Raw genomic sequence first — 131,630 nt, 5'->3', positions numbered from 1 at the left:
CTTCACCATTAACAGTGAAAGAGGGCCCTCACAAATAAGACTTTGTGGGTGGCAGAGCCTGCAGCAGTTGTCCCAACCTCACCATGTGATCACTGTGCCAGGCACCCTCAGCCATTTAGCATCAAGTGCCCTAGTGCCATCACCTGAGCCAGGACCTGTTTCAGGTCTTTCCCCCACTTATGTTGTGTTCCATGTTCAGTCTCTGTCCCTTGCTGACATGAGTCATGCTGGGAGTGGAACAGGAATGTCAAAAGCCATTTTAAACTGTGCCCATATCCCTTCACACATATCCTGTCTGGACAGCTATCCTGCAGCGGTGGAGCTCACCACATGAGGTGCAGATGAACAACCAAGATCTTGCAGAGTCTGTCCCTGGGCTGATCCTAGTCAGACACAGCAGGGCTGATTCAGTGGCAGCTGTCAAAAATGAACTGCATTGTAATCACTGGGAGAGAAAAGTGACAATGAAAAATACCAGTAGCCTGGTTGTTCTCTGGATTTAGAGGTGTCCATCAAAGGGGGGAAAATAAGTCTCTCCTTTTTCATTTCACTGTGATGGATGAAGAGGTTTGAGAGGAGTCTGTATTTAGATTTTACATTAGGAACTTGAGTCTTGCCTACCTTCTGAGACAGAGTACTGAAATAGAGAGCCCACATCAGAAGATGTTCCTTGTATGGTGAAAGCTGACCTGAGTCAGTGAGGGACTTTTAACTGTCCCTTTTTAAGAGTTTCCATTAGATATTTGGTTAACACTACTGAGGGCTACTGAACACTGGGGAGAAACGATGCTTTAAATAAAGATTCTACCTACTTTCTATGACTGGATGGCAGTGAGGCTTTTGGGATTCAAGGTTTGCACTTTTGGAGGTACTCAGACCCACCAGAGCCGTTTCCTTTTCCACCAGCTTCTTACCTCAGACATGGAGCATGGCTAAAAGGGAACATACAGGGCAGCTAAACTTTGTCATCCTCTGAAATGAACACCGTGTCACGCTGCTTCCACACAACAGGAGTAAGTTTTCTGAATATTCCCCTGCCAAGTTACTCTGGGAGATGACCATCAGATTTTTTCTTGCACAGAGGGAGAGATGGATCTTGACCATTGTTGGGACTTCACTCAGCTGGCAGGTTTCAAGTCTTATATGTTAAGGACAGCCCCAAGGAAGGCCATTCACAGCATGTCCAGCTTCTCCAGTTGGCATATTGATTACTTTTGAAACAGGTTAAGCTCCTGCATGTGACCGTGAGGTTCAGGCATTGACATCTTGATGAGGTGCACGGCACAGCTTTCCCAATGTTTCGATTGCAGCAGCTCCAGCCTTGCCCGTCAAAAGGCTTTTTGGCTGTTTGTGGGCTGGAGGCTTGGCTGTGCTATGCCAGCCAGGCTCCCTCCCGCAGCGAGCTGCTGGCTGGGGTGATGCTGGCACCCCCTGTGCACCCCTGGACCCTCCCACCAGGCCCTGTCTGCCTGAGTCCCTGAAGGCTCCTGCCTCAGCTCTGCTGCTCCAGGATGCGGCTAAAGGGTGATCCCTGGGCAGCCCAGGTGGGAAACCAGGAAAAGACACAGCAATACAGCTCCAGCTGGGCTTTTCATGCTCTAGTTTCTGTCTCTCCAGACAGGCTTGTCCCTCCTTCCAGGGACAGCTGCCCAGCTGAACCTTCAGCAGAAGTACATCACTGGTGGAGGTCACCAGCACTGCTTATCAAAGATTTGGCTTCAGCAGTTGTCCTCAGGAAACAGATTCAATTCTGCATCTGGTGACTGCTGCCTGAGGTCGTGGTCTTTCATAAATGAGCTGATGCAATGCCAGGGCTGTATAGCAGGACAGTAATGAGCAAAGCCATGCCACGAGCAGCACAAGGCATGAATGCAGCACGAGGTTTCTTTAGAAATGCATGGTGTAATGTAAGGCTGTTTCCACCTTCTTGAGAACTCCTCCCAACAAGACTGATAACCCAGATGAGGCACTGTGCTAGTGAAAAGCTCTTGCAGAGTACTTTTTTTCAGATGGTCTGACTGTTTTTTATCAAGATTGGGGAAAAGAGAGGCACAAACCAGCAGTGGGCTTTATCACGGAACACTATCTATGAGAAGAGCGCATGTGAGAAAGAACTGCTGCATTCCTGTCCTGGGGTGCATTAGCAAGCCTTGTTCTGCTACCACAGTGCCAGGGTGCGGATAAAAGCACCAAGGCTAAGCTAAGGATGTTTCACAAAACTGTTTTCCTTCCTACTCTCCCCTCAAAACAAAAACAAAAAAGAAGTGTTGCTTTTGCATTTAGCAGTAGGTTTTGCAAGGAAATTTCATCTGGTGTCGACATCATGGAAATTTTAGTGCATCTCCTCAGTTACCACCTCCAATAATGTTGAAAAAATCACACACAAAAAAGCTGATAGCAAGAGCTTTGCAAGGTTTGTTTTATGTTTGTTTATCTTCTCTAATAGCATTCCCTGTATCCCCTTTTTAATTCTATTTCATAACTGAGTGTTAAAAAAAGGAGTCTCAAATAAAAAGGGAATAAGCTGAAAACTGGGGAAAAGAGATGATCCCTACCCCTTCTCCTCTGCCAGAAATAAAGGTTTGCAAAAATTCTCCTAGGATTATTTTCTGCATCTCTTGTATATTTTTCCTGAAGAAGTATGAAACAGTTTCAGACTTAGAGCATTTTCTTGGGATAGGAGAATCATGCCATGGGCCTTTCATCCAAGGAGAAGGGCAGGGGTGGCATTTTGTTGTTTCAGCAATCCTCCTTTCTTCCCCCTGCCTCTAAAGAACCTGCTCTTCAAAGGCATTGAGCCATCTCTACAGAGCAGATGAACACCAGTGTGGTTCACCATTGCTGCCAGCAGTTTCAGAGGTTAATAATGGTCCCTCTGGGTTTGACAGGTTGACTTCTGGGCACAGTTGTGCATTTCAGAGAAATGAAGTGTGGGCCCATGCTACAGAATGAGTTGGGACAAGACCTGGGTCAGATTATGGGAGTTCAGAGTTAATGCCTGCTTGAAAGGTGTTGGCAACTACAGGTGTCAGTCACAGGATTTCAGATGGCAGCTTATGGGGTCACCAGCCTTGTTTAATGTTGCTTTCTCCCCCGTGCTTTCTTTTGAAACCCGGTGACCCTGCATTACATTTTCACACATGCTTCCTTGGCCAGACAGGTAGCAAATGTCTTTGCTTTTAGAAATGGAAAGCTGAGACTCTTGTGTAGTCACCTGGCTCTAGAAACTGCGACTCGAGGAGTCTGATATCACAGCATTTATCAAAAGTGAGATTTGTGTTTACAAGAACTGGCATCATCGTGCTTGCTTTCTGTCATGTTTCCCACCCTCCTTACAACATCATCTGCTGCTCGATGAGTTCAGTAGATCCCTCAGACTCCTGAAGATCCTGTGCTCCATCCTCACCCTTAAAGCAATGCTAAATTAGGTATGGGTTACCTGAGCTCTTCAGTTAGCAAGTCGGGAGCTCCCATAACAGCAGCAGAGGCCAAATGCCCAGCTGCTTTCCCACAGCTGCCTGGAGAAGGGCCAGGGCTGAAGGAAAAAGCTGGTGGTGCTCACTTTCCCACCCCACTGTTGCTGAGTGGGAAATGTGGGGTTAGAGGGAGGTGATAAGGTATCAGAAATCACTGATGTCTCATTGCCAGGGTCTAAAGGAAAGCAGATGTAACGGGCCTGATAGACCATGCCTCCAGGCTGTGATCAGGATGGCTACATTACAGTAATCTTATCAGCACCAAGAATTAGGCTGATAACACGCTGGTGACTAGGATAGGCTGCTTATTGCTGCACTTTGCCCCATCTCTTGCTGCCTGACTCAGTGCCAGATCCCCTGCCCATCCTCCTCCGCTCCTGTTACCCCAAACAGGCTTTGCTCCCAGTACTCGGGCTGCCAGCAGCAAGAACCCAGTCGGTATTGTCTAAACAGGGCCAAACAATGGGCAGCATTGTTGACGGTGGATTTTTGCCTTCATTAAAGATGACCTCACAGCCCACCCCCTGGCCACTTCAGCCAGCCCCTTGGGACTGTGAGGCTGTCTTTTGAACACGGGTAAATAAATTGGGAGAGGAGGGGGTGAAAGGGATGGGGAGCAGGGGAACACAGCGGTCTTTGTGTTGCCACACTCTCTTTAGCACTGGTGCTCTCTGGTGTCTTTCTACCCACATCAGATACGGCAGGCCAGGTGCCAAGGAGCCGGCATGCCGAGCGCCCTTCCTCACCCTCCGCAGTCTGTGTTTCTTGGGCAGCGACACCCTCGGCGGTCCTGCAGCCTCCCGTCTTTGGGCTGCCGTTTACTCCCGTCCTCTCGCTGTCCTTTCTTCTCCTCCAGACCGCGGGTGCCTTCCTCCCCACACCTGCAGCCCTCACCTCATACCCTTTCTCTCCAGGCTGAGCCCATCCTCTCCAGCATCCCGTGCGAGCAGGGACCTGGGGAAACGCCACCTCCTAGTGGCACATCTTCTGATCCAGTTTAGGTGACATGGGCAGTGACTCACTGTCACGGGCTCCGTGGTGTCACCCGCTTTATATGCAACTAAGATGCATCTAAGGGTGAGTGTCCATCTGTGTGAAGAGAGAGATGATGCTGTGGGGCTGTAAGTGTGAGCACGGGGGCAAATTGCAGGACCAGGGAAGTACGAGGGCACACCCAAGGTCAGTTAGCTGCTGGTCCTGTTGGGCAGACCACTGTGTCCCATGCTGCTGTTATCCTCTTTGTGTATGTGTGTGTTCTGCATCATTGCTTTCCATATGTTTCCTTGCTGCAATAGCAGCCTGGGCATTTGGGGGCTGCCCAACACTTAAGAGAATGAAAATGATTTTCCAAAGTTAGAAATAACCTGGGGTCTAGAGACCAAGGAAACATCTCCCTTTTGAGCTCCCAGCTGAATCCCAGGTTTTTCTTCTCCTTCTGGAGAGGTTTCTGATAGGCTTCTGTTAGGGGAAGCAGGCATACCTGCAGGGAGAAGCTGCTGGGGCTGCCCTGAGAACACGTGTGCTGCTGGTATGAGAAATAAGAGGGACAAAGGGGAACCTTGCTGGACCCCCATCCCAACCTTCCCTACTCCAGGCTTAGCAGTGGCACACAAAAGAAAACCTCAAAGATGTGGTGTGCCTCTCTGTGTCTGCCACCCCCAACTTTGCCTACAGCCATACCTCAGCCTTCTTTAAAGTGAATGCTTGCCTTCCTCTTGGGCAACAGGACTAGAGCAGAGAGCTGTCTTTGTATTCCTCCAGAAGCCAGGCTTGCTTTTTCTCCTTTCCCTTTCCTTATCCCAGGGAAGAGCTGTATCCTGTGAGCAAATTTTTTTGTCTATAAAATAGTGATGGTACTTGTGTCCTTTGAGTCCATTTACAACAGAAAATCCTCTAGAATTCCCACCTGAGCAGAGCGCCTCCCTACCGTGATGTGTGACAAGCTGTGGCAGTGTGTGCGTGGCTGGCCAAGGAAAGGACATTCAGCATCCTGAAGGAGAGAGGTGTTACAATCTGTTACATTTCTGGCCAGGAGCATTTTTAGGTCTCCTTGCTGGTAATGAAGCCCTTACCTGCTTGCCTAGTTTTCCTGCCTTTCCAGGTCTTTAAAGAACCTGTCTACCCTGTCTCCTTTAAAGAAAGAGCTGAAAACACACAACTTTCGACAACTACTTCCTCACTTAAAGAAAAGAGCTGCACACCTGTGGGTTCATGTTAATTTTGGTGGGTAAAATGCCCCATGTTAACATGGTGTTTGTGTTTGAAGTGTTAATAGGAGGAGAGATCTGTTGCAAGTGTAAGAGAAATCCTAGGCAGGTAACACTGAAGGGACCCTGCAGCCCAATATCTACTCTTAGCTATTTCTGATTACCTTTTGAAAATGTCCTCGTTTTGTCTCTTAAGCCTCGTGAGAGTGCTAACATAGAATTTGCATTCAAAAAGTCAGTCTACAAAGGTCTCTTACAAACCTGGTCCTCATGGCACTGGAGAGCTGTAGCAGGTGATTGACCACCACATGCGTTCACACATTCACTCATTCATACAGCAAGTGTTCATCATGTTCTGAAGGGTACGTGTTTTGCTCCATCCAAGCTGTGTTTGGGGGGGTCATTTTTGCAGGAAATTCATGTAGCAACTTCAAGAACAACCCACATTGGCACAGGAATTACTGCAACCTTCCCTAGATAATAATGCCAGGCGATTTTATCCCTGAGTCTTTGAGAAAAGAAAGTAAGGTAAGGGTGAAGTAGCAGAATTTTATGGCTTTTGGTACAGTTACATGCCATTATCACAACCGTTCTTACCATCCTGATTTTATCTACATTAGAATGATGTGGAGGTTTTGGGAGATTGGGCTAAGATCACCCACTTTCAGTCTGAGGGTTTGCTGAAATGGCTCTGGGATCCATACCTGCAATACAGCTACTCTGAATTTCCCTGGTGATATATGTGATGGAAGACAGATCAAGCACCCTACTTCTGCAGACTATACTAGACTAAGAAGAGTGGAAAAAGGGGTTGGAGCTTACCCTGCTTAGATTTCCAGTAAGATCTTGACAAATGGGAAACATGGACTGAAATAAATGGGATGCAATTCACTAGACTAATACAAAGTTGAAGGGAAGAGTTACACTGGGAGGGTAACTTAGTGAGATATCAGTTTTGCAGATAAGGATCTGGGGGCAACAGGGGAGCATGTGCTCACAACGTCATGATTCTGCAAGCAGAGCAAACTGTAGATGGAGAAATAGTAGCACTGGAAAGACACAGAGAGTAACTGTCTGGTTCTGCTTGGCACTGGGAGCACCTTAGCTCTGAGGTTTTGCTTTGTTTGTCCCTTGTGCCAGTCTGCTTTTAAAATAGTTTGCTGGCTCTCTGGTCTTGCAAGCTGTTCTATTTCTGTGCCTTGTGAATAACAACTCTGCAAAGGGAATTATGTATAAAGATTAGTAATTCTAAAACTTGAAAAGCCTCCCTGGACGTAAAATAACACACAGGGAGAATCCAGACAAACTCCCCCTGTCCTGCATCAGCAAAGCTTTGGTTCCATGTGCTACCCCAGCCTAAGCATCTCTGGGGGATGTCAGGATGATACCTGTCAGGATGATACCTCTCAAACCACTAGCAGGGGACTGCAATGTCATCCCACCAAGGATGTTCCCACCTGGTCACAGGTTCTGTAATATGCTGAGAGCAGCCCACGGCGACCCCTTTTTCCCAGCTAACGTGCCTAATTGCTGGAGTAGAATGAGTCTGGAAAGTTCTGGAACACAGGTAACAGCTAGCTGGTGTGCAAACACACAACACTGCCAGTGACTGGTAGGGCCCTGACTTCTCCTTCACCTCCTCTTTCTCAATCAGTCACATTTATCCATAAAGAGCTAGGTCAAGTGATTGGTTCACCCCTGAATATCAAGCACATGTAGCATCTAATCCCAAAACTGATGGCAGCTTCTGGCTTTTCACATGGCCACCTGAGCTTTTCTTATCTTATTTTCCTACCTATAAAATTGGACCCTGTCGTGGTTTAAGCCCAGGCCGTAAATTAGAACCACGCAGTCCACTTCCCCCCCCACCTTTCTTCCCCTCACTCCTGGAGGGACGGGGAGGAGAATCGAAAGAATGCAACTCCCACGGATTGAGATAAGAACAGTTTAATAACTAAGGTATAACACAAATCACTACTGCTACCACTAATAGTAATAATGATAAAGGAAATAACAAGGAAGAGAATACAACCGCTCACCAACCGGTACCTCACCCCCACCCTGCAGTGATCCAGCCCTTCCGGGTAACTCTCAGTTACATCCCAGGCATGACGTGCTGTGGTATGGAATACCTCTTTGGCTAGTTTGGGTCAGGTGTCCTATCCCTGCTTCCTTCCGGCTTCTCCTCCTCCCTGGCAGAGCATGAGACTCAGAACGTCCTTGGTCAGTCTAAACATCGGTGTTATCAGCACTGTTCCCAGGCCGAAAGTCAAAAACACAGTGCTGCAACAGCTACTAAGAAGGAGAAAAACTGACTGCTACTGCTGAACCCAGGACAGACCCTCATGGATTATTTGGAATGACGTGGTCAGGAATGAGTAGAGAAAAACAAGTAGTGTGCAGCATAGGACTGTGCAGGTTGAGTTGATATAGCTGCACTGCAGACAAGTGATCTTCATCTAAAGAGTGATTTGGTTAGAGAAAACCAATAGATAGGCAAAGGTAGAAAGGTGAACCATTTGCAGTTCCTGAGGAATCTGCCCCTGTGCTCTCTATCCAGGACTCAGCCAGCAGCATCCCTCAAAAGATCAGTGGAGTGAGCTCAGGACATGCTGGAGTAGGACCAGAGCAGCTTTTTGGTGCCCAGGGGGCCCTGCCTTGGTTTCCAAAGATGTTAAGACTCCTTGTTCTGCATTTCCTCCCTTGGGCTCATGGCTGGATCTCAGGAGGTGTCATGCCCCTAGGTGCAGGGTCCCAGATCTTCCTTTGGTGCTGCTGGACCTATTGTGGTCATTTCTTTCACTCCTGGGGACAGGGCCTCTCCTCTTCAGCACATGGCTGCTCATATGAGCCTCAGCCATGGACTAGGGATAAAACAACACCAAAATATCAGCAGTTGACACCGGGGGGGGGGGGGGGGGAGGGATACTCCTTCAGCAACTGTCAGAGATGCTTGAGGTTTTGCTCTGAAGGTCCCTCATCTCAGCGTGTCTCATTGCTAAAGTTTGCTCCAGGCATGAGGGGAACAGGCAGGGTGAGTTCCCCTGGCCAGAAATGAGTTACATGACAGTTAACCAGTGCTGAGGATGGAAGCTTGAACTGCTAATCCAGTTTTATCCCCCCAGCCCCACCCCTTGTGCTTTCTGTAAATTATCTGCATGGGATATCTGCGCTGTCTGCCCCTGCCAGAAGGCCCTGAGAGGTGGGAGTGTTCTTCCCAAGGTCTCTCACCCAGCCCCTCTCAACATGCAATGACTGAACTGCAAAAAGCCTGGCAACTTTCAGCACGTGGATGCAGGTGGGGGTGGTGGCATGTCCTCCATGGCACGTATCTGCCACTCATGCTGCACCATGTGGATGATGTGCAAGGAGCAGCACCCTGCCAGAAAAAGCTTTCCCAGGTGGGATAAATTGCACTCCCTTCACCCCAAACTGATTGATAGCAGGGCTGATAGCTGAGTGCTCTGCGATGGAGATTTTCTGCCTGTCACATGCTTGGCAGATGTCTCTGCTGCTCTGTTGCAGCAGTGACAGGATGGGTCTTGTTGGGGCTGTGTTGGCTCTGCCCATATTGTCTTTATTAACCAGGGTGGCAGAGTAAGCAGTAATTGACTGAGTTTGGCAGAGGACACCAGCAATCTGGTATGGGATATGAGTGCTGGTTGGACTGGGATTCCCAGTGCTCATAGCTGCTGGGGTATGCAGTCCCAGGCAGTAGGAGCCAACTGAGGAGAGGGCCATGAGGGCAGGAACAACCAGTCCTACAAACGGATTGGGGCAGTGAGTGCTCAGGCAGCTGTCCTGTACTGCCTGGCCCAGAAGGCCTTGCAGAGCTGCAGCCAAACCCAAGTCAGCAGTGTGAGGGGGTTGCTAAATAAGCTAACAAAGCTCATGCTGTGGCAGGAGAAGCAGCAAAAGCCACTATTTGAAGTCGCTCCAACACCAGGAAGGCACCAGCTGGAGGAGGGTGTTGAGCAGGGGGCACCATGCCCTTGGTGAGCAAGTGAATTTTTGGATAATTCATAAGCAAATGAGAAAAGTGGGAAGGAATGCAAGGTGTGTACTCAGACTGAAGATGCTGGTTGGTGGCAGCCACAGGAGAAATGAAGGGAGGCAAGGACAAGGTTGCAAAGAGATGGTAATCTGCTTCCTCTCTGCACTGAACAAGAGGGAATGGGGTTATGTTGCAGTGAGATCTACATCAGGCCTAACATTGGCTCACAAATCATGCTCAGCCTGCTGGGATGGTGGTCAAGCCAGACTTCTGGTCTGACATGGACAGGCATCTGGGGAAGTCAGTGGATGACATGGTTTGCCACCTCCCCTTCCACCCATAACCTGCCCGGGACCGGGGTACCCTTGAGAGCAAGGCAGCAGCCCTAAAGCCATGTTACTGTGTGGCCCTGGGACAGCAGTATGGGTTTGTCCTCACACATAGGCTTTGCTGTGTGTTCACTGAGGTCTGGGACATCTCTGCTCCTGCAAAAGGACCACCCGAAGAGCTGGTGGCGGTGGGAAAACGGCGTTACCCGGTTGGGGCGAAGAGAAGAGCACACGAAAGAGCAAGAGCAGCCCCTTGACCCGCGGTTCACAAGCGGCTGCTCTCCAGCCGGGCGCCTCGGCTAGAGGCTCTGGGGCTATGCCGCCCGCGATCGGCTGCCGCGCCGCCAGGAGGACGGAACGCGGCTGCCACCCTGTGGCCGGGGCCCGGCGGCACCTTGGGGGTGCCGGGACGGGGAGCGCGGTGAGGGTGTGAGCCCGAGAAGCTCACCTGCCTCCAGAGCGGGCACAGGCTCCTCGGGATGGCGCGGTGGGAGAGGGCACGGTGCCGCTGCCGCCTCGCGTGAGCTCCGCCCGTGGTCTGCCCTTGTACTGCCCAGGGTCTTATCTGCTCAGAGCAGCCCTATGCAGCCACACGGCCACTGTTCAGGTGGTGCTGAAGAATATTATTACATTTGTGCTCTTCTCTTATGGGGGAAAAGGGAGAAGTCAAGAGACAAAACTGGCCCATTGATTCCTGCAGGGTTGCCAAAATCCAGCAAAAACTGGAAGTGTAGGATTGGAGCTCTTGAAGCATCCCACAGATCTCAGCTGCTGAACTGTATCCTGGTCATGGGGGCAAGTGTCTGAGGTTGGCTGCACCCAGATTTCTAACTGGTTTGAACACCATCCTCATAGGATGCATCCAGAAAGTCAGAAAAGGTCAGTGATGCTCCCAGTGATCTTTCCCAAACAGGGGAGACCTGTGCCAGGTTGTAGCCAATGTGCTATGAAATTCCTGGGGAATTTCAACCAGCAAACTTAGGTGGTCACAGTGGTGAGCTTAAGAGCTTTACTAAACTTGTAAGCATGTAATCGGTGAGTAAATGAAAATCACTGAAGATAATAGCTAATGAAACCACACAATATTTCAATGCAAGTTTTACTGTGAATAAACTGAAGACAGTATAGCCCTTACCTATGCTTCAGAGACCAAATGCTTAAAAAAGTGCTGGTGCATCTAAGGGTGGGAACGCCAGCAGCAACACAAGTTCAGGAGGAGGGGAACAATGTCACAACAGAGACCTTCTTTTACTAGTTTCCACTATATGAATCATGACATTCTATAAGGAATCTGGATGTAGTGATGCTCTTTACCATTTGCTTGCTTCTGTTAACAAAGCTGATGGAAACTCCCATGTACCTCAGCAAACTGAGACTGCCATGCTGAACATCTTTGGTGAAACTAGGAGGAAAGATGTGTGCAAAGCCTCGAATTTGGAGAGGGCACAGTGATTGGAAGTGCGGGCTTTAATGCTTTTCAGCTGATGTGGAGCTCAACAAAAAATTCTGTAGGAGGTGCATGTGGTAACGTGCACACACACATGCACAGATACATGTATTGCATGGAGGTTTAAGAAAACAAAACCCTGAAGAGTGCTAGTAAAGGCTGTTAATCATCAGAATCATAGTAACAGGTCAAGCATATTTAATGACTATATTCTGAGAAAGAAAAATGACCACTATCTTGTAAAGGACCTTGTACATTTTTTCTGTGCTCATTTCTTTCTGCTCAACCGGAGTTGCACATGTCATTCCCTGAGAGTTTGCAGCCAGCCAGTGAAAACCGCATTGAGGGCCATTGCACAGGTACATGAATGCAAGAGACCTCTCCAATGTGTTAGGAAATATGTGTTAGTAAATATCTATCTATACATGTGCAAATGTTTAGGGAAACATACTGGTAAGTTGTACAACACAGTAATAAGTTTCTGTTGCTCAATTTCAATCTGTGCTTTACTAAGATGCACTTTGCTCCCTCTCTACCTTTTCCTCTTCAGATAGATTTATCTTGATGGGTTAGAGAAACATAAACGCGCTTACTGACCCAGTTCCTACATCTTGGGCTGCAGATAGCAGCTCTCACCTTTGTGCTGGTTCCTCAATGAGTCTCTCATGAGACAGTTTGGTACCTTAGCCTCTGCACATTCTTAGAATAAGAATGGTGTCAACTAATTCGAGTGCAGAGAAAATCCACTTTTTTGACGCAAAGATGGAGATAGCCAGAGAAGACTTGGCTTCAATGAAAAATGATAAAAACACACCTATGTTAATACATAGTGCTGTGAAAAGTTTCAAAATGAAGCATAAACAGCTTATTCAGCACCAAGGTACTCTGCTTGGAAGTCTCATTTTTCTTCTGATGTTTAATGGTTAATTAGTACTGCCACCACCACTTTCCCCATCCTCTCACCCTAATGCAATCCCTAGCACTAACTCAGATCAAGTTGCTGGGAAGTAGGAACCTACTGAAAATGGATTATCGCCAAGAGAAGGAACATAGCACCATAAATAAGAAAATGGGAACTTGGGTGTTGAATTTGTTCATCTATGGCTGTGTCTTCTTTCATTTCAGTGGCAACAAAGAGTGACTATAGCATACTGTGTAGTGCTATAATGGTGTTGTACAAGGTTTCTCCAGGATGAGACATCTGGGAAACATTAAACCTCTGTGATGTTTATGAAACCCTTTGAATTAAAATGGAAAGACTGTTCAAAATCCACATAGCAGCTGGTTATATTATGGACTGGACACTTCAGTTCTAGTCCTCCAGTGGCGGGTAGTGGTGGGGAAGCGAGGACCTTCAGAGTTGACCTTCCAGACCTGCTCAGCACAGAGAGTCAGTCTGTAACTGGTGTCCCAACATCATCTCCAACTGAGGAAAGTTCTCTTCAGTACTTCAGTGGTGGCTGATGAGCTCCTGGAGAGGCTGTCCTCTTGGCTATGGCAAGTAGATTTACCTCTAGTGCCCCAGCAAATGTCTGCTCTTCATTAACATATGGTGCTTTTTTCTAACCCTGAAATATAAATGCTTTTTTGTTCTAATTTGGTGCTTGGTACTGTTGTTTTGGGAGATTTATGAAGTCTTTGGTGCTCTCTTCTCCATACATTAAAGATTGGATTTTCATATGGAAATAAACCCCCCATAGGAAAAACTCATATGGAGAAAAAAGACTCAGGTGAAAAAGGATGTGCGTGGGAAAGGAACCTTGTATGGGAAAAAAACTTTCTTTGAAAAACTCATGTAGAAAATACAAAGGTAGGGAAAAAAATGGTGTGGAAAAAATTCATGTGGATAAAACTTGCATGGAAAAAAATTTACCTGGAAAAAATTCACATGGAAAAAAGTCTCACATGGAGAAAAACTCATGTGGGAAAAACTCACTTTGAAGAACTTCTGTGGAAATAAAAACTTGCGTGGAAAAAAAAACTGTGTGGGGAAAAGCTCATGTGGAAAAAAAATTGCGTGGGAAAAACCTCGGATGAGAGAAAACTTATGTGGAAAAAAACTCACATAGAAAAAGAATCATATGGAAGTTTAAAAAGTCATTACTGCTTCCAGTGTGGAAGTACAGTTTCGTTCACAGGTGAGTGCAAGCCACCTGACAGGGGAACTCTTCCACGGCTTTCCTCCTCTCACCTCCTCAATGGCTTCCCCAGTGTCTAGGTTAAATCTTCATCCCTGCAGTCACAATGAACAAATTGTTTCTTCTTCACAGTGGCTTTTTATACAGCAGAACACTTATTATGCTGTTTCCTGGTCCTTGCTTCTGCCCCAGGACAAATTTCCAGGCTCCCCTTGGAGTATCAGAACTGGTTTTTACAAACAAGCCAGCAACAAAAGGAGCAGCAAATCCCTCTACTTAGATGTAGTGAATGCATATGATTTTGTTGTTGTTGTTTGCCTGTAACTGGGTGTGAGCAGCTCTGATGACAGTCCCCTTCTGCTTGGGGAACCATTCTGTGCAGTGAGCGAGTGGTCACTACCCTGACTCACACCATAATTTAAAGAATTTATTGACAGTAAAACTTATGGGTCTGTGCTCCTTTGTCTTAACGTGCTGAATTCCACTGTGATAGTGGTTTCTGGTTTTAGAAACAGTCCTTCCTGGGTACCTCTGAAAGGATTCTTTTAGACCTGCTGTGACATGGACCTCAGCAAAGAAGGGGAAGAAAGAAAGGAGAATAGAAATCCTGTTGGCTGGTTTTTATAAGACTGAACAGCAAATAAGGCCCAAGGCACTGGGAGGGATAAAGATGTGCAGTAAGTGCTGAAAGGTGCTATCAGAAATGTGTTGCTCCTTAGCCAGCAAATACTGGTGCTCAGCAGGGTCTTACATCAAACATCAGAGAGGGCAACACATAGCATGGTGATTTGTGAGGTCGTAAAGTCTGGGTTGTATTCTTCCTAAGCTGACATATCTTCCTGTGCTATCTAGTTAAAATGAAGCAGTTTCCTGTGTGAAATCATATCCTGCCCTCTAGCAAAGAAATGCTGCCACCATTTTGCAAGCCAGATAGACCCACCTAGGTTCCCCTCCAAAATTGAAGTGTGCACTAATAGTACAGCTCAAGTTTACATGGGGGAAAGGGCCTTTACAGACCTGCATAAACTAATGAGTCACACCAGCCTGCCTGCAGAGCACAGCGTGTTTCCTTAATTACAGGATGCTCTTTGTTCTGCCCTGTGTTAGGCTGTTCAGAATCAGGTGACAGACATGATCTGTCTGCTGGGCTAGGAGGGTGACTCAGTTTCTCAACACAGGTTAAGGACCCCCCTCTCACCACCTGCTTTGTGCCCCAGCCAGCCAGAAAGCACACCTGCAATGTACCTGGGCCCTGAAGGATGGGATGTTAATGAAAGTGGTGCTGTGCCACAGGCTCCTACAAAGCAGTAGCTCTGCACCGTAAGCCATGCTGCCTGTGCACAGGCAGGGGTATCTGCTGTATGGTCCTAAAGATGTGATTTGATGCCTGGCCCCGGCATGTGGCCCTTCACTGAGGTCTCATCCCTCAGTATTCCAGCTGCTTGAGAGCTCTGCAAACGCTTTCCATTCAATCATCCCATAGAAACCATTCCACTGCTCTCATTTTGCTAGGGAGTAATAGAACACAGCAGGCCATAATGACATCAAATTCAATTCGAGGATTCAGCCCAGACCTTCAGTGACCAGCTGCTTCCCTCTTAGTACCCCGTGACAAACTAGGTCTTGCCTCACTGTTGTTCAAACAGTGCCGTCATCAGGTAGGAGACATCTCTACATCTCCCAGGTGGCCTGGCAACATCACCTGTACAAACATTATAGCCCAGAGAAAACAGCCTTGTTTGAACCTTTGAGCCCTGTGGTCCTATGTATAGCAAGAGTCCTGTTGCTACCCTGGGTAATATAAGAAAACAGCTACCATTGGTACCTTCTGGAGTACCTTCTCCCAAATGATGTGCTCACACTCAAGGAAGGACCGTGCCCAGGCTATACATTAACTTTTTATCTCATCACCAAGACAGAAGCCTGTAATCCCAGATTTAAGCCATAACCTCATCCTCCAGCACCTGCAGTGCCTGGGACTACTTGCTGCTGGCCAGTGGGTAAACGCTGGCAGTCCCTTGCTGTTATTGTTTCCAGTTTTGCCTGGTGTAATGCTGTTTTTTCCTCGGGCTTTCCTTAGGGCCAGCAGGCACTGCAGGGTGCACAGAATTTCTGCAAAAGCCCAAAATGAGTTTCAAAAATGAGCTTGAGAAGTTTACTCCCATTTTTCCTCCTGCTTTAACAGTGCAACAGGAAAGAGAATACTGTGGAAACGCTGACCAGGATCATGTTTTGGGCCAAATCCCAGCTTCTTCCCAAAGTATCTGTGATCTTGGCATAGGAGCCTGACAAGGGCTGATGCTTGCTCAGGGCATGCAGCTGGTGCTGCCTGGTGCTGTGCCTGTACAGCTCTGTGCTGCTGCAGCTCCCAGGGAGCGTTTCTGCTTCCTCTTTGGTGCCTAATGGAAGCTCAGGACTCCCCTGACCCCTGAAGAAAAGGCTCCCCATCCAGCAGTGCCTGCCTGAGCTTCACCTGGGGCTGATCAGGGCTGCCTGAGGGGCCAGATTAAATCCCAGCCTACACCCCCCACAAATCAGGGGCTGTCTTCTAGTACTTTTTTCTTCTCTTCTCATGGCAGCATCTGGGGCTGTTATCTCTATTGGGAAGCAGAGAAAGTCTCCTGGATGTGCCAGTGTTCCCAGGACTGCTGTGATAATAGGGCTGACAGTGGTTCCTAACAACTGGTAGTGCCACCCCTCTGATAGGTGTCACCAGCTGAGCTGGTATAAAAGAGAGAGGGGATGTGTGCTATCTGTGGGAAGCTGTTGGTGTGCCAGCTTCTGGCTGCTAGGGCAGACAAGCTGCAGTCTTCACAGTTCCGGTTCAAACATACTTCTGCTGGCAGTGGCTAGTCATGAGCTTATCTCACCGAAACAACAGAGCTGGGAGCCACTTCAGAGCCTCGGAGGAGCATGAACTGGAGGCAGTAGAGAAGAAAGCCTGGGATAATCCTGTTTACAATGGCTCTCCCTCTGCCTCCTTGAAAATTCGAGCCATCTACAAGCCCAAGTCCATCCCGGAGAATCCCTATGAGAACTTTGAGGAGGTGGGGGATCCACTGCCCTATCAGGAGGAGCAGAGTAAAGCTGTGGATGGGAATGCAAGTCCTTTCCTCAAGTGCTGCTTCTACATCTTCAGAGGCATCCGAGGTAAAGATCCGACTTCTCACTAGAAAGGCTTTACTAGTCCTTGGGAAGTGTGATGCTTTATTGGGGGTGTGTGTGAGTGTGGGGATGAAGGTAGAAACCCTGTGTGGCCCAGGAAGCTGCTCAAAATAGACTAGTAGTACTCTAGAGATCATCTTTGGCTGTCCGGGAAGGATCATTCTCATTCCATGTGCCTTGCTGTAGCTCCAGGATCTGTTCTGTTATATTTAGTACAAGGCAGGAGGTGCAGACAGACAGACTTTGTGATGTGCTCAGGATCATGCAGTGAATCTGTTAGCAGAGCTTTGGACAGAACTTAGGTGTCCTGAATCCACAGGAGCCATCACTTTGATGAAACTATTCTGCCTCTATGTGCATTTTCTACTGGCCCCTGTGTTACAGTAACTTCAGAACTGATGTAAATATCCACCAGAGAAAATCTAGCCATGTCAGGGCTGAAATGCAGAGGACAGCAGCCTTGTGTCAAACAAGACTTTGCTTGAAAGAAAGCTGATAGAAAGAGGTGCTAGTTTCCAGCTTAAAAGACAACGGGGAATGAAGTATTATGAAAGCTTATCAAGAGGCAATTAAAAACCTGGGACAAAATTAGGTCTTCTGGAAGGATACAGCCCTGGGCAAGAGCATTTGTTGAACAGTTTCTCAGAAGCAGGGAAGACAAAGCAAGAAAATTTGCAGAAATTATTATTTTCTTGCCAGTCTTTTCTTTCTGACTTGGAAGGCAAGAACTTTTCTCAGAGCTATAACAGTAATGTGAGAGAATAGCAGTATAACTCGGTCCTGAATTTCACATACCCTCTATGATCAATTCTTTCTTACTTGTCATTGTCATTACATCTAACACTTAATTCTTATACAAACCACAGCTGAGGCTTCTGAGGTTTCTCCTGACCAAGAAGCAGTGCTGTGTGGAGGTGGTAGGTAATTACAGATTGCTCAGTGGCAGTGTGCCATTTACTTGTTTTATTCTGATATCCTTTCTTCTAGGCATTGTCTGAGTCTTAGAAAGGAAAAAAAAGAAAATCTATAACATCGAAATATATAATATTTGTGACATGCAAGGGCTGAAATTGGAGCATGCAAATAAAAATACCTGTCAGGACATGGCAGCATATTCTTCTTCTGCGACTGTTTCAGCTGTGTGTCCTGCCAGCAGGGACACCTCACACTAGACCATGTCACTCAAGGCTCTGTCCAGCCTGGCCTAGAACACTGCCAGGGATGGGGCATTCACCACTTCTTCAGACAACCTGTTCCAGTGCCTCACCACCCTCACAGTAAAGAACTGCTTCCCTATATCTAACCTGAACTTACCCTATTTAAGTTTAAACCCATTGCCTCTTGTCCTATCACTACAGTCCCTGATGAAGAGTCCTTCTGGTCCTCCAGGTATAATTTTAGGTAAGTCTCTGAACCAAGTTTTTAAGGATATTTAAATGTCCCTGAATTTAGGTGTTCCTGAGTAACTTCTACTCCCAAAGCAAAGAAAGCCTGTGCCTCTGTTTCCAACATGAGGATAGCAGGGGTTCCCTGCCTCATGAAAAAAGCAAATAAAATCTGTTCAAAGACTGTGATGTAGTCATCTAGACATGAAGGGGGTAACTTAAATGTGACCTAAACAGATGAGTGGGTTGTTTCCCCTACTTTTCTCCCTTGTGAAGATTCCTGTAGACCACATGATACTCTCTCCTGCACATGAGATAATCCTGATCTTCTCCAGGCTCGTTTTTTTGCTGGTCTGGCATGTCCAGAACAGGCTGCTGGAGTGAGGGTGGATGCTGCAATAGCTGAAGGTGCGAAAAGCTGTATAATCTGTTGAGATGCCAAAGAGCTATCGAAAGGATAAGTGTATGTATAATCACATGGACCGCTATTTCACTTTTCATTCTCCAAAGAAAGAAGTGCTTTGTCCTCTGCCAGGGATAACTTCAAACACATGACCTTTCATCATCTTTGATCCTGGCTTGCAGAAAGATGACTCTTCCATACTACCAGGAATGGGCATAAGGGCTGAGCTGTCTAGGAGATGCAAAAATCAACAAAACTATTGGTATTATTGACATGGCTTCCATCACTAGGCTTTTAAGTGCAAGTTCTTTTGCCTTTCAACTTCAGGAGCATTTCAGAAATCACAACAGAAACCCATTACGAAAAGAACAAACAAATGCACTAATGGTATCAGGTGGTTCATCAAACCCAAAATATCTAGGTTCCTTTCAAAGGAAGCATTTCTTTCTTTTTGATCAACCCTGATGATGTTTAATGAGTTGCTTTGACTGTGTGAAGAAATCAGACCACTAGCTGATGTGATTGGCAGAACTCTATTGGAGTCAGCAGAGTTCCATTGATAGACATACTGCAGATAATTCGGCTCCAAATTTTATACTGAAAATATTGAATTGGGCTATTTGAGTCTTATGACCTACAAGAAATCTGCAAGAGTTTTTAGGTAAGCAAGGGACAAATATTTGGGGCCTGATGATTCAATACATGCTAAAGAGACTAATAGCTGTAAAGCTGACATTAGATGTAGTTCTGCTATAAAAGTCCTATCAGAAGGTCAGCTGTTGGCACGTTGGTGACTGAGATGAAATTTTGTGGTTCCAAGAATACTTCTGACAAAGACTGAATTTCTGCAAAGAGTAAGCTGTAAAACAGGCAGGAAAAGATCAGCCCTTAATGAACTCAAACAGAAAACTGGAGGGGGATATAGCAAAATAAAAATAGCCGATGTATTTCAGTTTGTAAGCCCCCAACCTTTTGTTCATGATGGAATGGTTCTTTTTAGGAGTTAACACATTTTTACAGCTCTTAATCAAGTTTTGAAGTGAAAAGTGGTTTTGCCTTGAAAAGTGACAAAAATCCAATTCCCAACAGTGTTCTTTGGGAACAGGACTTCAGCTTCTCACATAGCCTTTGAAAATGGCCATCAAAACTCTCCAATTACTTCTTTACACCCAACAGGTCTGTGGGGCACTACGCTGACAGAGAACACAGCTGAAAACAGAGAGCTTTATGTGAAGACCACACTGCGAGAACTGCTGGTCTATATTGTGTTCTTGATGGACATCTGTCTATGTAAGTAGGTGTCATATCTCACAGGTGTCTTTCCTGTGTGCAGCACGAGGTGAATAATGTGAGGTTTTATTATTAGACTTCATCACTCTGCTGTAGGTGTTATATTTATTGTACACACACTCACTGCATCAAGCTGGTGTGTCATTAACCTACAGAATAGCTGCTGCACACAGAAGTAAAATAACTGATTATTGCTCTAGACCCAATTGATATTGGTTAGGTTTAAGCAGTATTTCCTGATCCACATTATAAGTTCTAGCCATCGACTCCATAGTCCTGGGAGAACCTGGTTCCAGGATCTTTTCTTAGTTTCACAGCAAACATTCAAGACCCAGAGAGTAGCTCTAGAAACTTCCTGGTATCAAAGACACAAGGTTCATAGAGATTTTTACTCTCTGAGACTGGACGGGTGGCTGAGGTGATAAAGCAGATGGCAGCTCACACTGTTGTTCTTGGGTGGATTTAATGCGTCCCTGTACTGAATGTTAATGGACTTTGTGTGGGTAGAACAATGGCCGTTTGCTTTGGGAGGAAGGTTCATTCATTGTCACAAATGAGCACCTGTAGAATGGGACAGCGAAGAGGGTTATATTTCATGGACCCTATGGCAGGAGAGATAGACAGACAATACCAACAAAAGTTATTGTCACAGTCGCCCAGGGAGACAGTTTTTCAGTCATGCTTCCTAAAGAACCAAGAGACACACACAGACGTACGTGTGGTTGCACACTGACTCATCCAGAAGTGGTGGTGGTGAGGGTCTTGAACGTCAGCTGCTTTATTTCCATGGTGTGCTTATAAGAGTAGGACATATTCTTACATTATGGATGTTTTTCTGAAGGAAGGAGCACTGAGGAATTGAAACAACATATTTGTGAAAGTTAGAGTCTGTTCCTGTTTGAGGTTTCTTGGCAGATGAGAACTTACCTAGAGCTTTTCACTTAGGAAAATGGGGTGGTCTCTATACCTTCATGGATTCACATAAGAAATTCAAAATACAGATCATGGATTTTGCTTTGAGAAAGAAAATTTCTCCTACAAATTTTGTTGGAGGACAAAAATCATTACCCAGGATGTTGAGTTGCACCATCCAATGATCCTCTCTTGCTTCTAAACTCTTATAGTCTGTCAATCTGACAGTTTAAATTCTGGAACATGCAACAGATAAGTTCGTAAATCCCTAAGGAAATATAAAGTAATATGATTAGAGTTCCCAAGATTTCTTCATTTGTGCCTTGCACAGCTTACCTTTGATGGTATATATTACACAAAAAGTGAATATATAGATATATTTACATCAGGCTCTGATATAGAGGTATAAGGGAAGACCCTCCTCTTGTCCTTCTCTAACAGTGACATATGGAATGACAAGTTCCAATGCCTATTACTATACCAAAGTGATGTCTGAGCTCTTCCTGCAGACTTCTTCAGATGGCCATGTCTCCTTCCAGTCTATTGGCAGCATGGCTGATTTCTGGGTGGTGAGTACAAATCTGTCTTCAATCTGGTGTCTTATGATAGGCCTGTGTCCGTTTCCATCGGCAATGTTGGGAACAGCATAGTTAACCTGCCTGTAGTTCATGCTTCAGCTGGTCTGACTTATAGATTCCTTATGAAGAAGCTGAATTAAAAATTGCACTGACTTTTATCAAAGAGAATAAAGAGGTGAAAAGATGTCTGGGGTCTAACACATTTCTGTCAACTGTTGAAGGAATAATACGAGCAACAGTGAATGCTGTTGAGATATTGCAACTGCTTATCTCTGACAGTCAGCCAGAAATTGTCACTTATCTTTGTCTTTTTCTGTTGCATTAATAAAGTACAGAGAACTATGTCACTATTGTCTTACCCACACTGCTTCCAGGGCACTGACACATGCCCTTTTGATAATTTACACCTCATGCCAAAGCAGTACCTTGAGATGTGTGCTCACTGAAGTGGAAGTGACAAATAGGCTTGTAAGGGCTCTTGTCTCTTCATTAGCCCAACAAGGTGCAGCAGCAGTATTATAGGCTCTTCCCCCCCCTCCCCCTCCCCCTCCTTAGCATACATCCAGCACAAGCTTCCACTACTTTCTATCTTGGGAGGTGGAGAGGGGTGAGTCAGGTCTCACTATCTCAAGCCCAGGCTAAGAAAACTCCTCTGATGTGTGGGCTCGGAAGTTGGTCTCCTCTCCCTCTCCTGCAGTATGCACAAGGCCCGTTTCTGGATAACCTTTACTGGACAAAGTGGTACAACAACGAATCCCTAGCAGCCCACAGCACCCAGTCATACATCTATTATGAGAACCTGCTGCTGGGTGTCCCGCGCATGCGGCAGTTGAAGGTGAAGAACAATTCCTGTGTGGTCCATGATGACTTCAAGGAGGAAATTTCAGGCTGTTATGATGTGTACTCAGAAGACAAGGAGGAAAGGTTCTCCTTTGGGCTCATCAACGGAACGGCGTAAGTACATCTTCTCTTGCTCAGGATTAGAAAATACAAATTAGTCTCTTCTAGTTCAGATAAGATCTGCTGAGCTGCAGGATGCTAGGGGTGAATTCCTTGCATAAGGCTGGAATTCCCGTGCAGTCAGAGGCAGCAAGTCCTTTTTGTCTCTCACTAAGGCAAAGTGTCTGTTTGAGGAAAAGCAGAGCAGAATGAGTGGTAGAGTGGAATCTGTTGCAAAAGCCATGAAAAATCCAATGGAGAATTAGATAGAAATTGTTGCCTGTTTTTGAGAGGATGAGGATAAATAGAGACCTTTTGGACCAGATCTATCAAATGGATGATGCTATCTGTTCCCCTCCTGGATTTCAGGAGCCAGAGAGAAGGAAGTGCATCTCTTACCTTGAAAACCTATTTCTCTATAATCATGTGACATAGATGAAGTTTCATAACTCTTTGCTTGCTACATGAGTCTTGGCTGTAAACGAGAATTATTCATAAGAAAATACCAGTACAAGCGTGTTCTAAGCAGAGGGTTGTGTGCAGCATGGTAAAAGGCGATACAGCAGATCCTGGGAGTAATCTCCATGCAAACAAGACTGTGGCATAGACAACAAACCTGCAGTGTCCCCCCTCTGTAGTATCACAAGTCATGTTTTGTCACTGCTGGGAAGCAGTAGATCAGAAATGTGACAATAATGAAGAACTGATGTAGGCTTAGATCTGAAATAGGGATTGTTAACTCTTTAGTTAAAAACTGCTCTGTCCTTGAAAGTACAGTCAAATTATGCCTGGCTACAAGGTCATATCCAAGCCTGGAGTGGTGATGCCTTTGCTGATGTCTTGTCTGTTGCAGGTGGAGGTACCATTCTGAAGAGGAGCTGGGTGGCTCATCTCACTGGGGAAGACTAACCAGTTACAGTGGGGGAGGATACTACATAGACCTCAAGTTGACCAGAGAAGAGACTGCTGAAGCCCTGCAAGTCTTGAAGGAAAAATTGTGGCTGGATCGGGGAACACGAGTTGTCTTCATTGATTTCTCTGTGTATAATGCAAATATCAACCTGTTCTGTGTTCTGAGGTAAGCCGAGTCCCACTGAAAATTCTTCTGCCTCTTGCTTCTTCCTCAATGCCACACAAATATTTTAGTGTGGTCCACCAAGGGAGTAGGACTGAGTGGTTTAAGTAGATATTGTATTGATTAGTAAGACTTGGTCTTCCTGACACAACCAGGCACATTTCACCTTTCATCCTTTTCTATCATGGACAGTGAATCAGCAGAGATAAGGCTACATAAACACAAGCACAGTTCTTCCTCTCATGGTTTGGTGGATAGCTCGTGCTCAGGTTTGATGCCTATCAAAATTATCTGAGAGCTTTTATTCCCCAGTTTGGAATCATAATTTTCTTGTCCCCTTCAAGGTTAGTGGTTGAGTTTCCAGCCACTGGTGGTGCCATTCCTTCCTGGCAAATCCGGACAGTCAAGCTGATACGATATGTCAGTGCGTGGGACTTTTTCATTGTTGCCTGTGAAATTGTCTTCTGTGTATTCATCTTCTACTATGTGGTGGAAGAGATTTTGGAGCTGCGTATCCACAAGCTCCAGTACTTTACCAGCATCTGGAACATCCTGGATGTGGTTGTCATTCTGGTGAGAATCCTTGCATGCTTTGTGAGGGGGAGCAATGGCAGTGAGGTGTAAGAGCCAAAATAAGTGTAGAAATGGGAAAACTGGTCTAGATAAGACAAGAGCTGACACGTGTTTTGCTCTACAGCAATATGAACTAGCAGAGTAAGTGGACACATGGTCTTCTATCAGCTGTTTGGAAAAAATCTTTCCATAGAGATGCCTGAGGGGCTGTGAAGTCAAGGGCATCACCTGGCACATTATGAATTTATTTGCATCCCCCACCAGTAGACTGCAGTTGTGAAGTGTGATACAAATGAACTTTGTGATATTCTAATTTCTGTGAAAGGCATAGATACAGTTGTCACTGCAGACTCTTCCTCTTTGCAGCTCTCCATTGTCGCTATTGGGTTTCACGTCTTTCGCACTATTGAAGTGAACAGACTGTTGGGAGAGCTGCTAAAACACCCCAACACCTATGCAGACTTTGAGTTCCTGGCATTCTGGCAGACACAGTACAACAATATGAATGCAGTCAACTTATTCTTTGCCTGGATCAAGGTATTGTGGGGTGTCTGGGAAGTGCTAGGCTTCCAGTGTCAGACCTCTTCCTCTGGATACTTTTGGGGTTGACTCTTCCATCCCTCTGAGTAAATGAGGGTAACAGCTATGTAACAGAGGATTTTCCTTAAAGTCATATGCTCTGTTTTACAGTAATTCCAGACAACTTTTCACATTGCATTCTGAGCACTCTGGAGATAGCAGACAGGGAGATGAGTGCAGAAGTTGTGGTGTAAAAGTGGTTTTAGAAAATGCTGGGTACAATGTAACTTTGTCCATCCTGTATGATTTTAGCACTTTGGAGGATAATCTGGCACGTTTTCCTTTCATGAGGGCCACCCAACAGCTGTAAATGATTCATCTCTTGGCATAGACTGCATTTCAACCAAAGCATCTCAGCATAATGGAAAGCCACACTGTACTTAGGGCTCCTTGTTAGCCTCAAAACCTTTGTCCTTATAGTATTCCCTCTCCATATGTTCCTTTGACACAGGGGACAAAGTCATATGTTTATGATCCCACAGGAAGATGGTGGCACATCTGGGATAAACATTCTGAACACTAAGCCACCATTCCCCTAGCCTGGCTGTCATCTTGGTGCTTGGATGCTGCGGTGAACCTCTTGTCTTAGTAAGCATGCACTCATATGAAAGACTGACCTAGCTCATGGTGTGGTCTATCTCCCTCTTCTTTCTTCTTACAGATATTCAAGTATATTAGCTTTAACAAAACAATGACCCAGCTCTCCTCCACACTGGCACGTTGTGCCAAAGACATCCTGGGCTTTGCCATTATGTTCTTCATTGTCTTCTTTGCCTATGCCCAGCTGGGTTACCTTCTTTTTGGGACACAAGTGGAAAACTTCAGTACCTTTGTTAAATGCATGTAAGTGTAAAAGTTAGAACCACATTTCCATCATTCATGAAAAGAATTTTAGCTGCTTTCCAACTTCTCTCCAAAGTAAAAATCTGCAAATCCGAATGTCAGACACCTGTTGTATCTCACTTCAATAAAGCCACTATAGAGCGTTACAGCTCAATTTCTATTCTGCAGGACCTTCTGTTACCTTCTGATCTGCTGGGGTCAGTAGAATGGTGCTGTCTGCCTGTCACTGAGACCCTGGCAAATTCGCGTTTTTATACACGAGCAGATGGCTTTAGGTCTGGTTAGGTTAAACTTCTCTGTAATCCTGTTGGTAAGAACTAAATAGCTCAAAGCAAGTGTTTTGAGGTAGTTTCAGAGTGTTGGTTTGTTTGTGTTTTGTTTTTGGTTTTGGTTTGTTTCTTTGTTTTTGGTTTTGTTTGATTGGTTGGTTGATTGATTGAGCTTTTTGTCTTATGAACTTGCAAGAGAAGGCTTTCCCTTATAAGGGAAAATTCAGGTTGGTTTTGTTTTGGTTTTACCCCCTGTTTAGAAAAAGAAACCCATGCTTTGGACAACCATGGAAACCATGTTTTACTTTCCAGCCATATTTTGACCTACCCATATCAGCTCACTTCACCCCTGAAATACTATGGGTACATTTGACACACCAGTCACACTGAGTGACTTAGACCCTCCTCTGGCTTTCATCTGTGACCAGGTGGACTGCATACAGGTTCTGGGTTCACCTCAGGACTGTCTAAGGATGTAGGATAAAAGTATGTGCCTTTGGGTGACCTTGTGCTCTTTCTCTCCTCCAGTTTCACCCAGTTTCGGATCATTCTTGGTGATTTTGACTACAATTCCATTGACAATGCCAACAGGGTCCTTGGACCTATTTACTTCGTCACCTATGTGTTCTTTGTTTTCTTTGTGCTCCTGGTAAGCAAGAAAGCCCTTGCTGCCCCTGTACTGACAGCAGTGTTTGAGAGACCCCTCCTGACAATCCCTGAATTAGGCACAGTGCAAATTCTTACATAGAAAGGAAGTTTCTGTTATGATAGCTTTGCAGTGCAAATAGACCAAAGTAGACAAAGATCCCATCATTGCAATTGGGGATTTGATGATCAGGGTGATTAAGGGTCAAATTCACATCCTTTAAGGTGAAGACTAAAACTGACTGGAATATCATTGGTATTCCAGTCAGTGGTATTCCAAGCAGCAGCTGAATTCAAGGGGATCAGTACAGCTGCTCTATAGCAGGCAGTGAACAAAGCATGAGGGACAGTCTCTGGCTTCCTAGGCAATGGATGCAGAGGGATGCTCATAATGACTAGGTTAAACTCCCAGTGCCAGGAATCCAATGTAACCTAAGATATTGCAGGAAAGGCTACCAAAGATGGTATTTAAACTGGGAACAAATGTACCTCCATCCACTGCTTTAACTGCAAGGACCTCCTCCCCAGTGAGAAAGTACTGCATGGCTGAAGTGGGCCTTCCCTTCACCCACTTTATCTTGTCCAAGGGATACCACTTGTGGAAACAACTCCTTGTTTAACTAAGTCCTGCATATCTCTTGCTGCTTCAGCTGCTGAGGCAGGCAAAATGTCTCATGCTTTTTCATCTCTCTTCTTCCCCTTTTTCTAGAACATGTTTCTGGCCATCATCAATGACACCTACTCGGAAGTCAAAGAGGAGCTTTCGAGCCAGAAGGATGAGCTGCAGCTCTCAGACATTTTGAAGCAGGTGATGAACAGTGAAAGCTGTGCTACTTTCTGGCTAAATCCTGAAGCATTTTCTGGAAGTCCCTCACCTCCATGGAATTCACTAGAAACAGTGGTTTCCATCTCCAAATCCACCTTTTTGGTGCACACAGGAGTCACAGTTCCTTTCTGAGATAAATCAGGCTCCAGATCCTTTGGTAATGGGCAGATGAGAAAGCAGAGGTTTGATGAATTCTGTTACTTCAGTATGCTGGCAATGTTTCTTAAAGACTTTTCTTCCCTATCTTGGGAAGAAATCCCTATCTTGTTTAGAGACTATCTTGTCTCTAGACAAAGCTCTTTTGATCCTTGATAGAGTGAATAAAATGGCAGGTCCTGTTTTGCTAAGCTGGGCATGTTACAGTGGTGCAAATCTGGTGGGTTACATATGGATTTCCAATAAGCAAATTCTAGAAAAGGTCCTGAAAGGTCACAACTCTCTGTGCTGTGGGACCAATATTCTACAAAGAATAGTATTTGAGACATTGTCTTAAAGAGCTGGTGACAGGGAGATCAGATAAAGGGAGAATAGGGAGGAGAAAGGCAGAGAGCAAGCTTTGTCATGGAGTCCCTGGCTACCATGTTGGCACCACATTGAAAGTGTGATCCTAGTTTAGAGATGGGGCTCATTCAGCAGTGTTGTATTTTTGCTTCTGGAAAGCTTAGAATCTCCCTGTATCACTCAGAATCTGCTCACCATGTTGGATTGTCTGCTCTGCCCTATTTTTTACTGTTCTGCCTGCATGATTCTGTGTCTGTTCGCACCTTTGGTAACAGAGCTACAACCGAACACTTATGAGGTTGAAGCTGAAGAAGGAACAGATTTCCGATGTGCAGAAAGCACTGCAGAATGGAACGAAAGAACTAGACTTTGAAGACTTCAAGAACAGCTTGAAGGAGTAAGTGAATCAGCTTGAGGGATGTCTGCTTAGCCCTTTCTCGTGCTAATACAGGCAATTTAAATTCTCTGGTTTTCAAGACCGGGAGAGCTAAGATCTGGGTGATGTAGGACTCAAAAATATAGTTGTCTTCCCTCACATGTTTAATACTCTGTTCTAGATAGGTTTGCATTACTATCTCTTTCCTATTTGGAAGGCTTAGGTTTGCCACTGGCAGGAGGAAACACCACACTGATTTCAAAAACGGTGCTCCCATACTGTTAGAGCTTAACAATGTAATTCAGTGCTTTGAGCTTTCTCTATTTTTTTTTGCAGACTGGGCCATGCAGACCATGAGATCACAGCAGCCTTCTCCCGGTTCGACAAGGATGGCAACCTCATCCTTGATGAAGAGGAACAGCAGCAGATGAAGCACGACCTAGAAGCAAAAAGGGTAAAAAAAGGGGCAAGGAAAGAAACACTATTTGGTAGAGATCACTCCAAAGTGGCCTTGGGAATCTTTGGGTTTATGGTAGAAACTAAGCAAACAACTCAAATACAGCCCCAGCTCTGCCTGGTAGCAGCTGAGTTTATCACTGCCTGTGAAGCTCTGTTATTCACAGTGAAGCTTGCACAGAGCTAGTATCCAGCTTTGCAGGAGTTTCTTTATCTTCTAGGTTGCTCTGAATACAGAGATTAAAAATTTTGGGAAATCCTATGGTGACAACAACCTGGATGAGAATCTGACCTGCATGGAAGCAAGGGATAACCACGTCAATAAGGCCAGCTGGGTCTCCAAGCAAGAGTTCCAAGTGTATGTTTGTGCTGGTGGTAATTCAATCCCTCTGCAATGAGGGGTCTGATTCTTTGCTGCTTCCTTTCCTGATGTAACTGTTTGCATTGGTGCTGAGCAGTTTCAATATGATCTTGTCCTTTCTTATCTTGCACACGTGTAAATGAGCAGGTCAGGAGAGAACTGAGACAGTTCTGGCAATGTGATTTGCTTGTTTGCATAGAAGACTGAGTCAAGAAATTTTGCTTTTTGCCTCTTGAATAACCTCTGCAGCCACCAGCCAGCCGCAGACAATATGCTGTCATGTTTCAGGTCAGAAGGTAGCCCAGGAAGCTGGGTCAGGGGAAGTTGATACCTCTACAGAAGGTCCTGTGGGAATATATATCCTTGATTTATAGCCTAGTTGGCCTTCATCATTCAGGTCTTGAGAATAACACTTGGCTGTTTCTTCCACAGGAGGAACATGGCATAAATATAGCACAGAGAATCAGGAGAACCTGATTCTGCTACTGAGAAACACAGAGCAATACACACAGGGGTATCAAAGGAGAGGCCTGTGTAATATTTAATAATGGGGTTATACTGTGGCTGGACAGAGATCCAGACTGGTTGGAATCCATTCTAAACAGAACTACTAATTACAGATAAACACACAGTATAGAGGGAGTTATGTCTTCAGGGGGTATGAATCAATTATCTGATGTAGAGCATTCACTCCTCTTTGAGGTCTGATCCATTATCTGTGAGATGTATGCAGCAAATCTTACTGTTCATTACAATAAAAAACTTGCAAATGATCTTCATGTCTCCCTCAGACTCCTGCAACGCGTGCTATGGCTGGAACAGTCCATAAACAGCATTGGCTCCAAGACTGATGCAGTGGTGAGCAAGCTCAATGTTCTGGAGAGAAACAAGCTGATGAGAAAGGACCTGCTGGGGAAACCACTGGATGTTACCAAGGTTGGTAGCCCTCCACCATGCACTTGAACCAGCTTCAGGACAGGTGACCAGCTCTGTTGTGTGAAAGGGCTTGGTATTATTTTTGCTTTCCCAATCCTCATTAACATAAGACAGAAAGGGTTGGACAGGGTCTGCATTTTGCATGATCAAGCCTTTCCTGTTCAAGCAAAGTGATACAAAGCCTCTTGTTTTCATGTTCCCCCAGTTAGTCATGGAACCTTTCAGTACACTTTCTAGCTCCTTCGAGGCCAAGCTCATTTCTGTGGCAGTCAATGCAATTCACTTGTCTTCAGTTACTTTGTACCTGCTTATCCTCAGGCATAAAGCAAGATAAATAACTATACTGTCCTTCCCAAAAACAGTAGCTCATGACAGTGTTGTGGACTGTGATCTTAACATCTTGCCTGTGGATTATTTATCACACATGATGGAGGAGATTGTTAGCGGTGTACCATAGCATCTCATTACAGAATTGTGACTTTTGCCAAAGACTGCCTAGTCGAGACAACCAGATATTTTGGGTCTTCAGCTTTAAAATCCAAGGCAGCAAGACATGTGGGAGCCATGTCATTATTTTGTGTTTTTATGGCTTCAATAATGAGAACACACAAACAGCACAAAGTGACCTAGCTGAGTCAGAAAGAAGCCTCTCTTTTGCAAAGTAGTCTTGTGATCTCTTCCCATCTGAAAGAGTGTTTTTTTCTGGTGGGGGGGGGGGTTCCTACTTCTCATGGGAACATGCCTGAAAGCTTATTTGAGTGCTTCATATTTGCTTTACCACAGCATTTCTGTGGAGATTCTCATAGAGGATGAAAAGGGATGAATATTTCCTTGTTTGTTTAATGCCTGAATGTGCACTCATCAGTGTATTGCAGCAAACAGTATATTGGATCTTTAATAGACAGGCAGGCTTGCACTAATTTCTGGAAGAAAGTGGGAAGATATTTAAGTATCATGTGCACTTTGTCTCTCTTCTGGAGTGCTGCTAGACTTCTTGGTAGATTACCGACATTGCAGGTCACTCTTTCTTCTGGTTCACAGGAGGAAGAACCCAGTCAGGAAGAGCCGCTCCCCCAGAGCCTAGACCAACTAGGGAAAGAAGCAGCGGAAGGCTGGGGGATGGAACATATATGGGGAAACAACCTGAGTGGCGAATCTTACCAAAAAGGGGTCTATCCCGTCTTGCCCAGATCAAGTGTGCTGGAGTCTCAGGTGCCCAAGAACAGCCAGCCACAGTCAGCTGTGCTCTTCTAGCAAAAAGGCCAGTGCTCTCAGTCTGGCTGATACAGTAGGAAGTCACTGTCAGTTGTTCCCCACTGTTAGAATAATCCAGACAGCTGGACACAGACAGCAGTGTTGCCAGAAACTGGTGATGTGTAAAATCAGGGATGCTCTTTTTTCAGTGTAATGGTGTACAATGCCACAGAGCTAGAACTGCTGCCTCTCTCCACCCCCTGTATCTCTGGAGTAGGTGGAAATTTGGAACCAAGTGATGTATTAAGTTTCTGCCTCTGAATAGGCCAACACAAAGCCTTTTATCTATCCTTTCCTGAAAAGTAGAAACCCCAGAACTCTGAACATCTGTGTCCAGAGTGGCACCCTGCAACTTGTTCCCAAAACACACACAATTGTCTGCAGGACAAAAATGTGGTTATCATGTAAACAAAGCAGAATATAATTGTTAATGTGAGATGGAAGGGGAAAGTTCAGTTGTTTGTGTCTACCTTGTTATCAACAGTTTTGTTCTGTTGCAGTTCGTTTCCAGATGCTTTGGCAACCCTCTCTGTACCTTAGATTCAGATGCTGAGGAAAGAGAATACTAACACCTAAGTCTGGATAACTAAAATGAGAGTTGACTCCCAAGTGTCACTGGAAGAAGATCTGAATTGTTACTGATAGAGTCCTAGGTCCCTGGTTAGGGAACAGACTTCTGGTTATATGGTTTCTAACACAGCTGTTGACACTAAGAAATCTCTTTATGTTGTCTGTTTTCACACTCTCTAAATTGCGTTTTGAAGTTGAGATGCTTCTGTTATTTGTCAAGGAATCAATCTGGTTTGCAGTTGTGACTGCTGACACCATTTCAGTCAAAGAATTTTGCACAAATGAATTGAACATCAGTTTTTTAACCACATGCAAAAATACTTCTTTCCCAGGCATTTTTCAGTTTGTTGAGACTTCTCTTGTAGTTGGCACAGACTATTGCTGCTATTATTGGACTACTGTAAATGTATTTCAAATATCTTAACTACTGGTATTCCACAATAGTTAACCTCAGGCTCTGTAGGCTTAAAGCCAGTAGAAAAGTGAGTTGTATCAGACCACTGCTTACAACTTTCATTAGTGCTACACCGTTTAGTGTGCTATGCAGTGCAGTGATAGGTTTAGTGAGGACCTTGTGCACCAGCATGTTGTACTGCCACCTTTCTAAGATGCATGTGTTGCTGTGTTGTGGGGAAAGCCTCCCTGGGAATGTCTGAAAGACCTTGGGATTATCCCTGTTCCCAGAAAGCCCAGGCTCCAAGGCTGTCGCAGCTACAGATATCATTGATGTACTGAAGCAGAGGGTCATTCATCTATGAGAGCCCAGCAGGAGTTCTGAGACCTTGTCACCCAGCCCACTGGGAGCTTAGATTTCAGCCAGGAGCTGTGGGTGCAGGAACAGCACAAGGTCTCACAGCTCCCTTCCCATCTGCTGGTCCTGCTGTCGGTGACAAGACATAGCTGTGAGACATTGCCACGGTTCTTGACTTCCAGTTCCACTAAATTCAGAATTGACCAAGAACTTCTTACCTTCGGCTTTTCCAGCTGAATTCAAAACAATGATGTTGCTTACTCCTACTGTCATCATTGAAGCTATTGTCTTACTCAGGAGAAAACAGCTTATGTCAGGAGAATTTCCTGAAATAGGCTTTTTTTTTTTTTTCCCAAATTTTAATTGAACAGAAAATCCATATGCTAAATTGTAATTGATCAAAGGAGCTATGTGCTTCATAATGGGCTTGAAGAGTGCACACAGCCCCTTGCAATTAATGAATTGGGTGCTTGTGTGTTGGAAGGCACAGAGGAAGGTTCTTCCTTAAATTCACTTACATGACCTTTGGATAGGTCCTAGCTCAGTAGCAGACTATGGTCATCACAGCCTAATTGCAAAATCAAAACTATAGGCTGCTCTTCTGAAGTCTCTGAAGAAGCGCCTGCCTTTTCCACAGACTCAGAATCTATCAGGTGAGGTCCTGAGTCAGTGTTACTTTATGATATCAAATACTTGTGATATTGATCTCTAAAGAGCTAAGTCTGGCATTGTGGAAGAGATCTAAGCAGCAGCTCTCTGCTTCAGTAGGTTGATCCTGTGCTGGTAGAGTCAGTGGAAGATACGCTGCTGGCTGAGCCTCAGCTCCTTAATGTAGCAACAACTACTGCGAGGACAACAGGGTCTTAAAATGGGTCCTGGCAAGAAAATGAAGGTGAATATGATTATCTGTAAGGCCTGGCTTTATAAAGCCTCAGATTTCTCACAGGGAGAGTGTTGCTTGTTCTGCTCCACAGAAGGGTGGCACAAGACCTCCCTCTTTGCATCGCGTGGTGTTTCTGTTCCCCTCCTGAGCTATGCCAAAAACCCATGAGACCAGCCCTATGGATAGCTGGTATGTACCTGTGCCTGCATTAATGTCTTCTCTCTTACTCGTACATACATCTCCATGCAACTGTTTCCTCTGTTTCTTTTCAAGACACTGGCATGTTTATAATATGTTCTAGAGTAGGGCAAGGAAATTATTTGTTCCCAGCAAACTCTTGTGTATAATTGTCAATTTTGTCTTCAAGCTGATTGAGAAATAACATAAATACACTGAATGGTAAGTTCATACAGCTTCTATATTTAAATGTGTCTTATCAGACCTCCTGTCGGGAGCTGGTGTTTAGATGATAGGTGTCTGATGGGGAAAGTAAAGTATTCTTAACATGATAGTAGGTGTGGGACTGTGTTTTGCTCCGATTTGCAGAGGGTAACCTTCCAAACTGCAGTGTCACTGCTCTGCCATGAGGTGATTAAAATTTTCAGGAGGAGGTTTGGAAAAGTATAAGATGCTCTGAAAGAGGTATCACCATCATGGTTACTTGTGTTGGCAGTCACAGTGGCTGGGGTCTGAGCCCCATTTTGATAGGTATATGCTCTAAAGGAGAGGCTGCCTTAAAGCGCTCTCAGATCCAGCCAGGGGGGGAAGAAGGCAGTGTCCTAACCACAGTGTCAAAGCACAAGTAAGGCACAGACAGATCCATTGGTGTGTGCGGGCAGGGGCATGGCAGAGATGTCTGAAAGCAGGCTCAGGCATCAGCAAAGGGCAGCCCCAACCAGCCATGGCCACGAGCTGGAAAGCTCCTGGCAGCATCTCTTCTCACTGTCTCTCCACGTATGCGACGCATTTGTCTCAACAATGAGCAAGCCTAACTTTTCATGTTTAAAAGGAACATGTAAATCCTCAGACCTCTCACAAGTATAGGCAAGCTTCTAGTTACCTTATCAACTGTGTTTAGTTTACCAGTAGATGTCAGTCAGCATCACCCACAACCCTTCACACCTAGAGCCCCTCTGCTCCATTTTCAACGAGCTCAGTAGCAAGTATCCCATTTGTTTTACTGAAAGAAACTGGGCCAAGTAGAATTACTTTCTCAGTGGCAAAAAGAAGCAGAGTCCAAGGTTTCCAAAGCATACTTTGTGATACTAGATCCTCCCACTTGTGTATTTGTTGCAAACTTTGTCCATCTCTGGCAGGTTACAGTTCTTCCTTCTCCAACCTGTAAACAGGGTGAGTATCGTGTTCACTCGTTTTCTTGCAGTCTTGTGAAAAAAGTCCTTAACGAGTCCTAGCATTAGCCTACAGCTGCTGCTGACTGGTCAGCTTTTTAGCACAGCAGGTTGTTGGCTTGAGACAGCCCTGACCCTGCCTTTTCTACAACTGTGAGGATGGAAGGCATGGACCCAGAGATAGAGTACAAGCTGGATCGTTTATTACAAGGCTTACACGATATTTATATGTTTCCAAGCAATTAGCCAAGCACATCTGTGTCTGCCTTGCGGTTACATTTATGACTTTGGGCAAAAGGTCTATCTGATTTTTCTTATTAACATTCTCTGTCCAGTTCCGACATCCTTATTCCTTGCCAGTTCCAACATCTTCTGAGTACCAGTCAGGGACGGGTCACTCCTAATTGCCTGCTGTAGTTCCTCCTTCCCATGGTCTCTGACAGTTTCGATACATTCCAACCCCCACAGTTCCCCCTTCTTGTTTTATCAATGCAGTGTAGACATGTCTCTCAAAAGCTTGGGATAACATTTGCTGTATACATTGTAACAAACAAGGTACAACACATATGATGGCAAAGAGAGCAAACAAGAAGATCAATTGTCCTTTAACCAAAGTCAATAGCCACCCAGTTATATCCCCTGCATCATCTTCCCTTAACTTCGTCATACTGTCTTTCAACTTGCAGATACTTTCATGTACGGATTCTGAATGGTCTGATAAATTCATGCAACACATTCCTTCCAAAATTTCACACCCATGTCCATGCACTAAGAGGAGAAAATCAACTGCTGCCCTATTTTGTAAAGTCGCATGTGTAATAGAGTCGACATCATTGAGCAAAGCAGAGAGAGCAGATGCTGTAGCATTAGTTTGTTTAGCAAGCCAACATCCTAATTTATTCAATGTTGCTAAAGCTTGAGTTCTAGCTACTTCGGGAGCTAAAAATGAGGCAGCTATTATTTCACCCAGGTTCCAAAAATTTACTTTGTTATCACAGCTTGGTTGAAAAGCATGCGTTGACCTTTGAGAACACAATCCTCATTTATTTATTATCATAGTGTTATTAGGGGTAAACATGCCTAAGGTCCCTACTGCACACGGGCCGCCCTTTATATGGGATGGCACCCCCTGCCAGGCCCGATCTTGTGGCAACTAAGGCACAGACTCCATTTCTGGCTACAAACAAAATCCTTTATTGAGTGAGCTTACAGGCTTTTATAGTGTTCTGCCTAGCAGTTAGTAGGGGTTAGTTCCTTTGGTACTTTTCCATCATGAAACAATCTTATTGATCACACACTCTTTCAGCCAATCACATTACTGTCCATGCGCCTTTGCTTGAGTAATTATTTATAAACATGGTTCTTTGCTATCACTACTCGTTACATCGTCACTTCCACTTCCTCTTGACTACACATTCTTTATCTTGTCTTAAGCATCCTCTTGTTTCCAAATTTGCAGTCCTCAGAAACCATCTTGATGCTCTTTCTTTCGTTCCACCCAATGTTCTTTCTCCAGTTCTTCCCAACTTGTCCTGTTCACTTCTTCCAAGGTTTGTGGCTGATAAAAGTCCAGATGTCTGGGCTCTCATCTAGGTCTACTGGCGCAGCTTCTTGTGCATCATTCCCCACATCTCCCCCTTCTTTATAACCTAACAAAACATTGTTAATAGACTTAGAGATCAAACGATTTATACAAGCAATTAAACAAGGAACTGTGATTAAAATATATAAAAAGATTTTTACACAGGTTACTGTGACTTTAATAATGCCTTTCAACCATGCACTGATGCCCCATCCTAACAGCAAACTTTCTAGCCAATTCCAGCTACTGTCCACTTGCAACTTCTGAACTCCGTCCTTTAGGTCTTGAATTGCACCATGGACAGACTCAGAATGATCAGATAGGTTCATGCAACACTTCTCATCAAAGTCTTTACAACCATGTCCTTGAACTAATAGCAAAAAATCTATGGCAGCTCTATTTTGAAGGGTAGCATGTTTGACTGAATCGTTATCTGTTAACAGACCATTGCTGTGGGTGAAAAACCTTCAGGACGGAGGCTGGGTTTCTTCCCGCCTCTCACCGGGAGGAGTGGACCCCCCGCGGTCCCGCAGCGCGCATCTTGGCAGGCGCAGCGCCAAACCGTGCCTGCCGAAGCACAAAAAGGCGAGGGGCGGGCGAGTATCATAGCCCTCTGCCCGCGGGCAGACAATGCGGGGAGCTTGCCGGAGCCTGCTGCTGCCGCCGCCGTGCGAGTGAGTGAGGTCGCGGCAGCTGGGAGGTGGAGGCGGCGTGCCCGTGTTCTGCAGCTCCTTATCCCACCGCTGACACCAGGTGCAGCCCTTCGGTCGGAGTTCCAGCATCTTCCAAGTACCAGTCAGGGACGGGTCACCCTTAATTGCCTGCTGTAGTTCCTCCTTCCCATGGTCTCTGACAGTTTCAATACATTCCAACCCCCACATGCAACCATATAATAGCAGGAGTCACTTATAAAAGGAGCAGCATCAGGGAACAACTATCAGTATTCACAGAGTTTTTCAGTAACCAGGGTAAAGGGAGGGGAGAAGCTATCATTATCTGATAAGCCTCCTGATTACAAACTAATAAAGTGCCATGCCATCCTTTTGCTGGTCACAAAAACCTTAATTCAGGGCCTCCAAACCTGAAGACAAGGAGCCTGGTTCTGGGAGAGCGGTTGCCGGATCCAGTCCTCCTCCTGAGCTCAGAGGCCAAGGGATGCGTTAAAATGAATATGCCAGGGTTTGGAGAGAGGTGGCCGAATTCAGCACTTGAGGAACTGACTAAGAAGCCCTGCTCATGTCCTGGTTTCAGAGGTGGCAGATGCCAGGTTTAGCCCATTGGCAGCCAGCCATGCTGCACACATGCCAGGTACTCAGGCGACAGAAGGGTGGCAGCCCCTTGGTGCAGTGAGCTAAGGGCCAGCTCATGGAGTGCCGAAGGAAGAATGCAAAGGCTCAGCTGAGAAAACAATGTGGCTGTTCCAGTGACGGGTCTCCAGCCTGAGGTCACACCAGGCTTTGCTGAGGCGTGCCACAGCAAGTTAACAAGTCAGCCCATGTGCCTGGCAGTGATAGGGCTCTTCAGCACAGGATCTCCCAAACAGCTCTGGATGGTGCTGTATCCTGGCCACTGCTGTCCCCAGAAGATACCAGTCATTTGTCTGCTGGTATGCTCATCCCTAGGTGCCAGCAGGCACAGCAGCCTAAGAAGCATCATGCAAGGCAGGAGCTTGAAGCCAGCTATGCTTGTGCTGCCTGAGAAAGGACTGGGAAGCCATCCCAAGTGATCATTTTCATTAGCTGTGCAGATGTGCAACTTTATTTTAAACCAGAACTGACTGCACTCCTGTTTTCTTACCTCCATACTCATGAATACCAAAAGACATAATCAAATGGACTGTTTAGCATTTGGGCACCAAGGCCTGTGTCTAGGTGCTGTGGTCAGGGGTCCTTGTGATGATGCAGATGCCAGTTATTGAGTTCTCATGTCTCCTGCAGTCTGGTGACCATGGGTTGGTTTTGCATGTGCCTTTTCATATACCCTGCAGGAGATGCGTTCAGTTTCTTGTCCTGTCCCTCCTCCATGAGTCATCAAGATTTGTTCATTGTCCTTTCTCTCCCAGTCTGAATGCCTGAAGGAGCTACCTCTAAATGTGTTGATGTCCTAGTGAGCAGCTAAGATCAGTGCCATCAACACCTGCCACTCCTGGTGTTCCACACCCAGACTTTCCTTTACTCACCACCATTCAGATCTATCTTATCTTTTCTATTATGATACTCTGCTCGCCCTGCCTATCCCAAATTACTGTCAACTGTCTAATGTCCTAGGACACCTAGCTGCCCATCAGTAGTTTTTGGGTAGCTCTGGGCTCCCTTTGCCCCTTTGCATGTACTAGTCATCTCCACTTACACAGCAGTTTAGAAACTGGGAGAGAAAAAATTAGTCTGGAGAGGAGCAGCACAGCACTGGCAAATTAAAATTGAGATGCCGTGGCCAAGACAAACACCAGACTTGGTGTTAGCTCTAGTGAAATAGCTAAACATTGAGATGCTCCTGGCATCTAGTGGAACATAACCAGTCAGGCCATCTGGAAGGTGAGTGCAAAGAGCTCCTTTGCTATGCAACCAGGTGCTTCCTTCTTTTCATTCTCCCCTTTGTCTATGTTACCGCCTTCATCTTCAAGACTAGTCTGGCTAGGCTAGTCTGGCCTACTGCTTTGGGTTCTCTGGTAACACTTTCTACTAGGTGATTCCCTGCCTTTCTGCTTCAGTTTCACTATTGGTGAATGTGATTTTCCCTCAGTCTGCATCAGAGTAGGGGATAGCTGAGATCTGTGACCTTTTGCACTTTTCTTTCACCTAATGTGTGCTGGAAGGGAGTGGCATGGTGGTTGTCTGCCAAGGTCATGTAGCACTGTTAGGCATCTAGGGAGGCACAAGGGAAAGGGGAAGTTACAGACAAGAGAGAGCTATTTTCTTATCTCTCCTTCTCCAGAATACAAGCTATTTACTGTCACACTATCTCACATTCTGCTGTTGTGCAGTATTCCTTTGAGGAAGGACACTGTGACTCTGGGTGTACAGCATCTACTGCAAAACAGTTTGAATCTTTTGGCATCTGCCACAACAAATACTAATGGCAGCAGCTCTGGCCTTGGGAGTGGATGAAAGTTAAACAGTTTTCATGAATGGCTGGCAGGGCAGCCTGGACTTTGCTCCTGAAGAAGCAGGTGAAATGTCTATTGGTATTATGTATTTGTTGGCATTATGCATGCCAACATCGTTGGCATTATGCCAACTGTTGGCATTATGCATGCCAACATTCATGTTGGAGGCAGCTAACCTCTGGAGAGCTGAGCTGGGACAGATAGTCCTAGGTTCTCTGTAATACCGCTAGCAATAGCAAGATGGAGCTGTAAATATCTGAGAATATTTATATTTTAGATTTTTATCTACTAAATCATAGAATGGTACGGGTTGGAAAGGACCTTAAGATCACCCGGTTCCAACATCCCTGCTGTGGGCAGGGACACCTCACACTAGACCAAGTTGCTCAAGGCCCCGTGGAACCTGGCCTTGAACACTGCCAGGGATGGAGCATTCACAACTTCCCTGGACAACCTGTTCCAGTGTCTCACTACCCTCACAGTAAGAAGAACTTCTTCTTTATAGCTAACCTAAATCTCCTCTGAGATTTAGAAGAACTGAAGAACTGCACTGGTGGTTTAGATATGCTAGATACTTTAGCGTACAGTTATTGTATCCTTTTCTGATCACTTGTTTTGCCCAAATAACACCCCTGTGTAGTTCTATTGATCTTATAGTTTAGCTATTCACGATTTCTGTAAGTCAAGTCCATGGTATCTCAGTGTAGCACACTGGTTAAACATTGGTATCATTTACTCTTAGAATTGCTTTATTCCTTTCTTATCTTGAACCAGTTACTGATTTAGTGCTATCTTGAATTCAGATAATGCACTAAATGATTAACAAAGCTTAACAAAGTCAGATTTCTTCTACATAATCTGAAAGTCTTGCAAAAGCAACATCCCCAAGGCAAGAAGCACTTTAACTAAGTAAGGGAGTTCAGTCAGCATGAGCTTTGACATGGTGAGCAATCAGGGTGAAAAAGGCACGCTGAGATTTTTTCTTGCACCTAGGGTGGTGAATTTGTAAATGCAGCAGACCAGCACATGTACACGTCTGTATAGGGTGTGTCTTTTAGAATGGTTTACTGGAGCTTTTGGAAAAGAAGAGCTACAAAGTATCTCTCACTCGTGCCCTGTGCCTGATACTGCTGTCTTCTGCATTGATCTCGGAGCTGCTTTTGTGCAGGGAGCTTTGGGATCTGCTTCTTGCTGCATTCAGTATAAAAGGCAACAGTACTCATCAACATGCAGGTCCTCCTGCACATACTTCTCATGCATTCTCTTGCTGGCTCAAGTCCCTGAAATATTTTACAAGTTTTATGAAATTCAGCATAAGGCAGGATTAAAAAACACCCTGGATCTTTCAGGGCAATGAATGCAGCATCCTGAAGAAAGCAGTGGAGAAACAGATCTGACACTTTTGGTCTGGTGATTCTGCTAAACAAAGCCATGTCTGACTTGATCAATGGCAGCAAATCTTGGCTCACATGAAAAACTGGAGTGGAAGGAACCCTCAACACCCCCTTCAAACACAAGTTTTTGTGAAGCTGTGCTGAAGGAAGACTGGAAGAGGGGACCAGAATCTTCAGTGGAGAGTGGAACTCGTAGTCCTCAGTAGCTCCTTATCCATTCTGTGTGCTGAGGCACACGCAGAACATGTCTAGTGTGACCAGAACCTGTTGGAAAGGGCCAATGCCAGTTGCAGCAAATTGGCTGTAAATTAGAATTATGCTTTTCAGTAAGACCCCTCAAAGCCTCACTTTTAGCTAGGTCCCTTCCCCCATGCCCAGGACAGCATCATGGTCGCTCCTGCCCTGTGAGCCTGTAAGTGGCAGCCAGATGAGAGGCTCAAGGCAGCAGGAGCTAAGGAGCAAGAGCAAAGACTCCAAACCTGTGCTAAAATCTGCATGAGACCTGCAACATAACCCAGGTTGCTCTTGCCTTGCTACCACAGTGTATCAAGGCAAGGCCTATAGCATTATTTGTTTAACATCACCCAGTAAAAGCAAGAGGGCTTTGTAACTTTCTGGTTGCTAGGGCTTTAGGGTGGGCTAATGGCTTTATTGTCTTTCTGTAAAGGCCACATCCTTTAATCAGAAGTAAAGGCTGACAGTATACAAGGCAAATGCCCCTCTTTGCGGATGAGCAGCAAAAAGCAGTGCTGGCACCTACCAATCTAGAGTGGTCCAATGAAAGGAAAATGACTCTCCTCAGGCTTGTTACTCATTCCTCTTTAAAAAACACGCCCCTGGCCACTGTTTTCTGCTGTAGTGGCAGAAACCTTCCTCAGCAATAGTATGAGCTAGACCAACTGGATAAGTAAAATGGTACAATACTCCCAACTGGGGCAGGAGACAAACAGGCAGAGTATCAAAAAGCCCTTTAAGAAGCCCAGAAGACTGTTGCTTGAAGAATGGGCTGGAGGAAAGCCAGAGACTCCACCCAGATGCTATAGTTGACAGATCTGGCTCCTCCTCATATCTTGGGTCCCTGTCTATTTCTTTGCCATTAGGATGTGCTCAGGCACAGGGGGAAGAGAAGTGTTTTTTCCATTCCATGAAGTGTGGGAGAAGCAGGGCTGTCTCCCAAAATGATCAGCGTGAAGGCATCCATCACCTCTGTCTGAGGAGCAGCTGTGCAATTGAAACTAACTGTCAAGAGTAATCTGAACCTTTAATTGTGTTTCCTTTAGCTCGCTGTTCTTCTGCACCACTGTGCAGGCACTATGTGGAGCAGCAAGTTCATGACTCAGAAAATGCTCACCTCTGTTCCCAGGCACACAGGCGCTTTCTCCTCACTGTCCCAGGCACATGACAAGAGGATTGTCACTGCAGCACATTGAGGGGTAATGAGTATTTAGAGTTGAAATATGCTTGGAGACAGAGAGATGTACACGCTTGGTGAAATACTAGGGCAAAAGCCATCTGTGACTAGGGCAAAATTCTTCTGTGTAGGCAGATCTTCCTCAAAAGAAGAAGTTAAATCACGAATGAAATATGAACTCAAGTCCACTTCTGACCCACAGAGTGACTGAACATAACATTCTTATTCAGCAAGCCTGAGCCTTGGGTGTACCTATGGCATGACTTGCTCTCCTGACAGATCTCTAGGGCTATTTTGTCCCACCTGCTGTGGACTCCTGTCAGCTTGTAGAGCGATGCAGGTGCATGAGATGCAATTGTCTTCTGCCCAGTGCATCAATTGCATTGAGTGCATCAACATGCCTGGAAGGAGGCAGCTGTTGGGAAGAGGATAGGTCAACCTTCGTAGTTTTTATTATTGGTATTGACTGGGTAGCTAGAGGCAGCTTAGCTGAGCCTTAAATTGATCTAGCAAGAGGTATTGTTACAAAAAAAGTAATGCTGCACAGGACTGCAGAGGGTAGTCAAAGCAGAGGCAACTATTATGGTGACTTGACAGCTCTGCTATAAATCATGTTTATAAATCATAAAAGAGGGCTTTTCCTGCATTCACAACATCAAGGAGTCTGGGGAGAGTCAGCTTATTTATAAAGACAATAGTGCTTGAGAACAGGAGGCTGAGGAGAAGTCTTGACAACAAACTGAAGGAAATCCAACCTTCCTGCTTTCACACATTCTCCTAGCTGGGTACACATGGTGGCACAGAGAGGCAGCCAGATGGACCACACGTAACCCTGGTGGGCTGCCATGGCCCCATGACCCAGCAGGGAACCACCTGTGGAGCACACTGCCTCTGAAGGTGTGCGATCAGGGTGGTAGAAGCAGTGGCACCCTTGGAGGGGCTCCCATGACCAACTGCTGGGCGTGATGACCTTTTTAGAGCCTGGGAAAGTGGGAGAGAGCGGGTGCTGCCTCCCATCCTCCGCTGTACCCCTCTTTGCCCCGTGTCTGATGCCCGTTTCCCCTTTCGGTGTGGGGAACAGAGAGAGAGGTCAGAGTTGCTCCCCGCCACCTCCTTCATTGCCCGGCTGTTGGGCGGGGTAACGGCGGTGTAACAGCGCTTGCAGCCCTCGGTATTCCAGCGCACTGGGGCTCCTCCGCGCCGCCGGCTGGGGAAGGGGGATCCGGCGCACGCAGCCGGGGGCGGCTCGGATCGGCGGCAGCACCGCCCCGGGGGTCGCGCAGAGCGGGCCAGGCCGCGCTGCTTGGAGGAGCGGGGCTCCATCGCTACCGCCTTTGACCGCGTCCCGGCGGGGTTTGCGTGACAGCACCGGGCACTCCCCGCGCCCCTTTATGTAACCCGCCTCCCACACCCGGTTATAAAACACCGCCAAGGCAGTGCCGTGGCCAGAACCTCGATTAGACGGAGGTAACGGCGCCGATCCGGTCCTGCCGAGGCGCGGGGCCGGCGCACTGGAGGGCGGGGGTTTGGGGAGGAAAGCGGAGCGCGGTCGGACGGGTCGGTTCGCGGCTCTGGCTGAGTAGCGGAGCCGTCCGGGGGGGCAAGGGTGGGTGGCTGGGAGGCTGGGAGGGCACTGCTTGTGAGGCGCTGCTGCTGCCTGGTCCTACCTGCAGCCTCTGCTAAGCTTTTCTTAGCCTGCTCTCATCCTTGCACATATCCGCGGCGGTGGTTTGGTTTGCCAGTGCTAATCAGCAGCTTTGCAAAAACCCGCATGGAAGTTTATGGGTGTAATAAACTACTGAACCCATCCAGGACAGATACGAGTTATACAAAACAGGGAAGTGTTCAAAAGTCTAACAGGTCTTTGCCCCTGGTGTCACTGTCATCCTGAGGTTTTGTTTTTTTTTTTTCCCCTTCTGATCTGTTGTGCAACCTTTCAAGTGTATAAGCCTTCTCCTGCTGATGTAACCAGCATATCCTTTTTTATTTCCCATAAGCAAGGCTTTCCCAGGGGGCACCAGCTTTAGAGTTCAGGATGTGTCCAAGCTAAACAACCCTTCCTTCTTGTCACCACTTTTATTTTACTTATAAAGCAAAAAAAAAAAAAACAACAAAAAACAACAAAAAAAAACCACCCCTGCTGCAACTTCCTGAGCTTTAAGTGATAGAAGAGGCAGAGAAGAAAGGGCATTCCTGTTCCTTTAAATGTGGCTCTTGTAGTTCCAGGTTCTTAAAAGGATGACCATCTCTCTCCCTGAGAAATGTAGCAATTCCTCTCTGCTTTGCTTTGTTGTTTCCTAGAAAGGGAACAGGATGACTTACGGCTTTGAGGGCACCTGTCTGAAAAGGCAGGGTACAGGTTATGGCGAGACCTTACACAGGCAGTAGAATTGGGGGACTGTAGGCTTTCTAAGAGTTCTTCACATGCGATGTCAAGACCAGAACTTGGCTTTTCTTTCTTTTTATTTATTTTCATTTGCTTGTTTGTTTGATTTTTTTGGTTTTTATGTGTTTGTTTGTTTTAATGGGTGAAAGGATCCAAACTTGGTCTCCATCAGTTACAGTAACAGAAAGGGAAGCAGACCCTTGACAAAAGAGCTCTGCTGCTGTGACTAAGTGACCAATATTAATGGTTATACCCATATTGATACAGTTCCTACTATGTAGGTTCTGAAGCATGGACAGGAAGAACGGTTCCTTCTCTTTGCTGTTTACATGTCCTCCCTTTCAGGCGCTGAGCTCCAGAGGCAGCTTATCTGCTTGAACCAGAATGCTTTATAACTTTGTGATTATAAATAGATAGCATATTTAATTTTCCTTAATGCACCAGTTTGTACCATAATTCTCCTTACTGTGTCATGTCCCAGACCTCCCCCTGCCTAGGCTGGAGGGGGAAGCTCCTACCTTCAGGGTAAATGGTGCCTCCAGACAAATTCAGATTTCTCTTCCTATTTGTAGTTGTGAAGGATCTTGATACTGGTGTGACTGAAACATGATAAGCAGCATGTGTAACTGTTATTTTAGTCACATTGGTATCTTTGAAAGGAACTTGTGCCAGCAAACAAGGTGCGGGTGACTGGCCTTCACAAGCATAACCATCTTCCTTCCTGTGGTTCTTCAAGCGGATTCATTAATAGGTTTTCTCTGCTGGCTCTGTGGCTGTGTGAGGAGAGTTAAGCATGTTGTGCCTGAGGGAGGGGAGCTAGAGTCCCTTTAGCTTAAGTGGTAGCAGCTTGAGTTTGTAGCCCCCATTATGTTGAGCAAGAAGGTGACCATCACAAATGAGCCTGGTTTTTACCTCATTATATACTCTTTGAGCTAGCATCACTCCAAAACCATACATGTCTTGTTCTTAAAGGCTATGTGTATTGTTCTAAATCTATGGGTTTCTGTGCTTTTGGGGACTACTGGATGTCTTCCAGTGTGGATATCTATCCTTTTGGAAACTTGGCACATGTGAGGATTGGTGTGGTGTGTGTTGGGCTTTCTTTTCCAAGACACTTTCTGCAGGAGTCTTTGCTTGCATGCCTCCTTCCCTGCATATTTTTGTGTTCCTTCTCTCAACAGATGGGAACTGCTCAAAACAACAGTAGCCTCAAAAAACTCCATGCAGCTGAGCTTGACCGACGTAACAGAGACATGATGGCAGACACATCTGATCACAGCATTATTTCTGTTGGAGGTGAGGAAGAAGTGGGCAACTTCCAACGTTCTCTTCCCATACGAGAGTCCCTCCGATCCCCCCGAGGCTCTGTTGTGAGTTTCCATAACATCCAGTACTCCGTTAAGCAGTCCAGTGGATTCCTATGTAAACGGAAAACTGTGGAAAAGAAGATCCTTCATAATGTTTAGTAAGTTCTTGCTTAAATAAAATACCATAGGGTAGGAATTAATGTGCTTCTGTGAATCAGTGACCTCAATGTTACCTTCCAGATCCAGCTGTGCTAGTGAAGAAATGACTACCTTTCTGCCAGTCTGCAGTTCATGTGAGCGCTTTCTAGTTTGCTTTTAGGCAAAATAGCTGGGATATAGCTGGAGCAGTTTCAGTGATTGATCTGAACAAATTAGGATCAAACTTGTGTGAACTCTTCGGCAAGAAGATCTAAGGGTTCCCTTAACTATGGTTCAAGCTGCAGTCAGAGGAAATGAGCAGCAGAGAACAATTGTTTCTTCTTTTGAAGACCCCACTCAGCAGGGAAGACACTTTCTGCCTTTTGTAGATTGCTTTTTATGTCCAGCTCTGGTTCTGTTCTGTCAGTCTGGGACAAAAAAGGAAAAAATGCTTCTTGATTTCAGACTTAAAGAGAAGTTTTAAATAATCACTAAGTTTTCCTTTTGACAGCATTTTTTCACACCTTTTCTGCTATGATCCTCATGTGAACAGTCCTCCATTTGGAAATAATTTTTTCCTTCTTCCAGTGGCATTATGAAGCCAGGCTTGAATGCTATCCTGGGGCCAACTGGCAGTGGTAAATCTTCGTGAGTACTTTCTTCTGCTTCTTCAAATGGACATTCAGCTATTTAAAGAGGATTTGGGGTTCTGAGGGTTGGGGGAGATGTGAGGGATCTGCAGGCTCAGACCTTGCATGCCTGTGAGAAATCTGGTGATGCAGTTTGATGTTGTGTCCCTCTAGCTGCTCTGCTGCAGTTCTTGCCCTGCAGTGGTGTCACACTCCTCATCTGCTCTGATCGGTGGTTCATATTGCCGCAGTCACCTTTGGTGTTGGTGGCCCGAGTTGTGATATCAGGCTGAACTGGGGTGAATGGGGTCAGGTGTAGGCTCTGTCCTAGACCTGTAATGGGATGGCGAGGGGCCTGCAAGCTCCTTCGGGGCAGGAGAGATGTCATCCCCTGTGCAGTCACTGCAGCAAAACTTCCTTGGAGATGCTAGGTTAAACCCCTCTCTAACAACTGACAGGAATATGGTGTAATGTCAGTCTGTAGGATGCTCTGGATCCTCAGCCTCAACTTGGCTGTGGGCTGCTGGTGGGGGTGCACATGTGCTTGAGTTTTTTGGATGAAAGCACAGAGAAATACCATGGAGACTATCTCCAGTAGTTTCCATATAACTATGGTAAAAGAACTCTTTGTCACTCTGCCTTTCAGAATGCCAGAGACTGGGAAATATGGACAAGGTTCACATAGGTGTGCCTGTGTGTGGTGACCTTTGATCTTCCTCTCTTAGGAGACTGCTGGCTAATCAGGATGTTTTCAAGCACTTTGTCACGGCAGTGTTTGCATAGCTAGCAGACATAGCCTCTGCATTGTCAGCAAGGAGAATCCAGTGATATGTTAAAACAAAATTATTTTCTAGAATTAATCTTAACTCTAGCCTTGTTTATACCTATTTGGATTAATATCCTTGAGATCAAAGTAGATAATTCTGTGCTCTGCTGGCTGGAGAGCAGACTGCAGCTACTTGGCAGGGTGGTTTTCTCTCTGTGCATTTGAGGTTAGCTGTTAATATGGAGGATGAGCTTGTGTCTGTAGGGGGTTGACTGCTGTGAGTTGTGAGGATCTGTATACTACAGTACTGCTGTGGCACACCTTGTGCCTGAAAATCCTGACTTTCTGTACAAAGAGCTTCCCCAGAGTAGAGGAAGCCCCTTGCTGTGCCCTTTGGCTTGTAGCATGCTGTTTGCAGCCTGTAACTGCAGTTGTGACTGGTGGTACTTATCCAGTCAAAGGTAAAAACCAGCTATTATGGCAAAAACTAATGCTTGGTGTTTGTTTGAAGTCTCTTAGATGTGCTGGCTGCCAGAAAGGACCCAGCAGGCCTGTCTGGAGAAGTGCTTATAGATGGCATCCCACAACCTCCAAATTTCAAGTGCATCTCAGGATATGTTGTGCAGGTGAGTAACTGCCTTCAGTGGAGGCCTGGAAACCCTAGGGACGGAAGACTGCACAAGATGAGCAAAGCATGACCAACTAGGTTAGGTAATTTTCAGTGATCCCTACAGAGTCTGATTTGATAACTCAGATGTTACAGTATTTACTATTTTTCTGGGATATGGAAGACAAGAGAATCAAACTATTACTTCTACCAAGTCAAGCATGGAGGTGTTTGTCTTCCCAAAGCCACATGGATGCCCAAACCACTGGACAACTGTGGCTTTGGGCTCTGCCCTGAAGTACTAGCAAGGGTTTAAAAAAAATAGAAAGGTGAAGAAAAACCCTACAATGCCCAAAATCTTTTGTTGCAAAACTCAGGAGTTCTAGCTGGCTGAAGTACCTTCAAGCTATCACACAATAATTCTAGGAAGTAAATAGATCCCTGCTGTTCTTCCTCTGATTCTGGCTGGCTGGGACAGAGCTTCGTTTCACTTGGAGGCAGGAAAAGCCGGCTGAATCTGCGGAAGTGGGTGGAGGCCTGGACCAAGAATAGACCCTCAAAGCCCTGGGGGAGCTGAGGAGAAGGAGATTCTTGGCAACCGTATGAGCAATCAAATCCAGAAACCATTCAAGCTTCTGACTGCAGACAGATGTGGAATAGGCAGCTTTCCTGAAAGCTGCCAGCTGGAGGGCTCTGGGAGCATGCCTATGATGAGACTGATGCTGGGTCTTGATCCTGCAGGTCAAAGATCCCCAAAAACTCAGTGTTTCATGAATGGTCAGGAAGTTTCTTGCAGGTGGTCCCAGTTCAAGACATTTTTCTCTCAGATGACCAAAGCAACCAAATTTAACTTTAAAATGATAGGCAGCTAGGTGAGATCTTAAATAGTCTCTGTTCCCTCCCACCCCTGTGCAGCACTCCCTAAATCAATACGGATGGCCCATAGACTACAAACAACACTTAATGCCTAAATAATGCATACACACTTAACGGGATCAGTTTTACACAAATGAGCATATAGACATGCTAAGTCATGTGTTATCCCTATAAATCTGCTGGTGTTGCGGCACTTCTGCCATCATATGGTGACCTTGAATTTCGTGCCATGTAGATTTTGAAGCAGGGGTTGTCCCTCAGTCCAGTTTCCACTGTCACCCACAAACAGCTTACCCAGCAGCTGCCACTACAAGGACTCTGGTGCCCAGTCAGGTAGCTGAGAAGGAAGCTTTCCAACTGTTCATTTGTACTGCTTTCAGGATGATGTCGTCATGGGCACAATGACGGTGAGGGAGAACCTGCACTTCTCTGCTGCCCTGCGACTCCCTAGCTCCATCAGTGTTAAAGAGAAGGAACAGCGAGTCACCCAGATTATCAGCGAGCTGGGATTAAGTAAAGTGGCTGATGCTAAGGTGAGCAGTGAGAACACCTTTCTCAGAAATCTTACTACCTCTGGGAACTGAACTACTTGATTCTGGGCAGTATTGTGTGTGTAGTGCAGCTACACTAAGCTAAGAAGGAACCTGACTAAAGCATACTGAAAACAAGAAATCAGTCTCCAGCTCAGGCAGTAGCTTGGAAAGAGGTATGTGTATTTGCTACTAAAAAGGGAGGATTCTGGGCTATGTCCAGCATGTTGTATAAGTTCAGAGAGGAAAAAGTCACTTAGTCATTGCACCTTTGAAAGCTGCACAGTCACTTCCTGGCTTTGTGGGACAAGACAGGGAAACTGTTTTTATAGTGCTGAAAGTTGTGAGGGATGGAAAACTGGCCCATGATGGAGAAGTTCTCTGCAGAGCTTGTTCCTCCCAGCTGCATCTTTATTCTCACTTTACTTTCACTTTGCTTACCCCACTTTTACTTGAGCAGCAGGCAAGCTACCAACAAAAGGCATCCCTGAACACCAATGCCACCTCTGACTGCTGTGGCCTCATTCTGGCACTTCCTTGTCAGTGTCATCCTTGTTCCCTGAAGTCATAAGGTGCCTGGTACCTCTGAAAATCATGCTTTGCATACCGCTACAGTCCCTCACTGTAGGTCAGACCCATCATCTGCTGCTGGCCCTAGGGTTCACTATGAGGCTGTTGGTTGTGGAAAACCCTCAACTCCACAGCGTGTGCTGACCAGGTCTTGTTGTGAATGTTCAATTTCTTGTGCTTGTAGGTAGGAACTGAATTGATCCGGGGAGTGTCTGGAGGGGAACGGAAGAGAACCAACATTGGGATGGAGCTCATCACAGAGCCACCAGTCCTTTTTCTGGATGAGCCAACAACTGGCCTTGATGCCAGCACAGCCAATGCAGTCCTCATCCTCTTGAAGAAGTAAGAGTCAGTTCCTAAGGGCTGTACTGCAGTTTTGTTGTCAACTTGGTTAAAAAAGAAATGCTGCTATGACTGAGTAGCTACAATGCTTTTTTAAAATGAAAAAAAAAAAGCTAAACAAATAGACTCAGAAGTGGTAGTAAATTATTTATTTGGGTCTTGTCCAAAGCTTTCTGAAGCTGATGGGAATCCTTCCACAGCATGCATTGGACTGGAGCCCAAAAAGATGTAGCTTAGACAGCTGTCGTTTGCCACAGACAGGGGTGGACTGAGAGGTCAAGCCTTGTAATCATAATTTATTGGCCTTCCAACTGAGTCTATTTCAAAGTCTCTTCCTCCACTCTGGCAACAGCCTTGAACTCAGATCAGACTTCACCTGTAGATTTACTCTGAGTGTCTACCTTCATCTCCTATGTTTTGGAGATGAACAGTCTTCTGGTACAAAGAGGACCAAACAAGGCTGATTTAAGGCGAACGGGTTCCTAACCCTCCTCCTGTTTTGTAGCGTGTTTGTAGCATTGTTTGGTTTTGCCTGGGGGACTTTGCTGTTTGTGGATAGAGGTCTTTGATCAGCAAGGATACTTGTTAAGCGTCATGGCTAAACCACTTGTAAGAGCATCTGAAAAATCCAAAGGAAAACTAGTTTTGACTTGTTTTAGAGAGTAAATCTTCAGCAGAAGAGCTAAGAGAAATCTCAGCTGTCCAGACTTATGCAGGCTGCTATATAAAGCCTGGTACTGCTATTGAGTGCAGTAGGACCGTTCCAGTTAGTCAGGTTGCAGCCTGGTATAGAAAACATGTGAGGAGGGTTTATACACAGTCTCAACCTTTGCTACCTACAGACAACATCATACTTAGTCTACCTGGACTGAGATGATGGTCCCCTGTAATGATAGGTGCTGTCCTGAAGGTCTTGCAGGCAGCATCTGACATAGAGAAGGGGAAACTACAGCTTTTTGGGGTCATTGCCCTGAGAAGTTGACTAGTACTTTTCTTGGATTTGGATGCTTATTTTTTGTTCAGGTTGACATGACCTTTCTGAAATGCAAAGTGTGGTTTATTTGAGAGATGTTTTGTTTCTATTTCAGCCTCTCAAGAAGAGGGCGAACCATCATATTTTCCATCCATCAGCCCCGCTATTCCATATTCAAGCTGTTTGACAGTCTGACATTACTAGCTTTGGGAAAGGTGCTGTACCACGGTCCTGCAAAGGAGGCCCTGGAATATTTCAGTTCTATTGGTAAGTCTACTGTGCCAAGAGTGAAGGCAACTAGCTAATGAGTTTAATCTGTGGGTAGGTTCTGACCCTAGCACTGGATCAGTCCTGTACTGTTTTGTCACTGGAATACTGGAGGCTGTACGCATACAATCTGAACAGTGTTATGTTAGAACAGGAAGAGAACAAAAAATAACCCCAAATTTTTTTAGACAGCAGAGCATGGCTCTCTCCTGCCTTTGTTTTGCCTTGTATCAAGACAAAAAAACCCCAGAATCGCTTGGACATCTAGAAGCATCTTGCACAACAGACAAGATATTTATAGTTCTACCAGGCCTAGGTGTCAGATCCAGTGGGTTGCGAACACCAGCCTGATTTGCAGCAATCTGTATGGGCTAATCGAAGAATCTGCTCTCATCTGAATGCAGGTGGGCAACTGAGAGGATAAAATCATGGTGTGTCTTAACATGGTTTAATTGCACTGTTGGGTGGCTGCTTCCTTTCCAAGAGTGAGGGCTTCTAACTATAATGGACAGACAATGTGGAGTGACTTTCCAATCTAGTTTAGATGCAGCCATGGAGACACACTGGATTGTAATCTTTCCCTGGCTGTAAGGGAGATATTTTAACCAATCTCACTACTTTTGCTCCTCCTCTTGGTATCCCAGCTCACTTAGTTTCTCACAGGAATGGTATAGTATAAGCATCCTTTCCTTTTTTTCTCTTCCACCCTTCACTCCTGTCCCCACCCATCCCGTAGCTAGAAACAATATTAGAAGAAGCTGCTCTTGGATAGCCCTTCCTCTTCCTTGTGACCAAGGAAACACAATCAAGAGCTGATCTTCTAGAGCAAGCATCTGAGGCTGTACAGCAAACGTCCAGCAACCTCTAGTGAGAGACTGTGTGTCTCTCAGGGTTGGATGTGGTTGAACAGCACTGGGAAGGAGGCAAGAGCTGTGTATGCTGAGCTAGCTGAGTAGAAGCAACTTACAGATTTCTTCTCACCTGAAATCAGTGGAGAATAAGCAACTTTGAAGCTCTGTATTGATACCTCAGATTCACTGTCTCCTAAGTCCTGTCCATTCAACTTCTGTAAACTAATGCTCATGGAAAGCAGTGAAGTTCTCTTGTATAAGGGTTGCGGAAGGGTGATATAGTATTAGACCTGATTTTCCAAGCTGTGGTCTGTGCAATACAAACATGTTGCATGTGTGGGTTGGTTTGTTTTGGTTTGTTTTTTTTTAAGGATATGAATGTGAACCCTTCAACAATCCAGCTGACTTCTTCCTTGATATCATAAATGGTGATTCAACTGCTGTAGCAGCAAGCAAGGAAGATCACAGTCCTGAGGACACAGGAAAAGGTAAATTGTGAAGGAGAATTGGCTGGTGTAGAGGTCAAGATGTATATCTTGAAGACAAGCTTTTATTCTCTGGGTTTCCTCCAGTCTAAAGGCACATTATCTTTTTATTTTTCCTACTCATAGATATACTTTGATTCGGAGTTCCTTAAAGAGCTCAGACTTTTAAAGGGATTTTTTTTTCTTCCTTCAGTAATATAGGAGAGCAGTGTTAAGTATCAGCAATTCACAAAACCTATGTGGGAAAGACTGAAAAGCTAGAATTGCTGAGTCTCAAGAGACAGCTGACATAAGACAAGTTTTCAGTCACATAAGAGACTGTTGGAGGGAAGACAGGGTAGATAGGCTAAGGAGTAATGGATTTACAGTCCAGTGAGAAAGTTTGAGACTAGATTAGAGAAAAACTCTCTAACAGTGAGTGAAATGTTAGGAAATGCTTCTTCGAGGATGCTGTAGCATATTCATGGCTGAACATAAGGGAACAGTTTTCGTAATGGTGCTTCTTGAGGATGGAGAAATGGATCAGAGCAAACACCGATTTCCCCCAAATTAACAAAGGGTTTCTGGTCCCTCATTCCAAGAATAAGACCATTTTTGTGCCACAAAGAACTGGCAGATTAGCTAGGTTTGGTTAAAACTGTAGGGAAACCCTCCCACTAAAGTTATCCTCGTAAGATCAGAGCTAAGTCTTGAACAATTCAGATTCTCTGCGCATTCCTGCTTTATTTATTCAGCTTCAAAAGTCTATGAGCATGTTGATGAGCCATGTCTGAAGGTCATGTTCATGGGGAATCAGAAGCCATATCTTGTCTTTCTCACTCAGAGGTTAGCAGTGAAAATGGAGTGGCAGAAGGTAATGTGGACAGCAGTGTGGTAGATATGCTGCACCAGAAATATCTCAAATCCAGCCTGTATCAGAGCACAAAGGAAGCCCTGGGGAACATGGAACTTGGACGGGGAAGAAAGCAGAAAGCATCCAAGCAGGGGCATGAGATTACCTATGCAAATGGATTCCTCACCCAGCTGTACTGGGTGTCCAAGCGTTCCCTGAAGAATCTCATCAGGAACCCACAGGCCTCTGTTGCACAAGTAGGTAACAACTGTCTCAGACTCCCACTGCTCTCAGTCACAAAATCTGCAATTTGTAAGGTACATTTTTGTTTTGAAAGACAGCTAGGGAAACAGGAAAGTCCTGTGCTGCTGCCATGGAAGTGGAGTGAGATGTCTAGCTACCTATGTTGCCTTTGAAAAAAGTCTCCATTTTAGCTTAGCACAGGACTACTTCCCTGAAAATCTGGAACTGGGGGAAATGCTCCATTCTCTGATTTACATGGGAAGCTTCTCGGGTGATGCTATTTTCTGCTTCAAATTCTTGGAATTCTAAGCTAGGTTATTCTTTGAGTATGCTTCTGCTAACCTTTTCCAGCCAAAGAAGATCAGAGAAAGGAGAAGAGTGAAGAGGATAAACTCAGAAAATTTGCCATAAAGCTTTCAATTGTGTGTGTGATTGGTATACATTGACTCACAACAGCAAAGTTCTAGGCAGCTGTGAATCTTAAACTCTGCATATGCCTTAATAATAGCTTTGTCCCTGTTTACTTATCTGAAGGACTCCCTTTTCCCCTTTCTTCTTTCCACTTTTAGATTGCAGTGACCATAATTCTAGCCTTGGTTGTGGGTGCTATCTTTTTTGGTGTAAAACTGGATCGAAGTGGCATTCAGAATCGGTAAGTTGGAAAGCCACAGCTTTGCTCACTTTCTATCTGTAGCAGAAAGGTTTCAGTGATGGGGAAGGCCTTGGGATCCACTTGGGCCACAAAGGAGGGTAGGGTTCACAACCCTCAATGCACTGCAGCATGGTATTGCTGGAGGTCCTAAAAGGACTGCAGTTCTGTTGGGCTCACACATATGTGCAAAGGAGATGTGAAAGGGAAGATAAAGGAATAAATCTGGTTTTGCAGCAAAGATCTACAGTAGCACAATTAAATATCTCTGTGCTGTGGACAGAGACAAAAAAACACTGACTTGACGGTATGCTGATATCTGAGGATGCCAGTGTTGATCTAGGCACTTTCCTCACTTTTTGACTGTTCTGTTTTGTCTTGTAGGGTTGGGTCCCTGTTTTTTGTCACCACCAACCAGTGTTTTTCCAGTGTCTCTGCGATTGAGCTGTTCATCAGAGACAAGAAACTATTTGTGTAAGTAGCGAGGAACTTAGACCATTACATACCCTGGAGTGAGGCACGGGGAATATCTTAAGGGCTAAACAAAATTATTTCCACGAAAAGCTTGATTGTTTCCTTGCCACATCAGATTGTAATAGTAATGATAATTGGTCTGTAGAGCGGGGAGATAAAGTACTAAGAAGTGGGGGAAGGAGGGGAGAAATAAAGTGCTTTTATTTGCATACTGTGTCACAGTTTACCGAGAAGTGCTTTTCCTGCTCACTTTTCACTATTGGTAACAGCTGTTTTTGAAGTCTGCATGTGAATCCTGACCATGAACCCTGCCTGCCCTCTTGCTGACATGGTTGAAACGCTGTCTTGCAGTGGTCCTAAAGTGCAAATATCAAAGGAGAGTTCTTGGAAAAGGGATGCTTAGATGAAGAGGGCTGCTGGCTGGCTCACAAGAGCTACCTAATCATCAAGCACATCTCTGTTTATATATACACATATATACAGCGTGGCCAGCAGGTCGAAGGAGGTGATCCTGCCCCTCTACTCTGCTCTCGTGAGACCTCACTTGGAGTATTGTCTACAGTTCTGGCGTCCTCAACATAAAAAGGACCTGGAACTGTTGGAACAAGTGCAGAGGAGGGCCACGAGGATGATCAGGGGGCTGGAGCACCTCCTGTATGAAGACAGGCTGAGAAAGTTGGGGCTGTTCAGCCTGGAGAAGAGAAGGCTGCGTGGAGACCTCATAGCAGCCTTCTGGTATCTGAAGGGGGGCTATAGGGATGCTGGGGATGGACTCTTCATCAGGGACTGTAGTGACAGGACAAGGGGTAACGGGTTAAAACTTAAACAGGGGAAGTTTAGATTGGATATAAGGAAGAAATTCTTTACTGTTAGGGTGGTGAGGCACTGGAATGGTTTGCCCAGAGAGGTTGTGAATGCTCCATCCTTGGTGGTGTTCAAGGCCAGGTTGGATGAGGCCTTGGGTGGCATGGTTTAGTGTGAGGTGTCCCTGCCCATGGCAGGGGGGTTGGAACTAGATGATCTTCAGGTCCTTTCCAACCCTAACTATTCTATGATTCTATGCATGCATATGTATGTGAATGCATGTATATATTATATACACATATGTAAATATTCATGCATGTTGAAAATGGAGTTTGGAATAGCCTCCAGCTAATGGGATGAAAAGTCAAGAGACAGATCCTATGCAGTAAAGAAGAAATTGGAGAGTTGTGCCTGGAATGCATGTCCACCCACAGGTTGCTCGGAGCAGTTTAATATTGCCCCTAACAGCTGCTCAGGAGTGAATATTTTCCACAAGGACATTTGCCAGTCTGCCCTGTTTGCCAGCTTAGCTTACCAGCTGTGATTTTGGGACCTCACCAATTAAAGGATCTTTTCCTGAGCTCCATTAAGCAGCCAAACAATCAGAGTGACATTTAATTGGCCTGTGAACTGGAGGTGAGTGGGTCTCCTTAAGGGTGTTTTCCCATTGTTTGGTATCATTCCTTCTTGCCTGGAAGCAGCTGTATGAGTTAGCTGTGGACTAAGCCCTCCTCCAGTTAGTAGCAGTCTAATACTTTCTCATGCTCTTGTGTTAAGGATCATTCTTTTTGAAAAGAGATTCAGGAGCTTTTTCCCAATATGTAACTTAGCAGTCACATAGCTTTTAATTCATTTTCCTCAGAGGCTCTCAATACAACTGCATGGCTGTGATACAGATCAGCCTTTACAGAGAAGGAAGTGACAGCACAGAGAGGATAAGCAACTTGCATATAGAAGAGTCAGTGGTAGAGAAAATGGAAACCACATCAGGATAAACCAGACACACATACTGAGCCTGCTTCCTAGGTAACCTCTAAACCTGTACAACTCCCTTCCTGTCCTTGTAGCCATCAGTACACCAGTGGATATTACCGTGTGTCTGCCTACTTCCTGGCCTTGATGATAGGAGATCTGCTGCCCATGAGAACTGCTCCAGCCATCATATTCTCATGCATCACTTACTGGATGATTGGTAAAGAATTGATGCTTTCGTTGAACCTGTCATCTTCCAACACATTTTATTTCTGTCTTAGCCAGAGTTTAGTTCCTGTATTTATAACATGAAACTATTTGAAACTTCAACTGATTTAAGTGCTTGGCATCATGACTTCAAAGGACTTTGGGGCAGGGGCAGAGGCACCAGCAATCTAAGACAGGAACCTGCTTGACCACATATTTTGGTAATGCTCTTTGGGCCTTCAGAGCATGCATAGTTCCTGCCACCTCCAAACTTGGTCTTTCTTCCTGCCTTCCCTGTCTTGTATAGGAGTCCGAGGGTCCTCTCTGGGATTCATAATGTGGTTGTTTACTGGACTCTTTCCTGTCTGTTTTTTGACAGGATACCAAGCTGTTGCAGGCCGGTTCTTCTTTTTCATGCTGAGCCTGATACTGGTGTCTTACACTGCCACAGCCATGTCTCTGGCTATCAGTGCTGGGATGGATGTGGTGGCTGTGGCCAACCTGCTCATCACTATTTGTTTTGTTCTCATGCTTGTAAGTATATAAGGGGGTGTGTGCTCCTTTGGTGGAGGTGAGGAAGTAACTCAGACAGGCTGAGAGGATTGGGTGGAGCCAGCCCCAAGCAGGCTGAGAATCCACAGGCATCTAGGTCCCATGCCTGTGATTTTATTGTCACTATAGTCAAAAGATATACTTCTGCCATCTTGTAATCTAAGGGTCAAATCATTGCTCGGGTGCAATTCAGTAGACATGATACCACCAGAGCTTTGCAGTATGCCCCCAACAGTGTTGTTTATTGTATTTTTAAAAATTTTCCCTAAAAGAAATTAAAAAAAAATGTTGCATTTCCAGTATTAGAAATTTAAGTGATCAATTAGATAATTTAAAAGGAAAAAAAATCTTGAAATAAACTTTAGATTGATTAATTTTATTGAATTAATTTCTGTTACCCAATGGGATTAGCAGGAGCATACTCTTTCTTTATTTTAATTGAGTATTGTCTCTAGGTTCCAGAAATTACTTCAGTACTCTTCTTCAAGGACTTCTAAGGAAGAAAACAAATGAGAAAGGAATTTTGACTACTTATAGATGAGGCATGTGAATTCTCTTTCAAAGAAATAATGATGTTAATAATAAAACTTTTTGACTGTGAGGCCTATCAAGTTGAGTAAAAAGTACCTCCTGTCAGGTGATTCCTGGTAGCTGTCTGCATCCATATGCTGAGCCCAAGGCACATCCCTTATTCTTCTATTTGCAACTTAACTTGCTTTTGCCATAAGCTAAGTGATAGCATATCGCTTCAAATGCATGCTGTGGGTGAGAAATGTGCATGCGTAGTGAAGGGAAGCTGGTGTACATTGAGTTAAGTCACAGTGTGTAAGGAATGGCACATGCACAGCCTGAAAGATAGCAGGGTAAGCACAAAAACACTTGTGCTGAAGCATAGCCTGAAGCGTCATGTTTGGCTATGAAATCCAATTGTACTAAGAAGTAAAAGAGCAAATCTTGTTCCAGAGAGGAGAGAGTACACATTAAAGATGTAGGTGAGAGGAAGCTGAACAGTAACAGCCCTTAAGGATCCCCAGAGTTTCCTTCTTGCTTCTCCACTTGCTCATCTTCCAGTCATCCTTCTTTAGCCTCTATCTAGCCTACTATAGGACACAGTCCTCCGGAGTAAAAAGTTGTTAGCATGCATGCTTCTTAGCTCACGTGAATACAGAAAACCTTTCTGACCTCTTTGCAAGCAGATGAACTTGGAGTGCTGTTGGGCCAGCTGGCTGGGACCACTTCAAGGTTTGACCCTCATGCCTGTAGGCATGGGCATAACAGCAGCAGGAGGTCCATCAATCCCAGAGCATCTCTGCTGGGCAACTGCAATATCTGTGCAAGAATGGTACTGTTTGCAGTAAACAGAATTTGTGACTCATTAGTCTCTTCTGTTCTGTTTCAGATCTTCTCAGGCCTCCTAGTAAACCTCCCTTCTGTAATGGGCTGGCTGAACTGGCTCAAGTACTTCAGCATTCCCCGATACGGACTCACTGTGAGTAGAAAGCAGCACTGGTCTCCTGTGAGTAACGTAGCCACCCTGCTGCTTCCTCGAGAGGTTTTGAGTATAAATGAAGTTCTTTTAGAAGTCAGATTTGGTTTCTTCCCTTTCATGAACACGGTAGAAGAACAACAAACCAGACAACCCCCAAAAGGAAGCAGAAGTTAATCTCTGTGTGAGAGGTGGAAGTCTCAGTGACTGAACAAATCTTTTGTGCTGTTTGGACAGCAGCAGAGTGAGCTGTCCAGTGAGGCACTAATTTCTAATTTGAATAGTTGATCCCTATGGCTTATAATAAAGTTAAATATTGTATGGCCTCTCCAGAGACTGCTGTTTGGGTAGCAAGTTTTATATTAATGACTGTCCAACTGGTTAAAGAATTTAGTGCCATGCCAGAGTGTTGTTTTGTGTGGCTCCATTTGAAGTGAAATAAGACTTACTGCCATTTCTAAATAATAAGGAGCTAGGGTAGCAGAAAGCTAAGGGTGCAGCTGCTTGAAACAAAGTAACTCACAACCCCAGGTACAACTACAGGTTGGGCAAAGAAGTGATTCAGAGCAGCCCTGTGGAGAAGGACTTGGGGGTGCTGGTCAAAGAGAAACTGAGCATGAGCTGGCTTCATTGTGTGCTTGCAGCCCATAAGGCCAACCGTACACTGGGCTGCATCAAAAGGAGCATGACCAGCAGGTCAAAGGAGGTGATCCTGCCTCTCTACTCTGCTCCCTACCCCTTAGTAGACTGACTCAGATGAAAGTGGATAAACTGGAACTTGTTGCTGGCAAGACTGAAACCCATGACTATATCATTGAAATGTAACTTTGAATCCAAAGACTTAGACACCAGACCATCCTACATGTGAAATTTGGACCAGTTCCTCAGAAAGGCAGTGATTAAGAGCTTCAAAACAAAAAGGAACATAAACATACAATTCCAAGAATGGTGATAAGCGTCTTCTAATAATTAAGTTAGTTTAAGGTGTTTCAGTTTTAGCATCCAAAATCACTAACTGTAAAAATGCAATGTCTGCCTCTTTCCCTAGGCTCTTCAAGTGAATGAGTTCAGAAATCTCTACTTCTGTGGGGAGAAGAATCCAAATGTTACAGTGCCTGCAAGCAGTTGTCCCCCTGATATCTCAGGAGAAATGTAAGTCTCTAACTCACAGTGGCCTGAATGGTGATGACTTGCTTAAAGAGAAGTCTGATTATTTGAAATATTTATATTATTCACAGAATAACCATTCACAGGCCAGTCTCAATAAAAAATCCCAAGATAATGTATTTTAGAATTATGTAGTAAAACTTCATAAATACCCAACAGTGAAGTAAGGATGAAACTTTAGTCCTAAAGGTAGGCAGATGAGCAAAATTAAATTTTGGGGTTTTTAACCTAGCCCTACCTTATCAGTTTTCTTAAACAAAGGCAGGGTCACTTAGCAAAGGAAATGCACTCTGTTGACAACTACAAAGTTGTTGGGAAGCAGTAGACCTGTGATCACAAACATGCCTGCCCATCAGAGTTTGTTTGTAAATATTAACCTCCCCCCAGATACAGGAGAGTACCAAGGTATCTATCCCCAAGTGCTACTGCCCCATTTGGAATACTCTTTGACTATTGATACTTTAAGCTGTAGCAATAAAAGTATTTTGTGACCCTAACTATTCTATGATTCTATGACAGAGAGCTGACAAACTGAGGTTATTGCAGGGTACAGTGCTGGAGCAGTGTTTCCACAGCTTTTGGACCCCAAACTGATGCTATGGACCTCCACTGTTTGCTCTGTGAAATTAATGCTTTTGTACTTACCACGGTTTAATGTGGTGCTGAGGTTTACTCGTAAGTTGCCAGCTATCTATAAACAACAATTAGGATACTCTTGAAAAAAATTATGAGAAACAGAGAACTAGATTTGTTCCTTAAGCTTATTTTTTTAATGATAGGTTATGAAGTTGAGAAACTTAACATGAGCCGGCAGTGTGAGCTCGCAGCCCAGAAGGCCAACCGTATCCTGGGCTGCATCAAAAGGAACATGACCAGCAGGTCGAAGGAGGTGATCCTGCCCCTCTACTCTGCTCTTGTGAGACCTCACTTGGAGTATTGTGTGCAGTTCTGGTGTCCTCAACATAAAAAGGACATGGAACTGTTTGAACAAGTCCGGAGGAGGCCACGAGGATGGTCAGGGGCTGGAGCACCTCCCATATGGAGACAGGCTGAGAAAGTTGGGGCTGCTCAGCCTGGAGAAGAGAAGGCTGCGTGGAGACCTCATAGCAGCCTTCCAGTATCTGAAGGGTGCCTATAGGGATGCTGGGGATGGACTCTTCATCAGGGACTGTAGTGATAGGATAAAGGGTAACGGGTTAAAACTTAAACAGGGGAAGTTTAGATTAGATATAAGGAAAAAGTTCTTTACTGTAAAGGTGGTGAGGCACTGGAATGGGTTGCCCAGGGAAGTTGTGAGTGCTCCACCCGTGGCAGTGCTAAAGGCCAAGCTGGACAGAGCCTTGGGTGACATGGTTTAGTGTGAGGTGTCCCTACCCATGGCAGGGGGGTTAGAACTAGATGATCTTAAGGTCCTTTCCAACCCTAACTATTCTATGATTCTATGAGGTTACTCTATTTCTGTCCTGTTTTGCAGAGTTGAGGGTAAAAGAACCTTTGTGGGACAGGAATAAAAATAACTACCTGAAGACTTGCACCACATAGTATTACTAACTTCTGGCCCATGCTCTTCTGCAGGTGTTCTGGTGAAGCATACCTGTGCAGCCAAGGAATTGTACCTACCAACTGGGCAATGTGGGAAAACCTAGTCGCTCTCTTCTGCATGACTGTTATCTTCCTTATCATTGCCTATGCAAAACTCCGTTTTATGAGAAAGTTCACATAGACTCCTGTGTTGCCTTGCTTGCAGCTTCTCTTGTCTTAAAACTGCAAAGCTTGTTAGAGCCTACTGGAAGTTGCCAAGAAATCTCAACTGACTTTACTGAACTTGAGACAGGAACCCTGTCTCCGTGTTCCTGGAGCATGATCTCCACATGATTGTGTGATTTTGGTTTTAAAAAGAAATGCATTGATGTACATCACATAAATGACTTTTTGTAAGAGAATACAATTCTTATAATTCCTTATATACATATCAAACTATATATTGTAAAGCTTAATAAATAATAAAACTTAAACAGGAGATGCTCAAAGGGAAATGTGAGCTTCTTCATCACCATATACAGGTGGTATAAGGTGATAATGGTGTTTATGCATTGATATGCTGCCCCTTGATAATGCCCGTCACACCTAAGAGCCAGAGACCATTCACAGCATGCTGGAAATGCATTTGAGTTTGAAGTCAGTACAGGAAATGAGCACTCCTTGCCAAGCAAGAACAGTTATACTTCTAGTAGCTTCTCACTAGAAGCTACCTTCAGAAACAACTTTTGCTTGGCTAAAAGCTAAACTGCAGTGGTGGATGACATTTCGTCTAAGAAGAGTGAGTTTCGTTGTAAACAACAAACCAACTTCCCCCCTGCCCCCCAACCCAAACCAAACAACCCTCCCCAAAAACCCAACAACAAAAACATGTGCATTTTCTACGTAAAGGGAGAGGAGGGAATTCACTTCCATTTTTCTTTTTTTCTTCCAATAAAAAATTATATACTTGGCAATGGCACATCTTAATGATTACTGGCACTGTCTATATACAGTACTACTTACACCATGGACTGAAAAAAGCCCATGTAGACACTGCTGTGGCAATCTACAGCAACGCTTACTGCAGTTGCCATGGAACAGATTGTAGCATGCCATCAGTTGTCTCCTCACCACATCATTAGCATCACAGCTCCTCCTAAGCTGCAATAAGACCCTCAGATGCAAGTGGACCAACTAAACCAAAAGAAAATATCCTCAAACACAAGGCTAAAGGGTTTGCTTGTGAGGCCTGCTCTAGTGTGCAGCGGTGAAAGTGCTTCTGGTACTCTTGCAATACGTGGTTCAGCCGTGGTCTTATGAAGAGTGTTATGAAGAGGGAAATGTACTGACATCACAGCCACGTCAAGCACACGCTATTCTCCTTCTGAGCTGCTTCAACTGCCTTGTTCACCCTCCGAACACCCGCTCTACGCGGTAGTGTAGGCCACCCCTTACGATGCAGGCAGGAAGTGGGCCGGGCCAGGCCCGGACATACGCGCATAGCATACCCCAGACAACAGCTCTGCGTAACCGTGTACGTTACAGGCTGGGCGGTGCGGTACCACCCCCGACGGACGGGGCCGAGCATGCGCTGCGGGGGCCAGGGGCGGGGTCGGGGCCTGCGTGGGGTCCAAGGCGGAAGCAGGCGCTGCGTGAGGGGGTCTGTCCCCATGGCGACCGCTGCGGAGGGGCTGCCGGAGGCCGGCACGCAGCCCGCCAAGCGTAAGGGGCTGGGGGCGCCGTCTCCGGGCTCGCCCCTCAGCCGCATGGCGGTGGCCGGGCCCTGCCAGGCCGCGGCCCTGGCCCGGTGGAGCAGCAGCCGTCCCGCGGAGGGAAGGGTGGGGACCGGCTGCGGGCGGGCCCGCTGTTCGCGATTCTCGGTCCTGGAGCCCGGCGGCTGCGTCTCCCCAGGGGCTCACCGCGTGTGTCTGCCGCGCCCCCGCGCCGCTGCTTCTGCCGGCGGACGCTGCGGGGCTTGGGGCAGCCCTCGTTTTCAAGCCGGCAAAAGCTGCCGACAAAAGAAGGAGCAACCTGCCGGGTTGAGGAGGAGGTGCTGAACTGCTCCCACGAGGAGCAGAGCAGGGACAGTTTGTGTAGTAATGGGTTTGGAGAAGAAAAGCAGTGATCGTTGCTTTCTGTAGGTGGGGATCTGTTGTAGCTCTTCGTGGAACTTATCGGGGGCATTCTTTATTCTGATTCAGTGACTAGAAATAAACATCAGTAGGATTGTGTGCAAAGTCAGCCAGAAGTTATACCCAAATTCCTTTTCTGTCGTATAAGCACAGGAGGGGGATGCTGCTTGCAAGTTCAGTCAGGCCGGGTGCCTGTCCCTTAAAAGCTTCTCCAAGTATTTTGTTGCAATTATCTTGCTGCTACTTCAGGGAAACTGCCTAGGTTTGTTACCCGTTGGTCTGAAGTACGCAACTTATATAGCAAGTAGGTGTAGTCAGTTTGAAAGGGAAAAAAAAAAAAAATTGGGACCATTAATCTTTATGGTGTGTTTCTGTACCTGCTACCTTTCCCCTAATCTTACAATGTCTGTACCCTGATCAGAAGAGCCTGCTGTTGAAACAGCGGAAGAAGCTAAGGAACCAGCAGAGGCAGACATCGATGAACTCTGTAAAGACATGTTCAACAAAATGGCCACTTATTTAACAGGTGAACTGACAGGTAAGGCACAGCAGTACTGACCTGCGAGTAAGTTTTTGTTTCTTTTAATTTTCTTTTAAAGAGATCTGTTGTGTAGTTTGTCTAAAATGTACCTATTTAGATCATATCTTGCAAAACTGTCAGTTTAAGTCTGGCATGTTGCTAGAGTACTGACAACACTAAGATCAGTTATATTAATGAAGTCCCAGGAATAGCACAAATATTTTTCAAAAGAATTTAGGAAGATATCGGCAACTGAAAACAAAAATATCTTTTTAGTCTTGGAGAAGATAGTACATGGAAAAACAAACAAACAAAAGGGGTCTGGGTTAAGAAGGACTAGGAGAGGAGCACAACTGAGAGTGGAATGCATGCATCTATTTTGTTTCGAAGTGAGAGCAAGGGTCATACACGTTTTCCAACATTCATGCTTTATTCTAAGGTGCTGTGCAACATTAACTGGACAAAGTCAACTGCTCAACAAGTCAGTGGGTTCTGTAGGCTCTAATTTTGAAAGCAGGCCACAGCACTAATTTGCCTGGACTTGAAGAGTATATGGTACACATTACCAGTCTGGATTTGTGCTATCAATTTTGTAAATGTAAGTTTAACTGTCTTGAGGTGTGAGCAGGTAGAAGATCTGCTTAGCTTGGTGGCAAAACTTAAGGAGGAGGTCGAGACGCTGAGGACCATCAGGGAGTGTGAAAGGGAGATCGACTGGTGGAGTAACTCCCTGGCGTGCCAGTTGGAACGGTTCCAGGGAGATACCCCCCAAAAGGGGATGGACCCCCTGGCCTCTCAGACAGAGGGGGATGGCCCGAGACAGCCCCTGCCCTGTAGCTGTCGTGCAGAGGTAGGGGACCAAAAAGACGATGAGGGTTGGAAGCGAGTTCCAGTTTGGCGTCGTGGGCAACCCTCCTCCCTTCCTGCCCTGCTTCCCCAGGTGCCCCTCAGTAATAGGTTTGAGGCCCTGGATCTTGAAGGAGAGGTAGGTGAGGATGTGGTGCAAGGCCCGCCTACAAGGTCACATAGGAAAAGGCGGTCGACTTCGCACCTCAAGACTGCCTCTGATAAGAAAGAAAGAAGGGTCATTGTAGTAGGCGATTCCCTTCTGAGAGGAACAGAGGGCCTGATATGCAGAGTTGACCCTCATCATAGGGAAGTGTGTAGTCTGCCTGGAGCCCGGATCAGGGATATCACCAGGGCGCTCCCCAACCTGGTGCACCCGACAGACTACTACCCGCTGCTGGTCTTCCAGACAGGTGGGGGGGAAGCTGCTTCCCGCAGTCTGAGGGGGATGAAGAAAGACTACAGGGCCTTGGGGCGGATGGTGAAAGAGTCTGGGGCTCAAGTGATCTTCTCCTCACTCCTTCCATCTTCCAGTGATGATGTGGGTCGGAATGGGAAAATTCAGTCCGTAAACGATTGGCTTCGAGACTGGTGCTGCAGGCAGGGCTTTGGATTCTTTGATAATGGCTGGTTTTATAAGGCACCAGTCCGGACAATGGCACATGGGAAAGGTTTATCTCACAGAGGCAAAAGGATGCTGGGGCAAGAATTAACAGGGCTCATTTGGAGGGCTTTAAACTAGATTCGAAGGGAGATGGGGTTGTAGCTGAGCTTGCCCCAGTGGGGCAACACTCTAGAATTGATGAAGACTGTGAGGCCTCCTATAATCCTAGGGTGAAATTGGTGAGCTCAGCTTGCTCCTTGAAATGCCTGTACACCAATGCGCGCAGCATGGGAAATAAGCAGGAGGAGTTAGAGACCTGTGTTAAGTCAGGAGATTATGATCTGGTGGTAATTACAGAGAGGTGGTGGGACAGCTCACATGACTGGAGTATAGTCATGGAGGGCTATGTCCTTTTCAGGAAAGACAGGCCAGCCAGGCAGGGTGGTGGGGTTGCTCTTTATGTGCAAGAGCAGCTACAATGTACTGAGTTCTGTCCAGGAGCAGATGACGAGTGAATTGAGAGTCTGTGGGTGAGAATTAAGGGGCAGGCTGGCAAGGGCAATACTGTTGTGGGTGTCTGTTACAGGCCACCAGATCAGGGTGAGGAAGTTGACGAGGCCTTCTACAGGCAGCTGAGAGCGGCCTCACAATCACAGGCTGTGGTCGTCGTGGGGGATTTTAACTTCCCTGATGTTTGCTGGAAGGACTACTCAGCAACCCAGCCACAGTCCAGGAGGTTCCTCCAGTGTATGGATGATAACTTCCTCATGCAAATGGTGGATGAGACAACCAGGAGAGGAGCGCTGCTGGATCTCATCCTCACTAACAAGGAGGGGCTGGTCGAAGCAGTAAAGGTTGAGGGCTGCCTTGGTTGCAACCACCATGAGATGGTGGAATTCAGGATCTTGTGTGGCAGGACCAGTAGAATAGCAAGTAGAGTTGCAACCCTGGACTTTAGCAGGGCACACTTTGGCCTTTTCAAGCAATTGCTAGGGGAAATCCCATGGGCAAGGCTGCTTGAAGGTAAAGGAGCCCAAGATAGTTGGTTGACATTCAAGGATTGCTTATTCCAAGCTCAAGATCAGAGCATCCCGACACATAGGAAGAGGGCCAGGAGACCTGCTTGGCTAAATAGGGAACTGCTGGGTATGCTCAAGTGGAAGAGGAGAGTTTACAGGTCATGGAAGGAGGGGCTGGCCACTTGGAAGGGATATAAGGCTGCTGCTAGAGGGTGTAGGAAGGCAGCTAGGATGGCTAAGGCCTCCTTAGAATTAAATCTGGTGAGAGGGGTCAAGGACAGCAGAAAGAACTTTTTCAAATACTTGGCAGATAAAACGAACACCAGAGGCAAGGTAGGCCCACTGATGAACGGGATGGGTGCCCTGGTGACAGAAGATACAGAGATGGCAGAGTTACTGAATGCCTTCTTTGTCTCTGTCTACTCTGCTGGAGGCAGTCCTGAAGAGCCCTGTACCCCTGAGACCTCAGATGAAGTCAGGTCAGCAGAGCAGTTTGCCTTAGTCAATGAGGAATGGATTAGAGACCAGTTGAGCAATCTGGACATCCATAAATCCATGGGTCCAGATGGGATGCACCCCTGGTTGCCGAGGGAACTGGTGGAAGTCATTGCTAGACCACTCTCCATCATCTTTACCAAGTCTTGGGAAACGGGAGGGGTGCCTGAGGACTGGAGGAAAGCAAATGTCACTCCAGTCTTCAAAAAGGGCAAGAAGGAGGACCTGGGTAACTATAGACCGGTCAGCCTCACCTCCATCCCTGGGAAAGTGATGGAACACCTTATCCTTGGTGCCATCTTAAGGCATATCAAGGATAAGAGGGTTATGAGGGGCAGTCAACATGGCTTTACCAAGGGGAAGTCATGCTTGACCAACCTCATAGCCTTTTATGAGGAACTAACGCGGTGGATGGATGATGGCAGAGCGGTGGATGTGGTCTACCTTGACTTCAGCAAAGCATTTGACACAGTCTCCCACAGCATCCTCACAGCTAAATTGAGGAAGTGTGGTCTGGATGATCAGGTAGTGAGGTGGACTGTGAACTGGCTGAAGGAGAGAAGCCAGAGAGTTGTAGTCTATGGGGCGGAGTCTAGTTGGAGGCCTGTATCTAGTGGAGTGCCTCAAGGGTCAATACTGGGACCAATATTATTTAATATATTCATCAACGATTTAGATGAGGGAATTGAGTATACTATCAGCAAGTTTGCTGATGACACTAAGCTGGGAGGAGTGGCTGACACGCCAGAAGGCTGTGCTGCCATCCAGTGAGACCTGGACAGGCTGGAGAGTTGGGCAGGGAGAAACTTGATGAAATATAACAAGGGAAAGTGTAGAGTCCAGCATCTGGGCAGGAACAACCCCAGGTTCCAGTATAGGTTGGGGAACGAGAGCAGCGTAGGGGAGAGGGACCTGAGGGTCCTAGCGGACGGCAGGATGACCATGAGCCAACGCTGTGCCCTTGTGGCCAAGAAGGCCAATGGCATCCTGGGGTGTATTAGAAGGGGGGTGGTCAGTAGGTCGAGAGAGGTCCTCCTTCCCCTCTACTCTGCCCTGGTGAGACCGCATCTGGAATATTGTGTCCAGTTCTGGGCCCCTCAGTTCAAAAAGGACAGGGACCTGCTGGAGAGAGTCCAGCGCAGGGCAACTAAGATGATTAAGGGGGTGGAGCATCTCCCTTATGAGGAAAGACTGAGGGAGCTGGGTCTCTATAATTTGGAGGAGACTGAGGGGTGACCTTAATAGTGTATATAAATATTTAAAGGGGGAGTGTCACGAGGATGGAGCCAGGCTCTTCTCAGTGGCAAACAATGATAGGACAAGGGGTAATGGGTACAAACTGGAACACAAGAGGTTCCACTTAAACTTGAGAAGAAACTTCTTCTCAGTGAGGGTGATGGAACACTGGAACAGGCTGCCCAGGGGGGTTGTGGAGTCTCCTTCTCTGGAGACATTCAAAACCTGCCTGGACACATTCCTGTGTAACATCTAGGTGTTCCTGCTCTGGCAGGGGGATTGGACTAGATGATCTTTTGAGGTCCCTTCCAATCTCTAGCATACTGTGATACTGTGAATAAGAGTGGAAATATGATGAATTAGTCCATTTTCCTTTAAAAAAAAAAAAAAATTGCAAGTGAATAGGTATTCATCAGTCCAGATGATTTTTGCAATTAAAAAAATATCATCTCTCTTTCTCTAAAGCATTATACTAATACCCGTATTACCATCTAAACTAATCTTTGTTACATTTGGCTATTGGTTTGAAATCTCTTGTCCTTTTGAAGAGTCTGCACCCAATTCACACTGAATCAACTTTTAATTAAAATAAACTGGTTTTTTTTAAGCCACCAGTGAAGACTACAAACTCTTGGAAAACATGAATAAGCTGACTAGCTTGAAGTACCTAGAAATGAAGGATATCGCTATAAACATCAGTAGAAATCTGAAGGATTTAAATAAAAAATGTGAGTAAACCAAATAAGGTAAGTGTGTACATTTTCTTGGGAAGTGAAGCATTTAAGAGTCAGATAGTTTACACTCCATTAGGTGCTGAAGCAAAGAAAACACTGAAATAGACACACTGCTCTACAGTGCCAATCTTGTATATTTCTTTACAGCTATGGACTACATAGACTAGTATAAGAGAAATTACATCTTATTTTATGTCCTGTTTTATTCCAAGTTTTGGATATGATGGGAAATAATACTTCTTCTGATTCATGTTGTATTGTTATTTGTGTTGCGTCTAGCCAGTACTCTTAAACTTTTCATACTTTCCTGGAAGAAGGCTGTCTGTATCACTGCTTGATTTTGAGGCAGGGGAAGGAAGAAGCTTTTAAATTGTTCTATCAGAAGAATGTAATAAGAATTTCTTGTGTTTCAAATGTGAACTGTTTCTTGAAAGTGAATTGAGAAATGACAGAAATGATTTTTCTCCTGTTTCAAGATGCTGCTCTTCAGCCATATCTGGAACAGATCAACCTAATTGAGGAACAGGTTGCAGCTCTGGAGCAGGCAGCTTATAAATTGGATGCGTATTCCAAAAAACTTGGTAACTATTGTCCTCTACTGTTACTATGTAGCAGCATAGTCCCTTGCAAGGGGATTTAAAAAGACAAAGTAAACTCCTCCTCTGTTTAATAAATTTGAGCTGCAGAGTTAACTGTGCTGGTTTTGAGCAACCAACATTGTATGTGAAGTAGTAAGCCTTGGGAAAAGATTAATATAACAAGTTCTATGGAGGTGGACTAGTTATAGGTATTATAGAACTACAGATTATTAGTGAGGCTTGATTTCTCTTTTACAGTATGTACTGATGGAATTTTTAAAGGCAGATCTTTAATCCTGCAAATAGAGGGATTCATAAAGTTCCACCAAGCACCCAAGTCCTCTTGGTTTAAATCAGTATTAGTTGTCTGACTTAAGAACCTTAAAAATTTTATTACATAATTATACTTGCCTAAATGCTTTAGTAAAAAAATCATCCTGAGTGATACTGTAAATTAACTTGTATTTTAAGATATTTAACAGCTTACAGGATTCAAAGCTTTTGCTTAGCCACACCTAAATAATTGTTATCTTTTCTTCTGCAGAAGCCAAGTACAAAAAACTGGAGAAACGGTGAAATTACAACAGTCCTTAAGTTGGAGTTGGGCTATGAGTCAGACTGATTTCTGTCCAAGTTGCACAACAGCAATTCTGTATGTTGACAAGGATTTGGTTACAGCTAACATCAAAGCTGGTAACTTTTTCTATCGATTGAATACAGTAGGCTGTATTCAGGCTTAAGGCTGAATAATGTTTTCCTCTTCTCAAGCGGTTCTGTTGCCTCAGTTGTTCTGCAGTGAAAAGTAGAAGCCTGTTCCTAACCCCTATGTTGATACTGGCTGTGTGTTAGTCCTATGTCCCACATGAAACACTCTATCTAGGAAAAGCCCTTCATAACCTATCAAGACCTTATCCCTTAGTAACAGCAAGACCTAAACTTAATTTTTATGTTCACTGAGCTCTGTGTTGAGAAGATACCTGGGCCTTTGGTTATGAGCATGGTATTGAGAACACTTCATTTTGGTATCCACCTTTATCTGTTTGAAATAGACTAATTATTATAAATTTACAATAAAACAACTTGCTGCATTTGTCTCTCAGGAATCACAAATTCCTGTTGGAAAGATTATGTAAGGTGTCTTTTTGTTTGTTTGTTTGTTTGTTTTCCAAAGGGTCTGTTAATAAAGACAAACTCCTTCCAGCTACTGGAGATCATAGAAGAGACCATGTTTTAAACTCTGTGTCAAGTACTCCTGCAATTATATTCTTTTACTGTCGGGACCTCAGGTGAAAGGGCAAGGAGTATTGCTTTATGACATGCTCAGCTTATTTAGCAGATCTATACCAATGAATTTTGATCCTAATATTTTTTTTTTGAAGAGGCATGCCCAGCGCAGAAAGCTTCTGAACCAGATTAGCAGTGCTCCAAATTGCTAATTTAGCAGAGCCCTTCTTACTGAACAGTTATTTCAAGTAGACTTTTTTTATCCATACCTACTATTTCAAGCTGTCTTTTGAGTGAGTTGCAGTGTGGGATAGTACAAATGCTCATATAGGAAAGAAGTAGTTCAAACTTCCTACAGGATGCTGAGAAGAATGTCTATTCAAGTGCCAGTGTGGTACAGATCATAATGCTGTCAGCCAGTATACAGCCGCTGTAAATAGGCAAGATGGACACTTCCCTAGTGCTGTTGAAAAGCAGTGAAGCAAAAATGACCTTTGAGAGCCTTCACCATCACTTTTAAAATATTTAAAATATAAAGTACTATTCTGTATGGCCTTGATGTAGGAATTGAGAGAAGGTTGAGTTCACTTTGAAGAAAGGCCTTTTTGGAATGGGCATCTTTAAAGAACAGGGTTGTCTTCCAGAGTTATCTGCCCATTTGCATCTGTATTGCTTTTATCCATAGTTAACGCACAGATGATTTTTCTACCTGTGGAAACAAATTAGTCATATTAGTATTGTTACCATAGCAACATCCTCCAACCCAACAGGAAAGGGTACCAACAGATGAGTTGTCATTTCTGTGTTGGAGGCAATGATACCATGTAGAATGGCAGCCTGTTTTAAAATCTGAGAGATCATCATCTTCTGAGGATTCATGCTGTGTTTGCAGTTCTGCTGGACAAGAGGATCTAGCCAGCCAGATCTGAAATCTTGCTGCCTAGAAATGGGCATTTGAATGGCAGTCTGAACAGTAGCCTGCTTGGTAATCTCTGATGCTGGAAAGTGGTACCACAAGGTGGTAGATAATGTAGAAGTCCTGTTTTTCCAGTGTTTCATGCATCTGTAGATAATACAAGAGCTAAATGTTACTACGTCAAACTCACCAGTGTTTTTGATAGTATCGTCCTTTCTCTTTGCGATTGTGGAGGAGAATCACAGATGTTTGGCTGCTGATACAAAAGCTTGAGGGTGCTGCTTGGAGCTCTTCTGTTCCCTGAAAGAATGAGGGTTTTCTTTATAGTATGTAGCACCTGCTTGTGGCTGGGAGCTTAGTCCCTGAATCCCTGTAAGTCCCTTTCTGGCTCCTACCTGCCTTTAAGAACAGAAAAGTTGCTGACTCGCATTAGGTTGGAAATGGTTCTGGAGCTGACTGGCCATTGGTTGTTCTAGAACAAGATCACTGATCTTGAAAACAGAGAAAGCCTAGGGAATCTTTGATTCCCAGCTTCTTCTGGGAAGATAGTGCTAGACACACATAGCGGATGCTGGCATACAAAGGGATTGTTCTGCACTGCAGGGATGCAGCTGGCCCTGTACTCTGGCTACATACAGAGGCCCAGATGAAGGGGTGGCAGAGCTGTGTCCCAAGGAATTGCAGTGGAGAGCTGGCCATCTGCTGTCTAGAGAACTGTGATCATCTCCATATGATGAAAATATGAAGCCCTAAGTGCTTGTCCCATCACATGGCAGCAGGCCAGTTAAGTTTGAATCATGGCAGATAACCTGCAAATCAAGTATTGAGCACAGAGTGGAATGTGGCCTGGACATCTCCATGCTCTAGTTGCAGTACACTGCCACTGTAGTTGAAAGTCCACCTCCTTATTGAGTGTGTGCTATATGCTCAGACCCTCAACGAGACACAGACTCTACAGTTCCAAGCTGGGTATGGAGTTGGATGCATGGCAACCCTGCTGTGTCTTAAGATAAGTCCCAGTCAGCTTCCCTTTTCCTTAACACCTTCTGTCCACATTCCAGTTGGGATGCCAAAACTCAGTTCCATAGTAAGAAGGATTCACTGTCACTGGGATCATAACAGCAGCCTTGCTGTATAAATTCCTGAAGTGGCCCAGAACAACAGTGTGGCTGTCCTCTGTGTTAACAGCTTCTAGCACTTCCAACTGACTTGGACCCAGTAGGACACCTTTTCATCTTGAGGCCATGGGGAGGCACATAATAGTGAAGGTGTTTCAGGGCTGCTCATCTTTCTTAAAAAGAGGAAACAGTTATATGCCTCACCCTTACCAAGCATGGTTTAATATACCAAGCTCATCCTGTGGCAGCAAGACTTTACTTCCATAATGTGTGCCTGGAGCATGCTAGATTGCCAAAGGCAATTACGGACATCACAGCAGCGCTGTAGGAAGCTTTCCTAACATGAAATTTAGATACAAGAATTGTAAGAGTTCGGGCAGAAAGGCGAAAGGCTGGTGCTAGCTAAGCAGGAGCATGTTCTCAGAGCCACTAGGGCTTGAGTTTTTTCCTCTGCTCAGGAATGAACTGGAAGTTTGTGATTAAGCAGATTGTGATTGTACAGAACACCACTGGAGAGCATGCATACTAGCTGTAAGCCCTAATTACCACTTCTCAGGTCTGAAGGCAGAGGATCCTGTTAGTGTAATGACTAAAATTGGACTTGTGCCCTCTAAGACAGCATCCATGCAGCTGTTGTTAGCAGGTATTGTTCCTCACCCCTCAAGGCCAAGGGGATTCAGGAGGCTGAGTGACTGTGGGGGATAAATATGATCACATGAAGGTAAAACCATTATCTCTGTACTCGCCTCACCTGCAGAATTCTCAGTCTGCATGGAGCTCCTTGGCCTGCCCCATCCCACCTCTTCATAGTCAGAGGTACAGTATCTGGTTTATCTGTTTATAACAAGGCAAAGAGCAGGCTCAAGAATAGGTGACAGTCCCATTTGGATCTGGTTTTGTAGAACTGCTGGCTTAGCCGTATGTTGTTTTAATCATCTTCTTGGAGGAAGAGGTCCACTCACCACATACCACACAACATGCTGTTGGAAGGTCTAAGAATCTGTATGATTGGGGCATAGAAAATGTCAAAGAAAAAGAACCTGATATTTGTCTGCTCATTGTCTTTTTTTGCCAGGATTGCAGGAAGGCCACAGGGGGGCGATGTGTCAGCAGAGAAAACTGCTACAAGAGAAAGCCGTAAAGGCAGAGTAAGGAGGAAATCCTGCTCCTGTTCAAAAAGTTACTTTTCTGTGTGTAAGAAATATGGCAGTATTTCAAAACTACAAAGATGAAAACCTCCAGGAACTCTGAAGATGGGAATCCATCTAGCCATGCATTGCCATCAAGTGCTTAATGTTTTCAGGTAAGAGAGCTAAGAAATAGCAAATTCGTTCATAAACTTCTGAGTATCCGACCTCCACGAAGCAAAAATGGGAATAGGAGCTTGTTCCGCAAGTGACTCTTTATTGGGAGGAAATTTTAGGTACTGAGTACCTCGCTGGTTGGAAGATTGTGTGACAGGGGCATCCCAATCAGGCTAAGAGCTTTCAGCTGTGTTCCCAGTTTTCTCTCTGAGTAAGTATTCCCCTCTCTGCCTGACAGCCCTCTGTGTGACTGGTAGAATCCAAATCACAGCAAGGATGGCATGTCCTTTGGAGAGCAGCACCACAGAAGAGACATAGGTAGGTGTGTGAACAGCATTGTATTGAGGAAATATGTAGTCCAAAAGCAGAAGCACAACTTGGTTACTGCTTAGACATTTCACCTGGAGAATCCGTGAGAAGTTTCAGAGAAGGTAAAGAGGTATAGGGGGAGGCTAAATCTCTATCATTTCCCTTCTGCAGCATTTTCTGGTGGAAAATATAATAAGAAAGTAGCATGTGCTTGAAGGGAAGAACAAGGGAAAGAACAGAGGAAAGGGATGGCTGACAGATGAGAATTAAGGGGCAAAGTATCTCATCAAGTGATCTATGCAACTGCTTTTGAGCTGAAACAGTTCTTGAGGATTTGGCCTGCAGCTGCAAACCAGGGGTGAAAATCTTCTGGTTCAATTCCAGAAGAGGATTTTCCCCCCCAGTACCTCACGACAGTTCTGCCCAGCTGCTTTAACAGGTTATTCTGAAGTCATCCAACTTTCAGGACAGTACTTTGTGGAGATGCCCACAGTCTTCAGAAGGGGCTTTTAAATCATTAGTGGAAACTGCAACATGTCCAACAGCTGAAAAACAACTCTTCTAGAATGGAGTATACTTTTTAACCTGGAACTCTTTTGTTCAATAGAAATGTTAAAAGATACCCAATGGGATGATAATCACAAGTGTATATAATGGCCTGAAGATAAATACATTGTTGTATATGTAGCATCCCATCAGAGGACAAGCATACAAACACCATGTAAGTAATAAGTGGAAGACAAGCATAAATGCAAGGTTTGTTTAAGATTAATGTTTGTCCTTGCTTTCTGATACTGCGGTAAACAAGGTTGACCTTAGAAAAGATCACAAAGAGTTAAAAATGAAGCAGTTCATCCAAGTTTGTTGGCAACAAGTGATTTTTTTCCAACCAGTATGTTTTTACTGTAGGCTTCATAAAGTAAGCCTTCCAGGATGCAACTTCAGGCCTTCCTGATCCCACATTCCTGTTCTACGTTGCAATGGAACCCCTGGGAGCCACAGTCATTTTCTTGCTGGTTTGCATTGTCTGCCTCCTTGTCTGTTCAGGGATGTCTGAAACAGGGAAGCTACCTCCTGGGCCATTTCCTTTGCCCCTTATAGGAAACATGCTGCAGCATAAAGCAAGTGGATGTAACTTAAAAGCTGTGTTCTTTTTTGGTAGACTGTTTCACCCCAGTAAGAAGTATGGTTCTCTGTTCACAATATGTTCAGACTTGGTGTGTCCAGTGGTGTTGTATGGACCTTATGCTGTGAAATAAGCTCTGATGATTGACAAAGGCATAGAATTCAGTGGAAAAGGATTTATACCAGTTTTCCAAAAGTTCTCCAGAGGAGCGAGTACTTTGCGAGATTCTTCCTAGGTAGAAGTGTTTTTTGATAAGGGTGTAACTGAGAAGTCAGAAGTGGGAGAAGCTGATGTTTCATTTAGCATAGGAGCAAAGCCTGGAAGAATCTGGAATTAAATGGTCCTAATGTCAGCTGTTGTAGATGATAGTTGTTTTATCTTTGAAGATCTGGGTTATGACCTAGAGAGCAGATGGCTGTGGGTGAATTCTCACACAGTTTTCCACCCTTCTATGGGTATGTCATCCCAGTGGGACAAGTACATCCTAAGATAGCCAGGATTACTTTTCAGTAGGGTCCATTGCACTCCGTCTTTATCCCTCCCTTCCTGAACAAAGAAAGTTTGTGCAAGCTGCCATAAAGAAAGCAGGCATCTCTCTGATATGATAGGAAGTTAAAGAATTTAACTTAGAGGCATCGCATCAGGAGTAGTTAAAGAGAGCAATGCAATGCAGACATGATACAGGAAATCCATGCAATAAATTAGTATGAACTGCTTGCAATTTGAAATATAATAAAAAATTAAAATGAGAATCAATGTGAGAAGAGCTAATAACTTGAAATTTAAAGTTGCTTTGAAAGATGCTAAAAAGCATTTAACCTGGGAATTATGGCAAGAAATATTTTCTACCTTACAGAGGTGAAATTTCATCTGAAGGGCAAAAGGCAGTGGAAGGACCAGTTATTTCTGCCTTCTGAAATTTCTTACAGTTATTGTTCCCTGGACTGTATAAGTGTTGAAGCTTAAACATCCATATTAGTTACTCATGCTTCTAATCTACAGCATATACAGTCATTTTCATCTATTACCTAGGGGTTGCCATACACAGTTTCCTGTAAGAGAGGCCACATTTTAGCCTATGAAGAGTTCAGATTAGCCTGAATGGCTCTCGGAGCTTATTGTTTCTTGCAGTATGTGAGCATAGGACAGGAAGGTCTAAAGGTCATAATTTTTAGGGAATTAATCCCCTTGTGCAGGGTTTTGGGGTTTTCCCCTTACTTTTCAAGTAATATTTCAGACAGCTGCAAATGAAATGCATCAGGAAGATGGGACAGGGAGTCAGCTGGAACAGAAATTCGATGCCACAACCTAGGCAGTAAAATGTATTATCTGTCATTTAACACCAGTTGTTGATCTGGAAAATGAGTAACCAAAGCGTCCTCATGTGTGTTAAGAGAGCCACACATTGCAGTGGAAAAGCTATGCTCCTTGGACTGACAGTCTTCAGTGAAAGAAAGAAGCCAAATGAAGCAGACTCCATATTAGAGTTTGAAAAGCTGAAAGCGCAAGTGTTAAAACTCTCCTTGAGTACCTTGGCTACAAGGAAGTTGGAACCTTTGCTCTGTGTTTCTCTGCTGGGGGTGTGTAAGTGTGTATCCAACAGCACACAAGTATTGAGAATTATGGTTATGACCCATGTGAAAAACATCTCTGGTGCGTTTTTGTGCCAAATGGAAGATCTGTTTAGAAACGTTAATACCAAAGTGAAAGTTCATCTGTGTTAATCAGTAATCCAAAAGAGAACTTCATCCTGAACGTAATGCAGCTCTGGTGAGCCTCAGTGCATTCTATGTGATACAAAGTCACTTTAAACTCTTAGGTCTCTTGACAGTAACAAATATAGCTTAACATGCTACCGCTGAGCACTGACATTACAAGAGATCAAAATAGAGGCCCTCCTCTAATCTCAAAGCTCACTGCATGTCATGGTGGAGTCCCTGGAGAGTTTTACAGGGGCCAATGAGATTGAACGTTGCATGTATGTGCAGGTTGGGAAAGTACCAAACAAGGGGATAAAAAGGGCTTGGTTGTAATAAAGTTGGATTTGAGTCTCTGCATCAACTTGAGTCCATGTCATGAAATGCCACAAATGGTGCCCGCCATGTGGGGCATGAAAAGTGACTAGTTGTCGATCCGGTGGCGTGGCTCAGCCGAACTGCTTGCTGAAAGTAAGCAAAGGTGTACGCTGAAAGGAAGTGAATTCAAACCACGTGGATTGTGTCTCACAGGATGGGGGTAAGCAGCTGAGAACTATGGGGTCTGCTTTAACAAAAGAGCAAGGAAATGTTCTAGAAGTTTTTGCTGTAATCCTTAAACAGTATGGGAAAAAAGTTGACGAGGAAGAATTGAAACGTATCCTTCTCTGGACATCAAAAGTCGATCCATCTATTAATTCTACTACTATTTATACCCCGGAGATTTGGGATTAAATTGGTATTAATTTGTGGGACTGTGCTACGAACAATGATAAAGTTGCTCCCACCTTATTGAGCGAGTTATTTCTGAAACTTTAAAACTTCATGCCGGCTCACAAGCACAGGGGGCAGAGGCGGCACCTTCATCTCCCTCACCACCGCCCTCTTTGCTGGACTCTGCCGTGAGATCAAAAAATCAATCTGCTGTTGTTGCCCCTGTGGTTCTGCCGCCTGATAATTCTGATGCTGACCTGAACGGTCCTTTTGACCCGGGGCCTATGGATCCAGAAAAGGAGCCTGAGTTATATCCCCCAGATCCTTATGACAAATGGGCAGCTGTAAAGGAAGAAGCGAGATGGGCGGGGGATGCAGACGTATTGTGTGCTTTGCCGGTGGTGTATGTGCCAGATCAAGACCTGCGATATGAAGGTCTCTCATATGCTCTTATCAAAGATATCAGGCGAACGGTGACGGACCATGGACTCGGGGCCCCATATACAACTCATTTGATACAGTCTGTCTGTGATACTCATGTATTTATCCCAAATGATTTCAAGATACTGTTTCGTTTGATAATGATGGACATGCAATATACTATATGGGAATTGAAAATGAGGCAGAAAACTTAGCATTGAGGGCGCATGACCCACTGCACACGGTTACTGCCAGTGTATTATTGGGTCAGTCTGATTTTGGCACCAGTGCTGCGCAAGCTAGGATTTGCCAGGCAGGCTTGCAGCAAGTTAAACAGTTGGCACTGTGGGCTTTGAAAACTGTCCCTGACACTGGCAAACAGAGACAGCCTTTTGTCCAAATCAAACAAGAGACAAATGAGCTGTTTATTATGTTTTTAGAGCGACTTAATGAGGCTCTGGAGAAACAGATTGATGAGAAAGCACGTGGATATGTTTTCAAACAACTTGCTATTGAGAATGGTAACCCTGACTGTCAGAAAGTACTGCGGCCGTTACGAGATCCGCGCATAGATGATATGTTAAATGCTTGTATGAATGTCCGGTCTAGACAACACGATCTGTCTCAGATTGAAGAAGCATTTGCGGCATTGTCGGTTAAGTCACAGCAGTGCTTTTTGTGCAGTCAGTACAGCCAGTTGAAAAAAGACTGTCCAAAAATAAAAGCAAAATGCTGATGGAAATTTGACTGGGATGGCCAGCCTTTAACTTTACCGGGAAACCACAAGCAGAGTGCGGTGAGGGGCCGCACCATGACAACAAATTACCCCTCCGAATGGCCCCCTCGGGGAGCTGCCGCAGTTTGCGCACCAGCACAAGCAGGAGTGGACCTGGCCACCTCGGGAGAGGCAATAATTCAAGACACATTAGTTGTGCTTATTCCACCAGGCACACATGGCCCACTTGGGCATGGAAAGGCAGCACTGTTAATTGGATGATCCTCTTACAGCGATAAGGGATCTTTTTGTGCTGCCAGGGGTCATTTGCAAGGAATTGCTGATAGTGGAGCAAATGTTACAGTCATTTCTGCATCACAATGGCCTGATCATTGGCCTTTAATGGACGCTCATGCCTCATTAGCGGGAATTGGTGGTCGAACCTCTCCAAAGCAGAGGAGAGAGCTTGTTTTTATTTTTGGACCAGAAGGGAGATCTGCCTTGATTAGGCCTTTTGTGTTATCTGAATCTCTTACCCTATGGGACAGATATTGTTTAAGCCTATGGGGAGTACATTTAAATATGGAATTTTCCTAGGGGCCACTATTTTGCAGCAGGTCTCACCTTTAATCTGGAAATCAGATAAACCTGTGTGGGTACATCAGTGGCCCCTCCCAAAGAACTGCCCCAAAGCAAAACTGCTGCAATTACACAAATTGATGGATGAACAGCTGAAAGCTGGTCACATGGTCCCCACCACCAGCCCATGGAACACACTTGTCTTTGTGATTCAGAAGGAAAATAATGCTTGGAGGCTTTTACATGACCTAAGAAGGATAAATGAGGTCATTGAGGATACAGGAGCTTTGCAACCTGGGCTTCCCTCACCAACAATGTTAGCACAAACGTGGACTCTCATAGTCATTGATTTAAAAGACTGTTTTTTCATGATACCTTTTGCTCCACAAGATGCACCGTGATTTGCCTTTTCTGTGCCTTCGATCAATGCTGCAGAGGCGCATAAAAAATATCGTTGGAAAGTGTTGCCACAAGGCATGAAAACCAGTCACACTATGTCAGCAATTCATAGCGGCAGTTTTGAGCCCTATACGTGAGTGCTTTGAGAACGTTTTAATCTATCATTATATGGATGACATTTTAATTGCTGCAGAATCGGAACAAACAGCCCAAAAAGTGAAATGGCAAGTGACCCAAGCAGTCTCAACAGCAGGACTCCAAATTGCAGAAGAAAAAATTCAAGAAGCTCCACCCTGGAAATATTTAGGATGGAAAATATCTGACCAAAACATTCAACCTCAGAATATCACCCTGAGGGCAGTAATAAATGATTTACAAAAGCTCTTAAGAACCATAAATTGGATCTGTCCTCTCTTGGGAATATCTACGGAAGAACTCCATCCCCTCTTCAAATTATTGGAGGAGGATCCATGTTTGACATCTCCGTGAACACTCACCCCCTCTGTGCGGACCGCCCTTGATAGAGTGGTTGTAAAATCAACCAGTCAAGTTGCTCATAGGCAAAAAATGGACCACCCTGTTAGCCTTTTCATTTTTTATTTATCTTTTCAACCCTATGGGCTCTTAGCAGTGGGTTACGCAAGACGTAGATCCATTGATTATTTTGGAATGGATATTTTTGTCACATAATTTTGGAAAAACAGTTACAACAGCCATTGAAATGATAGCTATGGTCATTCAGAAAGGAAGAGAGTGGTTATTGACTTTAGATGGTGTTGAACCTAATATTATCTATCTGCCTCTTGATACAAAGCAACTAACCTTTTTAACTCACCAGTCTTTTGCTTTTCAGTGTGCTCTAGCAGATTTTACAGAGCAAATTAGTATTCATTTCCCAGGACACAAAATTGTGCAATCCCTACATTCTCTTCCCCTTTTGCCTGCTTCACAATTAACTATTACGCCAATAACTGAGGCCCTCACAGTATTCACTGATGGGTCTGGCAAGGCAGTCTGAGCAGTAATAGTTTGGAAAGATGCTAAAGGACACTGGAAAATTGATAAACACATTGTCACAGGATCACCTCAGGTAGCAGAACTCTCTGCTGTAGTCCGTGTTTTTAAATTATGAACTACTCCAATAAATACACCTTGGGAGTTCCAAAACCCATAAAAACAGATAATGGCCCAGGTTGTACAGCACACAAAACACAAGCATTTCTTCAACAGTGGGGAATTCAACATGTCACAGGTATTCCACATTCTCCCACAGGTCAAGCCATTATTGAACGCACACGTAGCACCCTTAAAACCATGTTGCAGAGTTAACCCCACAAGAACGTATAGCAAAAGTTTGTTATGTTTTGAATTTTTTAAATCACTGGACAGAGGATGGACCTCCTATACAGCGCCATTTTGGGGGTTCTAAGAATTTTGAACAGGGGAAAGCTCATGTTACAGTACCTAATTTTGAAACAAGGCCCTTTCCCTTTAATAACCTGGGGATGAGGGTACGCTCGTGTTTCCACAGCTAAAGGACCTTGTTGGATCCCTGCACGATGAGTTCGTCCGGCCTTGTCTTCTGTCTCTTCATCACAAGAGGACTGACCCTACCATGGTTTCCCGACCAGCCAAAAGAGAACATTAGCCAATGCGACAGGACAAGACACCCTGTGCCTCTCAGTTGCCACACCTACAAGTCCTTTCAGACTGCTGTTGGAAGCAATGGCAGCCTCAAATCCTGTGGACACACGGAATGGCTGGGGGGTGTAACAACACAGCCGCAAGAAACTGATTTGTTAAGATCTGTAAAAATGGATATGTATCTGTATTTTCATTATATAGTTTGAAACCAATTGTTAGTGCAGAATGTTAACTGCTCTTTAACTGTTCATTTGCTAGGCTAGGAGCGCGAGTGAAAAAATTGCATTAAGAATGTTTGTTTTGTTAGTTTTTATTAGCTTACACAGTTTCTTATTAATCGAGCCCTTAAGCAGGTGTTGATAGTGAATATACAAAACAAGGAAGGGGGAGATGTGGGGAGTGAAGGTAATAAGATTTGCATAAAGAACAGTTTGGGAATGAGCTCTGAGGCCTTGGTGCTTGACAAGCCCTGGGGCGATGAGTTGGGGCATTGAAGGCCAGAGGATGTGGGGCTTGTAAGAGGGTCTGCAGCATTGTGATTGGACTATTTACCTGGAGAGTTTTACAGGGGCCAATGAGATTGAATGTTGTATGTATGTGCAGTTTGGGAAAGTACCAAACAGGGGGATAAAAAGGGCTTGGTTGTAATAAAGCTGGATTTGAGTCTCTGCATCAACTTGAGTCCATGTTGTGAAATGCCACAGGGTAACTGCCCCCAGTTCTACATCCTGGGCATGATGTGCTGTGGTATGGAATACTTCTTTGGTTAGTTTGGGTGAGGTGTGCTGTCTCTGCTTCCTCCCAGCTTCCCCTCCTTACTGGCAGAGCATGAGACTCAGAAAGTCCTTGGTCAGAGTAAACATTACTGAGCAACAACTAAAAACATCGGTGTTACCAGTGCTGTTCCCAGGCTGAAGGTCAAAAACACAGCACTGCACCAGCTAAGAGAAAAATGACTGCTACTGCTGAACCCAGGACACCGTCACAAGACTGTATTGGTAAAACTCTCAGGATTTATTACCATTACCAAGTGCAGACAGTGTCTATTTACTCTGCCTGTGTTTGTAGTTGATGCAGCATGAGCTGTGCCTAAGAACTCATTTATGAGAACACAACTGTGCCTAATTAGACAATTCTGTCTCATCATGGGATCTGACTGCACAGGCATCTCCTTAGATATTTTGAAGTAAAGCAATCTGTCAAAATCCTCACTGAACTGATGCACCTTTATAAAAACTGTTGGCCCAGCTTGCACCCTGGGTAGACTGATGGAGGAAGCCTGGATTGATGAAGATAATCTTGCAGAAACTTGCACCAGTATTGTTGATCAATGGTTAACGTCCCGTACTTGAAGCTGCCTCTGTCCAAAACTATTACTCTCCTCTCCTTCTCCAGGGCCAAATAAACTTCAATGAAATTAATCCCGTGCTCTAAGATCTATAATCTTGCCCTTGTCTATTCCCTGTGATAGTATTTGTTTCCTTTTGCTCAATGGAATGGGTTTTCTATGACGATCTATGGTTTTCTTCATTCAGGCTTCTTCTGAAAAGCAACATTGCCATAGATACAACAAAGTAAAGTAATACCAAACAAAAGCAGTACAATTCTCTTCAGCTTATCTGCAGTTACAAGGACGTCTAAAAGAGTTTGGAAGTGTGTTCGTAAACAGCTATAAGTGCAACAGGGATAATTTTCACAGGTTTCTGCATGGCATGTGTATTGGTATCTCCATCAAGGAAATTCTTGCAACCATGGTGACAGCAGTAATCATCCTTCTTCCAAACTTCCACAACCTTCTTGTTAGCTGTCATAATAAAGCTGTCAACAGCTATCTGCTCCTTGTTCTTTGATGCAAGGGCAGATGGGATGTAGAGGTCATAGCAATACTTTTCATGACGAACTCCTTCACCTACTCCAGATGCATTTGGGCAATGTATAAACAGGTATTAAGGTTCTGCGTGAAATTCTATACTTTGAATTAAATGAAAAGTTCATAGAATCATAGAACAGGCCAGATCGGAAGGGATCTTGAATGATCATCTGATGCAAACCTTTGTGAGAAAGTAAGCCTACCCACTGCCTTCAACAAATATTGATACAAGAGGCACTGACATAATGCCAATCTGAGCAGGGACATTGCCAGCCAAAGCAGCCCCGAGCACAGTTCGGGTACTCCACACATTCCTGTGTTGGAAGAAAAGAGAGAAATACTTCACGGTCAGGTGTTACTCAGTGAAGTCATTCTTGCATTTAGTTCTTGTTAAAAATCAGACTGGGTGCATTTGTAAGTATTGCAATCAAGGCTTTGAGACTCAAATAATCAACGTTTGCTCTAAAGTTCCCAGATAATGATTTTGGAGAAAATGATCAATTCCAAAGCAATCCTTTTCCCCACCTCCTGTGGGGTGTGATCTACCCCTTGTCTGAGTTTTGCCTCTAGTTTCCTGAGTGGTTATGAACAAATCTCTATAGATTATATTATATATATGTAGTATGGAGTGCCTTCTTCTTTCTCTCCAGTGAGAAGACTTCTAGTAGCTTAGCTTGTTTGGCATATGGTGAAGAACTAGATGATCCTTTCATACATTGTTCTTTCATTTATATTGCCTTGATTCTAAACACTAAATGGTGTTCTTCTGGGATCATAGAAAAACAGCATTTCAGCATTCTATGTCTTTATTTTGCAATTTAAATTGTAATTTCACAAAACTTCCTTATAATCACACAGGAGAGGACCCATCTGCCCAGTCATTGTTAAACTCCATCCCCACCATAGGAGACTGTAGTTTCTTGCTACTTGTGTGGTGAGGGACGGAAGCACTAGTTCCCTCCGAACTAGGGCTGAGACATAGAGCATTCACGGAATGCGGGTCATCAACGATTTATTGCGCAGTTACAATTCCTTATATTTGCCGCCCAAGCACCTCCCCAGGGTCAGCTGGTTCCTGTCCCTCCTGGCAGCTTCCCGTCCATGCACCAATCCCTACATCTCCCCCGCCTCAAGACTAGAAAACTCAGGGTTTTAACAGCTATTCCAAATAACAACTTATAACTCTAATTAACTAAGTAAGAAAGGTTTGTGCCACTAAGTATTCACACACAGTGCGTATTACATAATCAAACAAGAAGGAAACAAACATCCTAATACTAATAAACACAGAGCGTCAGCCTAAAGGGACCTAGGCGCAGGTGTTTCCGGCCTGACGTCATATTCAACAGCCGGCTACAAAGTTCGTAAGGCACATCGTGACTGGATCCGTGAGTGAAGTCATCTGGACACACAAGGGCCATGGATGTCATTTCACACCTCTTTCCATCACTCTCTCCCAGATACAGCCAAGCGCCAATCACCACCTGTGAAATATAGCTCAAATACAAACTTACAGACACAACTACAAATACGGTAATAACCATTTTGCCGGTACCCAGCATAGCCCAGTCTCCCCCTCTACACAGGCGCAGCCCCGCCCATGAGCACGTAGGGCAAATAGACCTATCTTACGCTTTTCCAGATCTTTCACCCGTACCTGTGGATACGAGGGTTTGTCTAGAGGTGGAGCAAAGTGCGAGCTCATCAGGGATTGTTCACTTGATCCATGCGAAAATTGATTTAAACTAGTCAGAGCAGAAAGTAAAAGTCAGCGCACACAGACTGCAGGAGCTCCTCTGGGTACGGTCTCCCCCGCCTCAAGACACACGAGGCGAGCTTTCAGAGTCCGGTGCGCGCGCTCGACGATAGCTGGGCCAGTGCTGTTATGAGGACAACCAGTCTTATGCTCAATGCCCCACTGTCGTAAAAACAAAGCCACCAGTTGACTTGAATATGCTGGGCCGTTGTCGGTCGTGATCTGGCTAGGGACTCCCAAAATCGCCATGACGTCGCGCCAATGCAAAATGGCCGCCTTAGCGTCTTGCTTGCGTTGCGCCATAGCCAAGATGACACTGCTACAGGTATCAACCGTGACATGTAAATAGCGCATAAAAACTGGAGCGCAACAGTCAGGGACTGGCAGACCTTGTGCAACACGGTCTGCACTATCGTTACCTTCAGTGAGGAGTCCAGGGATGTGCGAATGACTATTACAGTGATTTGGGCAAATTTCAGCAGCTTGCTCAGACAAAGCCTGAAAAAGGACTTGCGCACACTCCATCATAGCCTCAATGGCTAATGGGGTCCGCAGACCACTGTCGTAGCACAGTAGCTACAGTATATGCTTCCAGAAATCGAACTGCTATTGACTAGACGTAACCAATATAGATTGTGATTGGCTCAGAAGTGCAGTCCACACATCTTGAAGCAGATAACAAGCTACCTAAAATTATCCATTCGCTACCTTTCTCACATAACTTGCAGTTTCACCATCCCACTCCCACATCTTGTTAGCCTTGAGCAAATGCCAAGTTCCTTAGTCTACTGCACGTAACTGTCCTTTAGTAACCTAAGGCTAGGCCTTGCAGCCTGGGTAACTTGAGTTCAGACCTTGCAACTTAATTCAGAGTTTGGCTAAGACCAAACAGCTGGGATTGCTCACATGTCCATTGTTCAGCTGTATTCTTCATAACCACCATCTCCTAAGGCTAAGATGTCTGGGTTGGTCACGAAACGTTCACCGTCCCTCAGCCACTCCACAATTTCCTCTTTTTGTTTTTGAGCAAACCAGATGGATGTTACATTTTTCTTAACCATAGATATTACATTTTTCTTAACTATAGACATCATACACCACAACATATAACTTGCTACTAATACAAATAAAACTAACACACATAATATCGTTACTCCATCCATCATCTTTCGTTAGCCATTTAACCCCCTCTTTCAATTGTTGTATACTCTTATAAATTGATTCCAAATGACCTGACAAATTCATGCAGCACATCCCCTCAAATTCAGCACAACCATGCCCCTATGCCAACAATAAAAAGTCGATTGCTGCCCTATTTGTAAGGTGGCATGATGAACACTATCAACATCAGTCAAGAGCCCACTTAGTGCAAGCATAGTAGCATTTGTCAGTTCCTTCTTATCTTGCTGGGATTCCGCCAGCTTTTGTTGTCTCTTGGTTCATGTCTGACTCCACATAGGCACTTGCTGATCTGGGTACATGGCTGTTCTTTGCCAGAAAGTCATCCACATCTCTGCCTTTTTCTTTTTATACAAGCCCAACACGCTTTGTAGCGCTCAATCACTCGTTGGATACATTAAAAATACACAGCAACAAAATCAAAATTGTTAAAATGACAATAAACACCATCAGTCCACCTTTTACTAGAGCAACCAGCCAACCTGTCAGTCCCCATTCACCTAACAAATTGTCCAGCCAAAAGGCTTGCCCATCCTCATACACCATGTATAAGATCTTAGCATGTTTCCATATTACTTCAACACAGGTCAGTCACAGGCTGCTGGATCTGCCCTTTTTCTCCTGGATGTCTCTCTGATAACAGGGGAGGCCATCCCCTCACATCAAGGTCTGGCATGGCATGTGTCCCCACCACTCCACACCTGCTGGGTTGCAGCCAACAGCAGAGCTAAAGGTTCTTCTTGGTGGCAAACACAGAGGCCAACCCAGTCTTGCCTTTGACTGTGGTAGGAGGCATTTGGTCAACCTCAGTTCTTGTACCTCGTTGTCAATGCAGAGTTTCACCTGCTTCATCCAGTAACAAGTTGGTATTGTGGCAAAGCATACACAGATTTACATTACCAGAGTAGCTATTACAGGTTACAACAGCATGTTGAAAATGCTGATGGCAGCAAGAAACCAGTCAAAGAACTTTCTTACCAGTGGAGTTCTTCCACCCTCTTAATTTGTTCCATTACCTGGTTTATAACACTACCATTGTATTAGAATCTTTCTAGCTTTTGTCTTAGCATTTTCTAGCAGCTGCTGCAAATTTGCATGCTCTAACATCTTTTACAAGTAACAAATCCACACAACACAGGGTACAGTTTCTCATTAGCAACTGGCTAGTAAATACAGGTGGTTTTATACGCAAAATCGCAGCCTCTAATAATAGCTACCTTACAAGCACACATATTCAAGTTGTTACTTTTCAGTTGCCCCCAAGTGATGTCCTGTAATCATTCATTTTTCTCTTCCTCTATCTCATTCTGCTCGGGGTATTCACTGTCAGCTCCTGTAGCTGAGGCATCAGGTTCCTCCACTTGTCTGTCCAGCTCATGGCAAGGCTTTGCAAACTTTGCAGGCAGCTGCCATGGACCTGTAGGTAGGAGGACACAAACATACCCCCTCTCCCACGCTATCAGCTCCTGAGCTGGGTTAGAGTGATTCAAGGGCATTCTGATGGGAAAGAAATGTGAAGCTATAGCTGCCTGCCTGCTTATCAGCAGCCATAAATACCTGCCAGCAACGGCACTTTGCATTAACCCTTTCTTGTCCAAAATGTTAATCTGCTACCCATTAAAACTTTTACACAAACCCAACAAAAAATACACAGAACACTGTCCGCCCTCAGCACACACGCACACACACATGCATGGGATCCCACAAGCACACTCCATACAATTACAATATTTGAAACACAAAACCTAGACAATCATTATTCCCACTATACGGTCCCTCATACAGAACGTGGCGTAAGGACCCTGTGAAGAAAATCAAAAATCAGCTGCAAGCAGCATCACTGCAGTGTGAGGCGGCAGGCTCAACTTCAGCGCGCGTCCCCGCAGAGGCTCTGCCCCCCCCACATCGCATGAGCCTTGGGCTTTTACACTGACCAAAATGCACACTCATTCCGATGCAGGTGGCCAACCTACATGGGAAGAAGTGGTCAGCAATATCCATAAAAATTCTCCAAGGGCTAATAGAAACATGGATATACATGGATATATATTTGCCAACTTCTAGTACATGTGGATCACAGAGAGACTATCAAATGAGTTGTATATGGGGTTTCAAGTCCACAGCCCACCACGGCACTCACACACCGTGTTCAAAAGGCTATAAGGGTACCTCTTTTTTTTTTTTTTTTTCCTAGAAAATCAAAACCAAACTGAACACTCCAGCCTGGTAGCCAAGGATAATGACAGTGTCGTTAGTAGGGAGGATTCCCCCAGGGTAGACTTTGAGGGTTGCTGTCGCTCGGTGTGGGGAACCCCCCTGTCCTCTGCCCTGTCGCACAAAGGGGAGTGTTGCCAGGGCTCACAACGCTCCACTTCCCGGTTTTTTGCTGCTGCCGTTGTTGCTGTTGCCGCGGCCGCGGTTTCTGGCAGTCGCGCTGCAGCCCCGGCACTGCCCGCTCGGCCACGCGGTCCGGGGGCTCCGGCCGCGCCTCCCGGAGCACTTTCCTCCACAGCTCCCGCGCTTGCACCCGCGGCTCCTCCACTCGCAGCACCTCCGTGTCCCGCAGCCGCTCCAGCAGCTCCTGTCCCGGAGATACCTTTCTCGATGGCACCCCACGTCTCCCCTAGGTCTCCTGCTTTCTTTTCCCCAGCCAAGACCACTTCCAAAAGCTCTTGGCGGATCCGTCCCCATCAGGAGGTATCTAATACGTCCACGGGGGCCTCCACCGCCCCCCGGCCTCGCAACCATTGGATGCAGTGGCCCGCTGGCCCCGAGTATATCACCTTCGGCAACCCAGCTTGCTGCGCGAGGGCCTCCAGTACCTGTACCACGTGACTCACATCCATCGCTATCACGTCGGGGTCACCACTTGTAGTTTCTCGCTACTTGTGTGGTGAGGGACGGAAGCACTAGTTCCCTCCGAACTAGGGCTGAGACATAGAGCATTCACGGAATGCGGGTCATCAACGATTTATTGCGCAGTTACAATTCCTTATATTTGCCGCCCAAGCACCTCCCCAGAGTCAGCTGGTTCCTGTCCCTCCTGGCAGCTTCCCGTCCATGCACCAATCCCTACAGGAGACAATATGTACTGAGGCAAGAATACAGGGGATGATAATCTTCTAACAGAAAAAATCCCACTGGTTTATGCTTTGCAGTACAAACAGAATACGGGAGAGATACCTGAAGCAGGGTCTGTGAAAACTGTGGAGTACAAATGTCTGGTCCAGCTGTGCTGAGAGGATCAAGTGATAGGGACAGCAGCAGCAGTGCTCTCAGAGCACTAGTCCACACACCCTGAAAAGGCAGGTTGTCAGAAGCCTCACCTAGGAGAGGTAGGCACAGAGGAGAGCCTATCTCCTGTTGCACAGGAAGCTGTCTCCTTCCCTATGTAGTTGCCTACTCTGTCTCTTTGTTTGGAGCTGGCCATGACGATTATAAAAGTGTGGCAACTGAGGCACGGACTCCAGTTTCGATGCAACCGAAATAATTTATTGAGTGAGCTTGCAGGCTTTTTATAGACCTCTGCCTAGAGGTTAGTACTTGTTAGTATCTTTTTCTTTTTAGTACCTTTTGCAGCACCACACACTTTTCTCAACCAATCACATTATTGTTCACGCGCCTTTGCTTGAACAACTTATTTGTTCTCAGATGTATAAGCACATTTTTCTGTTACCATTTTCTGCTACATTATTACTTTCCATTTTCCTTGAACACACATTCTTTTGTCCCCTCCGTCCACATTGGAGACTTTCATTAGCTCCTGGGAAAGTCCCAGGTACAACATTACATCTTTGTCTTCAGTAACTTCTTTGTTTCAATATCTACAGTTCTTGGTGTTCTAACTTCGACTCCTCTTGATTCCCATGGTTTGCAGCTGATGAGGGTCAGGATGGCCGCACGCAAAGAGTTGTGGTCAATGGCTCAATGTCCGGCTGGAGACCGGTAACAAGTGGTGTCCCTCAGGGGTCGGTGTTGGGACCAGTCTTGTTCAACATCTTTGTCGGTGACATGGACAGTGGGATTGAGTGTGCCCTCAGCAAGTTTGCCGATGACACCAAGCTGTGTGGTTCGGTTGATACGCCGGAGGGAAGGTATGCCATCCAGAGGGACCTCGACACGCTTGTGAGGTGGGCTGATGCCAACCTTATGAAGTTTAACCATGCCAAGTGCAAGGTCCTGCACCTGGGTCGGAGCAATCCCAAGCATTGCTACAGGTTGGGCAGAGAAGAGATTCAGAGCAGCCCTGCAGAGAAGGACTTGGGGGTGTTGGTCGATGAGAAAATGAACATGAGCCAGCAGTGTGCGCTCGCAGCCCAGAAAGCCAACCATATCCTGAGCTGCATCAAGAGGAGTGTGACCAGCAGGTCGAAGGAGGTGATCCTGCCTCTCTACTCTGCTCTCGTGAGACCTCACTTGGAGTATTGTGTGCAGTTCTGGTGTCCTCAACATAAAAAGAACATGGAACTCTTGGAACATGTCCAGAGGAGGGCCACGAGGATGATCAAGGGACTGGAGCACCTCCCGTATGAAGAGAGGCTGAGCAAGTTGGGGCTGTTGAGCCTGGAGAAGAGAAGGCTGCGTGGAGACCTCATAGCAGCCTTCCAGTATCTGAAGGGGGCCTACAAGGGTGCTGGGGGTGGACTCTTCATCAGGGGCTGTAGTGACAGGACAAGGGGTAATGGTTTAAAACTTTAACAGAGGAAATTTAGATTGGATATAAGGAAGAAATTCTTTACTGAGAGGGTGGTGAGGCACTGGAATGGGTTGCCCAGGGAGGTTGTGAGTGCTCCATCCTTGGCGGTGTTCAAGGCCAGGTTGGATGAAGCCTTGGGTGACATGGTTTAGTGTGGGGTGTGAGGTGTCCCTGCCCATGGCAGGGGGGTTGGAACTAGATGATCTTAAGGTCTTTTCCAACCCTAACTATTCTATGATTCTATGATTCTATGTTCATGCTCTCATTCAGGTCTGCTGGTGCAGCTTCTTCTGCAGCATTCCCCACATCTTCCCCTTCTTTATAAACTTACAAAATATTTTTGATAGATTTAGTGATCAAATGATTTACACAAGCAATTAAACAAGGAACTGTGATTAAGATGCATAAAAATATCCTTACACAAACTAAGGCAATTTTAGTAATAGTTGTCAACCATGAGCTGATGCCCCATTCTGACAGCAAATTGTCTAAACAATCCCAATTACTGTTTACCTGCAGCTTCTGAACTCCGTCCTTTAATTTTCGAATTTCTTCATGGATAGACTCAAAATGATCAGACAAGTTCATACAACACATTCCATCAAAATCTTCTCAACCATGTCCCTGAGCTAATAGCAAGAAATCTATGGCAGCTCTATTTCCACGTGTGGCATCTGTTAACAGATCACTTAAGGCTAAAGAAGGCACAGAACACATCTGTTAACAGACCACTTAAGGCTAAAGAAATAGCATTAGTTTGCTTAGATAACTAGCAACCAAGCTTGTTCAATGTTCCTAATGCTTTTCCTACTGCTACAGATGGTATAAATAACGCTGCTGCTACACTCTCTCCTGTATTCCAGAATTTCACATTATCGTCACAATCTGATCGGTAAGCATGCAAAGAGCGTTTTGGCAGTGGCTTTCTATGGCTCTCTATTTTAGAAGAATTTGGCATTAACAGTGTTTGTCTTCCAATGCTACATGGTCCCCCACACGTGTGAGAGGGGATACCAGACCAGGCACAGTCTCCACAAATAAGGAAATATCCTGGTGGGAATTTTCGGGGATGTCTGCTGGAAAATGTTATATTAGGTGCGGTATAATTGCATCGGGGTGAATCATTGTGATATGCTGGCAGGGTAGCATTTACCCATTGAATTTGGTGAGGCGTAGGATCAAAGTCACCCGGGCGTGATCTGCTAAAACTGGCCCGTACATCTGTATAATTAAAGTATAGACAATAATCCATTTTTATAGATCCTAGCAAATCTATCTCTTGTGGTTCAAGGCTAGATGTGGGGAGCCAACCCACCCAGCTGTTCCACAGGTCTACTATGTTGGAGGGATTGACGCTCAGATTTAGGTAGGGCAACTTTGTCTTCAGGAACAGGCCATTTGTCGACAGGAGTCATCACCAGACATGTGACAAAAAGGGTTCCCCAGACTAGATAACGATAGACACAGTGTGTCTTGTCCTGTCTGATTAGCTAGAGTTACCCATGTATTTGTTTTTGGTTGTGATGGAGGCCAATGCAGAGTGGTCACTTTCATGTCACTGGTGATGATGATGACGAAAACGAGGGCTTAACCCATCACACTGGTACCCATCTTGGACCTGAATCTGTGGAAACACAAGCATATCCTCGTCCCCAGGTTATTACTGATAAGGTCCTTCCCATTTATTGGTTCTTACATTTTTTACTACAACTTTTGCTTTACCTTTTATTTCTCATTGATTATCATATACTGATATAAAATGCCTAGAAACTGGTGGTCCACCTTGGTCACTCCATCGATCTAAAAAATTTAACACATAGGCAGCTTTTGCTAATCGTTCTTGAGGGGAGAGTGTGCTAACTCCCCTTTTCATATAAATAACATAGATTTGAGGGAACCATGAGCCTGTTTTACAATAGTCTGTCCCATAGGAGAGTGTGGGATGCTGGTAATGTGGCGTACACTCCATTGCTGTAAAAAGGTTTGTGTTTTGGAGGAAACATGTGCTGGACTGTTATCTGTTTTAATTTGTTTGGAAATGCCCAAGGTGGCAAAAGCAAGTAAAAAATGTTTACAGACATCTTTAACCTTTTTGCCTGTGTGCGCTGTGGCAGCCAGAGCTCCAGAAAATGTATCTATTGAAACATGCACATATTTTGGTTTATCAAACTCAGATATGTGAGTGGCATCTGATTGTCAAAGTTCTAGTTCACACAGGTTTCTTGGATTTACACCAAATGATAGTGAGGGGGTTACAAGTTGACAATCAGGGCATGCTGTGAGAATTTGGCTTGCCTGATTCATAGAAAGGTGAAAGGTTTTCTGCAAGGCTTTTACATTCTCTTGGTAAAACGCATGAGAAAGACAGGCTTGTTCAAAAACATTAGGCAAAATTGTGACTCCAGCTAACATGTTTGCATGTCTATTCCCTTCTACCAGAAAACCAGGTAAAGTGGTGTGAGATCTAATATGCATAATATAATATAGATGTTTGCGATGATTCAGACATGCTAACAGTGTTTGAAACAAATCAAACAGAGGTTTATGGTTAATTTCTTTTAGATAGGCAGTTTCTAGTCTTGATACTACTCCAGCCACATAAGCTGAGTGTGTAAGTATATTAACAGGATCGTGCCATTTTTGAAAAACCTGAGTAACTGTAGAGAGTTTGACAACTTGAGGCGATTCTTGCACTGTAAAAATTTCTGATTGCCGTTGGTTGTGGTGGTCTTTCCATATAATAGCTGTGTGACCTGTTTTACCAGACCCATCAGTGAACACAGTTCATTTAAAGGAGTGAGGTTATATTTGGGTAGGTTTTGAAGTCCAAATTGTAACTGCAACAGCTTATGGCTTGGAGGATGTATCGAGATCTGTCCACTGAATCCTTCTATGGTAATCTGAAACTCAAGAGAACTCTGAATTAGCCATTGTAACCTTTGCATTGTGACAGGTAAAATGATGATTATTGGCTCTTTACAACTAAGGGCGATTAAAAGTTGTCTGCCCTTCATGATCAGAGCAGAAAACATTTCAATTCGAGTGGTTATCATTTTGCCGAATTGTTGTGACAAAAAGACCCATTCTATTATGAGCAGAGGGTCTGAACTTGAGGAGTCCCATTGGAAAATCAGTCCATATGGTTGGAATTCATAATTTAGAATGATTAGATGGAAGTTACAATCAGGATTGCACCGTTGTGCCTGTCTATTGCTAATAGCTATAGCCACCTTAGAGAGTGCTTCTTGAGCATCAGAAGCAATTCAATTGCTTCTGATTTTCAATTTTTGTTCTGAATTAAGAGCAGGGCTGCCCTTTAATAGAGAAAATAAAGGGTGTAGATTTTTATTAGAGAGTCCTAATAAAGGTCTTACCCAATTTACGGCACCCAGTAATTTCTGTGTATCTTTCAGTGTTTGAACATTTTTGCTGATTTTGACAGATTGTGGGACTATGTGCTGATCGGTTATTTTCCACCCTAAATATCTCCATGGTGCAAATTGCTGCACTTTTTCAGGGGCTATTTCTAATCTAGACTGAGCAATGTACTTTAAAACAATTGTCATAGCATGTTGCATTTCAGTGTCATTCTTTGTTGCAACTAAAATATCATTTATATGATGGTAAACGAGAGCGTTAGGCAGCTCTTTTCTTACAGGAGTTAGAGCTTTTGCAACAAACCATTGATAGATTGTTGGGCTATTTTTCATGCCTTGGGGTAACACTGTCCAGTGGTATCGTTGGTTTGGTTACGAGGCATTAACTGCTGGCACAGAAAAAGCAAATTTTGGGGCATCACTCAGATCCAATGGTATGGTAAACCCCCTTTTTTTTATGTCAATGACCGTGAGACACCAGTCTTTTGGGATCATTGTTGGTGATGGTAATCCTGGTTGCATTGATCCCATGTCTTCAATCACACTATTAAGTTTTCTTAAATTGTGCAGCAGACGCCACTTGCCACTCTTTTTCTGGACAACAAACACTGGAGAATTCCATGGGTTAGTTGTTGGTAGCAAATGTCCTGCTCGAAGCTGCTCATCTACCAACTTTTGTAACTGATGCAGCTTTTCAAGGGTGAGGGGCACTGATCCACCCATACCGGGGTGTCAGTTTTCCAAGTCAGTTTTAGGGTGTGCTGCTCATCAGTGGCCCTCAGAATAAATTTGTACTAATGCTCAGTCTCTGCTGGCTCCAGCAGTCTCTTCTCCAAAGCGTTACGGGGGTTGGAAGAATAAAAGGACGCACACTGGCTTTGTGCCCTTCTGGCCCTATAATTTGAATTAAGTCAAGACTTCATCTGGGGAGAGTGCGGCCTCCTATGTAATTGCTGTAAATACTTGCTCTACTTGGCAATCAGGAGGCCATGAGACTGCAGAAATAATGGTTACATCTGCTCCTGTGTTAATTAATCCCAACAACACAGTAAAGTGTTTCAGGTTTTCTACCTCTAGTTTGCATTTTAACAGAGGTCTAGACCTGGAGACTTTTTTAGCCCATAATATTTGAGGGGCTTCTGTTGACCCGAAACCTTGAGTCCCTCTTTCTGCAGCCCACACTCTTGGCAGACATGCCTCAAAATAGATCAATTGTGCAATTCGCGGCTTAGCTGAAATAGAACAGAGAGGTGTTGGGGTCCATACTGTAATTTTGATTTCTCTCTTAAAATCAGCATCAATTAAACCAGGCAATACAAAAAGTCTTTGCATAGATGTTGAAGAACATCCGATAAATAAGGCACTCTTGTTATCTCCTAGCATTCCCCATATTCCTGTGGGAAAAGCTTGGACCGCTGTGGTCCTCAAAGTCACTGAGTTTGAGGTTGCCAAATCCACTCTGATGCTGCCACCTGTTCTTACAAATAGAATCATAGAATAGTTAGGGTTGGAAAGGACTTTAAGATCATCTAGCTCCAACCCCTCTGCCATTGACAGGGACACCTCACACTAAACCCTGCCATCCAAGGCCTCATCCAACCTGGTCTTGAACACCGCCAAGGATGGAGCATTCACAACTTCCCTGGGCAACCCATTCCAGTGCCTCACCACCCTCTCAGTAAAGAATTTCTTCCTTATATCCAATCTAAATTCCCCTGTTTAAGTTTGCACCCGTTACCCCTTGTCCTGTCACTACAGTCCCTGATGAATAGTCCCTCCCCATCATCCTTGTAGGCCCCCTTCAGATACTGGAAGGCTGCTATGAGGTCTTCACGCAGCCTTCTTAGGCTTGAAGTAACGGTCCAGTCAGGGTGGAAGATGCAGGGGCTACTTGTGTTGTTGCACGACCCCTCTTTGCGTTCCAATTCCTGTTTCCCGGGATTAGCTTGCCGTCCTTGTCAATTTGTGACCGGCATCGATGAGTATAGTGATGTCCTTTTTTACGTTTTGGACAGAGACTTGGTCTCTGTGACCTCTGATTATCTGGACAGTTGCTTTTAATATGTTCAGGTTTTCTGCAGGAAGAACAGTTTTGTTGAGATATTTGAAGAGCCGCAAAAGCAGAGGCCATCATGGAATATTGATGGGAGACTGTTCCTACCCTATTGAATGCTTCTATCATTTGCAACAGGGTTGGATTATTCATTGGTCGCAAGATTTTTTGGCAGTCTTCATTCATGTTTTCTATTGTTAAATTTTTCAATAAAATCTCTCTCTTTCATTTTCTACTTGCTTATCTAGAGTATCCTTAAGATTACCAGTAAATTACATATAGGGCTCTGTTGGTCCTTATTGGAGGCTGGTGAATGATCATTGTGGCTTTCCAGTGTCTGGTATTTTCATAAATGCTCAGAATGCAGCCTCCTTGGAATTGTTCAATGCAGCGATTGGCAATTGAACTTGAGCGGTTGTTGTAGCATACTGACCCTCTCCTAACAAAGCATCTACACCTAATAGTTCTATAGGGTCCCCATCGGGATGTTCGAGATAACCAAGGGCCATTCGTTCGGCAGCTTGCTGCCAGTGTCCGGACCAAATCATATATTGGATGGACGTTCAAATTAACTGTGCTAGCACTTTACAGTCACGTGGGCAAAAAGTATAACTTTTCATAACTGACCCCAGGAAATTCATAGTATATGGAGATGACAAGCCAAAATCAAAAACCCCCTTCCTCAACTCTTTTACCACAGTAAAACTCAGCCCTTCCCAACGTGGCCCATGGTTCGCCTCATAAAGGACAGGATACGCAGCGTTTCACCTTTGGAGCAGGTCTACATCACCCTGATTTTCCACCTCTTTCTTAGTGTTTTTCCACGTATCATGCAGGTTGGGGGGCAGAGGTCAGGCTCCTTGTCAGGGTTGATTGATCTGGGATCAAAAGAGTTATCTTCCTCTGGCTCATCTGCTGAGGCAGCTCTGACTAACAAGGGTGCGGAAGGTTCAGCCTGATCTTTTGAGCCGACATGTTTCTTTATTACCTCAAACGCAATTTGCCAAGGAGCAAGCAAGGTCAATGCTATGGGGTCTGCCCTTGTTGCCTGGTCCCGGATTTTAACACCTGCTTCATCCCATTTTGCAGGATCATAAATGATTATTGCGTCTACACCAGGAACTTCCTGGGAGACCCATCTTAAAAATTTGCGCAGTGCAAATTCTCCTGTTTTCGCATTATGCTTAATTATCATGGCTTCCATAAGCCTGCACACATTTTTCTCTTCTCTAGACATTTCAGAACCCATTTGACCTATCTCGTTGCTCACCTCCATCCTGCAGAGATGACTGAGTATGGCCGTAATCCTGCCTCATTTCAGCAGCGTTAAATTCAACAGGAGATTGCCACCAGTGTAGCATTGTGGCTAACATCTAGCCCTCAAGTCCCTGTTTGGGTGCCATTTGTGGCAACTGAGACACAGACACCAGATGCGATGCAACTGAAATGATTTATTGAGCGGGCTTACAGGCTTTTTATAGACCTCTGCACAGCGATTAGTAATCGTTAGTATCTGTTAGTTTCTTTTTAGTACTTTTTGCAGCATCACATGCTTTTCTCAACCAATCACATTATTGTTCACGCGCCTTTGCTTGAACAACTTATTTGTTCTCAGATGTATAAGCATATTTTTCTATTACCACTTTCTGCTACATTATTACTTTCCATTTTCCTTGAACACACATTTTTCTGTCCCCTCCATCCACATTGGAGACTTTCATTAGCTCCTAGGGAAGTCTCAAGTACAACATTACATCTTTGTCTTCAGTAACTTCTTTGTTTCAATATCTACAGTTCTTGGAGATTATCTTGGTGTTCTAACTCCGACTCCTCTTGACTCGCATGGTTTGCAGCTGATGAGGGTCAGGATGTTCGTGCTCTCCTTCAGGTCCACTGGCGCAGCTTCTTCTTCAGCATTCCCCGCATAAAAGCACCATATAATTTTCTTGATTAAATATATTTCTCTCTATAAAGTATCTAGTAATAATCTGAGTGTCTCAGTCTCAACGGATTAAGAAATGTCTCTCATTCAACCTGAGCTTTCATGAGTGTGGTATGTGACAACAGTCTTCACTTAGTTAGCGTGCAATAAAAGAGACCTCATAAGGTCGGAGTATACTAGCTTCAGAGGTAATTAATGGGGCAATGTCAACGTCCTTGTAATCCACAACAGGTTTCAAAGTAAAGTTCTGCAGAATGGATGTTAGAAATATGAATAGCTCCATCCGGGCCAGACCTTCTCCTGCACAGATGCGTTTTCCTGCAAGTGGAAAATAATAAAATATGAGGGAGAGTGGAGTATTTTTAACCATTGCTTCATGAAAGTTCAGGCATCTCAGAAAGGACATGCAGCATTTTGGGCAAACAACTTAAACTAGGGGCTAAGTGTCAAGAACAACAAAAGTGCTCAGTGGGCAAAGGCAGTTTGAAGGCTTTGGTTTCTCATTTTCTCCTTGGAGAGAGAGTTGTGTTTATGAGTCCCACTTCTTACATCTGTTCTTGCAGAGTGCATTAGTGGAATTTCTGCGATTGATGAAAAGTAAAGTCAGCTGAAACTCTAGTACAGGGATCAGAGCTGCCCAGAAGTGACTCTAGTGGATCACCAGACATCACTATACAGGCCATGGTGACAGAGCCACTAAAGAGGTCTTAGGAGGGGATAGTCTAGGATATGAAATAGAAAGATATCTTACCTGCAGAGAATGGCATGAAGAAGTCACTCTTTTTAAATGTACCATTTGCATTCAGGAAATGTCCGGGGTTAAATTTTTCTGGATTTGGAAATTCTTTGCTGTCATGTAGGATGGGACCCAGCATAGGAAGTATTGTAGTGCCCTGAATTAACAAGGAGAGAGGAAAAAAGTTACACTGGAGACATTTTAAAACAAAGCAGCATTGAGAATTACCCAGAGCTTAGTAGAAGGGTAGTCAAAGGTTAACCAGTTTAAAATGAGCATTTGATAAATCAAAATGCATGCCAATAGTATTGCAAAGATTTGATTTTTTTGTGGATGTTAATGGTGAGTGTGATTAGAGTGTTGAATATTTCTTCTAAATAAATTAGAATTTTGCTTATACCTACATGAAAAATAAAATCAAATAGAAAGAGGATGAAATGTTCCTTTTTATTTTTTTTCCTTTTTTCAGGTACAGGGCATTGGACTCAACAACGTCCAGAATCTCTTTGCAAAATTATTCAAATTCTGGATCGAATTTCAGTGTCTTTGAAAATAAAATAAAATACAGTGAATAGAACACGTCGAAGTTTTCAAAAGATTATGATCTCTCTCAGACCTTTGGAATAAAATAGTTTCTGAACTTGGTGTCTTTGATCACGGCATGTGGGAGATTAAGTGGAACTAAATCAATGAATCTCTGGATTTCATGGATCACAGCATCTGTGTAGGGCATCTGGCTCCGATCTGCCATGCAGGGGCTTCGGTCTCGGCCAATCACAAGGTCAATCTCCTTCTGAACTTTCTCTGTTAGGAAATAAGTAAGTGATGAATGGTCAAGTCCCACATCTGTTTGCCTAAACCTCTCCCCATATTTACAGCAAAACTTGCTTTTAGCACGCCATCAATATAAGAATGTACTTAGTGGTAGTATCTCTTTTCTGTGAATAGAACTTAGAGTAACACACATCTACACTGCAAATGCAGGGTTCCTTAGCCAGGGATCTGTTGCCACATGTGGTAGTGACAGGAATTGTCCAAAGCGATCCCACGACCTGCTAAAGTTTTTGTTTATTTCCTTTTCTATTACCTTGTATCTCTGGGTATTTCTGGAGAATCAGAAGTGCATGTCTCAGGGTGATGCCAGTGGTCCCTGTTCCTGCAAGGAACAAGTCGAGTGTGGATCTGGTCAGGGACTCAACGGTGAATTCTGAGTGACCATTCCCTTTCTCCTGGAGGAAGATTTGGGAGAGTGTTTTCAGAATGAGAGATGTAAGCAGTTTGTTTAAAAAGGAAACTCCTCTACTGATTTGTCTTTTCACAAATATGACCCTCACTTTTCAGAACACCAGCATTGATGGTACTTTTACTAGATAATAACATAAACCTTTTTTAATATGGGAGGAGCATGGAATTCAATCAACTTTGGATGGCTACCGTTGTTAATTCTGTGTTTAAAAGTTGATATGCCAAGAAAAGCAAGTTTCCCTTTGTATTTGCAAAAGCCCAGTGCCCTGCCACAACTGGCAAGATGGTGGGATTCAAGTGGTGGTTTTCTTATAAGCCAATAAATCTCTAGCTGTTACATTACCTGGTCCATTTTGTTAAGAAAAGCATCGATGAAATCTCGAGGACAACTAGGATCCCAGGTTTCCTGGTGTTCTGCTATGATTTCTAAAATAAATTTATCAACTTCATCAATATTTTTCAATATTTTTTTATGAGGCCCAGGTAAAAACTCCATGAGAGTTGGGAAGAAATTGTATAGCTGTAAAAATAAAATGATGGAAAAGCACATTCCTATTAATGTGGATACAATAAAATGTTCCCTAACTGTTAACTATGAAAATGAGGCAATACAATTGTTTTGAAAGAGTTATTATTCAACTATATTTTAATGCCTTTTACCATATGGTTTCACTATAGTCAAGGGTAGATTTCAGTTGAACAAGTTTTGCAGTTATATCATTCTTTGGACATACAATGGCAGTTTGATAAGGTAGGAAGAAACAGAAGGAATTGGTTAATTACTGCTCTTTTGGCTTTCAGAAAATTTATCCACATTTTGGAAAATCCAATCCAGTTTAAAATAATAACATGAATAATTATCCATTAATTAAATATTATCATCATTAACAAATATATTCAATATAACTGTACACACCTGTGTTTGTATAGCATTCTGGTACTTAGTGTTTTCATCTAGCAAATAAATTAAAGCTAAAAATTTCTTGTCCTCATAGTCAAACCGATCCCCAAAGACAATGGAGCAGATGATGTTGGAGACAGCATGCATCAGGAATCTGCCAGGGTTGAAGGGTTTCTCTGCAACAACAGCAAAAAAAAGGTATATCTTGCTTTCAGTATTTCAGGCATCCTTTTGACACTACTGGGAGCTTTGCATCCTCTTGATACCCAGAGTTTTGCAGTCCTTTGAATGGATGGTGAAGGGCTTACTCAAATTTTCTTCTCTACTTGGAGTGAAATAATTTCCGTGTATGGGTCGTTTAAGTACCTCTTTTGACCTGTTCTCAGGAGAACATTGGTCTGGAGGACTTTGTTTCTTTTCAGATGACACAAGTCTGTCTTGTGTCTTCTGAAGTTACAGAGTGTTTACTAGAAATGGCCTAAAGATTCCCACCAAAACCTAGTGAAACCAGAAGGACTTTGACTGAGCCATGTCTTTAGGTTAGTGCACCCTGTTTATGAACTCTGTTAGTGTAACCTCAATAGTATAACCTTCTCCTAGGGATTTGAATGCCTGTGATCAAAGTCTAGTTTAAAAAGCATGATTAGACCCAGGAAAGAAAGGAAAGTTACAATTTCAGACAGTGATAGGGTGCATTTCGAGGTCTCAAGAGAAGAAACAACAACACGAAAAGGTACAAAATCCCCAAAAAAAGACAAGGAGTCAGAAAATGACATCTTGGCAGCACTGAGGTTCAACCTATTCCAAGGAGCAATGGCAGTAACCCTTCTCTGCCAGTCTAGTGACTCCCTAGCCACTGAAGACTCAGCAGATGTCCCCTCAGAGGTGGTGGCTATATTAATGCTGAGCCTAGCAGGTAACTAGTCCTAGCAGCTTATTATTTGCATTGAGTGTAAATAATGGCCTTATATTTTCAAATTTTATATATCTAGCTCACAAAGCCTTTTAGTACACAGTAAAAGATGCCATAACAATGTGAAGCAGATGTGGAGGCTTGCAGTAATGCCTAGGATGTACAGCACTGCTGTGCTAGTAAAAGCATGAGAGCAATGCAGGTGAGAGTATTTTCCCTGATTTGTACCAGGAATGTTTATCTGTGAAGCCAGACTGAATTTCCTAGTGGCTCATGGAAAACAGTGATGCTTCAGTATCCTTTTAGATCAATTTTCTTCTTCCTCCTCCCCATCCCCCGCAGAATAAGCACGCATTGAAGACTAGCTGGGGGAAGGAAACCTGTGGTCCAGGATGTTACTGTGCCACTGTCAGAAGAGTTGCTAAGAAGAAACCTTCTTTTATATGCTACCAGAAAATGCATTTATAGGTTAAAACCAAGGTGATTACCTCATGCCTTTCCCTCAAAAGCAGTTTATAGCTCCTGTTCCCATTGCACAGTCCCACCAATACTGGGAGCTATTGTCTAATGTTCAGATGGACTTGACCCAGACCAAAATATCTGTAAATGAGTTCTCTGGTCACCCATTTCTTCAAGATCCACCTAGAGATTCAGGAGACAAGGCAAAGAAGTGCAAGATGCTTGGTTATGTGGCAATCCTCAGCTTTGTCTCCATGGATGAATTCCACCAAACTCTTGGTTTTGGGGCCAAGCCCTTCTCTTTGCTACTTCTGGTCAAGTTCCTCAAGGTGAACAGGATAAAGGATGAAACCTATGAAGTTCAAAAAAGCCAAGTGCAAAGTCCTACACCTTGGTCATGGCAATCTCAGACACAGCTGCAGGTCGGGCAGTGAAGAGGTTCAGAGCAGCCCTGCACAGAAGCACCTGGGGGTGTGGGTTCATGAGAGACTCAACATGAGCTTGCTTGAGCATGCACTCACACCCCAGAAAGCCAACCACATCCTGGGCTGCATCAAAAGAAACGTGACCAGCAGGTCAAATGAGGTGATCCTGCCCCTCTCCTCTGACCTCGTGAGACCTCACTTGGAGTATTGTGTACAGCTCTGGTGTCCAGTTCCGTCATTCCACTGGCAGAGCACCAGAAGCTGAACTGGAGGGCAGCTTCCTCTTGAACATGGTTACGCAACCCTATCACTGGTTAGAAATGCAACGCTCCAAGGCAGCCTTGGTTGTAGTGATCGTGGGATGGTCAAGTTTGAGATCCTCAGGACAGTGAGAAGGGCATGCAGCACGCTCACTGCCCTGGACTTCAAGAGGGCAGACCTCGTCCTCTTCAGGAACCTGCTTATCAAGGTTTTAAGGAATATAGCCCTAGAGGGCAGGGGCCCAAGACTTTGGTTTGGTATTTAAGGATCGCCTGCTACAAGCTCAGGAGTGTTGCATCCCAACTAGAAGGAAGTGCAGCAGGAGGGCCAGGAGACCTCCTTGGATGGATAAGGAGCTGCTGAGGAAACTTAGAAGGAAAAAGCAGCTTATAAAAGGTGGAAGCAAGGACAGGCGGCCTGGGGAGAATACATGGATATCGTCCGGGAAGCTAGGGACCAGGTTAGGAAAGCTGAGGCACAGTTAGAGCTAAATTTGGCTAGGGATTTGAAAGATAACAGGAAGGGATTCTATAGGTACATTGCGAATAAAAGACAGACTTTGGACAATGTGGTCCCTCACTGGAAGCTATCAGGAGAACTGGCTACGCTGGATTTGGAGAAGCCTGAGGTACTTAATGACTTCTTTGCCTCAGTCTTCACTGGCAAATGCTTTGATCACAACACCCAAGTCTTGGAAGGCAGATGCAGGGACTGTGAGAATGAAGACTTTCGGCCCACTGTAGGAGAGGATCTGGTTTGAGATCAATGCAAAGAGTTGTGGTCAATGGCTCAATGTCCAGCTGGAGACCGGCAACGAGTGGTGTCCCTCAGGGGTCGGTGTTGGGACCAGTCTTGTTAAACACCTTTGTTGGTGACATGGACAGTGGGATTGAGTGCGCCCTCAGCAAGTTTGCTGATGACACCAAGCTGTGTAGTTCGGTTGATATGCTGGAGGGAAGAAATGCCATTCAGAGAGACATTGACACGCTTGCAAGGTGGGCGGATGCCAACCTTATGAAGTTTAACCATGCCAAGTGCAAGGTTCTACACCTGGGTCGGAGCAATCCCAGGCACAGCTACAGGTTGGGCAGAGAAGCGATTCAGAGCAGCCCTGCAGAGAAGTATTTGGGAGTGTTCTTCAATGAGAAAATGAACATGAGCCGGCAGTGTATGCTCGCAGTCCTGAAAGCCAACCATATCCTGGGCTGCATCAAAAGGAGAGTGACCAGCAGGTCGAAGGAGGTGATCCTGCCCCTCTACTCTGCTCTCGTGAGACCTCACTTGGAGTACTGCGTGCAGTTCTGGTGTCCTCAACATAAAAAGAACATGGAACTGGTGGAACAAGTATAGAGATGGGCCATTATGATGATCAGAGGGCTGGAGCACCTCCCGTAAGAAGACAGGCTGAGTAAGTTGGGGTTGTTCAGCCTGGAGAAGAGAAGACTATGTGGAGACTTCAAAGCAGCCTTCCAGTATCTGAATGGGGCCTACAAGGATGCTGGAGAGGGACTCTTCAGTAGGAACTGTAGTGATAGGACAAGGGGGAAGTGGTTAAAACTTAAACAGTGGAAGTTTAGATTAGAAATAAGGAAGAATTTCTTTACTGTGAGGGTGTTGAGGCACTGGAATGGGTTGCTCAGGGAAGTTGTGAATGCTTCATCCCTGACGGTGTTCAAGACTCGGTCGGACAGAACCTTGGGTGACATGGTTTAGTGTGAGATGTCCCTGCCCATGGCAGGGGGGTTGGAACTAGATGATCTTAAGGTCCTTTGCAACCCTAACTATTCTGTGATTCTGTGAATCTATACTTTCTAACACCAGTCTCCCATATATATCCTTCTCTACTGTTCCAGTGTCTTTGTCTGACCCACTCCCAGCAGTGGTGCCTTGGAGCAGGGAGCAGAAACTGCAGCCATATGCCCACTTACTGGGTCATAGATTTGGTGAAGCAGCACTACACCCTCACTGTCTACTGCAGATACTCAGGGTGTCCCAGTAAGCACAAAGTCCAGTCCTACCATGTGTGTTCCTGATCCTCTCCACCAGAAAATGAGCTTCCTCCTGGATTCGCTCCTCAATGCTCCTCTTCCCCATCCCAAAATCCCTCAGGGTGGTGAGTGCAAATCGTCGGAGCTGCTTCCAGGTCTCCCCATTGCTGGTCACAATACCTGATGAAGGAAAAAATAGACCTCCATAAGAAAATATACGTTCGGATGTAAATAAGAAAGTATCACTGGTACTGAATATTTCTTGGCCATAGGCACTGAAAATCAGAACAAAACATACTCAGAACAGCCCTAGTGAATAAATGCAAGGGCTAATGTTAAATGTGGCCCTGATTGGCACAGCCTGCATTATCTCATCTTTTTTGCCTATGGACTTCCCTTCTGTTGGTTACCTTAGCTCTGTGTATATTGCCAATATTTTCAGAAATGGGAGAACGAACCTAAGTTCATAGAGGCACGTTTGATGAGCAAAATTTTAGCCAGAATTTGAAGCATGCTGAAAATAGAAAGACACTCAATGAAACCAGCCTGGGACCTTAAAAAGTTCTGCAGGGGACCACTTTACTCAAGGGTCCAAGTAATGAGTTAAGTTTTTAGTCTTTTATTGCTAAAAGTAGAAAATGAAATCTACCATTCCTTCCTCCACTGTCCTCTCAGCTGTTCCTCTTCAGTGTTGCTGAAGCACTGAAAGCCTTAGCTTTGTGTGGTAGCATTACCGGGGACATACCTGTGCCTTTGAAGAATCTTCTAAAGAGTGGTAGGTCGCCTCTTCCACTGAAGTCATCTGCCTGATCAATCAGAGCTTCTTTCACAACATCATAGCCATGCAGCACCACAATCTTTTGTGGTCCTAAATGTATTGTGAAGACAGGACCATACTTCTCACTAAGCTGTAGGAAAGAGAAAGACAAAAACCAGCATAGTAGGATTATTGCGAATATACAGCCTTAGATTTGAACTACATAGATATTACATTATTGCAATATATAGACTTCAGAAGCATTGTTTTGGTTTGAATATGACATTTGGTCAATGAAAATTAAGCTTGTGAATTAAATTGAAACAGTCTGGACTTGACATTGTTTTATAAGCAATGGAGACAGCATAAGAAAGAAGGAGACAGTCCCTTACCTTTCTCAGGCTTTCAGGCACATTCTTTGGGTTCAGCTGGAATATGTTTCCAGCAAGAGGGAGTGCGAGAGGACCAGGAGGCTGCTTCCCATTTTGTGATATGTTTCTCCATGTGGCAAAGAGAAGAAGGCATGAGATACAAATCAGCAAGAAAATAGTGGTCATTCCCAGGAGCTCCATGGTTGGCTGAGAAAGAGAATTCAAGCATCAGAAGAGCCTGATGTTGGAGCTGTAAATCCATCCTCATTTATATGCAGTGAGTTCAAAGCACATGGATGAAATCAGTCAATAGTGCCTTCCTATTCCTTCTGAGATAAGAGATTACCTATTAATCAGCTCAAGATAAGAATGAACAAACTAGGCAGGTTTGTATAATGAGTATTTTTACCTCTTCTCCTTTGGGCTATCATTCATGCAGGACTACAGAAGTCATGTTCTAATGCTGTCCAGCCCCTCTAGTATCTGAGCACAGTGGAGGGAGGTGGTGTGATTGGAAAAGGGCAACACTCCAAGTTCTTCCTAGGCATTCCGCCTCCATTTCTAGAATGAAATTCTGCAATTGTAGCAAAGTCACATATGCAGATTTTGAGGAGTACACTCAGCTTGTCCTAATCTGATATTTCAACCAGACAAACCGTACTGTCTACAGTATTTGTATGGTCACAGATTCTCCCCAAACCACAGATCCCTGCAGCAACCTGCAGTCTCTTTTCTGATGCTTCTAGAAACTAGTTGAAGATCCATAGAAGTTGTGAAGATCCGTGAAATATAAGGGCACCCTGAACAAAGCTTAAAAGAACAATTGATTTAATTAGTATTATTTAATAGAATGTCAAATCTTAAATAAATACTATGCTTCCCACTTCTCCAACAGGAATCCAACCCCCTACAAGCAGGGTGAGAACAGTGTATGTTTTCTGGTAGAGAGGTAGAGCAGACTGAGCCACTTGACACCAAAGAGCTGATCCCAAGACTCAGTTGCCAAATGTTGTTTATGCACCATATCTGGTGTCTGTAAAGTTCCAGTGATCTATTGAAAACTCTGTACGTGGACTCGTACAGCCCCCACCATTCCCCCACTTTCTTCTCCATCCCAACAACAAGGCATGGCATTAGGATGTATGTTACCTTTTTCTGTGACTTTATGTAGAGAGATACTGATCCTCTCTTGGAGCACATTTGAACATCGGAGTTATGGCAAGATGACTAGAGGAAGTCAGGGGAGCTTCTACATCATTGTACAGGGGGATGTAAAAGGCAGTGTGCGATCATCAGGCACTCGAGTATGATGTTGGCCAGGCCTGGGTGGATGATGCCTTCTTAAAACTAAGTAAGTATGGGAAGGAGTCTGAGTAATAAGTAACAGGTAAGCCTTTCCTAAACTAGACACATAATTACTAAATAGTATAACTCAGGTTTGAGGAAAACTGTAGTGAAGTAAACCAGTGAAGTAGTTATGAAGTCAGGACATAGAATCCAGTAGGTGCAAAGTTATACTTATTTTCTGACACTGCTTAAGTGTCAAGAGTATGAACTACTCTTTGGCTAGTAGGGTTAATGAATGTTATTAAAGTTCACTTCTGCGAGTCTTGCAATAGTCCTAAAGCAATGTTAATACAGACCAAGTGAAGCCCCAGTAGGGAAACAGATAAGCAAGGAAAGAGGACATGGAGTGTGCAGAACGGAAGCTGATAACAACTGCATCTTAAGAAAGAGAATAGGAACATTACTGAAATAAACAAGCAATGAGTTTCATCACTGAAGAAAATCTCTGTGTAATGAGAAAAAGACATTAAATTCTTCTTAAACTCACTTTGATTGGGAATCACAGCCAAGCAATATTATTTCCATGTTTATCTCTGATTAACAAAGGACACTTATTTCCTGTCTTTGTAACTCGTGTTCAAAGACAATGCAGTGGATAATGCTGTCAAGAAAAAGGGCATGGGTCAAAGTTGCTCTGTCGGAAAATCTCCCTGGACAGCTCATCTGAAACAACTTGCTTTTATTTTGGTTTCATTTCCATGTGTTCTCCCACTACTCCCCACCTCCAGCTGAGAAGCCAATATCCCCAAGAGGGGTGAGATTTCCCTATTCTTATGCTTCCTGGGTAGTTCTTGCTCCACAGGAAACCCCTTCCCCATCTCCCCCTAGGCTCTGGTCAGACTGACCACTCTCCTGCTCTTCACCTCAGACACCTGGGTCTCTGTCCATCACCTGTTGGTAGTGGGTAAGCATTAAACGGGTGTCAGTGTTCTCTGGACTATTTCTCTCCACACATTAGAGAGGGAGCTCATCCAGACTTTCAGATAATTAAGTCTCAGATGAGACAGATCCCACCCAAATGTCCACATCAGGGATCATTTTGGTTATTCTGAGCCAGCAAAACAGGCTCTGCCAACTGCTAACACTCAGCCCATCCCACTACATCTTTTATGATACATAAAAAAATTATACTCACCCCTTTAGTGGTATGATATAGGAAGGAAGTCTTAAACTTATAAAAAGCTATACATATATATATGTGTACACAGGATTATGTTCTTATATATAATATCATATCAATCTATCTATCCATCTGTATCTTTTTTCTCTCCCAGATAATGAAAGGCATTTTCTTTCCTGCACCATCTCATTGACTTAGAACTTACATCCAAAATGGTTCAATCAGTTGTTGAGTGCTCACGTGTGCACTTTCATGAGTACAAAAATAGCCAGTTATACTGTGAACACCAGACTTTGTTTGCTACTGAGCTGTCAACATGGGACTTAAAGGATGGGCAGATTTTATCTTTATCCCAGTTAGCTGAGGACTAACAGATTCTACAGCAGCAAGGAAAGAAACATTTCCCACCTACATTTAGATATTAAAAAGCTAGGTGTACAAATCAGATAGTCTCCCCTGTTAGCACAGAAATGGTGAAACTTCCAGAGGATGGGTCATCTGACTGTTCTTATGCTCCTATGTTAGTGTGAAATGAGTCAGTCACTGAAGAAGTTTATTAGTTGTCCCCTAACTAAAAAGGGAGCCTCAGGAGACTTGTACAAATTTATGTGTCTAATTGCTATGGATCCGTTTTGAGGCAGATGACACAGATTCACTGCGCATCTCTCCTGGTCCTGATGATGTTCTTTATCAGCAACAAATTCCACAATTCCTGGCACAATGGGCACTGCTCTGAACACTGCACACAAGGTAATTGAAAACCGTAAGTGGGCAGATGAGGGAAATCGAGATGAGCCTTCTAGGGTGTGTCTGAAGGAATGCTCCTATCACAGAGAACAGTCAGTTTTGTTGTCATCAAGGGAAAAAAAAGTTATTTTAATTTCCTTTTCCTTTGCTTTTAGTGGGAAGGAACCTTGCGTTACTCTATTGGCAGCCCTGAAACTGCCGTGAAGCCTAATGCACCGGAAAAGCAGGATGTTGCTCGCAGCATCACTCCCACATCAGGACATAGCTTCTTTATTGTTCATTTAATTACTCACATAATCGCTGAAGGGTTTAAAGCTGGTGTTGGGATAAAGGCAGAACTCCCTAGAGGGATCTATGAGTTTCACTGGTTAGAGATTTAACTTGCAAAGGTCTTGGGTCACCTCTGATGGCAGAAACATAGGAATTATTTGAGTATGAAAGGCTATTTGAGAACAAAAGGATCATTTGAGTATAAAAGACCCATCCTGATATAGTTCACATTCACAAGAAGCACCTGAAAGACTCTGCTTGCTTCTCATTGGGGTATAAAAGCAGATGCTGGGGCCTTTGCTCTTGTTATGAAATGGCATCATTCTCTGGGTCTGCCTGTGAGATTGAACTCAGATTGAAAGGGTGGGATGCACTGCATGAACTGATCTTTCAAAATCCTGCTGTGATCAGCAGGAATTAAGGTTCAGTGCTAAGTTCAGCATTCAAGAATTTATGTAACAACACCCGTATTTGTAATATGTTACACACCTAGTACTAGAGATAAGATGCAAACCACATCATTAGTTTTCAGATCACAGAAATGACATTTTGCCAGCTAGCTCAAAAAGCTTGGTTAAATATTAATGGATGAACTTACAGGACCCATAACATAATTCAGTTGAAAAAAGATGAAGTCACTGAAGTTCTTTAGTCATTTGCAATACGTGGCAAATCGCTTGTTTAGTCTCCAGAAGTTCAAGGAAGTTAACCTGACAGTAGCCTTCCTCCGATCTGAACTGTGGCTTTACCGTCAGTAAATCACTATGTTGCTGGCATACCTCATCATCTCTGAAAAAAGCGAAGATGCTTAGCTCTAGACTATGGTCAGCATTAAGAAAGAACAGGTGCTCCCCCAGGCCAGGCATAAAAAGTCAGGAAACGGGAAAAGTCATTCCCAGTGCTAGACATGGTGATGGTGTTAGAGTTAAGACAAACACATAACCACTGGAATGGTTATATGAGGTGCTTTATTGCGGCGCCGGGAACCAGGGGTATGCACCCAAATCTGATTCCAACCCCGTTACATCGCGTTCGCAATTTATACGTTAGTAGTTTCGCAATATGTATCAAGGATTAGCTCATCAGTCCATTAAGACATCAGTTTCTTTTGTGCTTGCGCACCCCCTCTGGTGGTTGTCCAGTGGTCGTCCTGATGAAGTAGGGAGTCTTCTTCACTTTGTTCTTTTCACCTCTCTGCTGTTTGGACAAGTCCCAACCATTATGTGGACACAGCATTCTCTTATCTTCACGTGGTTGCCCTTGGTATGTGGTTCTGCTAAGTTGGAATTTCACAGTGCCCTCTTTTCTACACTCCCCTTTATATTTGTTTCTATCCCCAAGGCCACCACCGTAACGCTTAGCTACAAAGCAACCAAGGTACAAACCAACACAATTGTAGCATTCAATGTATGAAACCTTTCTTTGTGTCTAAACACAATCACCTACTGGAACAGTTATAAAATAACTAAGACACAGAACTGCAAAGTCAAAAGATTTTAACATACGTATAAAGGCTTTCTATTGATTTACAAACTTCCCAAATATAATCACCTCTATCACTCTGTATAATTATTTCAACATAAAATTTCACCTTTTTCTAACAATGGGAGGCATCAAAGTGAAGGCTGCCAAATTTCAAAGGTGTCTGTGCTTAGCTGAGCTTCCGAGATTGCTGAGGGCAATGCTGATTGCCTGCATGGGCAGCGGGGCCCATCCTGAACCAGCTGCAGAACCACCCTTGTGTAGAGCAGGTCACCCAAAAGGTCCATGTCCTGGGAGACAAAAGAAGTGAAAAGGCAACTTTATCAGCTGTCCCAGAAACCATCAGCATTTTAACTTCAACTTGACAGGCATTAGTATCTGTCAGTCAGGCTTTTCTCCTAACCGTGCCAAAATTCAGCAAGTATGTTAAAAGTGTAAATCGTGTTTCTCTACTTCAAATGGTAATAGAGGAAATGTGGAATAAATTGAGAGAGAGGGTCTGTGTCAGAAAATGGAAGAAAGCGAAGGAAGTGTGTTTAACATACTACAGGTCAAAGAGAAGTGCAGAGAGCCCAGGACAGGGCTGAGGCTACTGCCTCGGAGGGACTTTTCTCTATGGAAGCTTGGCCAAACTGGTGAGTCTGCAATAGGGCCTCAACCATTGTGGAGTTTTTTTAATTGAATTTTTTGGTGATACAGATGGAAATTTGTCACCTTCTGCTGTCATGGATATATAGCCTTGCTCTATCAGTGTGATAATATGATCCTGCTCCTAAGACAAGCAGGTCAGGGAGTGCTTCATATTTCAGGCCACTTCTCAGTGCTGCCATCTAAAACCAAGCAACTCTCTCTCTCCTGTTTAACTCAAAAATTACACCCTTAATCTCACAGACTAACCAATTAATCCCATCAAGAGTTATGCAGCTGAAATTCTTGATAGAGTGTCTCACACAAGCGCGGTCTTCTCATCCCCTTCCAGGGCTGTGTCTTGAGAGGTGAGGAAAACCTTGTCCTCTCTCCCAAACCCCACCTTTTTGACACTTCGTCAATACAGAGTATGTTGCAAGCAGCCAGAAGTGTTGCCATATGCATTCATATACTCACACACTTCCAGCCACTATCAGACAGGCTTTGGCATAGATGGACCACTAGTATGACCCCCCCAGGCTTGTCTGCTGGCTCTTCCTAAACTCCTTCCACACACATTTACAGCTGTGTGCTGCTTTACAATTCAGGATGTGTTTAATTCTCCTAATGACATTTTCCTCTTGGTGGTGGGGAAGCACTGGAATGGGTTGCTCAAGGAAGTTGTGAATGCTCCATCCCTGTCTGTGTTCAAGGCCAGGTTGGTCAGAGCCTGGGGTGACATGGTTTAATGTGAGGTGTCCCTGCCCATGGCAGGGGGGCTGGAACTAGATCGTCTTAAGGTCCTTTCCAACCCTAACTATTCTATGATTCTATGCAGAGGGGAACAGAACCGCAACTCTTCAGAGGGAATTAAATACTGGGTTTGTATGCTAGTTTTCACCCAAATCCACCAACAATTTCTCAGCTAGTGTGTGCCACACACTGCCTCAGCATCAGCAAGCTGCTGCTCTGACAGTGGGTGTCACACACAGCATGTGGTAGGTAATGTGGAGCTGTGCTTTCCATGCCCGGCATTCAGGTTTTAGGAGATATTTTCCATGAGAAGCACAGACAGAGACAAGCAAAAATCTTTTTAGGTCAAGACTGCCTCAAGCAGACAACTCTGCAGGATTCAGTTTCATGACCATGCCTCAGAAAATAATGCTGAAATTCACCGTATGTTAGTGGTTAAAACCTTAAATGATGATACTTGTGGCATATCTACAAGGGACACCAGATCTGTATCCTGTTGAAGTGAATGGCCAAATTCCCCATGATGCTGCTGAGGCTCGGGTTTGTCCTGTGCGGTGACTCTGCATGAGAAGGGCCTCTTTCCTCCACTACGCTGGTATAAATACACAGAAGTTCAATTCAGGGGAACATCAGACATGTTTAAGAGATAATGTAAGCTCGTGGAAACTCTCAATCTGGGAACAGAGCTGATTCCAAGGGAAAGCAGACCAGCAGGCATCACTAGGGACACCTCCATGACTTGCTGAGATGTAAAGAAGGGCGATCTCAATGCTGTCAGCAGTAAAACTCTATCAAAGAAGAAAATCCTATCCACATGCTTACACATGCTCTCTTAGAAACACTGCAGTGAGATGCCAGAACATTCTCGTCAATGCTCCTCTTCCCCATCCGAAAATCCTTCAGGGTACTGACTGCAAATCGTCAGAGCTGCTTCCAGGTCTCCCCATTGCTGGTCACAATATCTGGTGAAGGCAAAACAGACCTCCATGAGGAAACAGATACGTTAGGATGGAAATAAGAAACTATCACTGGTACTGAATATTTGTTGGACACAGGCACTGAAAATCAGCACAAAATGTACTCAGAACTGCCCTAGTGAATAAATACATGGCCTAATCTTGAATGGAGTCCTGATTGGCACAGCCTATATTGTCTCACCTTTGTTGCCTGTGGACTTCCCTTCTGTTGGTTTCTTTAGCTTTGTGTATTGATGTCTGATGAAAGAAAAATAGACCTGCATGAGGAAAAAGGTTTTCTTTTTTTTCCCTTGGATGGGAGCTAAACAGAAAGTACTCAACATGCAGAAATACTCCTCTGTGGAGTTATACCGCAATTGCTGTGTGCCCAAAACCATAAATTCGTTGCAGTTCTAGAGGTGATGAATTTGATCCATCTGTCACAGCACTTAGAGTAAAACTTGATTTATTGCTAGAGTAAGAAAAGCTATGTTGGGATTAAGATATGAAAGTAACTCTGGTACTGAATTTGTCTTGACCACAGGCACTAAAAATCATCACAAAAGTTCTGCTAGGCACCTTCACACAGTGTAGCATTATTGACAAGACCATTGATACTGTGCCCAGCATAGGAAGTATTAGAGTGTCCTGAATTAACAAGAAGAGGGGAAAAATGTTAAACTGGAGACATTTCAAAGCAAAGAAGCATTGAGAATTTCCCAGAGTAGAAGGGTAGTCAAAGTTTAACCTCTTTAAAATGAGCATTAGATAAATCAAAATGCATGCCATTAATATGGCAAAGGTATGCTTTTTTTGTGAATTTTAATGGTGAGTCTGAGTAGACTATTTAATATTTCTGCCAAATAAATTAGAATTTTGCTTATATCTACATGAAAAAAAAAACAAATAGAAAGCCATCTCCCTCTTCACACAGAGGATGAAATGCTTCTTTAATTTTTTCCCCTTTTTTCAGGTACAAGGCATTGAACTCAATGACATGCAGAATCCCTTGCAAACAACATTATTCTGGTTCTGGATCAAAATTCAGTGTTTTAGAAAATAAAATAAAATATAGTGAATAGAACATGTTGTTGTTTTCAAAAGATTACGAACTCTGTCAGACCTTTGGAATAAAATAGGTTCTGAACTTGATGTCTTTGATCACGGTATGTGGGAGATTAAGTGGAACTAAATCAACGAATCTCTGGATTTCATGGATCACAGCATCTGTGTAGGGCATCTAGCTCCGATCTGCCATGCAGGGGCTTCGGTCTTGGCCGAACACACAATCAATCTCCTTCTGAACTTTCTCTGTTAGGAAATAAGTAAGCATTGAATAGTCAAATCACACATCTGTTTGCCTAAACCTCTTCCCATATTTACAGCAAAACTTGCTTTTAGCACACCATCAATATATGAATGTACTTAGTGGTAGTATCTCTTTTCTGTGAATAGAACTTAGAGTAATACACATGTCTACACTGCAAACGAAGGGTTCCTGAGTCAGGGAACCATTGCCACATGTGGTAGTGACAGGAATTGTCCAAAGCGATCCCACGACCTGCTAAAGTTTTTGTTTATTTCCTTTTCTATTACCTTGTATCTCTGGGTATTTCTGGAGAATCAGAAGTGCATGTCTCAGGGTGATGCTAGCGGTCCCTGATCCTGCAAGGAACAAGTCGAGTGTAGATCTGGTCAGGGACTCAACGGTGAACTCTGAGTGACCATTCCCTTTCTCCTGGAGGAAGATTTGGGAGAATGTTTTCAGAATGAGAAATGTAAGCAGTTTGTTTAAAAAGGAACGTCTTGTACCCATAATGTGTGTTTTTAAACACATCTCATGTCCTTTCACAAATATGACCTTGACTTTCCAGAACACCAGCTTTGACAGCATTTTTGGTAAATAATAACATAAACCTTTTTTAATATGGGAGGAGCATGGAATTCCATCAACTTTGAATGGTTAGTTGTTAATTCCGTGTTTAAAAATCCTAGGTAAAAAAGTGGATAGGATAGAATGAAGATGATGTGCCAAGAAAAGCAAGTTTCCCTTTGTATTTGCAGATGACCAGTGCCCTGCAAGAAGGTGGGATTCAAGTGGTGGTTTTCTTATAAGCCAATAAATCTCTAGATCTTACATTACCTGGTCCATTTTGTTAAGAAAAACATCAATGAAATCTCAAGGACAGCTAGGATCCCAGATTTCCTTGTGTTGTGCAGTGATTTCTAAAATAAACTTATCAACTTCATCAGTATTTTTCATCAGTTTTTGATGAGGCCCAGTGTCCTGGGTTCAGCAGTAGCAGTCAGTTTTTCTCCTTCTTAGTAGCCTGTGCAGCGCTGTGGTTTTGACTTTCGGCCTGGGGACAATACTGATAAAACCAATGTTTTCAGTTGCTGGTCAGAACGTTTAGTCTGACCAAGGACTTTATGAGACTCATGCTGTGCCAGGGAGGAGGGGAAGCCGGGAGGAAGCAGGGACAGGACACGTGACCCAAACTAGCCAAAGAGGTATTCCATACCACAGCACGTCATGCCCAGCGATGTAACTGGGAGTTTCCTGGAAGGGCACATTCTCTGCTTGGTCAGACTCGTTTTCGGCGGGTGGTATTGTATTCTCTTCCCTTGTTATTTCCCTTATCATTATTATTATTGGTGGTAGCAGTAGTGATTTGTGTTATACCTTAGTTACTGGGCTGTTTTTCTCAACCCGTGGGAGTTACATTCTTTCGATTCTCCTCCCCATCCCTCGGGGAGGAGGGGGAGTAGAAACTGAGTGGCTAACTTGCCGACTGGCTTAAACCACGACACCCAGGTAAAAACTCCATGAGAGTTGGGAAGAAATTGTATAGCTCTAAAAACAAAAGATAGAAAAGCACATTCCTATTAATGTGGATACAATAAAATGTTCCCTAACTGTTGACTATGAAAATGAGGCAATTCAACTGCTTAGGAAGAGTTATTATTTAACTGGATTCTACTTTACTTTTACTTTATGGTTTCACTATAGTCAAGGATAGATTTCAGTTGAGCAATTTTTGCAATTATATCCTTCCTTGGACATAAAATGGCAGTTCCATAAGGTAAGAAGAAACAACAGGAATTGGTTATTTACTTGCCTTTTTGGCTTTCAGAAAATGTGTCCAAATTTAGGAAAATCCACTTCAGTTAAAAATAATAACATGAATAATTATTCATTAATATAATACTAGCATCATTAACAAATGCATTCAGTATAACTGCACACACCTGTGTTTGTATAGCATTCTGGTACTTAGTGTTTTCATCTAGCAAATAAATTAAAGCTAAAAATTTCTTGTCCTCATAGTCAAACCGATCCCCAAAGACAATGGAGCAGATGATGTTGGAGACAGCATGGGTCAGGAATCTGCCAGGGTTGAAGGATTTCTCTGCAACAACAACAAAAAAAAGGTATATCTTGCTTTCAGTATTTCAGCCATCTTCCCCTCCTCTGACACTACAGGGAGCTTTGCATCCTCTTGATACCCAGAGTTTTGCAGTTTTTTGAAAGAGTGGTGAAGGGCTTACTCAATTTTTTCTTCTCTACTTGAACTCATTTCCCTGTATGGGTCATTTAAGTATCTCTTTTGACCTGTTCTCAGGAGAACATTGGTCTGGGGGACTTTGTTTCTTTTCAGATGACACAAGTCTGTCTTGTGTCTTCTGAAGTTACAGAGTGTTTACTAGAAATGGCCTAAAGATTCCCACCAAAACCTAGTGAAACCAGAAGGACTTTGCCTGAGCCATGTCTTTAGATTACAGCACCCTGTTATGAACTCTATTAGTGTAACCTCATTAGTATAATCCTCTCCTAGGGATTCGAACACCTGTGTTCAAAGTCTAGTTTAAAAAGCAAGATTAGACCCATGAAAGAAAGAAAAGTTAGAGTTTCAGGCAGTGATAAAATGCATTTCAAGGTCTTAAGAGGAGAAACAACAGCATGAAAATATATCAAATCCCAAAAGTTAAACAAGGAGTCAGAAAATTTCAATTTGGCAGTATTGAGGATCAACCTATTCCAAGGAGCAACGGCAGCAACCCTTCTCTGCCTGTCTAATGACTCCCTAGCCACCGAAGACTCAGCAGATGTCTCCTCAGAGTTGGTGACTATATTAATGTTGTGGTTTAAGCCCAGCTGGTAACCCAGAACTACGCAGCCGCCAGCCCACTCCCTCTCTTCTTGCTTCCCCCTGCTCCCGGAGAGATGGGGAGGAGAATCGAAAGAATGTAACTCCCACGTGTTGAGATAAGAACAGCCCAGTAACTAAGGTATAACACAAAACCACTACTGCTACCACCATTAATAATAATGACAAGGGAAATAACAAGGGAAGAGAATACAACCACTCATCACCTGCCGACCAGTACCCAGCCCGACCTGAGCAGTGATCTAGCCCTTCCAGGTAACTGCCCCCAGTTTATATACTGCGCGTGATGTGCTGTGGTATGGAATACCCCTTTGGCTAGTTTGGGCCAGGTGTCCTGTCTCTGATTCCTCCCGGCTTCCCCTCCTCCCTGGCAGAGCATGAGACTCAGAAAGTCCTTGGTCAGAGTAAACATTACTGAGCAATAACTAAAAACATCAGTGTTATCAGCATTGTTCCCAGGCTGAAAGTCAAAACCACAGCACTACATCAGCTACTAAGAAGGAAAAAAATGACTGCTACTGCTGAACCCAGTATAGGGTCCACCCCTTATGACATACCATTCACGTCATGCTCAGATCCCACATTTTTCAATATGCCATCACTCTTGTCTCATATATATACATATATATATATATATATACACACACATCCACACAGAAAGAGAGAGATCATTCCTTAGTGCATGGACCAATCCCTTTAAAGCTGCTGAGTTTATCCGGTCCATAATGTCAGGCTCCATCTCTTGTAACAGTCTTTCAGAGTAGGAGACACAGTGTGCAGTGTTGGATTGTTGCCTGCTGATGACACTGCAGAACTCGTCTGGTTTCATTAAAGTTCATTCTTTGTTGGGATGATGGTCGGATGATAGTCAGGGCCAGTTGCTTGTGACCTGAAGACATCTAGTTGGTGGGCTATAAAAGTGCTACATAGCAAATAACAGCATACAATTGAGTTCATTGGTTGTTTTCCCCTAAAATCAAATCCCCTTGAGGTACACATTGGACTTCCCCATCTTCTTGCTTTACCCACCAAGTATATCCGCGTCCCTGAGCAAAAGCAATCCCACGAGTGGGTTTGCTTTTACCTGAAGCAGGAAAAACCCAGACTGTCTTCCCCAGCAAATTCTTCATGTGCACCACAGGAATTTTATCCCCTTCTACATTATGTAAAAGTTCTGACTGCACTGGGCCAGCCCTGTTGAGGCACAAAAAGCAAACTCTAGAGTGAAGAAAGATGAAGAACCAATGCACTTACTACACGGGACAGCATCTGAACAAGAGTTATTATTATGCAGATCAGAGGAAGAGGCAACTTCTCTATCCTGGACCTCAACCGAGCTATGGAATATGTGAAAAGATTTTATCTGTCAACAGGGGTGCACATCATCACCTGGTTGCTCTGATGATGGGACAATGGGGCTCAGGATCATGAACTAGAAGGTGGGGAAAACAAGCAGCTGGGATCATTTGCTAGGGAAGGGGGAATTGACAATGCAATTGCAGAAGAGGAACAGTCCCTCAGCCTTTGGAGGTGGCTCTTGGCACCTGTGAAAGAAACGTTTCCGTAGAAGGATGATGTTATGAGTTGTTCAGCCAACTGGACCATGATAGAGAAAGGCATCCAGTCTCTGAGGGAATCAGCCATTGTTGAGATAATTTATTGCAGGCAGGATGCTGGAAATGCATTTGTAGAACCAGATGAAGTCAAATATACACAATCCATGTGGTGGAAATTTACACAGAGTGCACCAGCATCCTATGCCCACTCATTGGCAGCGATAACCTGGCATGATGTAGCACCACCAAGTGGATGAAACGATTCATCAGCTCTGAGAGTTCAAAGACAATCTCACCCCTTCCATCATTTCAGATGTGGAAAAACTGTCCCAGGAGTTCAAACAATTGAGAGACGATCTATCCGATCTGTCCAGCTCCCCACGTGTACCAACCCACGTCTCAGCTATTAACAAAAGGCGTCCTACTGCTCAAGAGAGAAGATGTAGGAGGTACACGCCACGGGCCACCCTATAGTTTTACCTGCAGGATCATGGAGAAGACATGAGAAAGTGGGATGGAAAACCTACCTCAACTCTGGAGGAAGAGGTGCATGAATTGAAGAGGAGAACAAAGCCAAGGATGATCATCACACGAAAGGTGCGGCTTCAGTCTCTGGTGAGCAGGTTCCCAGATGGAGTGGAGGAGCTGATTTTACTCCATCTCCTGTGAAAAAGAAGACTAACCCCTTTCTACAAGACACAGAAATTATAATAATAAAATAAATTTGCCATGGCAAATGAGGATCGAGCTGTTGACTGACAGTAAGGGCAAGACCTGATAATCTGCTTTGCTTGAGAAGAAGACAGGTTAAAGTGTTTCTTTAAAACAGAGTCATTCTGATGAAAAACAAGAAATGTGAAGCAGCTGCAGAAGTAAACTGCACAGTGTTAACAGTCAAGGAGTCAGCTATGTCATTTCCCACAGTTAAAAGGCCAGGCAGGTTAGAATGCGACCTAATATGACCAACAAAACCAGTATAATTAATGCAGCAGCCAATACAGGAGCCCTATGAGCTTCTGCTCCTACATTCCAACATGCCCCAACAAACTCTGCAATGTCTGTAAACTTTTTCCTCTGACTGGGGCTAACACAGCCCCGCAATCCCCACCTGCACCCTCATATGCTAGCTGAAACAAAAGTGCACGAGCAGCCCCGTGACCCTTTTTATAGCATTGTCCAATCGGTCTATAAAAGACACATAGGGCTCCTGAGACCCCTCGGCGAATATCCACAAGAGAAGTAGTCTCCCCAGCCTCCGTCCAGGCACTCGCCTCCAGGCCCAAATAGCCACACAGGCAGCCCACTCGAACACCAGAGGGTTTAGATCTGAGCTGTGAAGCCAAATAGAAACCACATCAATCACAATGACTGTCTTCAGCCACTATAAATTCCATTCTATGTACAATCACTCCTCAGGCTATTTCCCAGCTCGACCTTGCACCCATGCACACAAACACTCTCTGGCCTGCTCAAGACCCAGGTGCACTATCAGCAGTTCTTCTTCTTCTTCTTCTTTAATTATCTACATAGCAGGAACAGGATGGTGTGCAGGTTTTTATTATCTCCCCCTTTCCTACTCTCCCCTGGTCCTGAGCTGCTTTGTCCAAGCCCAGTCCTGGTAAATCCTCTAATTGGTTTAGCTTTTCAATCACTTGTTCAATGGGGTTTCCTTGTTCTGATAGTAGCATGGGTTTTTTCCTATCCACCCTGTCTAGCAATACAGTGTCTGCTCCTTCCTCCATGAGGCAAAGTAGCCAGTTCTGGGGTTTCTCCCCTGGCCTCTGCTTGTATTTGTTCAATAAACTCTTAATCTCCTCGGGACTATAATCTGCCAATCTGCCTGTGTCTGCTTGCCCTGGTCATCATCTTACATTTAAACACAGGAGCTGTGAGGGCTCCTTCCTTTTTCACGTCTGCCTCGTCTCCGGCATTTGATTCTGACTCACTGGTCCCAAAAATATCTCCATTCCCTGTCTCTGGGTCCCAATTGTGATCAGACACAAGGGCACTGACCCGTGGCCTCACTGCCTTTGCAATCTTTTTATTGTTCTGATTCTTGGCAGTGCAAACAGCGGATTTTTCTGCGAGGGCGGCACCTTTTTTTTTTTTCCCTAAGTCTCTCACCCTGCTCTGCAGCAGCTACAAATGCCTCCCTCTGCAACAGTGCTTCTGCCTTAACCCTCTCTAGCTCGGAACGTAAATCTGCTACTTGTTGCTCCAGCTCTGTGTTCTTATCTACCATGCCTTTGCAGGCAAGCAGCAAGCAGCCTATCATGCGTCAGGCATGACTCAGTCACTTCTTTGAGCGGGTATGGGGGGTTTCTGAAACTCACCCCAATACTTTAACACTCCCATGGGGTCCTTAGCTCCCCATGGTTAAGGTCCTACATTAGTGCAAGTCTATTATATTCCACAACGTGCTCCACGGTTCCTGCATCCACCCCTGCTGCCCTACAGGAGGAGCCAAGGCCCGAGGCTCTTTCCACATCTTTCTCCCGTTTGTTTCCATCCTCCTCAGTATCTGATGTTCTCCAGATGTCTCCATCCCGTGTTTCAGAATCCCAATCTGATTGGGTTACTGCTGCCTGAACCTGCGGTCCTGTATCCTCACCAGGCTTTGGGTGTCTCTGCCACCGACACACAGTCCTCACGGCATACAACGTTGCTAAATTCTCTAAGGTTTTTTTTTCTTCCTGCCACCCTGATGCTGCTTGAGTGGCGGCTAATAAATCTTGTTGTTGCACTACCCTCATCGCTTTTTCAGTTAGCGCTTCTTGTTTCAATCAATCTACCTGTTCCTCCAAGTCTTGGCTTTGTCCCCATGTTACTTTAAACACACTAAGCAGGGCTTCATCCCATGAGCTCAGTGTGTTGCAGGCACTCTTTGGGCTTTGTCTGCAGTATCTCCACAAAATGCCCCCAATACTTCAATAGATCGAGAGGGCATTTTTCACTCGATGGCTCTGACCCCACCTGAGTAAAAGTTTCCCACCTATCCCACAGAGTACTCCACGGCTCAGGGGTTCATCCTGGCCGTTCCTCTGGCGGAGTGCCACAAGCCGAACTGGAGGGTGGCTTCCTCTTGAACATGGTTACACAATCCTATCACTTGTTGGAAATGTGATGCTCCAGGGCAGCCTTGGTTGTCACAATCACGAGATGGTCGAGTTTGAGATCCTCAGGACAGTGAGAAGGGCACGCAGCATGCTCACTGCCCTGGACTTCAAGAGAACAGACTTTGGCCTCTTCAGGAACCTGCAGATAAAGAACTGGCTGGATGACCAACAAGTCAAAGGATGTGACCCTGCTCCTCTACTCTGCTCTCGTGAGACCTCACTTGGAGTATTGTGCACAGTTCTGGGGTCCTCAACATAAAAAGGACATGGAACTGTTGGAACAAGTCCAGAGGAGACCACGAGGATGATCAGGAGACTGGAGAATAGGCTGGGATAGGCTATAACTGAAGATAGGCTGAGAAAGTTGGAGCTGTTCAGCCTGGAGAAGAGAGGGCTGAGTGGATACTTCATAGCAGCCTTCCAGTATCTGAAAGGGGGCTATAGGGATGCTGGGGAGGGACTATTCATTAGGGACTGTAGTGATAGGTCAAGGGGTAACGGATTAAAACTTAAACAGGGGAAGTTTAGATTAGATATACAGAAGAAGTTCTTTACTGTGAGGGGTGGTGAGGCACTGGAATGGGTTGCCCAGGGAAGTTGTGAATGCTCCATCCGTGGCCGTGTTCAAGGCCAGGTTGGACAGAGCCTTGGGTGGCATGGTTTGGTGTGAGGTGTCCCTGCCCATGGCAGGGGGGTTGGAACTAGATGATCTTAAGGTCCTTTCCAACCCTAACTATTCTATAATTCTGTGATTCTACACTTTGTGATATCAAGTAACTATAGTGATAAGGAAAACAGAAAAGAAATCATGCACTTAAAACATGACAAGTAACTGATGCTGATGCCCAGTGGCATAATGCATGCCTTCACTTTGCCTTTCAGTCCTGCCGGAGTCAGAAGCACAGAGGTAGCAGAGTGGTTTGGGAAGTTAAGGGAGGAAATCAAAAAACGCAACAGCCTTAAGGTGTGATAGCCATAAGAAGTGACCCACTCACAGTGGCACAGCTAACACTGGACCATTCTAGTAGGAGGATGGTGGTGGAGGATGATTCTTCACCGTGGTAACACCATCACCCAGGTGACAGTGTAGAAAGTCAGGCTATAGCAAATTTCCTCAATATCAAGCAAGGAACCCCTAGTGTGATTCAACACAGATATCTGCAGGAGAACACACTATTGGCTATTCCTCTCCTCAGCCTAGTCTTCCAGACAAGTTCCCACAGATGGATTTACATCTTTTCTTACCATTTTGGAGGCTATTTTTTTGAATGAAGAATGTTTCAGAAACCATCAGCATTTTAACTTCAACTTGACAGGCATTAGTATCTGTCAGTCAGGCTTTTCTCCTAACCGTGCCAAAATACAGCAAGTACGTTAAAAGTGTAAATCGTGTTTCTCTACTCCAAATGGTAATAGAGGAAATGTAGAATCAACTGAGAGAGAATTGTGTCAGAAAATGGAACAAAAGTGAAGGAAGTGTGTTTAACACACTACAAGTCAAAGAGAAGTGCAGAGAGCCCAGGACAGGGTTGAGGGTACTGCCTCAGAGGGACCTTCCTCTATGGAAGCTCGTGCCAAACTAGTGAGTCTGCAGTGGGGCTATGGGGCAAGGACAGAGACAGGTGAGCCAAGGAGGACCAGTTGTTGCCTTGACTGTAGACCCCATGCCGTTCTTTGTGTGAGGCCCTATACCAGCCACACGGTGACAGAGGGAAAAGGAGAATTTGCAGAGTTGAGAAGGAGATTCTAGGAGGTCTTTTCTACTCATCACAGTGGAAATCAGCCATGCAATGCTCTGCCTGCAAATAACGCATCATTCATGACCTGCGTCTCATGAGGAACAAGAACCTGCATGAACTCACAAGCGGTATTGAATAATAGATGAACAGCCAGTGCTTTCCCTGCAGGGCTCAATCAACGATAGCTTGGAAGGTAACATAAAAGATAAACTTGTCAATGAACCAAAGCCAGAGTTCACTTGATCAAAGCAAACTACGTGTGTACTTCCGGCTGAAGTGAGTTTTTCCAAGCTAATCGTAGTATTTGATTTTCATTTAATGTTTGATAGTGATTGGTTTAGAGCCCACAGGGACCATTATCTTCTGTGACAGCTGTTCAGATTCACATCTTGTTTCTCTTGCCCCGTCCCGCAGCCAAAGCATGCAACAAGCTCTTCCTGCCCTTTCCCACTATAGGTTTCACGTGTGGGACCACTGAGTGAACAGACCCCATGTAAAGCCTCTTCTGCTGCAGCTCTCATCCCTGCTTCCCTTGGCCATGAAGGTGGCTCATCTCCTCCTCCCAGCCACCACCTTCTCCTGCACGTATCCCCTCCTCTGGAAATTACGGTGCCTAATGCAGTCTCTCTCAGAAACATGAAAAATATCCCCTGTCCCTTGGCTTAAACTCATTTGGAATAGTGGAAGTGGAGAAAATAAACTGTGAGTGACCCTTCAATGAAAATTTGTCAATTAAAAAATATTAAAATCTGTGTATGTACCCCTGCCTTCTTGCTATGCGACTTTCAAATAGAGATATTAACTGAAGTAAATTGCACAGTAGTGCTTAAAGCAAAAGATGCACAGTAATCTGCCTCTGGTACAGTACATAATACCCTAATGCATTCTGTTAGTATTCAATAGCTCTGATGATTACAGCCACTGAAAGCAAAGCAGTGTATGAGTAAGAACTAGCCAGACACATTGCACAGCTTATCTGATATTTTACAAGGACTTGGCAAGAATGTCATTTGCTTTATCATCAGTGCAGATGGGTTGGTTAAATGTTTCTTAATGAACTCAGTTAATCCAGGCATCAAGTGAAAGGATCCAACATCAGATTTTCAAATACCTTTCGCTGAAAATGAAGAATGAACTTCCATGACCTCTTTCAATGTACTTTCAATGTACCATGACCTCTTTCATTGTACCTTTTAATGTAAGGTACATTGACTCTTCAGACTAAAAGCTATTAAAGAAGTACTGTTATTATTTGACCAAAGTGTACCTGTCGGGACCTATAGATCAAGTAAGGATGAAGGCCTGCCTAAACATATTTCAGCCTTAATAAAGGAAAAAGAAAAAGAAAAAAAAAAGGAACATACTCTACCCTCTTTTTTTACATAATAAAGTGTTTTTCCTGTGTCTAAATCCAGTTTCCCCAAGCCCTAGCCTCAATACTGGATTCATCCTTATGACATCCTTAGCCTCAGGAGATGTGGTGTGCAAATATCATTTGTTACCAATACAAAACATGTTGCTCATATGAAACCCATTTCTACATGCACTTGTGATCCCAAGACTTGACTGTACCAGAGACTGAAATCAGCCTGACTGGGAGGAAGTGGCAAAAGCACCCCGTTGTGACTGGTCCAAAGGCTCCATGCATCCTTTGCATAGACTACCTCAGGAGAGGGTACTTCAAAGACCCAAAAGGGTACCAATGGGCTGTTGGTATTGCTTCCTTGGAGACAGAGGAAATTAAGCAGCTGTCCACCTTGCCTGGTCTCTCAGAGGATCCTTCTGTTGTGGGGTTGCTGAAGGTCGAAGAACAACAAGTGCCAGTCATTAACACAACAGTGCACTGATGGCAAAATCACACTGAGACTCCCTGATTCCCATCCATGGGGTGAGCCGTAGACTGGAGAGCCAAGGAGTGATGAGAAGGATCCGCTCATCCTTTAATAGCCCCATGTGGCCAATGCAAAAGTCTAACGGAGAGTGGAGACTAACAGCAGACTATTGTGTCCTGAATGAAGTCATACCACCACTGCGTGCTGCCGTACCGGACATGCTAGAACTTCAGTATGAACTGGAGTCAAAGGCAGCCAAGTGGGACGCAACAACTGATATTGCCAATGCATTCTTCTCAATTCCTTTGGCAGCAGAGCGCAGGCCACAGTTTGCTTTTACTTGGAGGGGTGTCCAGTACACTTGGAACCTACTGCCCCAGGGGTGGAAACACAGCCCTACCATCTGCCATGGACTGATCCAGACTGCACTGGAACAGGGGCAAGCTCCAGAACACCTGCAGTACATTGATGACATTATCGAGTGGGGCGATGCAGCGGAAGAAGTCTTTGAGAAAAGGAGGAAAATAATCCAAATCCTGCTGAAAGCTGGTTTTGCCATAAAACGGAGTAAGGTCAAGGGACCTGCACAGGAGATTCAATTTTTAGGAATAAAATGGCAAGACGGATGTCACCAGATCCCCACAGATGTGATCAACAAAATAATAGCAATGTCTCCACCAACTAATGAGAAAGAAACACAAGCTTTCTTGGGCGCTGTGGGGCTCTGGAGAATGCACATCCCAAATTGTAGTTTGATTGTAAGCCCTCTGTATCTTGTGACCCGGAAGAAGAATGATTTCAAATGGTGCCCTGAGCAACAACAAGCCTTTGAGCAAATTAAACGTGAGATAGTTCATGCAGTGGCCCTTGGACCAGTCCGGACCAGACCAGATGTAAAAAATGTGCTCTACGCTGCAGCCAGGGAGAATGGTCCTAACTGGAGCCTCTGGCAGAAAGCTCCAGGGGAGACTCGAGGTCGACCGCTCGGCTTTTGGAGTCGGGGATACAAAGGATCTGAGGCCAGCTATACCCCAACTGAAAAAGAGGTGCTGGCAGCCTATTAAGGGGTTTGAGCTGCTTCAGAAGTGATTGGCACTGAAGCACAGCTCCTCCTGGCAGCCCGGTTGCCCGTACTGGGCTGGATGTTCAAAGGCAGGGTCTCGTCTGCACATCATGCAACCGATGCTACATGGAGTAAGTGGGGTGCACTAATTCCCCAACAAGCTCGAATAGGAAATCCCAGTTGTCCAGGAATTCTAGAAGTCATGACGGACTGGCCAGAGGGCAAAGATTTTGGAATGTCACCTGAGGAGGAGGTGATGCGTGCTGAAGAGGCCCCACCATATAATAAACTATCAGAAAGAGAAAAGCAATATGCCTTGTTTACTGATGGGTCCAGCCATACTGTGGGAAAGCATTGGTGATGGAAGGCAGCTGTATGGAGTCCCAAAGACAAGTTGCAGAAAGTGCTGAAGGAGAGGGTGAATCAAGTCAGTTTGCTGAGGTGAAAGTCACCCAGCTGGCCTTGGACATTGCTGAACAAGGAAAGTGGCCAGTACTTTATACTGACTCATGGATGGTGGCAAGTGCCCTGTGGGATGCTCTGAAAGACTGTTACAAGAGATGGAACCCGACATCATGGACTGGATAAATTCAACAACTTTGTAGGGGGTGGTCCATGGACTAAGGAATGATATCTCTCTCTCTTTCTTTGTGTGGGAGTGCATATACATATATATGAGACAAAAGAGATGGTATACTGAAAGATGTGGGATCTGAGCATGACGTGAATGTTATGGAATAAGGGGTGGATACTGTCCTGGATTCAGCAGTAGCAGTCATTTTTCTCCTTCTTAGCAGCTGGTGCAGTGCTGTGGTTTTGACTTTCAGCCTGGGAACAACGCTGATAATGCTGATGTTTCTAGTTGTTGCTAAGTAATGTTTCCTCCAACCAAGGACTTTCTGAGTCTCATGCTCTGCCAGGGAGGAGGGGAAGTGGGCAGTTACCCGGAAGGGCTAGATCGCTACTTAGGTCAGGCTGGGTATCGGTTGGCGGGTGGTGAGCAGTTGTATTCTCTTCCCTTATTATTTACCTTATCATTATTGTTATTGGTGGTAACAGTAGTGGTTTTGTGTTATACCTTAGTTACTGAACTGTTCTTGTCTCAACACATGGGCATTACATTCTTTCAATTCCCCTCTCCATCCCTCCAGGAAGAGGAGGAGGAAAAAGAGGGGAGAGTGAGAAAGTGGCTGCATGGTTCTGCGTCACCCGCTGGGCTTAACCCATGGCAGGGTATCCTGACCTGAGCATCCCATGGCAGGGGCAGATGGGATGTACAGGTCATAGCAATACAGTTCATGATAAACTCCTTCACCTACTCCAGGTGCATTTGGGAAATATATAAACAGGTATTAGTGTCTAAGTGAAATTCTATACTTTTAATTAAACAAAAAGATCATTGAATCATAGAACAGGCCAAATCAGAAGGGATCTTGAAAGATAACCTAATCCAACCTTTGTGGGAAAGGGAGCCTACCCGCTGCCTTCAACAGACATTCATCCAAGAGGCACTGACGTAATGCCAATCTGAGCAGTGACAATGCCCACCAAGGCAGCGCCTAGCAAAGTTCAGGTTCTGCAAACACTCCAATGTCGGAAGCAAACAGATAGGTATCTCAGGGACAGGTGTTACTCAGTGAAGTCATTCCTGTATTTAGTTCTTGTTAAAAATCAGACTTGGTGCATTTGTTGCAATCACGCCTTCGATATTTGAGTAATCAAGGCTTGCTCTAAAGTTCCCAGCTAATGATTTTGTAGAGAATGATCACTTCCAGGGCTATCTTATTCCCTACCTCCTCTGGTGTACCCCACACACCTTGGACAATAGTGACTTCTTAGAGGGCTTGAGGAATGTCCCCAGTTCAGAAAACAATGCTCTGAGCCTGCAGACCAGCTATAGGTTTCTGCCTAAACAGACTGGCTCTGGAGACCCCTACCACTTTTCTCCATCCTACTGGCACGTTTCTGTCTCTCTGCTGGTATTCACCCTTCCCAGGACATTTGACTTTCTCACAGCCTTTTTCTATTCCCTCCCCACAGGCTGTTCTCTCCAAACTCTCCAGACAGCTCTTTCAAGCTGTGGCCAAAACCACCACAAACTCTTCCTCTAGAGCAGCTGATTTGCCATGCTTCGTCGTACCACATGTCATTAATCCAGTTTTCCTGTGCCAGACAACAGCACACAGCTTCTGGGTAGAGAAGAGGACTAATTACAGGAGCAACTGAACTGAAGACTCATTTAAAAGGCCAATATTTGTCTAAGATGTTCAACTACTCAGTAGAACAGACCAATCACTGTAGGGCCTAATTTGTGCTTTGTAGGTGACTGGGTGTTGTTAGAGCTTCAGTAGAATTGTGTCAGCATGGGTCCTCTTTGGCTCTATAGGAATTTTCCATAGTCCTTATATGGAGAATTTAACAAATTTCAGCTCCCCCTAGTTCTTAGTGGGTACTGAATGCTTAACACCCTTTGGGAAATGAAACATCCCTGTCCTGCCGGTAGATGAATATAAAGTTCTGCTCAGGAGCTGACACCACATGGATCATATCTATAGCATTTTGAGTCCCCACCACAGAACTTGAGAAGATCTAGGGGACATAAAACACGGGTTCCAAGCTTCCAAGAAGGACACATTTTGTGGTGCCTTTTGTGAACGTGGGCAACGTGTTGCATCCTTGTGCTTGACACAGATTGTGGAGCAACCATATACATCCAGCTGTCACTGAGTTTTGGAGAATATCCTGTCAGACACAGGTCTGGTCCTAACCATCACATAGACCCCTGGCTTAAGACGTCAGTTTTTAGTTCCAGTCCTCACGCAACTGCTCTGACTTGTCAGTGTAACAAGATCAGGCAGAGATCTTGGTCTGCCACAGGCAGATCAAGAACATTCTAGAGGCCACATTAGTTTCTATAAAGAGGTCTAGCAGTAGGTAAGTCCAAGGAGGAGAATACACCGCTAGCAGCAACTAATAACCCATCTGCAGCTAGGAAGTTTAAAAACAAAGAGCACAGCCTCTACCAGAAGGTGCCTGCCTAGTTACAATGGGATCGCTGGCTGAACCTGCCAATGGGTCTTGCCTGGTGACATTCTTCCCCAGCACTTTCATTTTACAGTTACCGAGTGAACACAACAGCAGCTTGGATTTGGGGAGCTGAGCCAAATGACGCAGTTCATCCTGCAGGGTTCATGTCAGGAAAGAGCAGGAAAATCAGGGCAAAGCCAGAAACAAATTAATCTCTTCCAGAAAGTCACTGGGGAGCTCAGTCGTTAGGATAGAGGTACATGTTCCACTGCCACTGTAAGAAAGAAAAGTGACATGACTCACCACGCGGTGCTGGATCCTGGCAAGTCCCATCAGGATGCCTGCTCCTTCTCCTTCTTATGTCTTCAATATAGATCTTATAGACAGAGTAACAAATCCTTACTGGTTTCTCCCATTGTCAGTTCCTTTTCTTTCCTTCTTCCCTGTACAAAGCCAGATCTCTCTTATGTCAGTAGCTGCCTAGGAAAGCAATGGCAAATGCTGGTGTCTGCTAACAAATCCACCAGAGGCTTAGAGCTTGGGATGTATTGCTCTCCTGCCTCAAGTAGAAGTGAGCCTGCCATGCAAAACCACAACTGCTGAGTATATCAAGGCAACAGCTGTGTCTAATATCACCAAATAGATGGTGCAACCCAATTCTGTCATTCCTGCTCAGTATCAGTAAGAGCGGTTCTCTAACAGTGCTGCTGGAGAGCTCAGTGTGCCAGGAGGTGGCCGGTAGGAACAATGAGAAAGCCTCACGCAAGCAGGACTAGAGCACGAATTTATGCAGAGAGGGAGCTTCTTCGTGCCATTCCACCTAAGCACATATTTAAACCAAGAGGTGATCTAGTGCAAAGGCTGAAGTACTGAGCACAAGCCAGCACACCATATCAAGTGGCATACTTTGCATGTTCGAGGTCTGCTTTCATGC

At 44.6% G+C, this 131,630-nt stretch overlaps 3 protein-coding genes across 9 annotated transcripts; 2 read left to right on the top strand and 1 right to left on the bottom strand.

Moving 5' to 3' along the window:
• Nucleotides 1–16,446: 16,446 nt before the first annotated feature.
• PKD2L1 (polycystin 2 like 1, transient receptor potential cation channel) lies at nt 16,447–62,103 on the top strand (the record flags this gene model as incomplete). 2 transcript variants are annotated; one of them, XM_080620470.1, is made up of 29 exons in its annotated part: nt 16,447–16,741; nt 19,721–19,834; nt 21,188–21,315; nt 22,022–22,278; nt 23,117–23,341; nt 23,683–23,911; nt 24,278–24,448; nt 25,152–25,333; nt 26,131–26,251; nt 26,957–27,055; nt 27,850–27,971; nt 28,287–28,404; nt 28,628–28,764; nt 29,559–29,703; nt 45,571–45,854; nt 46,423–46,482; nt 47,741–47,855; nt 49,093–49,245; nt 49,997–50,154; nt 51,243–51,394; nt 52,617–52,733; nt 53,554–53,819; nt 54,375–54,457; nt 54,839–54,928; nt 56,800–56,924; nt 57,291–57,445; nt 58,863–58,952; nt 59,998–60,101; nt 61,692–62,103. In XM_080620470.1, the coding sequence occupies 29 exons, from the start codon at nt 16,447–16,449 to the stop codon at nt 61,837–61,839; spliced, it is 4,443 nt and encodes a 1,480-aa protein (XP_080476596.1). In that variant the 3' UTR covers nt 61,840–62,103. The 2 variants fall into 2 exon arrangements, with proteins under 2 accessions (XP_080476596.1, XP_080476597.1); XM_080620471.1 differs by lacking the exons at nt 16,447–16,741; nt 19,721–19,834; nt 21,188–21,315; ... (9 more) ...; nt 28,628–28,764; nt 29,559–29,703 and adding an exon at nt 43,215–43,470.
• A 1,113-nt stretch (nt 62,104–63,216) lies between these two features.
• BLOC1S2 (biogenesis of lysosomal organelles complex 1 subunit 2) lies at nt 63,217–83,274 on the top strand. 6 transcript variants are annotated; one of them, XM_080621901.1, is made up of 8 exons: nt 63,217–63,359; nt 64,191–64,307; nt 69,098–69,217; nt 69,700–69,804; nt 70,346–70,453; nt 74,135–74,362; nt 74,602–74,681; nt 81,851–83,274. In XM_080621901.1, exons 1-5 carry the CDS (start codon nt 63,224–63,226, stop codon nt 70,375–70,377), a joined length of 510 nt encoding a protein of 169 aa, XP_080478027.1. In that variant the 5' UTR covers nt 63,217–63,223; the 3' UTR covers nt 70,378–70,453; nt 74,135–74,362; nt 74,602–74,681; nt 81,851–83,274. The 6 variants fall into 6 exon arrangements, with proteins under 6 accessions (XP_080478027.1, XP_080478028.1, XP_080478025.1 ...); XM_080621902.1 differs by lacking the exon at nt 74,602–74,681; XM_080621899.1 differs by lacking the exon at nt 81,851–83,274 and having other exon boundaries at nt 74,602–77,859.
• A 15,698-nt stretch (nt 83,275–98,972) lies between these two features.
• On the bottom strand, nt 98,973–107,093 carry LOC308223041 (cytochrome P450 2H2-like; the record flags this gene model as incomplete). Its single annotated transcript, XM_080621656.1, has 9 exons — nt 98,973–99,154; nt 99,588–99,729; nt 100,189–100,376; nt 100,660–100,801; nt 101,161–101,337; nt 101,734–101,894; nt 105,795–105,944; nt 106,510–106,672; nt 106,914–107,093. The coding sequence occupies 9 exons, from the start codon at nt 107,091–107,093 to the stop codon at nt 98,973–98,975; spliced, it is 1,485 nt and encodes a 494-aa protein (XP_080477782.1).
• Nucleotides 107,094–131,630: the final 24,537 nt, after the last annotated feature.

This window comes from Psittacula echo (genome assembly GCF_963264785.1).
Source record: "Psittacula echo genome assembly, chromosome: 6".
Taxonomy (NCBI): Eukaryota; Metazoa; Chordata; class Aves; order Psittaciformes; family Psittacidae; genus Psittacula; species Psittacula echo.
Note: the sequence above shows the minus strand (reverse complement) of the source record. Positions and strands in the feature narration are given on the sequence as shown.

Excerpts from the sequence above, each read along its gene's own strand:
- BLOC1S2 (XM_080621902.1), top strand. The coding sequence starts at position 63,224 with ATGCGCTGCGGGGGCCAGGGGCGGGGTCGGGGCCTGCGTGGGGTCCAA. Across the intron at positions 64,308-69,097 it reads TTTAACAGGTGAACTGACAG|CCACCAGTGAAGACTACAAA; the intron begins GTAAGGCACAGC and ends GTTTTTTTTAAG. Across the intron at positions 69,218-69,699 it reads GAAGGATTTAAATAAAAAAT|ATGCTGCTCTTCAGCCATAT; the intron begins GTGAGTAAACCA and ends TCCTGTTTCAAG.